The 109,123-nt window shown below is 41.6% G+C and overlaps 7 protein-coding genes and 2 long non-coding RNA genes across 13 annotated transcripts; 4 read left to right on the top strand and 5 right to left on the bottom strand.

Annotated features, from left to right (window-relative positions):
- Positions 1-4,685: 4,685 nt before the first annotated feature.
- LOC124870613 lies at positions 4,686-5,428 on the bottom strand. Its single transcript, XR_007038827.1, has 2 exons — positions 5,028-5,428; positions 4,686-4,904 (listed from the first exon to the last, which is right to left on the bottom strand). It is a non-coding gene; the product is annotated as an uncharacterized LOC124870613 (long non-coding RNA).
- Positions 5,429-6,674: 1,246 nt separating this feature from the next.
- On the bottom strand, positions 6,675-22,033 carry mmp14b (matrix metallopeptidase 14b (membrane-inserted)). The gene is made up of 10 exons (XM_047368383.1): positions 21,509-22,033; positions 12,689-12,837; positions 12,470-12,592; positions 11,376-11,683; positions 10,745-10,906; positions 9,801-9,961; positions 9,558-9,696; positions 9,306-9,456; positions 8,175-8,290; positions 6,675-8,081 (listed from the first exon to the last, which is right to left on the bottom strand). The coding sequence occupies exons 1-10, from the start codon at positions 21,605-21,607 to the stop codon at positions 7,639-7,641; spliced, it is 1,851 nt and encodes a 616-aa protein (XP_047224339.1). The 5' UTR covers positions 21,608-22,033; the 3' UTR covers positions 6,675-7,638.
- Positions 22,034-23,321: 1,288 nt separating this feature from the next.
- On the bottom strand, positions 23,322-35,082 carry sall2 (spalt-like transcription factor 2). Its single transcript, XM_047368121.1, has 3 exons — positions 34,835-35,082; positions 25,701-29,505; positions 23,322-25,017 (listed from the first exon to the last, which is right to left on the bottom strand). The coding sequence occupies exons 2-3, from the start codon at positions 29,181-29,183 to the stop codon at positions 24,715-24,717; spliced, it is 3,786 nt and encodes a 1,261-aa protein (XP_047224077.1). The 5' UTR covers positions 29,184-29,505; positions 34,835-35,082; the 3' UTR covers positions 23,322-24,714.
- On the top strand, positions 34,806-48,503 carry trim110 (tripartite motif containing 110). 3 transcript variants are annotated; one of them, XM_047368124.1, is made up of 9 exons: positions 34,806-34,940; positions 39,145-39,247; positions 39,978-40,455; positions 41,071-41,166; positions 41,926-42,159; positions 44,233-44,255; positions 44,459-44,604; positions 45,458-45,729; positions 48,041-48,503. In XM_047368124.1, exons 3-9 carry the CDS (start codon positions 39,982-39,984, stop codon positions 48,308-48,310), a joined length of 1,515 nt encoding a protein of 504 aa, XP_047224080.1. In that variant the 5' UTR covers positions 34,806-34,940; positions 39,145-39,247; positions 39,978-39,981; the 3' UTR covers positions 48,311-48,503. The 3 variants fall into 3 exon arrangements, with proteins under 3 accessions (XP_047224080.1, XP_047224078.1, XP_047224079.1); XM_047368122.1 differs by lacking the exon at positions 34,806-34,940 and having other exon boundaries at positions 36,413-39,247; XM_047368123.1 differs by lacking the exon at positions 34,806-34,940 and having other exon boundaries at positions 36,413-39,247; positions 39,953-40,455.
- An 835-nt stretch (positions 48,504-49,338) lies between these two features.
- On the bottom strand, positions 49,339-49,947 carry LOC124870669. The gene is made up of 2 exons (XR_007038858.1): positions 49,457-49,947; positions 49,339-49,387 (listed from the first exon to the last, which is right to left on the bottom strand). It is a non-coding gene; the product is annotated as an uncharacterized LOC124870669 (long non-coding RNA).
- A 1,987-nt stretch (positions 49,948-51,934) lies between these two features.
- On the top strand, positions 51,935-57,160 carry cbln12 (cerebellin 12). Its single transcript, XM_047369503.1, has 4 exons — positions 51,935-52,175; positions 52,853-53,142; positions 55,521-55,640; positions 55,730-57,160. The coding sequence occupies exons 1-4, from the start codon at positions 52,145-52,147 to the stop codon at positions 55,925-55,927; spliced, it is 639 nt and encodes a 212-aa protein (XP_047225459.1). The 5' UTR covers positions 51,935-52,144; the 3' UTR covers positions 55,928-57,160.
- Positions 57,161-60,004: 2,844 nt separating this feature from the next.
- chd8 (chromodomain helicase DNA binding protein 8) lies at positions 60,005-89,366 on the top strand. Of its 2 annotated transcripts, none has more exons than XM_047369235.1 (39): positions 60,005-60,137; positions 61,965-63,122; positions 63,841-64,143; positions 67,610-67,723; positions 67,818-68,323; positions 68,435-68,546; positions 68,910-69,113; positions 69,232-69,300; positions 69,389-69,444; positions 69,548-69,665; positions 69,743-69,826; positions 69,972-70,109; positions 70,753-70,874; positions 70,971-71,214; positions 71,322-71,498; positions 71,577-71,720; positions 71,820-71,918; positions 72,995-73,154; positions 73,263-73,473; positions 74,521-74,716; positions 74,790-74,960; positions 75,055-75,345; positions 76,349-76,569; positions 76,654-76,856; positions 76,953-77,109; positions 77,851-77,940; positions 78,033-78,136; positions 78,299-78,422; positions 82,164-82,239; positions 82,358-82,629; positions 84,011-84,240; positions 84,795-85,442; positions 85,527-85,633; positions 85,751-85,972; positions 86,364-86,459; positions 87,176-87,289; positions 87,404-87,505; positions 88,006-88,110; positions 88,256-89,366. In XM_047369235.1, exons 2-39 carry the CDS (start codon positions 62,067-62,069, stop codon positions 88,631-88,633), a joined length of 7,824 nt encoding a protein of 2,607 aa, XP_047225191.1. In that variant the 5' UTR covers positions 60,005-60,137; positions 61,965-62,066; the 3' UTR covers positions 88,634-89,366. The 2 variants fall into 2 exon arrangements, with proteins under 2 accessions (XP_047225191.1, XP_047225190.1); XM_047369234.1 differs by having other exon boundaries at positions 68,907-69,113.
- A 3,169-nt stretch (positions 89,367-92,535) lies between these two features.
- Positions 92,536-100,144, top strand: tox4a (TOX high mobility group box family member 4 a). The gene is made up of 9 exons (XM_047369237.1): positions 92,536-92,993; positions 93,085-93,150; positions 93,233-93,529; positions 93,968-94,213; positions 97,074-97,412; positions 97,496-97,576; positions 97,663-98,331; positions 99,360-99,502; positions 99,584-100,144. The coding sequence occupies exons 1-9, from the start codon at positions 92,895-92,897 to the stop codon at positions 99,639-99,641; spliced, it is 1,998 nt and encodes a 665-aa protein (XP_047225193.1). The 5' UTR covers positions 92,536-92,894; the 3' UTR covers positions 99,642-100,144.
- A 210-nt stretch (positions 100,145-100,354) lies between these two features.
- LOC124870508 (E3 ubiquitin/ISG15 ligase TRIM25-like) lies at positions 100,355-105,307 on the bottom strand. Of its 2 annotated transcripts, none has more exons than XM_047369239.1 (8): positions 105,021-105,307; positions 104,649-104,923; positions 103,674-103,991; positions 103,521-103,598; positions 102,589-102,670; positions 102,410-102,499; positions 101,228-101,284; positions 100,355-101,151 (listed from the first exon to the last, which is right to left on the bottom strand). In XM_047369239.1, the coding sequence occupies exons 2-8, from the start codon at positions 104,904-104,906 to the stop codon at positions 100,619-100,621; spliced, it is 1,416 nt and encodes a 471-aa protein (XP_047225195.1). In that variant the 5' UTR covers positions 104,907-104,923; positions 105,021-105,307; the 3' UTR covers positions 100,355-100,618. The 2 variants fall into 2 exon arrangements, with proteins under 2 accessions (XP_047225195.1, XP_047225194.1); XM_047369238.1 differs by having other exon boundaries at positions 104,649-104,920; positions 105,021-105,305.
- Positions 105,308-109,123: the final 3,816 nt, after the last annotated feature.

Genomic DNA, 109,123 nt, shown 5'->3' with positions numbered 1-109,123 from the left:
CCCTTTAAGATTTCTTTGTATTCTTCACTACTGACAGGAACTTGGCCAGCATCATGTAAACACGAGTCAGCAAGAAGCATATGAAGGAGATGAAAGGCAGAAACATCTTGACAGCAAGTCTCACTCTTAAAGTTCAAAATCCCTTTGATATGCAACACCCCCCTTTCCTTTTTTAATCCTTCCCTGCCCCCCTTTCTCCTAGTGTTTTGTGATGACATGTATGCGCTTATAGAAACCAGATGTAGCCTTTTGCACTGGACACCGCGGCGACAGAGAGAGAAAACCCAAGAGCGGTGTTGTGTGGTAGTTCATTAACAAGCTGCAGGATGTGTGGAAATGGTGAGGAGGAAGAGCATCGGGTTTTAGGGTCCCGTGGTGACTCTCTTGTGGTCTCAATAAGTAATGCAATGATTCTGTGCATATCTAGATGTCAGAGCAATAAAGGAGGGGTGTTCTTGTGATGAGGCTTGCATCAACCATGCCATATATCGCAGCTATACACATACAGTGCCATGCAAGTAGTATTCATACCACTAAAACTTCACAGTTAGTCACGTTACAGCCATATACCTTTATGTATTTTTTGGGATTTTAAAAGGTATACCAACATAAAGTATTGATAGTTGGGAAATTGACGAAGAAAATATTCAGCAATGTTTGCAATAAAAAGTAGAAGCTGGGCGGTGCATTTGTGTTCAGCCTGTCAGAATCAATGCTTTGTAGAACCACATTTTGCCGTAATTACAGCTTAAAGTGTTTTGATGTATGACCACCAGCTTTGCACATCTAAAGGCAAACTTTTTGCCCATTGCTCGGTCTGCAAACATCAACAGATTCTTAGTTGAATTTAGGTCTGGACTTTGACTGGGCCATTTTAACATACAAATATGCTTTGATCCAATCCATTACATTGTAGTTCTGGTTGTATGTTTAGGGTCGTTCTGCTTGGAGGTGAACCGCTGTCTGCCACAGTCTCAATTATTTTTCTAACCAGCTTCCCTGTCACCGTTATAGAAAAGTATCCCCTCAGCATGATGCCACCACAACAATGTTACACAACAGAGATGGTGTATTGGGTTTAACTTCTAGTTGGGTTTTTTTTGCACATAGTATTGTAGATGTAGACCAAAGAGTTTTGGTCTCATCTTACCAGAGCACCTTCTTTCCCATGTTTTGTGTATTCATGATGCTTTTTGTTCTCTAATGAACCTCTAAGCCCTTCTCAGAACAGCTGGATTTATACTGACCTTAAGCTTTACACAGGTGGATTTGGTTCATTAATTAGGTGACTTCTGATTTAAGGGTATCAGAGTAAAGTTGTTTATTTGTATTAAAAAAAATCTAATATTACACATCGATGTTTGCGGTTATAACGTGAAAATGTTCTAGGAGTGTGAATACTCTTTTAAGGTACATTTAAAGAAATGTTAGTCCTAAAGATATGAAAATGTTGATTACTTCACTTAATTAAACCTCTTCCGTTTTTTGTCCCAGCACAATACCTGCTTAGTATTTTCTAAAAAGCTTGCTCCCTTTGCACCACACCCAATTCTAAGTGCAGACCTTGTGATAAGTAACAAAAGCAGCCATGCAGGCCTAAATCAATGGCTTTTAGCAATGAGGGATCTGGGACAAAAACAAACATCTCAAAGCAAACGCCTTTCGAAAGAGAAAGCTGAGACCTAGATTTCCGTGGAAGACAGAAATATGTGTGAATTATGAGGACAAGTTGATGTTTTTTCCACTCATATTTCCATGTGTTTTTGCATGGAAAACTAACATGCACTCACAACGCAAAAATGTATTAGCCAATCATTCCCCATTCTTTCTCTGGTAATGCAAACCACAAATTTAAATGAAACTCCAGAATATTGTTGAGTAAAATCTGGAGGAGCTTATTTGAGGGTCAGAATAGTTTCTGATATAAAAGGCAAAATGTGCTTAAACTGATAAATATTTCTGCAGCATTGAAGCAGAAAGCACACGGGTCTATTGAATTACCGTGGGAGGGTTGGGTTTCATTTACAGAACAGCTGCTGGTTTAAAGCCTTGCTATAGTGTAGGAAATCTCACTTAATCTACTTACTCTGGCAGACAAGTGGAGCAGTATGTTTGTTGATATAATTTATTATATTTTCTCCTGTAAAGGCTTAAATATGAAGGCAGATTATTATTGTGGCTTTTGTTATAATGAAAGACTTTTTTTTTTTTTTTTTATGCCACGCAAAGGTATTCATATCTCTTAAACTTTCACATATTTGATTACATTACCACAAACTTCAATTTATTATATTGGGATTTTTTCGTGATAGACTAACACAGAGCAGTGCATAATTGTGAAGTGGAAAGACAACGACGCAGGTTTAAAAAAATATCAGGGCTGCACAGTAACGCTTGCTATTATTGTGTAATATTGCCATGATAATGGTTTTTTACCCACCAGCCAAATATTGCTTCCAAGCAGTCCTTTTTATTGGGGGGGGGTCTTGCTCTCTGGTCTTGCTGCTGGCTTCCGGTGCTGAGTCCACCTGTCTATTGCTGCTCTTGGGGGCTGAGTGTTGCAGGCCTTATACCATTCTTGTCACTTGTTCTTGTGCAACTCCATAAGTTGTTTTCTGCACATACGCTCCCCCACACATACACAGTCACAAACAGACCGCCACACCGACACACAGATAATCCAGTTAGTTGAAGGTCATACAAAGACAGGTTACTGTTACATCAATGTGACCTGCCTACTTTGATGCTCCATCCAGTCTCTATTTAATAAAGTTAATCCAACAATTAGGATTTCATCTAGAGTTATCCTTTTTGCAGAGCAAATTTGCCCTGGCACATGTAGGCAACCAGCTGCTCTATATTGAATGCCTGGAATGCCGTGACAGGACGTGTGGAAAATAAAATAAAATGAAAAATGAAATAGAGTCCCACTGTGTGTACTTCACTCTCAGTATAAATCCAAACCTCCATATGAAGGCCTCAGAGATTTGTTAGAGAACCTTAGTGAACAAACAGCCTTATGAGTAACCGTGTCAGTGTTGGAAATTGTTCCCTTCTTTAAGTTTCATCTCTTGTCAAAGGGAAAACCATGCAGACTAACTCAAGCGATGTGCAAGCTGAAGAGAAAAAGTACCCATCTCACGCTTTCAGTTAAAGGTTGTCCCTCTCACACTCATTTTCCTTTCCCAACAGTTGATAATAATTTTGCACACAAACAAAAAACAATGTAATTACAGTGGAGTGCTTTTGTTTCTGTGGATACCTTGTGTCTGTGCATGTAGTGCAGGAACAAGAGATGACTGACCATCCTCCCTCTTCCTATTTGTTATATGGGTGGTGGTTGAAGATGTGGTAAAGCTTTAGCTAACGGAAATGAAAACCAGATGCAAACTTTACATCCATGCAGTAATTCCCAACTTTTCCATTTTGTCACATCTTTGTTACTAAGCGAAAAAAAAAAAAAATGTAACAGTAAGTATTTTCTCTTGGTCATTTCCTGCCATTCATTGGGGAGTTTACACCAACATCATGATACTTTTTAAGGACACATGAAGTAAGAGCAAGACTTTCCCTGCTTGTGAGTTTGTGTTCACCAGGCTGCAGGCTGTTTACAGCTTTACAAAGAAAGCATGCAGCTCAGGGAAATGCAGACACATGAAAGGAGTTTGGTAATTATGTTGAATGTGACTGAATGTATGAAAGGAGGTCATTTAGGGTTAGTGGATGTGATGTGAAGATGCATTGTATGTAGAAAAATAGAAGGTAATACTTGAAATTAAGGAAAAGGAAGGACAAAATTGTTTGCATAATGAGGAGCAGGAACTTTTAAAGCCATCTCTCAAAAATCTAGCTGCTGTGTAAATGAAACAAATTCAGTTAAATGGTAAAACAAAAATATTCTATTGTTTTATTAATTTAATTAGGAAACAAAATAATTGTATTAAGGGACAACACAAATTCATATTGTAGCTCTACAAGTAAGGTGACTTGAAAAATGTTGTACCCCTAGATCTTTTTTCAGTTTATCAGGTTATAACCACAAACTTCAATGTATTTTATAGGGAACACTGTAAAATGTTTCTTTTTGCAGGTTGGATACAATCCACAGTCGTTAATAAAAATGAGGACAATTTTGCTCTTATGAGTTGAGGCCATAATTTTACGTTTTGGCATGTTTGTAAAATGCAAGACATGGTCAGAAAACTAACACTGTACGCCTACACTGTCTTTAGTATGATGGTAGCAACATGATGCTGCGGGGTGACGTCTAGGGAGGTAAATCCAAGGCAATTTAAAAAACAAACAGTTAGAGGCTGCAAAAGACTAGGAGATTCACTTTCTATCTCAAAAATGAGACATACAGCCAAAGTCTAAACTTACATCTGATTGAGAATTTGTGGCAAGACTTGAAAATACATGTTCACAGATGCTTTACATCCAATCTGACTGAACTTCGGATAATTGGCAAAGTGAGACCTCCTTAGTTATATTTCACGTGCTAAAGTGGTTCATTTGCATTTTATATCAGACCATTAAAATCATTTAGCTCATTAGGAAGCAAAGGTTTACAAAAACCAAACATTTTAGCAGTTTGGTATCAAGCTGCTAAAATGACAGCAGTTTGTCTATTCCTTTTTCTAACAGTTGAATAAAATAAAACAATAAAAGCATTTCTGAGATTCACCTTGAGTTAAAAGTCATTTTAATTGTAGCCTACTTTCTAATAAATGTTGCATTTGAAATGTTGTTGCAATGACTACATTCAGTTTGCTGCAGCAGTCCAACATTTTATTCCGCAGGGTTGCGTCTGGTTGAAATGGCTTCCATTTCAGATGGCTAAAAGAGGCCCGGACATGCTGGTGTGGTCTTCTGTCGGGCTTTGTAAAAAAGGAGTGAGTCATTTCCTGGACAGTGAAGAAAAGTTCTCCAGTTACACACAAAGAAGTGGGGAAGAATTATGCTGAAGCAATTCTTTTCTCTGCTCTGCATTGTCAGCTGACACAGGACAGAAAACATCAAATACTGACCCCCAGTTAAATGTCGGACTTGTTTGTAAGCCACAGCGGAGTGAGATAAAAACTGTCCACGGGAAAGAAACTCTGCTAAATCCCTCTTAGAAGAAGAGCATTTAAAAAGCTATTACAATTCCTCATTGTTTACTGTTTTGATAGTTTAATAGATCAGATCCAGCTCCCATCCCCCTTCGCCGTGTCCTGCTGTGTGTCTGACCTCACATGATCCAGTTGGAATTCCAGATGTTGCTCATGGAATTCTGCTCCATCTCTGGCCTCCAAATGTGACTGACACCCCCCATTTGCTCCTCCTTCCTCTCCTCCTAAAATGCCTCGTGACTTCTCTCTTTAAAACACCGGGAAGGAATAACAAAAAAAATGGGCGCCCCAAATCTTTGCACAATCGGAAAATTACCTCATCATTTAAACAGCATGAAACCCTGTTTCTGTAATCATAGCATATCATAGAGGCGTTTAACCTTCCCCCACTAACCCATCTCTTTACGGCAATGTAACGTCTGTATGGAGGTTGTTTGGGGAGTGTGTCATTAAGAAGAGGGGAGACGCCTAAGTTTACTGTTGGAGCCTTTATTGAATCATGATGTAAGGTTATGTACACAAACACTGTGCATAAAATACAGTGCAAAAAAAAAGTGACTTGCATATGTGCTCCTGCCACTTGACACCTTACAATCACAAACCTTGATGTATTTTATTGGGATTTTATGTGAAAGATAGACACCAAATAGTGGAAGAAAACGGATTTTTATAAAAGCAAAAATTTTCAAAGTATGGTGTGCGTACGATCTCAGTCCCTTTAAAACAGATACCCATAAATAAAATCAAGTGCATCAGTTTTTTACAGAAGCCACCTAATTTATAAATAGAGTCCACTTGTGTGGAATTTTATCTCAGTATAAATCCAGGTGTTCTGTGAAGGCCTTAGATGTTTAAACATTAGTGAACAAACCGCATCATGGAGACGAAGGAACAGACCAGACAGGTCAGGGATGAAATTTATGGTTTACTATTGTGCAGTACTTTGTCTTGGTCTATTATATGAAATACCAATAGAATAAACTTAGGTTTGTGGCTGTAAGGAAAAAATGTGAAAGGGGTAGGGACACTTCTGTAAAGCATTGTACCAATTTATAGCATGGCAAAATACAAGCATGTGTGCTTGTATTGCTGTTATAGTGAGGTCTTTTATTTTCTGCATTCAATCACTGATTTATTAAAAAAGTAGACAATTCAACTTTTTGCAGATTTTTAAATCCTGGATTTAAATGTTAAGTCACAAAGAAAACAAAGTCCTTAATTGCTTTTGCGTCCTCATTATCCTGTGCTCCATTTATGGTTCTCATAAGCATGGAAAGGTAACAACACACACAGACACACTCTTTTTCTCTCTAATTGTATAGTTTAGATATGTTTTTCTGCTGTGCAGCAGCAGGGTTTATACAATAGTCCTCATCCCTGTTTCTACTTAAGATTTGGATCCGCTCTGCATTTTCCGACCCAGTTTAAGGACCTGCCAGTTCCTGAGCCCCGGTAATGCAATGGTGCGGTTGGGGAACAAGAAACCTGGAGGTCTAGGAAGACTGGGGAAGACCAGATGGAAAAGAGACTTGATCAGCGCAAGCGAGAATTAAAGCACAGAAAGCCTTTTAAAATTACTTTATTCGTGTAAGAGGAAAGAGAAAAAGGAAGTACACACACTTCTTCAAACCGAATAGTTGTCATTATAATCATAATCACTACTATTATTGTCAAAACTGCTTTTACCCTGACTAGGTATGTAGCACCGTAATTAAAAAACTGTTCAAGTACAATGACAAAAAAGGAGTCATTTTTCTTAAATCTTCAATTTATTTTCATTTGAGATAGATTCAATGTGTATAAAAAAACAATCAAGTTTCAAGCATACATATCCCCATTTCCCTGTTCACTGTCCCCACATGTATAAAATTAAGGCCACTTTCCAAAGTGTATGTCTCTGTCCAGCAGGACGTTTTAATGTCAATTTACAAAAAAAAACATTCAACAATAGTAACAGTCATAATACTAATGACAACATCATTCATGACAAAATTCATCACTGAACACAAAGGTAACAAATGAGCTGTATGAATGGCTTTAACTGATGAATGTATGTAGTGCTTTATGAGGATGTAAGTGAATGCTTTGTTTCCCTTTAATTGTCCAAACTGACTCCAACATGTTTCAAGAGGGGAAGGACTGTTTGAAGGCGGGTGTTCATGCAAAGAAACATGCTTCACTCTGCATTGCGAACATGCAGGTTCTGACGGGAAATTCACAAGAACACAAACCTTACCATCAGCAAAAAAAACTACAAGTAAGACATTGAAAAATCGCTAAAACAAACAGCAACTAGCTGGCGTCAGTTAACACAGGAGGATGGGCGGAGACACAAGGAGTGGAAAACACAAGGATCGAGTGGTTAAGAGATAAGAGATGGATGAATTAGGCAGTGGTAAGAATATTTTAAAATAATGTCTTGCACTTTTCCTTCAGCTCTTTCTCTCCTGATTCGCTATCTGTTGAAAATTTGCTCCCATTTTTTTCCTGTTTCTCTCCTCCCTTGCTCCGTTTGCCCCTCCTCCACTTACACCTTGTCTAGTAGAGATCTTTGGCAGTACAGGATTCGGCGTGGAGTGCCGTACATACGGAAAAACACCAAGGCTGCCAATGTGGCAATCACACAGACCAAAAGGAACAGTGGCAACACCACAGCCACTGCTCCATTCCCCTGACGCGTCTCAATAATGGTCACATCCACCTCTTCCTCTGTCTCTGTCTCATTCTCTGTGTTCCTGTCTTTAGCTCTAGTTCTGTCCTTATCCTCCCGTCCCTTTTCCTTTTCCCGCTCCTTTTCCTTCTCTTTGTCTCTATCATGGCCACTGCCGCCTCTTCCTCCATCTGTCTTGGGATCCTCGTTGGGGCAGCCCATCCAGTCACGGAGAGCTGATTTGGGGTATCCAGGCTCCACACGCATCCTCTGATTGTCGTATTTCCAGTACTTGTTGGCTTTGTAGAAGTAGGTATACGCTGATGGGTGAAAGACTGAAATGTTAAAAACAAAAAGAACCTCTGACAAGTAATAACATCACAGAGGGATATTAGATGTTTACGCATGCTAACCTTGATCTTTGCTCATGAAGGCTGCCTTGATGTTGTCAGGAACACCCTGCCATGTGTCAATAGATTTGGGGTAGCCATCATCAACTCTTTTTGATTCTTCATTGAAACGATAATACCTGAGGAAAGGGAAGCAAAGGAGCACTTACTGTAAATTATTGCTCACATGCACACCTTCCAAACTTAAAGGTTTAACACAAAAACCTAAAACCTGACTTTGGACTTTCTCAATGACCTTCAAACAGAAATTAGATATACAATTTGCTTAGGGAGATCTGAACCCTGAACTAGATCTTTAGTGGGATTGGTCATGCCAGATGGCTTGGTATTTTAAAATTGAACACCCATGCCATGATTGATCAAAATGGTCAGCCTAAGTGTAGGCCAATATCTGAATTGCATTTAAAGAAATTCAGTAAAAGGTTGCTTTCAATCCAGGCCAAATCTGTCTAGATAATTACAGTGTCTGGGTGAAGTTTAAACTTGTGCACACAGCACTGAGACAGCACTTTTAGGAGTTTTTATGATCTTCTTGTGACTGTTTACAAAGTTTGAATGTGTTGTTGGTCTAAAAGGTGGATTGGCCAGAGAAATTGTTACTGTGTCCACTGGCCGATAATCCTCTTCTTCGGTGCCTATTTCATGTAGTGTACCTCAAGGATCTCCCATCTGTTTGCCTTCCACTGCTGAGTATTCCTTCACTTTTATGCAAACTGCATGACATCTGATTACTGTAGGTAAGCTGACTAGAGAACAACTTTACAGAAGCTTGTCGAACATAGAAATGTCCCCTTGTTGTTTTTCAGCCTACACAGACCAAAAATGTCCCTGCTTGTGTTTCATGTTGAAGCATTAATCACAATGTAGGTGGCTGTTTACACTTAAAATGGCTTAAAATGGGGGGATTTTTCAACCAAATGATTCAGATTAAGCATTTAACTCCCTCATATAGTTTATTTTTGTATTTACATAGGAAGCATTTTTTTAAATTCAGTTAGTCATTTAGTTTTTTTGTTTAAACAATCAAACATGTCGTAGGGTAGGGGTTTTCCCTTTGAATTGCCACCCTATAAACAACACAACTTATTTATTTTACATGCACACACAACCGCCCACACACAGATGTTGACCAACTTGTTAGCTCGGAAGAAAAATGTCTGTCCATTAAGGGTGTAGTAGAGAGCAGCATCTATCCGGTCTTTGGGAAGTCCGGAGCCCATTTCCTTAAGATACTTGGGGTATTCAGAGTCAAGAACTGATTCGCTAAACACCCAATACTTGTCTCCTGCAGCGAGAGAGACAAAGATCAACAACAGGAGATGCATGTACAATGTTAGGCATTTAATGATTACACAAAAAGGGTTTACTCTTAGGATATTGGCTGACCTTTAAAGAAAACAAATTTCCCCTCTTCATTTTCAAAAGCAGAATTTATGTTAGTGGGCAATCCCCTCCAAAAGTGACCAATGGGCATGGGGTATCCATCCAACACACGACCGTGGCGTACTCGCCAGAACCATTTGTCCTGAAATTTTAAACAAAGACATAGATTTACTATGGACCGACAGTAAAAAAAACACACAAAAAAACAGACGTAAACAAAATAAGGACGTTTTCAGGAGAGTTTACCTTGAACACAAACATTTCTCCTCTGAAGATTCCGATGGTGTCGAAGTGTCCATCGCAGATGTCGGGACCAAAGTGAGGTTTGTCTGGTGAATAGGTGGGCTGGGGGTCGTGGTCAGGTGGATGCGGTGTCAATGGAGGGGGCGGTAGGCCTGATCTAGATCCTAAGTGAGCACATAATTCAATAGAAACCAAATCATAACTTCAGATTTTTCTGTAAAGTGCCTTACAACTAATTTGTCACATTTACAGCAACAAACTGTCTTTTACTGGGATTTTAATCCAGTTAACCAACACAAATGAATTATTGTGAAGAGGAAGAAGAGTACATAATTGAAAACTGTGGTGTGCATTTGTATTCAGAACCACTTTTGGCTGTGGTTAATGCTGCAAAACGTTTGGAGAACATTCTACCTGCTGTACACATATAGAGACTTATTGTGCCCTTTAATAGCTCAAGCTTAGTCAGATAGAATATAAAGCATCTCTGAACATCTATTTTAAAGTCTTATCACAGATTTTCAATGGTCTGGACTTTGACTGGGCCATTCTAACACATCAATATGCTTTGAACCTACATTACATTGTAGCTATGGCTATACTTTTAGGGTCACTTTTAGGGTCACTGTCCTGCTTGGAAGCCTTAGGTGTTTATCATAATGGCTCTTAAGATAATCTTATGAGATACTCCTGCTGTGTGTTGTGTGTTAAGAGTGATCTAGTGTGCTCGGAAAGACACATGTGGGGTCTCTCCTACATTTCGACGTTTGTGATTGCAATGTAGCAAAATGAATTTTTTGCCAACCATTTGGGGACCAAACAGTAATCAATTTGAAAGTTATAGCAACGCTTTGGGAAGCTGTTGTTTAAAGAGGCAACAGTTTACAGGAACAAAGCCAACAAAAAACAATGCTTAAGGTGTGTAATACTTTCTGCCTGCAACACACCATAAAGTTGCTGTATGCCTCTGCGGTCATCATCAGGAAGTTGAAAGTTCTCCGTGTCCATCCACTGATAGAAGGGAGCCATGATGGCTGAGGGGTCATTAGAGTGCTCAAGACCCAGAGCATGGCCCAGTTCGTGCACCGCAACAAGAAAGACATCATTACCTGGAACACAAAGACTCATTACACCGACTGCTTGGAGTTGAGGAAGAGTGAAACATTTATTCTGGTGAGACAAAGTTTCGGATGGGAGAATGAGGAAACAAAACTCTTCCCTAATTTAAAAATGACTCAAAAGCACATTACTATCACACATCAGTAGACCAAAAATAAAATCTGATGAAGGTCTTATGAGCACAAGTTTGTCTCAAACGGCTGACACGGGAAATTTCTGTGGTTTCTGTACTTCGAAAACAAGTACATTCCTCCAAGCCTTTTTTGCCTCAAAAGTCCTGACACAAGTCTGGACCTGCACCAAGTTTTGCTTGTGACAGCAAAAATAATGGGCCCAGACTCCAAAGAAGCAAGTTACTCCCAACATTTAAAGGTTTTCATGTTTCATCATTTAGGAGAATATGTAAAGAGATGAAAATCCTTCTTTTACTGTGGTGTCAGGGATATCTCAGAGCCTCACCAAGCAGATCCTGGTTTCCAATCGTCCATGGCTCGGCTGCATCAAAGTGAGTGTCTCCACCGATGCCGTTGCCAGGAAAGTAGGCATGTGCCAGGAAGCCCCCTTCGCCATCAAAAGGACTTGCATCACCATGGAAACCCTCCGCAAAGAAGATCATGATGTCAGCAAACTCCTCCACCTTGTCCCGTATGTAGCTGTAAGGGATTTCCTGGAAACGGAGAGGGGTGACACTCTCCCACACCTTGAAGGCCTTCCTGATGGCCTCGTAGGTCTCATACTCGCCCACCTTTGGGGTGTAGTTCTGGATACTGCACAGTACATGTGAGAGTGGAAAAGATAAGACTATACATTATTCAAGGCAGAACAAATGTCTTTACAATATGTGATTTTATAGATTTGCCAATTGGGCATAAAAATGCAATTAACATAAATGTGTTCCAAAAGTCCCCCTGGTTGTTCAATTTTTTTATATTTTGTCATGTTACAGCAACAAACTTTAATTAGTTTTATTGGGATTTTTTGTGATAGATCACCATAAAGTATTACAGTAATAATGAAATAAAACAAAGATTTTGCATGGTTTTTGAATTTTTTTCAACCAATTCAAATTTAAAAAGTGTGTTATGCCTTTGTATTGAACTCTCCTGAGATTTTGCTTTTTAGAAGCATGTTTTATTGCAATTACAGCTTCTTTTTCCAGGTCTGGACATTGATGGAGGCATTCCATGGTAGGATTTTCACAGGATTTTGTCCAGGATCGCCCTGTAAATAACCCTAGCCATCCTTCAGCCAACTCTGAAATGGTTTCACTGTCCCGGCTCAAGGAAAGTGTGTCCACTGGATGATGCTGCCACTACCATCTGTGGATCTCTGCAGCTCCTCCAGAGTTACTATGGGAATCTGGGCTTCTTCACAGAGTAACTTCATGAAACAAATTTTCATTCAGGATTTTTTTCAGACGGTTCAAAGTAAAAGGCTGAATACAAATGCATGCTACAACTTTTTGATTTTTATTTATAAACAGTTGGAACTGATCATTATTCTTCTACTTAAAAATTGCTTCATCTGGTTCGCTTGGGACTTTGCTGACTTACGAAAACGTGATATCTTTTTTCTGCCACTTCAGGTTCTGAATGGCGTAGCGCTTTCTCCTTAAGTTGCTCTTCAGCTCAGCTCCAAACTTATCTGGTACCCCGCAGCGCGGTCGCTTCATGGCCCTGTAAGAGAAAAAAATGGAAGGTTTATCTAAAGGCCAGAAACAGCATATTTTATAGTTTGTACTTTGTTTTATTTTCAGTGTACATGGTACTCACTCGATCGTTTTCTCATCCATGGTCCCGGTTACTGTAAGGCCGTAGAACCTCTGCATTGTGGCGATGGCAGAGTAGACAGAGTGAGGGGAGCGAAGGGAGTGGGTCCTCAGGTCTCCTGGGGGAAGGTAGCCATACTGCTGCAGCCATGACTGCAGAGCAAATCAAAAAGAGGATGCCAAGAGAATTCTTATTAAAAAAAAACTAATTCCTGTTTTTATATAAGACAAAACATAATTGTTGATGAACCAGCTAGGGAGACGGTATCATACGGCATAAGGAGTACAAGTTCAAGAAGCTTTTATGTGGCTACAGCAAAAACACATTCCACTCTGGCAACCAAAATAAGCTCTTAAATAACTTCTCTCTGTGTTTTGTAGCCTGAAGGAGTTGCGTCATTTAAAAGCACTTGGCCAGTCTCCATTTAATTATTAAACCCAAATGCTATTCAACCATCAACATGACTCGCCCCAGTGAATAAGTGGACTAATACTGAGCAACCTCTACCAAGGACAGTTCAGGTTTCAACAAAAAGCCAGAGGGGCTGAAAATAATACAATTCCCTTCAAAAGGTTGATTATTAATGTCAAGTTCAAGTTTTTAGTTGTTCAGTAGCTATTCTGTGTAACTCAAGTAACTTTTTTTCCATATATGAGGGATTTTTTTACCCATTCTGAGCACATGGTCACTGAGTTTTTTCTGCTGCAGAACCTTCAGCCTCAGCTAAAGCTTGACCTGATATTCCTCTAAAAACCCTTTTTACCACGGTTCTGGTTTGACATCTGAGCCAGTGCCAGCGGCTTTACCCCACACTTCTACCACAGAGCTTCTCCTACACCCTTTGCCTTTTAAAACAGAACCAAAAAACAACACTGAGGGTTGTACAAATGTCGGTAAATTATATTTTGCTGTACGCAAGTAACTCTGTGATCTCAGCTGTGGTTAGATTTCCTGTTTTATGTTTCAGATATGCTGTATTTGTCATTGAATGAAGTACTTTGATTTGATGCAAACAATTGCACAAAGTTATGTGTTTTGAATGGTGGGGTTTCTGAATTGGGGACAATAGATGTTTGTACAGAAAAAGAGAAAAACAGAGGCAGAAGAGCAGGGAGTAAGGGAGTGTCCCAGGGTGAGACTCTGGCCTTGGGCAAACCTCAGCCAATGTCTCCAGTTGAGCTGCAGAGTCAGTCAGTAATTTAACTGGGAATTTCTCCTGACTGTATCCAAACCTCAGTTAACCCACCATACACCCCCATGCCTCTGTCCTTTCCTCATCACACTAACTCTCCTCATCTCCCTTATCCCGCTTTTATGGAAAACCCATTTGCTTAAATAATCATAGGAAACCACACCCTGACAAGCTAAATTTTTGCTTCATAACTTATTTGTTACTAATAATAAACACAAATCGTTTTTATTGGCCAATTTTTCCTATTTCCTACTGATAATATACAGCATATGATGCCCTGTCCACAAAAGAGAGACAAACAGGGCATTTTCTGCTGTGTTCACACTTCCCATTCACAAATGAACTGAATCTATGGTGATGAAATGGGCAATAAAAAAAAAAATGCTTTCTCAAAGTGGAATATAAAAACTAAAATTTGGTTGTAGCGTATTTTTGTGCACAGGATATCTGGAGATTGTAAAAAACGATGATGTAGATGCCCAGTTTGTCCATGCCCTCAATCACTCAAACAACAGTCGAAACTTTTATATTTCAAAGCTAAGCTGGAGAAATATGACATAGTAAAAAGGGAAAGCAATGTCAAAGATACAATTAACTACCACTGTTTTGATAAAATCTTTAGTCTAGAACCACTGCAGCTTTGAACTGGTTTAGCCAAGCACTGCTGTAACATTGGACAGCTTTGGCCTACCAATGCTATAGACTAAACTGGTATAGTCGTACACTATCTTAACCTAGCAATGCTGTAGCCTAGAAGTACTTTAGCCTAGAAGTAGTTTTGCTTTGCCCTTCTTCAACCTAGCACTGCTTTAGCCTTGCACTGTTTTAGCTTTGAATTGGTGTAGATTAGCAGAGTGGAAACCTAGAACTGCTTAGCCCAGGACTGCTTTAAACTATTACTGCTGTAGCCTAGAACTGCATTAGCCAAGCAATGCTTATGGTCTAAAACTAGTTTAGCATACTAGTACTGTAAACTTGAACAGGTCTCGCATTGGACTGCTTTAACATAGCACTTCTCTAGTCTAGTGCTGTTATAATTTAACACTGCAATAGTCTAATGTCACCTTAATCTAGCATAACTTCAAGCACTGCTGCAGCTCGAATTGGTTTAATGTAGCACTCCTTTAACCTTGTGCTGCTTTAGCCTAGCACTGCTGTACTCTAAAACCATTTTAGCCTCATGCAGTTTGAACTTTGCGTTCCTGTAATCTAGAACGACTTTAGCCGAACACTGGTTTAGACTAGAGCATAGAACTGTTTCATTCAAGCACTTCTTTAACCAAGCATATTAGGCTAGCACTGCTGTAGAATTGGTTTAGCCTTAACATACTGTAGCATTACTGTAGTTTAGCCTAGGCCAGCACTTCTTTAAGCTAGCCCTGCTTTAGCCTAACAGTGCTGTAGCCTACTGTGCTAGTGATCTCCTGATCTATAGAATTGTGATGTTACAGGATTTTAGAACATGATCCTAGAGACAGTGTACACATTAATTGTATAACCACTGCTTGAATGTGCAGATATAAATTATTCCATGCTTTATGTCTGCTTATTTTTGTTAGTGTTATATTAAAGATGCTAATGCCCCCTGTCTGAGATCTGGCAAGAGTTGAATGGCAGCTTTGGAGGTCCTCGAAGGTCTAGTTTACCCTCCTCTGTCTGTCCTAGCGAGACACGGAGGTCTCAGTGTTAAGACTTCAAACCTGAATGAGCTCTTTCTGGTTCTGACTCACCCCTGTGGACACATAAAGGCCCACTGTTTGCTACTGTTACAGCACAGCTACATGAGTGGGAAAGAAAGAGTGGAGCACAACAAGAAAAAGATGAATTTTACATGAGTCTAGATAACACAGATAGGAATCGCAACAAGCCCTGAAGTTTGTCATCAATGTGCGGCATATGTCTTCTGGAATCAAAGACACGCTCATACTTCCCTCATCTCATTTTAATACTGGCTTCCGCTCAGAGAAGAAAAACCTCTCTTGAATGACAGAGAACACTTGTTTTAACATTAAGGCATTCATGGGGTCCTCAGATTACTTGACAAAGTCTTATTCAGTGTCACAGTGCTATTTCTGAGCGCACTTACAGGCTGGGTAGCTAAAGCAGAACCAGGAAGAGGAAGTGGTCAGTATTTACAGTGGGATAAGAAGTGACATGTTGGTATTATACAGTCTTTTGATTATTAGTTTCTGGCCTTTTTTCTGCTCATAAAAGCCTTGTCCAAAGTGGAGCAATCATCCACTCATATTACTTCAACTGACTTATTCTCACCATTTTTGGATGATTCATACTACTGTTCCAACTATTCATTAATGATATATCTTTTCTTATTACTTCTTATATTGCTTTAATCTACTTTAAATAAAACTGAGGCATTTGATCGATGCTTCTTCTTCACTTGTCAAATAAGCTGAAGAACTTGACCACGTTTGCCATTATCCACAAACAGCTTTTTCTGTAGTTCAATAGGGCTTTTAATGATGCAGTAATTCTTCTTGATGTAATGTCGCTTATAATCTTTTTTACAATGTTACTATGATATATATCTGCATTGCATTTCAATTGCATACAAAAGTATGCATCTTTTAGTAATAACAGTAATAACACTCTAGCATCATCTTTCTTTGCATCTGTTACTGTAGCATATGTGATGCGATTGCCAGCTAAGCCTTGTTGCATCAGATTTGTTGGACATGTCGAAAAATTGCAACTAAGAAATATATACTAAACATTAGGGCCCACACTTCCATCATTGCTGTGTAAGTGTGTGCAGCATAGCATATCATCACTGCAGTAGATGCCCACAGCTCACATTGACAATAGGTCACACAGAGAGTGGTGAAAACATCTCAATGATAGGTGAGGAAGGGAAAAGAGAGAAGAAATCTGATTTGTTGCAACTGACATCATCATCTCAATGTTCAATAATATTGTCATCGCATGATTATTTAAAATTCGCACATGTGTACAACTCATACTAAATTTAAGCAAGTGCTACTCAAATGTTGAAGCGACTCAAAATCATTACCTAATCTCTTGGTACACTATGCAGACACTTTGTGCTGATGGAGACTCAGTCACCTCGGCATGCAGATGGCTGCATGTGGATCCAACGGCAGGGCAGTCCGACCTATTTTTTATTAATTTAGGTGATAATTATTTATCTTTTGGTGACTCTCGTAGACTATGTTTAGTGCATTAACCATTTTTCCCTTCATGTCTAAGCGACCATAAAGTACAGTTCTAAAAATGTGACACGTTTTTTTTCCACATTTAGACCCATTTAAAATGGGTTTTATATATGCCAACTCACCCAGTGGAGCGTTCTTTTGCATAGGATGAGAAAAAAGGAAAGGACAGTTAGTCAGTTGTTCCATTCGCTGAAGGCCAATGGAAAGAAACTTTGGTTACCGGTGATGGGAGTCCATCTGAGGCATGCAGGGTATACAGAGCACGCACATCTGCTTATTACACATCCCTTTCTCTATACAGAGGGTGGCAGAATTATGCCAAATGACATGAAATTATATCTCCCGATTCCTTTGCAACTGTCCATTATAGGATTTGATTGTGTGTGTGGGCAGGTACATTCACCACAGGCGTGCTGAAACATTATAAATATTTCCCTGAGGATTTTCTGGAAGCAGTGCTGAAGCTTTTGTGACCTCTTCCACCTCTTTACAAAAGACCTCTTTGACACATATGGAATCCCGGGATTCCCCATCTACCAGGAAGCATATGATGAAAAGCTTTGTCCTATGAGCAATAAGTAAGTGCCAGACAAAAATCAATAGAAGAAGATTGTTAAAAGAAGGAAAAGAAATAATCCTTTTCTACATTCAGAAGATGATGTAATTCATTTGAGTTGTACCTTATATCCTGGAACCCCTCCTGGTTTTCCTCCAGAAAGTTGCCTCCTAGCTAACAGCTTCAGATTAAAAAAACAATGGTTTGGTCCAAAAATGACACGCACTTCCTCCCTTTTTCTCCTTCTTTCCTTTTTTCCAACCTGAAGTTAGCATACACTTCCCAGTTTACTCCTCTGAATTGTCCTAAACTGCATTTACAAGCATAAAGGGGTGAGGTTTATTAACACAGGAAGGCATGCATAACTGTTTTACATCCTGGCTAATGCAGCGAGACAACTGCTTCATTTTTCTCTTTTATTCCCGAACATTGCCTCACTCCTTCAACGCACCACAATGCCTTCCTTTTTAATGGCCTGCAACACCCCATTCACTGTCTTTCCTGTCTAGGCTTCATCATCTCATTTCATGACTATCATCCTTTATAGGCGATGACCTCAGCTTGCAGACATTTTTGGGTGTTTGTATGGACACTGATGTGTGTGCGTGTATGCTAAAAGTTGGTGGGTGCTGACAGGGCATGGTGGTTTGGGTTAAAGTTGACCACTTCCTTCCTTCTCCACTGACCACAAGAAGTGGCATGTGCTGCCGCACTGTCTGCAGGTGTTTATCTCAACTCCCAACAAAGGTAAAAAAAAATCAATACATTTCCACATAAACTGGAGTCTTTCTGCATTACACTTAACCAGGGTTTTTTATGGCTGATTTTGTTCCAGCTGCTTTTGAAGTAGGTTTGCATCAGACATGTTTGAAATGCTTGTGATAGTAATTATAATAATAAAAAATTCTTAAACAAAAATGTTATTATGTGCCTAGAGCTTCAAAACAGATAATTTACATTTGTCATTTCTGTGTCTGTTTCCTCTGCCCAGTGCCAACAGAAAACATCTTGGCACTGGTTATTTGCAATATTTGCATTATTTGCAGGATTATTTACTCGGTTAATGCACAGTTCAAAAATAACATGATTGAAAAATACTGAGCACTTTTATATAACTGTTAGCATTTAGGTAAATCAATACCTTTTGCAACCACATTTTGCTGCAATTCCAGCTGGAAGTCTATGGGTTATGTCTCAATCTGCTTTGGACATCAAGAGACTGAAGGTTTTGCCCATAATTCTTCGCAAAATAGCTTAAGCTCAGTCAGACTGGATGAAGAGTATCTGCTAACATCAGTTTTCAAGTCTTGCCACCGATTCTAAATTGAATTTAGGTCTGTACTTTGACTGGGCCATTCCAACACAAGAGTATGCTTTGTCCTAAGCCATTCCCCTGTAGCTTTGGCTGCATGTATAGAGCCATTGTTCTGGTGGAAGGTGAACCTTCACCCCAAACCCATGTCTTTGCAGCCTCTAAAATGTCCTGTATTTTGCTCCATCTATCATCAAATTAACTCTGACCAGCTTCCCTGTCCCAGCTAAACAAAAGCATTCCACCAGCATGATACTTCAACCAACCTTTATTGTGGGGATCGTCTGCTACAAACCTCTGAGGCCTTCACAGAACAACTGGATTTATACTGAGTTTAAATTACAAACGTATTGACCAAATAAGTGGCTTTTGAAGTTAATTGGCTGCACTGGATTTTATGTAGAAGTATCAGAGTAAAGACAAATACAAATGCACATCCCAATTTTCCGAAGGTTTTTATCTGTAAATAATATTGAAAACCATGCATACTTTTCCAGAAGTCTGAGCTCTTAACATGTAAAAAAAAAAAAAAAAAAAAGGTGGTTTAAGAGGTATGACAACTTTTGGAAGACGCTCTGGTTTCCATCTTAGTTTACATTTTACAGCTTAGTCTTTCAAGCCTGCAGCCTTATGTAGGTCAGTACAGTAACTGAACTCTGTTTTTTTCCACTGGCACGGCTGCAGCTCCCACTCCTTATAGGCCACAGGCAGGGTGCAGTTATTAAGGAGACATTTGGCGCTACTGTAGGATTTTTGTTTTAAAACATTCATAATTCTTTGATCTCATTCGTACATCCATTACAAATACACCATGTTTCCCACATGCGCTTGATGTTTCCTGATGGCACTGAAGGAAGCAGGTGTGTGGGAGTTTCATAACTGAGTCACTTCCTTGAATTAACACTAAACTTCCTCTTGTCTTCCTGGGAATACTGTGGGTAAACAAATCACAGCAAAATCTAAACAAGTGGGATCAGATCGTGACTGAAAAATAAAAAACTAAATCCTTCAGCTAGGAATCTTCTGGAAAAAATCTGGATCCTTGTACAGATGAATTTGCTGAGATGCTTCAGAACCTCCCAGATTGTGAAACTCACCTCGCCCTACGCAGCTCAGACCTCATTTATGACATATGTCAACAATTAGCCCAAATTTACCCATGTCCTCTGAGCACAACTCCCCCCACATCTCAAAATCTCTCCTTCAATAAAAACTTTGCTTGTCTCTGAACCAAACCACAACACAACTTCATGCATTACTTGCACATTTCTTCCTTCTCTTGCTCTTTATGCTTTTGCCCTCTCAGCATTTTTGGGGTGTTTTTATGAGGCTATCATCATTATGAGCTGTTTCCCCTAACCCAGGGTCAAAGTTCTTCCCATCTCACCACAGAATGTATTAGCTATTAAAAAATAGACAAAAATACCACGCTGTCAAATGGATTATTTTGATTTAAAATGCAGCGCCTTGCGAAGGTATTTAGATACACGGCTTCACAAACACAGTCCACAAATCTAGCTTTTAATAGAAGAGTGATAGAAGAAAGCCCCATGCCCTATATGGTGTTTTCATATGGCCAAATATTATGGTCTACCTTGACAGTAATATTGTAGAAAATCTATCCTTCATCGTAGAGTGGCAGGAAGAAAACTGTTGCTGACACAGAGACAGAAGAACTCCAGTTTGCTACAAGCCAGGCAGAGAACACAGAAAACATGAAAGATGGCGCTCTGGTGAGATGAGACCAAAACTAAACTCTAAACTTTTTTGTATCCATGCAAATAGTTTCTGTGGTGATAAACTAACAAAGCACATCACCCTGAAGGGAAAGGAAAGTTGGTCACAGGTAAGATGGGAAGATGCATGGCGCTAAATAAAGGGCAATCCTGCAATTAAACCTGTTAGAGACTGCAGAAGACTTGAAACTGGGGCGTAGGTTTATCTTCCAACAGAACAGCAACCCTAAAAATACAGCCAAAGCTAAAGTAGTAAAGTAGTAGTAGGTTTGACTCAGCACATATGCATGTGTCTAAATGGCAATGTCAAAGTCAAGACCTAAATCCTATTTAAAATCTGTGACTAGACTTATTATTGGTTTATAGATGCGTTTTAACCAATCTGACTGAGCTTGAGTTTTTGCAAAGAAGATGCGCAGTGTGTGGCAGAGACATGTCTTAACAGACTTGGAGCCTTAATTTCAGAGAAAGGAAGACTTAAGTGACTTCCCAAGGTCTCTGATTTTTATTTAACGCTGTCAGATTAGAGGGGGTTGAATATCAATGCACCTCACATATTTAACTTTGTAACGTGATAAAATTAACACGGAACGTTAAACGGGTGTGAAGACTTTGGCAAAGCACTGTACATTTACCATTTATCTTTTTGGTCATATTTACTTAGCACTGATTTGTCATTCCCACGGGTCCTCCCTAATCACATTCGATCACTTCACAGATCGTCTGTTTTCCTGTTTATTAACGTTTTAATTGAGGGTTGTTTTGTCTCACTAGAACCAGTGCGGATGTTAGTGTGTGAATTAGATTTTTTAAGATTTTTTGAAATTTTTCCTCACCTCTGGATTGATCTGCCGTTGCGTCGCTCCCTGCGCTCTCAGCTCCCAGACCACCGCCAGCAGCAGCAGCCGGACCACCGATCTCACCTCTGGTATCATAACTACACGCTTAAATGTATATATATATATATATATATATATATATATAACTTTGGCAGATGTCCCTATATACGTCTGCACAATCTTCCCCTTGTTTTTTGTCAAAACATCGCCTGAGATGGAAAAAAAAACCACAACTCTCCTGTTTTAGACGCTGGAAAGACTGACTTGACAAGACAAAAATAAAAAAATGCGCCTTTGTTAAACTTCAAACTCGCGTTATTTCAGCAGACAAATCTCCAGTCTATGCATTCTTTTCACTTTTTTTTCTGTCGTTGCTGAAGGCAGGAAATGAAGAGGAGGGCTCTGGGGCTGTCCAAGTTCAATCTGTGCTTTCTCCAGATGTTGCAGCAGGCTTTGTTTCCACACAAATAAAACGTCTCTATCTCATCCTGTCCTCTCTTTGCTGGACTTTAGTCTATTCTGACCCCCTCTCCTCTTACCTCTGCAGACGTGGTACTGTGATACACCTCCTCCTCCCCCATATCGGCCCGCCTTCTCTTGGAAAGCTAAAATGATTTAACTTGATGACCTATCAGACTTGGTACTGCGTTTTCTTACCAGTAGGCGGCGATTAAACGCCCTAATGCGCTTATGACAGATAGAGCTGTTGTTATCCACATAAAACATTTATATAGTCAACAAACTACAGCTATCATAGTTTAAAAAGTATTTCAGATATTTTGTTTTATCATTATCAATTTCTTAAGCCCTTTTAAACAAATTTTTACTTTTAAAATAAGCTTGAAACCTCAGTGTCTTGCAACAGTTCATTATTTTAAAGAAGTCAATATCAGTCAATTAATTCCCTTCTTACCATTTTTGCACTTTCAAGATTGTTTTCTTTTGCTTGATCTGTTTCCATCAAACTCCGTGTTAAAAAAAACCATATTGCACCCCCTAACGCACATATATTTTAGAGTATTTAGGAAAGCCCTGAATGAACGAGTATCTTCATCGAATAGAAATTAGTTTTCCTGGTATATGTATTTATGAAATTCAAATTACATGAACCCCAATTAATATGTTTTTTGTGCACCATACCGTCTCTTTACTGTCAGGTTTTTATTCATTTATTAATATATATCTACAGCTGTGATAATTCATTCTGGTCATATTTATTTAGAAATGCTTTGTCAAGTCTGAATTTCTATGGCTCACCTTTATCAGCCCACACATGGACTGTTGAGTGAAGATGTAACAGTCTGAATTTAGCCCAGTATTTCACACATTGGATAAATTGTGACTGGCTACAAGAAGTTCCCTGCTGAAATGACTTCAGCCAAAGGAGGTCAATAGTTAGGAGGCAGGTTGTCATTTATTTATTTGTTACTTATGAGTTGATAAAAGTCATCACTCTAACAAGGGAACAGGGGGGACATTTATGTGACAGGAAAACAACCTAAATGTCCACAAGCAAGCTCACAGTATTTCTGATACTTTATGTCTGTGTCTAAGAAAATATAATACCTCTATCAACTCATTACAGCAGTTGTTGTAGTGTCAAAAACCACCAGTCAGGCGCGGCGACCATATACGGAGGCTAGAGTCCTCAAAGCGGCCGTCCCGGGTTCGAGTCCCGGACCCGGCAACATTTGCCGAATGTCTCCCCCCTCTCTCTACCCCTCGTTCCTGTCTGCCTACTGTCAAAAAATAAAAATAAAGGCCACTAGTGCCGAAAAAATATCGTTAAAAAAAACCACTAGTCAAATAGTGCCTTTCCCAAAGTGAATATTTTTAATATGGGGGACACATAAAGTACAGCTTACAACAAACATACATATATTTTAATATACAGTATATACCTATAAACATGTAGTTTAGTAAGTTTAGTAGCTTTAAACGTGTTACAGCTCTCACTCATGGGTCATACAGCAACAGTATCAATAACATTCCCCAAGCTGAAGGGTAACATCACAGGACAGACCACGCCCTCTCTGGGCTCACAACAACAGCACATGTGCTTTTGTTTTAACATGACCATGGTAGAAAATAGATGAATTAGAAAATAGATGAATTATGAATTAGTCCTCCCCATCCCCACACACACAAAATTAAGAGAAAAAAAAACAAAAGATTTCCTACCCCTTCAGGTTGCATTATATCAACTTTATTTAGTCTTATTGTCGTATTTAACCATTGCAGTTCTGGGTTAATTCCCCTTTACCAATTCGTTTACCCCTTTCATACAAACTTGTTTGTTTCCTCCTTCCATGTTGTGCATGTAAACAAACTAATTTGAACCCATGTACTTAAGCCGGTTTGTTTCTTTTGGTATTTAGGTACTTTTGATGAATAATAGAGAGAAATCTCAGATAAAATTTTATTCAACTGCATATTGCTTTGAAGATTTCTTATTACATAGTACTTAGATTGAATGTGTCTGTGATCTTGTTTAGGCCTTTCAATTCTTATAAAGAGACAGATAATGACTTCTGATTAAACCCACATAACTGTTAGGAACGTAATGCTGTAATATAAAATTTACTCGAATCATACAGTATAAACACATTTGCTTACAGTAGAGTAATAATATATTACAGAAAATAGGGGACAGATGAATCGTGGGTAAGAAATGTCCTGTGGTACAAAGCTCCTTCTGGTACCCCAATAAAACGTTTTGGAAAATGGCGAGGAGGCGAAATGACCAGCACCTAACCATCACCAAAACAATTCATTTTGATTATACTGAATCTTCTCTGGTGCCATAAAGGTCAGATTTTAATAGATGGCACAACAGTCACAAAGTGTTTCAAAAATAACATAAACTTCCAAACCTTTGACAAACTTCCTCTTTTTGTGTATGTTTCAGTAATTCATTAAAAAGCAGAGAGTACAGGGTCTGGTTGTATGTTCAGATTAGCACTATGAATCACATAGGTTTTTGAGCCAATTTAAAAATTTTTTTAGACAAATCCAGCAATAACTGGACTACTGCCTCATTTATAACACAAGACGTCCAAGATGGATGGCTCACAAGATTCACGTATGAACATATTATTCTAGTTATCAAACTGACAGGCTGCCTGAAATGTTTTATGGAAGCAATAATTCGTGGTTGTCCACAGAGTTGTGCTAAAATGCATTTTCTAGCCAAACATTCTGACTTAAGAATATTTTTCTGGTTCTTCGGCAGCTTCCTCAGAGATTCCAGCATTCTTCTGTGACTGAACAGAATGCTGTGCTGATTTATTCTCACCTTGACCCACAGTCTTCTGTTCATCGGCTGACTGAGCACTGGTGTTGAGGAAGGCTTGATACTGGTTCCAGAAGCCTCCTGAGCTCCTGGTGGCTGGAATGTTTAAGGACACAGAAGATGTAGAGGAAGGAATCTGGTCGGAGGAGGAACGACTGCCCCTGGCTGGTGGACGTGATGGTTTGGTTACACCCCCATGGTGCTTCATATGCCCCTGGGAATGAATATAGATAACGTTGTTGTCACTCCAATGAACTATTTACTCCATTTGACCCATTAAAAAAAGCATAGACTGACTGAAAAACAGTAAGGAAGGTAGGACATAGGAAATGAATGAAATCTGGATGGGAAGACACAAGGGAAAAAGTCAAAAAGGAAGGTCACAAGGAAGGAAATACACAAGGAAGAAAGGAATGAATGAAGAAATAGAGACACAAGGAAAGAAAGTGAGGAAGGAAGAACAAGGGCTAAAGAAAGAAATTAGAGAAACGGAATGACACAGTGAATAAAGGGGCAGGGAAGGGAGAGTGGAAGGTCACAGTAAAGGAAGGAAAGAAGAAAATGAGGAAGGACATAAAGAATGACAGAAGGATGCCACAAAAAGAAAACGCACAAGGGAGAAAGGAAAGACGTGAAAAAGGAAGGAAGGGTGGAAAGAAACAAGCTTAAGATAATTGGATAGGAAACATTCTGGAAATACAAGTATTTTTCCATACTTTTGTATTATTTTAATACCTACTAAACACCTAAATCAAGTTCCACTATCTTCCAGACTGTATACTCTAAAATATGACTGAAAAATGGCTTTGACTTAAAAAGAAATCAGTTCCACAGCAATTATATCAGAATATATGGAATTAAAGATACACATTTTACACCAGAAAATATTTTTCTAACCTTTAATCCACTGCGGCTTGCATACTCCTTTCCACATTCAGCACAGCAGTAAGTTTTCTTCTCAGGACGTGATATTGGAGATGGGAGGGTTGGAGCAAGGCTGATGGGCACTGAAGCATCCAGGGCTTCTTCTAAAACCAGTCCGCTTATTTTAGTGGCATCCACATGGTCTTCCCTCCCATATGAACCAAAGTGAAAGCTTTGGCCTGTCTCTCTGACAGACGTGGCTTGTTTGGGCAATCCCCCCCTTACTTCAGCAAACATGGGTTCTACGTTTTCCACAGGGGATGTCAATTTAGGGTCTTTGTCAGATACAGTTACTTGGTCTTGTTTTGGTGGTGCATTTAAAGGAGACTGGTCGATGTCTTCCTCCATTGGTTCTGGTGATTGTCGCCATGTGGAGTCTGCCTGTGATCCCAAAGCTGCCTTTGTATTAGCATCACAAACATCTTCAGTTGGGATAAGGTTAGAAGGTGTACTGGAAGTGGTGTAATCATAAGGAGCATCAGTAACTGGTGTGCTTTGTAAGTCCTCCAGGTTTGGTTTGGAGTCATGGAAAGCATCTACGCTAGGTGATTCTTTAATCTTTGTGGGGTCCACCAGCATTGAAGGAGGTGACTCTGTAGTGTTGTTATCACTAGAGAGAAGTGGTGAAGGATTAGATGTAGGAATAAACATGTCAATAGATCCTTGTTGTTGGATTTTGTTATCTTCACCAGGAAGCGATGCTGGATCCGTTTTTTGGGAGACCTTTAGATGTGCACTCACACAAAGGACAGGGGGTTCTTCAAAGCTGCGTGGTGAGCTATGTGTGTTAGAGTTCATGGAAGGGTCAGGGCTAAGGTCAGCTGGGGGGATTTGATTTGGGCTGGACGGTGAGGTTTTACCGAGATTTTTCTTAGCTGATTTCCTGTTGCAAGAGACAGGGACTGAGCCAAGAGCTTCAGCGTTTGGATCTGGGCTCTCTCTAGGGCTGGTTCGAGGAGATGTTTTACTTGAGGGGGGGATTTGATCAGTGGATTCGGAAAGAGACTGTGGCAAGACTCTGGGATTAGACTTAGGTGGAATCTTCTGTTCAGAATCCTCTGTGCCATCTGGGGGCAACTGTCCACCAAGGTGCATGCGTATGTGGTGTTGAAGAACAAGAGCATTGGTAAACTTACGCTGGCACAATGGGCAAGAGTTTTGGACATTGGGTGGCCGGGCATGATGGGTGGCAAGATGTGATCGCAGGCTGCCTTTGGTGGAGAAAGAGCGCCCACATATCTTACATGGAAAGGGACGTTCTCCAAGGTGTGTGGCTTGGTGCAGCCGAAGGGCCCTAGGACAACTCAACACCCGTAGGCACACCCCACACTGATTGGTTGTCAGGTTATGTGTTGAACCAGCGGCATTTAGTGATGGTAGCACACCACCCGTCATGGCATTTGCTTCATTACCACTCATTCTAAGAGCAACAACCATCTCACGGGTGAATTGGGAAACTGATGTGGTGATGTTTGATGATGGAGATGCAACCACATTGGCGGTGGAGTTGCCAGCATTTGTGAAACGGGTGTTTGATGAACTCCCAGTAGAAGATGTGGTAGTGTTAGATAAAATCTCCAACATGGATGTTGGAGTAGAGGAGGAAAACCATGGAGTGCAGGTGAGAGAAGGGGCCTTCTCTAGCTTCTCAACCAGCCTCTGGAGCTTAGAGGTTTCAGATGTAGGAGTAACAGTTGCTATGGATGTAGGCAGAAAGGATTGGATAGTGGTAGTGGGTGAATTGGGATTTTTAGGTAGTGAAGAAATAGGGAACGAAAGCTGGGAATGGCTGGAAGAGGCATGCGGTTGGGATCCTGCAACAGAGGGTAGCTGGGTGCGTAGCAAGCTCAGTGATGGATGGCTGTACATAGGTGATTGAGCACCCTGGATAGATGAAGAAGTAGAAACAGAAACAGGTGAAAAAAGGAGCTTTGGTAGGTGAGCTAATTGGGAATAAGCAGCAGGAGACAGCAGAGGTGCATAAGGTGGGGTGTTTTCATCAAAGCGCTGCGGTTTGACACCTTTGAATAACCCTGAAATGGTAGATGATGAAGAGAGTGAAGGGTTCGAAAGAAGGGAGGTCGCCAAAGAAGAGGTGGAAGATGAAGAGGACGAGTTAGAGGCAGCACTAGCAACAGCAGCAGTCCTATTAAGCTGCAGGAGGGAATGTGAAATCAAAGCTAGATCTACACTAGGAGGTAAGGGCAAAGTCGATGGAGCAGATTCACCAGAGGTCCCCATTGAAAGTCCACTACTGTTACCACTGATTGCCAAATTGTCTCTGCATGTTTCATCCTCCACCCTACTTTTTCGCTTCTTTTGTGTTATATTCATCCCACTGGTACTTCCACAACTGTCAGTAATCTGTCCAATATCTGACCCCCCACTGCCCCCTAAGGCTAACCCAAATAAAGATGGTGGTAGAAGTGAAAGTGAAAGCTCTGGATTTTGTTCGCGATGGCGGAGGAAGTGCACCTTCAGGTTGCCTCGTGTTGTGAAACGACTAAGGCACACGGGACACTGATAGGGCCGTTCTCCTGTGTGTGAACGGAGATGTATCTGCAGAGCAGAATCGCTGCTGAATGCTTTTCCACAAAAGCGACATACGTGTTGGAGACGGCCAGGAGTGTTGGAACTTAATGTAGATGAATCACTGCCAATAGAGGCAGATTGCAACTGTGAGTTTGGGTTAATGGACTGAGGTGAGGTGAGGGACGAGTTTAAAAAGGACAAATCACTCTGCCCACCTACAGATGTAGTATTGGGAGATTGCTCATGAAGATAGCGATTGGGTAATGCTAAGGATAGAGCTAAAGCATAGGTGGAAGAAGGCACAGAGGCACCCGCAGAGGAAGTTGTAAATGAAGAAGAGCATTGAGAGGCCTCCCAGGAATGACCAGTCCTTCCTGTTCCATCAATTTGTGATTTATGAGGCTGCAAGATTTGAGACAAGGAAGTGTTTGGCTGTGTGGCTTTGTTTGCTGTTTGAGAGGGGTGCAGGGAGGAGAAACATGACAAGAGAGGAGCCAAAGAAGTAGTGGGTTGAGGTGCAGCTGACTGGGTTAAGGAACTGGATGTGTTTTTGCTGTCTTCCAGACAAAGTTGAGGCAAAGGAGGGAGGATATTCTGGGATGGCGTGTCAATGCTATAGGAGTCCCCGCCAAGGCTTAACACCTGTCTACAGATCTCCTCTGTGATCTGCATCTGGTGGATCTGCCGTTGCTGCAGCACCCGGAGCTCCTCTAGTATCAGAGCAATGCTCAGCTGGGTCCTTACAGGGGTGGCTGAAGCAGATGTTAATCCTGGGCTTGGAGTGGGAGTAACAGGGCTTGGAGGACCTTCAGGTACCCGACTGGGGCTTCCAGGGTGTGGCGGAGGGCCTAATGAGGCTGAGGATGATGAGGATGAAGAGGAGGTGGTGGTTGTGGCTGACAGACCCAGCTTCGGAGAGGCCATGTGTGCACTCTGGGAACAGTGGCCAAATAGCACTAGTAAGAGAGTTAGGATTCCGGCAGAGAGCCAAAGGGCAGGGAGATATATTTGGTAATAGAAGGATGTGTAAGGAAAGTCAGGAGACAGAGAGGTCGATGAATATTTGAGGGGCTGTCTAGGAAAAGAGGGTGTTAATGGACCCCCTTTGGGTAGCGAGGGGTCTGGGAGTCCTTAAAAGATGCACAGAGAGCAAGGGGGAGGTCGGAGATTTGATTAGAAGATGTGGAGCACAACGGAGAATCCGTGATGATTGGAAAGGAAATTTACTTCACTGGCAAGTTGTGATCTGGAGAGGGTTAGAGAAACAATCGAAATTTAGAAAAGGGAAGCATGTTTTAGGCAGAAACACATTTGTAAGAAATCAAAGAAACATTATCAGGTTGGTAGCTTTACCTTCAGGTTTTATTTCCACTAGCTTAAAATCCAGCTTTATTTTGTATATTTTGATTGTTGCTCTTTTGCTGCTCAGTTTTATTTTATTTTATTTTCAAAAGTGGTCTCTTTTGTCATCTCTATACTCACAAACAGTATGCAGGCTGCACATAAACCTGCAGACAAAATCACAGCTGGACTCTTCCATAATGTAGTCCAGCTTGTTTCCAGGGCAGCACACAGAGAAAACAACTCACCTCATTACCACTAGTCATCCTGCCCCGGTAAAATAAAAGCTTTATCTGCCAAAATATATTCTTTCATTCATCTCTGTCTCTTTTGCCTTCATCTCTATAAGACTCTTTGTAGCCCAGTGCTGTGCTAAGAGTGAGGTCCCTGCTGAATATGCTGCGCTGAATGCACGGTTGCCTTGCAAACATGACCTTAAACACTCTGAGGTCACTTTCCTGATATTTTTTAGAGACAGGAAAATAAAGCAAGGTTGTATGCAGTGAAAGCCGATGTCTGATTAAGAAAGTAGTTTAGGATACAGTGTGGTTTCTGTCTCTAGAATTAATGTGGTGAATCTGACACGTACATCCTTCTACAAGGTTTGTTAACACTACAGTGGCTGACAACAAAGCAGGACGGGCAGTGACTTGAATGGAACGAAGGCAGTAACTCATTGCTGAAACTTTACTATCAGTGCCTGCAGTTAGGATGTAAATGTACCTTGCATCATGTGCTTCTTTACGTCTAGAGACTGATTTTATGCCCATACGTCTTTGCAAAATAGCTCAAGCCAAGTCAGACTGGTTAGAGAGCATCTGTGAACATTAATTTTAAAGTTTTGCCGCAGATTCTCATTTGGATTTAAGCCTGGACTTTGGCTGGGCCATTCTAATACATGAATATATTTTGATCTAAACAAATTCCATTGTAACTCTGGCCGTATGTTCAAGTGTTCTGCTGGAAGCTGAATCCAGGTTGTCTTAATGGATTGCACTGTATGTAGCTCCACCCTCCTTCCATTCAACTCTGACTGGTTCCCTTGTAACTGTGGAACAAAAATTGTATCCACAGCATGAATCTGCCACCTGCATGTTCTACAGTGTGTTCAATGTGATGTCCAGGTAGAATCAAAATGAAGGGAGGCTGAATACGCATCAGTGCCACACTTTTCAGATTCCACTTCACATTTATGCACTACCTTGTGTTGTCAATGCAGGTAGGTAGATAATATTAGCAATCCACCTGCACACTGTATTGATTTAGTGACACTTTGTGGTGTAAACCTCGCATCACTTCTAACTGAACAACCAGCATTGGTTTACGCTCTTACCCGATAGGACTGACACTGGAAACTAATGGCCAACAAAACTTAAATAATGTTTCTCTGCACACTGATTAAAGTACGAGGCTAAATTAGCCTCATAATGAAAATATACCCCATGTGTGAAAAAGGCTAATCATAGAGTCATTAATCAAACTGAGGCACTAGATGATCTGAAGTGACTGGACTTAGCAATGTTTGACATTAATGGTGGAAAAGTTGCAAGGAGAAAGGAAGCCCATAGTAAAGAGGTGGTTTCTCTAAACAAGTGCCCCATTTGTCAGAACTCCCGGCTGGCCCTCCTTCTGTTCTGCACACACAGATGCACTAGCTTGATCAGCCACTACTTTGCATTCAAAAAGAGAGTGAACTCCAAGTCTATTGAGACAAGGGTTCTATGCCTCACTGTACTGAACCTTTATACACTGGAGCTCAACTTTATCCCATTATGACCCTAGTCATGGATTCCAATTATCAAAAAATAAAACGTTCTTGTAACACAGACACAGGTCTTTTTGAGTGGAAGATAAAAATATTTAGCAAAAGCCACCAGTACCAATCAAATCTGCACTCTTAAAACGGCAGGCTAAAAAAAAATAACCCAGTATTTTGTTTTTGCTAACCTATAGTCTTGGGTCAAAGATGGACCAATCCAAGCCTGGATTGATGTAACATAACAGAGATGGGTTATGGGTGTGACCCGACACACTGGGTTAGGTCTACAGCAAATAATGGTTAGAGAGACTAATGTCTAACGTCGAGGCCACAAAACAGTGGGTTGAAAGGAATAATTCATGACCTGAATTACAAATAATGATTTTTATCCATTTTCAATACTTGTTTTATCCTTTCAGAGACACCCTGAACAGTCATTAGTCCTTCACAGCGCAATCTAAAGAAACCCAAGAGCAATTTAGGGTAGACAGTTAACCTAATATGAATGTTTTTGGACTGTGGGAGAACGCTGGAGTACACAGAGAGAAACCCTGTTTGCAAAGGGAGAACATGGAAACTCCACACAAAGAGGCCAAGGCTGGGATCTGAGAACATCTTGGTGCCAACGGCACCCCCATGAAGCCCTGAATGATTTTTATTTCTCTGTTCAGTTCTTTGGCCAACATGTCAACAAGAATTTTGAGCATAGCCAGTACAAGCCAATGTAATGCTTACTAAAAAGCCAAGTTAAATAAAGGCATTACCACAACCAAGTGACATTAACAATATTATACACACCTTAGGGATATTATTATGACCACCTGTCTAAAAGTGTCTTGGTCCCCCTTTTGCTGCTAAAACAGTCCTGAGCAGTTGGGACAGTGACTTCACTAGACACCTCAAGTTATGCTGTGGTGTCTGACACCAAGAAGTCCTGTAACCTGTAAGGAGGGACCTCCATAGAACGAACTTGTTTTTCCAGCACATCCCACAGATATTCAGTGGGACTGATTTGTGGTGGAATTTAGAGCCCATGTCAACACCTCAAACTTCTTGTTGTGCACCTCAAACTATTCCTGGACCATTTTTTATTTGTGCCAGGATACATTATTCTGCTGAAAGAGGCCAGAGCTATCAGGGAATACAGTTTTTGTCAAAGGAGTACATGGGCTACAACAACACATGGGAAGTTGATATGTGTCAAAGTAATATCTACATGGATGAGAGGACCAATCCATGTAGCACAACATTTCCCAAAGTACCACACTACCTTTGCTGGCTTGCATTCTTACCAAAGTGTATCCTGGTGTTATGCATTATTAATACTGGTCGGCAGCTATGCAGACACACACACAACAAACTGGGAAACACTGTGTTTTCCGACACCCTCCTATCAGAACCTTCATCAACTTCTTTAGCAATTTGAGCTATAGTAGATCATCTTTTGGTTCAACCTTATCCTGACTCTCATCAATGAGCCTGGGAGTCGGGTCACCACTGTTCCTTTCTTGACCACTGCAGACAGTTAATATCCCACAAGAGCTGAAGTGTTGGAGATGCTCTAGTGTTCTTGCTATCACTATTTGGTCTGTTTCAAACTATCTCAGATCCTTACACTTGCCCGTTTTTTCTGCTTCTAAACCATCAACTTTGAGGACAAAATGTTCACTTGCTGTCACATACATCCCACCCACTAAGACATACCTGATTATTCTAAGGCCTGTGGGCCACATCTGGCTAAGATATCCCAGATGGCATGTTGTGGTCAATTGAAAATCTGATATTTAACATCCACAAATTGTTAGTTCTTCAAGCAAGTCTGATTACACAGCTTTTAATTTGAAGGAAACTGCTTTCATTGCTCTGTTTGCGTAGCTACATTAGCCTATTTGTGTGTGCGTCATCACTGTTTTAGAAATTACACGAGCATCTAAGGACTACACCACTTTTTGTCATTGTAATAGTGCATTAATCATATTGTTAAGGATAATTTGGAATGCAATATTTGTTGGTTGTTATTTCCAACTGCTATGAATACACACTTTGTATGCCAATCAAATGCTGAGCCTGCTGGATAGTTTCCCTGCAGTACTGACCCACAGAGAGGATGACCTACTCAGCTGGAAGCAATTATTTCACAATCCTACTTCCTTATATGGTACCGCCCTTAAGTCAAACAGATGGCGTAAGAAAGAGATAATCAGTGTTATTAACCTCTCAGTGGTCTTAATGTTTTGCCTGATCAATGTCTATTCTTTGAAAATCGTGTCAGGTAATTGTCCAGTGAGGCTCCTTGTAGTCTCCTCTCTAAGCCACACAAACTGTTGGGTCACATTTTTTGAGCCAATGCTAGATTTAAGCTATCAAACCTCTGTCCAAACAGCGTAAACCCAATATTTGCAATAAATAAATAGCCCCAGCAGTCCTTATTGTATTATATTCAACTGTATCTTTTTCACTTGTTATAAGGTAGCACTCAAATTTAAAGTCCAATCAAAATTCGCGCAGCAATCTTTAGCCAATAGGGTTCCAACTAGGCCTCAACGTGATCTGAGCAGCTGAACTGAGGAGGAATGTGGAACAATGGCGTTAGGGAGCACAGCTGAGTGCACAGCGCCCTCTCACACAGATTCTCCAACACATAATGCCGCTGACTGGAGGCACAATGCTCCCTTTTCTTATCCCCAACCAGACTGCTTACCACGTGGAGTGAAGGTAGTGGTGGAAAACAGACAAAGGCAGAGAGAGGAGAAAAATACATTCACATCCAGGCCCCACCTCCCGCATCCCTCCACTCCTTTCTGTCTCTCTGAGGGCTTGGGCAGAATAATAAAGTGCACAATTGATTTGATGTAAGGTCTGAATTAATCGCACAAATGGGATGTGTTAAAATGCGTTTTAATCTGTTGCAGATAATCTTAAATTTGTTATGAAGACTATAATAAAAGAGTTAAACACTAATGTAGCCTAGTTTATAATTTGGGCCTTAAATCCGCACTTCCTATTCTAAGAAATAGGTGATGTGTGCTACGAATTAAGGTTTACATAAATACATCACGATATATAGTACAGATGCAGCTCATGATTATATTAATTTATTAATGTAATCAAGTCATATATGAGTGGTAAAATATTTACAAGCGTAGATCTAATCGCATTTTAGGCACAAAAGGTTTTCGGTAGTATTTGTTGTGCCATCTTGTCTTTTTCCCCCTTGTACACGATGGTTGGGCGTTTTTTGCCCCCTTGTTCTTGACGCCTACGTTTGGAAATCAGCGTCAATATTACTGAGATGCGCGCTCCCGCTACTGTACAGCGACCTGTTGCACGCCAGGCGCGCTCCCACATCATAACAAGTTATGATTCATAAAATGTCATGACTCCTCCGGAAAAACGCTGTCCCGGATGTGCATTTCCACTGCTAACCGCTCGACGCTGACCCAATCCTGTTAAATATGACAGAAATATCACTTACCATGGTGGAAACGATGATTTTTTTTTCTAAACCCCCTCTTTTGGCACCGATATCGTGGAATGACAAGAGTGGTGGAGGGAGGGGGAAAGAAAGCTTCGGAGCTCAGGTTTGATCGGCTCCCTCTTTCAGCCGGGACACTGGCGCAGCATTTCCCTGTTCAGTCCCGGGGATGCGCAGTCGGACAGCTGCATTTTTTTCAATTGTTTATGCCTGTAGCAAATTGCATTTAACTCCCATAACAACGGGTTATTCTGCCAGAGTGAATTTGCAGGATGAGGAATTGGGGCGGTGCAGATAGCTGGACTCGGAGTACATGGGGGGGAGGGAGGATTGATTTTGTTGGCCGTACGCGCGGCTCTTCCTCCTTTCTTTGTACTTGTCAGGGCCCAGTTCTGGTCCCTGCGCTCGCTGCGGTACCCTGTCTGTCTGCCCGGTTATCTGGCCAGCTGTCTGGTATAATTTATGACCCGCTCTCCCACACCCAGAAACACGGACCACAGTTACCTTTCCCACTAGCTCAGTTAAAAAAAATAGCCTGCGCATTTTAAGCAAATTTTCTTTATAGACCTCCATTATACTCTTTCGGACTCACAGGCACATTTCACATGTTGCATATTTAATGTTTAATGAACTATTTAAAAGTCCAAAATCGATTAAACTACATTCTGGCAAAGGTTTTCGTTGCAGCCTCAAATTGCAATGTATTTTATTGGGATTTGATTTAATAGACCACCACAAAGACGTGCATCTTTGACGTAAAATGACGTAAAATGTAATGATATATGGTTCTCAAACCTTTTACATATAAAAATCCTGAAAAGTGTGGCGTCAAGTTGCATTTAGCCACCTTTACTCTGATGTCTCTAAATAAAATCCTGAGAAACAAAAAGCCTTCAGATGTCACGTAATTACCTGTGTGTAATTTAAACTCAGTTTAAATCCAACTGTTCTGTTTTTGACCTCAGATGTTTGCTTGAGAACATTAGTAAACAAACAGCAACATGAAGACCTAGGAACACATCAGATAAGCCAGGAATAAAGTTGTGGTAAAGTTTAAATGGGCTAAGTTATAAAACAATATCCTTGCAGAGCATTGTTCAATCCATCATCTGAAAATAAAAAAAAGTCTGGCACAACTGCATCCTACCAGGAAATTACCATCCAGCCCATCTAAACTGGCACTCTGGGCAAGAACAGCATAAATTGCAAACACAGCCATGAGGCCATCCATGGTAACTCTGGAGGAGCTGTAAAGCATAGGAAACAGTCTGTTAACAGGACAGCTGTTTGTTGTGCACTCCACAAATCTGCCCCTATTGGAGGAAGAAAGCCATTGTTGAAACTGAGTCATGAGATTTTCAGTTTGCCACAAGCCACAGAACACATACAGTAGAAGTAAAACGAGTAGCTGGTAAAATGAGACCTGAGCATCTTATGGGGTTTTTAGCCTATATGCAAAGCGCGTCATGATGGAAAATTAACACTGCATATCAACCTGAACATGCCATCTCCACTGTGACACATAGTGGTGGCAGTATCATGCTGCTTACATGCTTTCCATCAGCAAAAAACAGGAAGGTTAGAGCTGCAAATGGGTAGATGGACAGAGCAAAATACAGGACAATCCTGGAAACAAATCTAATAAAGGTCTTAAAAGACTTGAGACTGGGATGGAAGTTTACATTCCACCAGGACAACGGACATACAGCCAGAGCTACAAAAGAATGGCTCTGGCTGTAAGTTTATCAAAGCATATTCATGTATTAGAATGGCCCGGTCTAAAAGCTGATGTTAACACACACTCGTCAACATATCCAACTGAGCTTGTGCTATTTTTAAAAGGAGAATAAGCAAATGATTTAGAGCGCAAAACTCATGGACATACCCCAGAAGACCTGCAGGTATACCTTCAGCTAAAGGTGATTCTACAAAATATTGATTGGGGATGGGGGGCTTAATACAACTGCACAATCACTGGAAGGATGGGGGCAGTTTTCTTTCTTTACTTGACGTCTAGTTTGTGAATGGGTTTAATAGCGCCTCATGATGCACACAAGTTGCCAGGCGCTATAGCTTGTTTTATCCACTAGGATGCGCTGTGGGACAGGCTTCATAGATCTGTTGCAAAGAGCTGGAAAACAGCCTGTTTAGCCACACGGTGGACACATTTCAAGTTATTGGGTTTTAAAACACAGACCCACAAATTCTAGTCCATCATAAATTTTACCGTGTATCTATTATATAGAATTCATTAGGTGTTCAGACTGGATAAAAACTCAGACAAACAGTAGCACATAGAATGTCAAACCAACGCATTACTTATTTAACAAAACCAAAGATTAAATACACAAGCAGGGCATGATAAAATAGGACCATCTTTATAGATCCAGCAGGAATTTTAAAAAGTTAGCGGCTGTATTATGCAGCTTATTAATATTTACTTGATTAGCTGATCATGAAAATTGTGAGCACCTTTTCAAACGAGAGAAGTTATGTCTGTCATGAACATGCAGGTGAAAAAGTGAAAATAAATCTGTAAATGCATGAGAAAACTAATTGTTGCTGCAAATATATCTAGGGAGGGTTATGAGGCCATTTTTGCCAACATAACCAGGAAGGCCTGAGTTAGGTTTGCAAAGTTTTATCTAAACAAACCACAAGATGAGATATAGTGGAGACACATATAAGCCAAGGTTCCCTCTACTAACTGTGTTAACAGGGCTGTGTGACTGAGAAGCTGTGTAGTGTTTTCTCCTCACTAGATCCTAAAGTTTGGTTTGTCCTGTGAACCAAGAGCTATTTTCTCCATCACAAAAGCTCTCTAATTGAGCCCGACCTGCTTTATGATGCAGCTTTGCAACCTTGACGGTTTGAGCACCTGTTTGCACCGGTAAACTTCTACCTTATTATACTGAACTTTTCCTGAGTTTTGTACTCTTTGTTATTAAATAAATGTGAAGAAGAACATTTTTTTTGTAAGACTGAAAAATGGATATGCCATATTTTTCTCAAAGCAGAAAAAGGTTTTTATATTAAGTGTTTGGGACACATATTAACTCTGGATTTATAGTTAAGCTTAAGGAATGAAGTTGCACATAGATTATATCTGGGTGTTTTTCCCAGTCTTGATCTTTTTCGTGTCATGATACATTTCAACAACAGACCTCAATGTTTTATTTGCAATGTAAATGATGGATCAAGACAACATTGCACATAACTGTGAAATGAAAGAAAGTATACATGATTGTCATAAATTATGTTTGATTCTGAAGAAAGTTATAAAGCAATTTCCCCATTATCCTGGAATTTAGTGGACAGAAATGATTTATAATGTCAGGCTGTAAGAAATAAAAGGTCATGTGCCTTTTTAAACTGTCTAAAATGTACCTGATTTTAACCGTATCTACCAGCTTCGTACATCTAGATACATGTTAAGTACCTCAGGCTCAGTCAGATTGGATGGAAAGTCCTTCCACAGATTCCTAAGTGGATGTAGGTCCAAACTTCAACTGGGTCATTCTAAACCATAACTGCACTTCGATCTAAACCATGTAGCTCTGTCTGTATGTTTCGAGTTGTTGTCCTGCTGGACGGTGAACATCCTTCCAGTCTCAAGTCTTCTGTAGCCTGAAAAGAGGTTTTCTTCCAGGATTGTCCTGTATTCATCCACTTACACATTAACTCTACAGCTTCTCTATCCCTGTTGAAGAAAAGATGCCCACAGCATGATGGTGCCACCACCTTGTTTCAGAGTGGGAATGGTGTGTTCAGGGTGATGAACATTTACCACCACACTTATTGTGTTTTGAACATTGGTCAACAAGCTTAGTTTTTTTTTTCTCAAATCTGACTAGAGCACCGTCCTCTGCAGGTTTGTTATTTTCTGTTCATGGCTTGTAGCAAAACTTACTTGCACCTATATTTAACTTTCTTTCAGCAATAGCTTTCCATTTGCCAGTCTTTCACAAAGGATTGCATGACTAATAGCTGTTGACAAATTCTCTCACGTGAGCTGTGAATCCCTGCAGCTCCTCCAGGGTTACCATGCTCCTCCTGGCTGCTTATGAAGTAATGCTCTTCTTTGCCAACCTGTCAATATAGGTGGACAACCATGTCTTGGTACGTTGTAGCTCTACCAAATGCTTTACTATTTTTGTCATTTCCTTCTACTTCACAATTATGAATGTGAAACAAGTCTGAAAACATAATGGAAAAAACTTAAACCAGAAGAAAAATCCTCTAAAAAAAAGAAAGAATCTTTTGCCATTAACCTTACCTAATAGCATCCCTTCACCCCCTCCCATTGTCAGGGTCAGGTGATCTTTCCAACCGCCATTAATCAGTTGGGATTAGTTAACATACCAGCTGCACTCGACTAATGGCAGCGGTCAACTAACACCAGGAGAGCAACAGGTAAGGACAAGATTTTATTGTTTTTTATCTTATTAATAATAAAGAAGCTCACATGGGGATACAGGATTTAAAACAGCAGATGATCTATACTGAGCACAAGAAATCAAGACAACAAGGTGTTGAGGATGATCCCATGATCCCTCCAGTGCAACAGCTTGTGTCTTAGTAAGTTAATGCTCATTTGGAGATAGTTTATTCCTTTTATGCTTGCTTGGATAAAAAAAAAAAAGCCCAGTTTTGGTTTTGTCCCCATCTGCTGTTATTTATTTCTGTTTTTCATTGGCTTCTTGGTACATTGGTCTTGTTGTAATGCCAAGCTATGGATGTCAGTTCACTTGTTAGAGAGGTTTTACAGTTGAGTTTGTTTATATTAGATAATTTTGTCTTTGTTATTTTACTTCCTTCTATTTGTATGATGATTTATCTATCTTGTATTTACTGGGTACTGTTCCAGTCTTAGAACAGAGTAGGGAAAATCCCAGTAGACAGGATTACTGGTCTGAGTGAACAGTTGGCACAAATCAAATGCGTTCCTCTTGTCCTTCTAAGGCTGTTACATGAAGTACAAACATGCAACTCATGCAAATATTCTTTTATTTGACCCCCAAAGAGAAGAGCTGTTTTAATTTTTCCTGCTAAACAAATTTCCTTCCAAGTCACTAGCTTGCTTTGTTCTGTTTTGCAAATCAACCATTTAATTTGTAGCTCTCATTGGGCATTATCTTCTTAGCTCCATGGCGTCTTTGGACGAAGAGCTGACCTGTTCTGTATGCCGAGACAGCTTCAGCCAGGCTCACCCTCTACCTTGTGGCCACAGCTTCTGTCCCGCCTGCATCCGTGAGGCCTTGAGCCCTCATGGGGAAGGAAAAGGTCGCTTCACCTGCCCCCAGTGTCAGGAGGAACACGGTGAAGTCCCTATCCAGGTAGAGGATGGTCACCCTCCGATGGCTGTAAAAACCTGCTTGAGGTGTGAGGTGTCGCTTTGTGCTGACCACCTTCGACCCCACCTGGAGAGACCAGCGTTCAGCACCCACCTGCTAGTTGAGCCACTGGGGGACCTGTCTCAGCGAAGGTGTTCAGCACACTCAGAGGTATTCCGTTACTACTGTGTGGACGAGAGGATGTACGTCTGCGGAGACTGTCTGCTGGGGGGGGGGCACGCTCTGCACAAAGTCAAGCCACTGAGACAGGTGGAGGAGGACCTGAAGGTGGGCTGTATGACTACAACAGATCTGGGTTTTTACAGTACTGTGCAAATGTATTAAAAGATCTTCAACTTTTTCCACATTTTATCATGCTGCAACCACAAACCTGAATGTGTATTATTGCGATTTTAGTGTAACAGACCAACACAAAGTATTGCATAACTGGGAAATGGAAGTTATCACATTGTGAAGATGCCTTTCCTTAGTAGGGACAAAGAAGCTAGTCAAAATTGATGGCAACATGAAGGAAGTATGGAAGATAACCAGGGGTTTTAAAACACTTGAAACCAGGATGTAGGATCACCTTCTAACAGGACAAGTCAAGTCATACCACCTACAGACTTGGAGGTGCAATTGCAGTGAAATGTGGTTTTCCAAAGTTTTAATTCAAACGGTCTGAATGGAAATGTGTGTCCCGTTTTTCGGATCACATCATGACTTTTTTTCACTTCACAATTATGTGCTGCTATAAGTTTGTCTATCATATAAATTCCCAATAAAACACTTTGTGGGCATGATGAAAAAATATTTGGAAAAAGTTCAAAGGGTATTTATGTTTTTGCAGGACACTGTATATTTGCAGGTTTGAGTATAGCCAATAGATTCTTGAATTTACAGGTCATCTTACAGACTCTCCTCATCAAAGCAGAAAAGAAACTAAAAGATGGGGAGAAAGTTCTCAAAGAACATGAAAACATTGATTCTGCAATGGCGGTGAGTTAAAAACCTTGACTTTGTCAGTTTAAGTTGTTCTTAATTATATAATGCTAATCCATAGCCTTAGGGCCACAAAAAGTGCTAAATGTAATTTTTTTAATCTATATTTACATAATCTTTTCAAATATATATATTATAATATGGGATGCACGGTGGAGCAGATGGTAGCACTGTTGCCTTGCAGCAAGAAGGTCTGGGGTTCGACTCTCTGCTGGGGGTCTTTCTGCATGGAGTTTGCATGTTCTCCCCGTGCATGTGTGGGTTCTTACCGAGTACTCCGGCTTCCTCCCACAGTCCAAAGACATGCCTGTTAGGTTAATTGGTCTCTCTAAATTGCCCTGAGGTGTGAATGAGTGTGTGCATGGTTGTTTCTCCTGTATGTCTCTGTGTTGCCCTGCGATAGATTGGCGATCTGTCCAGGGTCTACCCTGCCTCTTGCCCTTAGACTGCTGGAGATAGGCACCAGCTGCCCCGTGACCCACTGTGGAATAAGCGGTATAGAAGATGAATGAATGAATATTATATTATTAAAACATTATAATGTATATATTAAATCTAGTCATGTGAATGAAATAAGACAACCCATTAAGTATTTAATTCTTCATCAGCAAACATATTGATGACTACAGTATCATTAATACCAAATTGATATTAGATATTCCTGTGTCCAAATATGCCAAAAAACACAGACTTTCATAGGATATCCTTATTGTTTCATGACTGTAGTTGATATACTATTTGATTGACTTCCTTCAGGACTCTCTAAAGCAGGACAACAGCCAGGTGGAGCGGCTGGACACGGATCTGCAGGTCCAAGTGAAGAGGCTGGTGGTGGCTCTGAAGGAGATCACCAAGAGGGAAAGGCAGCAGATCATGGAGCGTGTGCACCAAGATTGTGCCAAAGTGAGAGACGACATGAGCCAGACGGTGAACATTCAGCACTACCTGAACCTGCTGCTGGCAGAGACTGACCCTTTCCTGCTCATCTGGGTAAGACTCTTCCAACTGCTCTGTACAGCAATGGGCATTGGGTTAAAATATGGCAAACAGAGCTATACAAATTAAAATACTAGTAAACCATGCTTGTATTGCGGGTCTAAATGCAGAATTTAGTAACCCACTTCTGAGCTAAAATGTAGGGTTTGTTTAGACAGAAATGCATCACCTACCGGGTATAATGCTTTAATCAATGACTTATCTTTTTCCTGAAATACCTTTTGGTGTCACACAAATCTCTTCGTTCTTTTCAGTGATTTACTTGCACCACATAAATATTTTTTTTTCCTGTATCTCACCATTTGAAGACAACTATATTAAAGAGTTATTCACCTAATTGTGGCTTGCAGGGATGACGCAGTTTTATGATGCAGGGACCATATTGTTTTGCACATTAACAACATCTCGGTGGGGAGGTAGTCATAGTTCATTATAGTGGTGGAAGCATACCCAAGTCCTTGGTGCAACTTAAAGGATTCTGGTAGCAGCAGCGGTTGCCTTTCCATACAACAGTAGAGATTGGTTGTCAAACATTCTGAATCAGGAGTAGGAGCATTGGCCTCATGGCAAAGATACAATCTCATCACACCTATGGCCCGGCAGAACACCAAGTAAGGTATTGGCGGTGCAGCCACTATACACCTGGAGTCCTGCTGCTTCTTTAGCTGAAGACAGAACAATGTTACCAAACTGAAGCAAATTATCCACAGTTTTCACGCCAACAAATGTGGTGCCATGTTTCCCCCCCCCTTTCAATTAGATATGGATATACACCACACTCCATGTGGAATAACAGTTTTAGAAAAAAAAGTGGACCTCCAAATTGTACATTTAAGCAGGATGCCCAGACTGAGGAAAGATGTGAGTTTTTCAAGCTGCAGTTAATGCAAAATGTGTTTGTGATGCTGTACAGGAAAACCCCTGGCATTAGTGATGAGAAGAGAGGGGAATGAAGAGGAGAATAATGTTTAAGAGCCTCTACATGTTTCTACTGGTATTTTTGACTATTCATGTTTGCTGATGAGCTCCAAGTTTTAAGTTGGAGGGTCTTCTTGCCATCACCCTAATCTTTAGATCCCTTCACAGACTATCAAATTAAAGTCAGGACTCTGGCTGGGCCACTCCAAAACCTTAATATATCCAGCCAGACAAAACATGTTGATCAAATTTAAAGAATATGTTGATCTTAAATCAAAACATAAACCAAGTATATGCTAAAGAGGGCCTTACATTTTTGCCTTAATTTTAAAATGATAAAATAGAGCACAAAAATATATAAGCAGTGTTAAAAAATAAATATACTTCTACCCCATCCATCCATCCATCCATCCATCCATCCATCCATCCATCCATCCATCCATCCATCCATCCATATCGAGTTCTGGGTCTTCCCCGGGGTCTCCTTCCTCGGAGTGAGCTTCTCTATGTCTGAGGCCATGGATTAAACCAGAAAAAAGAGGACTGTGACACTACGCGTACCCGCGACTGGTTGGTCGCAGCAGTGGGCATGTAAAACAGTTTGATGTGGAGACTTTTTCCCGCCGAGCAGTTCATTGTGTGACAATGTGTACGCATACGTGGTCATAAAAATTAAGCTTTGCGTGGACATGTCAGGCGGATGTCTGCTTTGAGTCAGCGCGGACTCTGCAGAGTCAAGTACGCACGACTATATTCGGCCCTTAAGAGCTTGAGAGACCAGTCACTGAATGAAGGCTCACCTTCACACTCTAATGAATTTAGAAATCCTGCAATGACAAGAAAAACAAAATAATTTTATAATAAATGAGAGACTAATAAGGCTTTATAGAGCAGGATTACCTTAACTTTGTTTCATTGAAGGTGGTTCTCCATGTTACCAAATCAGAGAGCTTCTGCATTTTTTCAACTACTTTTATAATGTAGTATATACTGTAATGAGACAGGAACATGCTTCCTGTGAATAACCTTGAAGTGACCTTGAAGGTTCAGTATATATTTTTTTGTTTGAGCAGATTCACATAAATGATTATTATTCTTTCTGGAAATGTAATGTCACACCTTTCTTTCTACTTTCCTTGTCTTTTGCAGGCATTTCAATCAGATGACACAAAGTAAGCCCAGACCAATAAACAAAGCCGTTTTATTTTTTTTCCAAGCAGTAAACATTTTTCTGTTAAGAATGTTTGGGATGTAATTTCAAAGATTGAGATCTGCCACTAAAATCTAGCACTATTTGCTTTAAAAAATGTTATAACTGTATGCAAATTTCCAAGTATCGTAATGTTCTTTTTCTGAACAATGTGGTGTATTGCAGATTGTTAGCAGACCTGAACTGCCCACTCTATTTCCCTGAGCCCATCAGTGTGGACAGGAAGCACATCCTGGAAGACATAGAGGGCAAATATCGAGAGTTCATCACCGCTACCCTCCGCTGCCTCACCGAGCTCAAGAGGGAGCTCTGTGAGTGGCTCATTTCACCCACTGGCTGAAAAACCAGCCCCATTACATGTCTTTAAGGCAGTAGTTTGACTTAAAGGGAATGGTGTTTGCTTTTTTCCAATAACACATATTTATCTATTATACTATATGCACATGTGCCCAGATATAAACTTCTTGGAAAACCTTTCCTTTTTTAAAATGCTGTCTTGCAAAATTATTCATGTCCCTTGAATTTGTTTCACATTTGGTCACATTAGAACCACAAACCCCCAGTTTATTTATTTTTATTTTATGTGATAGATCAGCACAAAGTAGTGCATCATCGTGAAGCAGGACGGAAAAAGATGCCTGGTTTTCAAAGACATTCAAAGGAGGACTCTAGGAGGACTCTATTTACAACTAATTGGGAGGAGACCCCGCAGAACACTTTGGGATCCCCCAAAATGTGCGGTGGAGTATCACTGGGCAAAAAGGATGTCTGAGTTTCCTCCCAGACTTTTTTAACCTACCCCACAACCTTATCTCGGATGAGGGGAAGACAACGGATGTTGGAGGTTTAAGAGGCTTAAAAATCACTTTTTAGATTTTTATTTATCATACGTGTTGAAAACTTTGTATTATTTTCCTTGATCTTCACAAAGATGGCCAGTCTCAATAAAATACATTAAAGTTTGTGGTTGTAAATGGACAAAAAGGTGAAGTTTAAGGGGTATGGATACATTAGCAAGGTCTTTAAGGAGTAAAACAAATGTTTAAAATAGTTAAATTTAACAACCTAAAGGTGTCAAGATATCTTGTTATTTTTCAGATAATAAAAGTAAGTGTGGTAAAAATATAGAGCAATTCAACCACTTGACTCTCTTACTCCCTGCAGTAACCAGCCCTCTGAGCCTGGACACAAACTCTGCCCATCCTCTGCTGAGCATCTCCGACGACCTGCGTTCAGTCACGCGTGTCAAAAGCCGGCTGCCCTGCGCTGCTCACCCCGAGCGGTTTGACCACTGGCCACAGGTTCTCACGGTCCAAACCTTCTCTTCAGGCACCCACTATTGGGAGCTGGAGGCTGAGGGATTCTGGGATGTAGCTGTCTGCTATCGGAGCATTGGACGAAAGGGGAAAGAAGGGAATGCTTTTGGAAACAACAAGGTAAACAAATGGTCCGGAAAAGCACCCGCAGTCCCTGAAACAAGTGTTCATACCCCTTGCATAGTTTCACATCGGTCAATTTACAACAAACTGACTGCAGACCTAGGGCTTGACCGACCATACACAATTAAAACCTATGCAAGGACAGCATAAATCAGAGAAGCAGCCAAGAGGCAAATGGTATCTCTGGAGGAGCTGCAGAGATTTACAGCTCAGGTGGGAAGGTGTTAGTTGGAGAAAGAAAGGAGTTCTGTTTGCAGTTTGCCATACCATGTAGGGGTCAAAACAAACCTGTGAAAGAAGTTGAACATTTTACTATGAAAAATGCGTGTTGCAAAATACTAACACAGCACACATCACCCTAAGTGCACCACCAAACATTCAGCAGGGACAGGAGGGGGGATAAGATGGGGGCATGGGTGTGTTGATATTCACTGCCATAATCTGACAATGTGAGCATGGAAAGTCACCCAACTGGTGGAGAAGGAATCAAAACTTCTTTGTGAGGTTGAGCTATACCAGATATAGTTGGACATACTTTCAATTTTAGTGCTCAAACCCTATCCCTAAATAGGACTGGACACTCTCCTGTTCTGGAATTGCTGAAGGTGAGAGGCATCGGGCTGGTTTGGGCAAACTCGCAAGCCCCCGACTGAGTGACTCAGTATTGAAATTTTGCCTTGTTGAGTGAGAGGGTCGCATCTATGGGCTTTGGGTTGCTAGAGAGAAGGCTCTGACTGCTGTCCGAGCCTATCGGACAAGCCATGTCTGTTTAATGTCCTAGGAATGGTGCCATATTGGGATAGTGTTGCTTTCCTAATGTGCTTCAATGCTCATATAAAATTAGTTGGGCACAGTGGTTAGGGCACTGCTGGAAAGACCCAGTTTACCCAAATATAGTAAAAGTGAACCAGGAATGTCTAATAGAGCAACCCATTCCAAAGAACTTCAACCAACACCTCTGAGACAAAGTTTCTCAAGTACCAAGGGAGGTTGGTGACATGAAATCTCAATGGGCAATGCGACCTTCAGGAGTTGTGGCCTTAAGATCAATGGTGCCTGCCTTGGTGGCCACCAGGCCTGGAGGTGGTTTTTAGGGGCTTAGCTGATGCTGGAAACAGCAGACAGGTACCCGGTAAACAAGAACTGCAGCATCTGAGGTTGCAGAAGCAAAAACTAGGGCCTGGGAAAAATTTGCTAAGGATGTGGAGATGACCAACCCTATTAAGTAATTAGGTGACTTTTGATACCAATTGTTGCACTACGCTGGATTTAAGTTAGGGATATTAGATTAAAGGGGGCAGAATACAAAGGCCTGGCTCTTTTTAGATTTAAATTTGTCTAGTGAAGCTTTTCCAAAACAAGGTTCCTGTTTCTGGTTTGAGCAGTTTTAACTCAACGTGTACTGCATTAGCAAGAGACACAACTTAGAAGATTGACCTTTAACTTTTTAAAGCATTAATTCAACATGTATTTAAATGCATTTAGATTTTACAAAATGTTTTAAACATTTTATTTTAACAGCTTTATAGTTCTTAACATTGTGCTTGGACAATCTGAAGAAGCTTGTTTAGTTAATAATCTTGGTCAGAATATGAAATGTGGGCATAAGTATCCTCAAGGTCAGATTTAATATGTTTCTGAACAGTGCTTTGTGTTGGTCTGTCACATGTGGCGCTGTTACTATGCAAAAATAGACAGCATGTCATGTTCATAGAAAAAAGCAAAAATCTGGACAGGGTGAAATTAATGTTACAAGGACACAAATTTTAATTATAGGACTCAACCCAAAATGTAGGTCACAGGTGTCAGCACTCAAGGCTCACGCGAGTAAATAGGAGTGAAGTTTAAATTACAGGTTTATGGTTTTCCTTTGTCTCACTCTGTTCACTTGCCACTTCCTACTACATGTGGAGATTTTGCTAATTTTTTCCCTTCTACCTCCCCTGATCTGATCTGACCAAAGATTGGCTTGATTCTCCTAATGTTGTCTCATTTAAAAATTAGATCACAAATGCGTTTCGAAGGCAAATATTTCTCACAGCTTGTAATGCAAACTACTTAAAGGTCATTCAGAGTTCTTGTACAGACATGGAAAAAGCATATTCTTGCTTTTGTATTGTGTTGTATTTGTTAAATTAGGAAATGCCTTGATGACTCTCTTTTTGAATTTAAATTCTTCATTAAATGATTTGACTGAGAACTTAATCTTACAGTTACTCATCAATAACATGTCATTTCAGTTTAGACTAAAATATATTCTGTCCCATTTTTTTCATTCTTTAGTTAAAGCACTGCTGTTGTATTTAAGGTTTCATGGAGCTTGACACAGCAACACAACAGAAAGCTGTCCGCCTGGCACAACCGCAGGAAGACGCGGCTCACGTACCAAATGGTCGGCAATCGAGTCGCAGTTGCTGTGGACTACAGCTCCGGGACCATCACCTTCTCCGAGGTGGGACCTTCCAACAGCCTGATTCACCTCCACACTTTCTCCACCAGCTTCACTCAGCCTGTGTGTGTAGGCTTTGGACTTTATAAAGCTGAGCTCAAGAGTCGTATCTCTGTCATCAAAGTGTGAGGCAGCATAAAGGATCAGCAGGAGAGCATCCCTGTTTTTCTGACTGAGTGTAATGACTTTCTCCTCCTAAAACTGTGTTCATGAGATTTTAACATGGAGGCTTATTTCCAGAAATGGTTTCTGACAATATGAAGTATGAGCACATGAATTTGTTTGCCGTTTAAATAAAGAGTGAAGTCTGTTTTAAGCAAGATTTTAAATATTGTTATCTATTTTTTATTTTAAGTACAGCACCTTGCACATTTGTTTCCAGCCCTACAGCAAAGATGTGTAAAAACGCAAAAAAGAAAATTGTCTTTTAATTGCAATAAAATGACCTTACTGACAATTTATAGAAAAATAAACTGATTTGAGTCAGGGAAGAATCTGATTTTAGTAAAATAGTTGTTAATATCACAGTTACCACAATTATCTTTCTTTCTGCTCTCGGTGGAGGAGGACGCTTTTTCTCGGTCTCCTGCACCCCTCCCATATCTGCCCTGCTTCAGCTCTGTTTCTTGTCTTCTTTTTGCATATCTTCCAAATTCTGAGTTATGGATCTGGTCAGCTGGTCTCTCAATGCAATTGATCAAATTTTCTCAACGAGAAGACCGGGTCAAGGAGAGCCCAACTTGTCTGGACGGGACGTTTTTCTCTGGATACACAATGGACTCCTGGCAGAAGTGGAGGATTGTGTGTTTGTCGATAATGTCAGTCAAGGATGTGGAAGATATGTATATAATTGGATGTTTGATATCAGGATTTCTGCTTTTTGGAGTCAGCAGTTACCTGGAGTATCGAGAAATTGAGAATGTCAGCAGCTGTTCTGGCAATTGTGAAGCTGCCTGGCATGTGTGATGGGATCTTCAGGGCGATCAGCACTCAGACTGAGATGTTACGTGAGCTGAATCGCAGACTGGATGTGATCCTTAGGATCGCAGGCAGGTTGCGGTTCCTGGACTCAGGGGTGAAATTGTCATGATTTTTACAGCCGACTTAACCCACATGCAGAGACTCTCAGATAACTTTTTAAAAGGAATAAGTTTTTATTGAAAGATTGATCAGGAACAACAGGAGCGACGAGTCTAATCTTCCTTACTGTGAAAACACAAAGAAAAGATAAATAGCTGAACCTCAGAAACATGAACCAACATAAACGTATCTTACTGGAGATTCCGGAATAACCCGCCAGGGAGAGAATAAATGTCAGGAAAGGAGTTCAGCTTGCCATGCACAGACTAGATCAGGAAGTAGACTTAGCCACTATGGAGGACTGGAACAGATCAGGTAGGATTCACACCTGGAAAAGGTAACAAAGCAAGTTAGAGTTCACAACAACAAATTCTTCAAAAGATATCCATGGTAAAAATCATGCAAAGATTTCAGAACTGGCCAGAAATTACCACGGAGGCAAAAACACTCAAGCGCCAAGGTGTTGGCAACCTTCCTCTATATGCTTCCCAGCTGATGAGTAGATGCACAACACCTGTCGCCTCAGGTACACTCCTACTGGCGGCATCTAGTGTCGAAAAGGTGGAAGCAGCAGGCAGCAGAACTCCAAATCCTGACAGAAATGGGATAAATCTTGGAGAAAGTTGTTCGCTCAGATCTGGCGAAAGACCAGGAATTTGGCTGTTTGGATTCGCCTTTGAGAAGCACCAGTGAGACTCTCAAGGCTGAAGGAAAATGATTCAGCCTAACCCAAATAATTATTGTTTTTCTGAATCTGGCTCCCCTGCACGGCCTTGATGGCTGGCTGTCTTCAACCTCTCCTGGAAGTTATGTAAACATGACGCTCTGCTCCCTCTGCTCCCTCCCTTCCCTGAGGACATCTGTGGACCTGCTCAGAACTTTGTGGCCGGTTGATGAACATTCCAACGTACCATCAAGGACAATGGCCTCTGGGACAGTGCTTCATGGACTCACTTGCACACACACACATGCTCAAGATAAACATATGCACCCCCTCACACCACCTTCACCGTTCCCAGCATGATGTTGTTTTGTAAATTTGTTGCTTCTTTGTTCTGAGGTTTTTTACAATCTCAAACTGTATCCTGCTAAGGATAAAGTGTGAAATATGTTTTTTTCCCTCTACTTACCTAATGTGGCCTCTTTTCTCATCTAGCAAGGGCAGCACCTGTGAGTGGGCAGCAAAGCCTCAGTGACCCGTCCCCCCCTTGTCTTATGTCATGATGTATGTTTGGATGGGTTGTACTGGAATTCTAATTTCCCCTCGGGGATCAATAAAGTATCTTTGAATTGAATTAAACTTTGTAAATCCATGTCTTCCTGTTGCCCTGGGGTATAAATTATGACAAAGACCTATTTTGCTTAGCCCCTCTTCAAAATAGGAAAGACAAGAGAACATGCCACTAGTCCTATAACATCAGTGAGCCACATATGGGTTCAACCAGCTAAGATTGGACATGCATATAAGAAAATAGCTGCTAAACTAAACTACCCTTAACTATAGTCAAAGCAATAATTAAGCTGAAAGTTACTTTGACAAATAAGGCTGGATGGGAACCAAAGTTTATCTTGCAACTACAACAGCAAGGAGGACCTTAATGGGGATATGAAAATTTCCAAGCTCACTGTCAGCAAAGAATAGCAGCAAATAGGGTTGTCTTAGGATCACCACATTTCTCTATAACCACCATTAGATTGTATCTACAAGTTAGACTATTGTTGGAGGCATAGAAGAAGAGGCCCTCTCTGTCCTTCCATTTCAAATGAAACCATGTACAGTCAGTCACTGTGACCATGGGCTTTGGTCAGATGAAACTAAGATTTTGCTTTTTGACCACAAAACATCCAGGTGGGTTTGGTGTAAAACAAATGATGAACGTGTGAAAAATATAGCTACTGCCCGCTTTTAGGCATGTTAAAGGATCTGGGATGCTGTGGGCCTTTTTTGTTCTCCAAAAGACCAGGAACCTTGTTGCAGAGGACTAACCCTAACCTTAAACATATGTAACTCAAATTAAGAAAAATAAACTATGTTGACTTTTAACGTAACACATTTTTCCGCAGCTTTAGTGGGGTGCAAATAATTGTGAAGGCTGCTGGGTGTGTTTGAAATTCAGCCAAAAAGATTTAAAACATTTCTTACATCCAACTCTAAACAATATGTCTTTGTATGTCCAAAAACGTACTTGGCAATAAAGCTTTTTTGATTCTGATTCTGATATTTTCTCTTATTTAGACTACAAATTTACATCTCTCGTAGCCTTGCTAAGCTACCTGTTGGAAACAGCACACTGATGCTCTAGATACAGCCAAGCAATATTTACCACTTTATTTGAATGATTTATTGGCTGTTTACACAAACAAATCAAAAACCATCGGTTTAATATGAGATTTGCTACTTATTACCTGCAATTTTCAAATTTGTACCTCTTTCAAAATAAACTGCAAAAGGCACCAGACATCCACATTAAAATAGCATACAATTAGCATACAGAAGCTTTTGATCCTTTTTAGCTAAACTTCAACTCAGGTATTTTTTTGCTGTTACTGGAAATTAGGAGAAAAAAAGAAAAACAACTGCCACTAAGTTTGCTCTTTGAAGCTGTGCCGATTCCCAATTACCTTTATTTATTTCCCTGTTAGGGTGAGTGGGCAGATGCAAGGTAGAGGGTGAGGAAGAAGCAGATGAAGAGAGGGGCTGGCTGAGAAGGGAGAACAAACACACAGGGAGAGAGAGAGTCAGACAGGGAGATCAGAGGATACTCCGGATCGGCTGCAATCAGCTCGACTTGCAGCGCTGTGAGATAATGTGAGCTGGAAAACAAAGGTTTTTTTCTGCTTCACCATACTTCAGCTGAACGGATCTAATGGGATTTGCCTGATATGGGACACAAGCTTCTTCAGCTGAAAACAGGTGACCACCCAGTTTTTATTTGCCATCCATTCTTTTGAGCAAATACCTACTATGTCATTCTGTTTAATGATAAGTATTTATAAAGCAAAGAAAGACATCCTTACAGTTTTCAATTGAGACAAATTTTGTCGAAGACTGCCAGTAAAGGAGTGACCCGGGTTGCCCTTTACGTGAAAACAGTGTTTCATTTCAGCCGGTCAGAAGAACAGAGGAGGACACCGAGCTGACCAAGTGCTGTTCATATGTGCAGCTATAGCATATGTTGAAACAGTGTTTTTGTAAAGGTGTGTGTGCCGAGGATGCGTGATGGAAGGAGGAGTGTCTGTGCAGAAGACAGATGGTCACTCAGTGGAGTTGTTCCTGTTCTCAGTCTCTCTTTCTAGCTCCCTTCTGGCTCCCCCTGTCACCCCTCCAGATTCCTGCCTCATCATTTTTTCTTCATTGTCTCCCGTCGTTTATCCTCTCCTCCCGGCTCCATCTCTGCATCTAGCTTGTCTTATTTGTTGCTGAAAGGAAATCAAAATATATTTTTCTCACTGTCCTTCTGGAAACTGTTGACACAAGACTTTGAAGTTTGATCCATTGCATGTTTGTAAATCCTGCTGATTTCTCAAAAGTTACTTTCAGACAGTCTAGGGAGTGTTGTGATCAAGGAATTGTTTCACCAAACGTTCCAGGTTCCGTCATGCCTCTCGGGTCGGTCCACATTGATCTCCTGATCTTGCCGAGTCTGATTTTGCTCTGGGCACCTCTGGAAACCGGGGCCCAGAATGACACAGAGCCCATCATCCTGGAGGGGAAATGCTTGGTGGTGTGTGACTCCACTCCTTCATCCGAGCCCGCTGGGAGCGCTCTGGGCATGTCCGTTCGCTCTGGTTCAGGACGAGTGGCCTTCTCAGCCAGCCGGCAGACCAACCACGAGCCGACAGACATGAGCAACCGCACCATGATCATCTACTTTGATAATGTAAGTAAAGATGCCTGAAGGAAACATTTGTTGCAGAAAAAAAGGCCACTTAGTTTTATTTATTTATGTCAGTCTATCAATATGAATGAGTACATTTTTGTTTCCTCAATAATCTTACTGCATACTTTAGGGAGGACTAAAAAACATTTATTCTGAGAAACACAGTGTTGACACTTCGACTGAAAACTGAATGATTACTTTAGAATTAGTCATTTACAGGATAAAAAATAATCTATCAGGAATCACAGTAATATATTTTAATGATCAATTAAATCAATCCCTTCAGGTCCGACTTAGTGCCATCAATACGGACCAAACTCCCGCTCCCCTTATACAGACACGGGATGGCCCCTAATAAACGGTCCCCGACTCCATACTCCTGGAGCGCCCCCCACAGTGGGGGCCACAAAACACATGCGGACCGGTTGGGCAAACTCCCATGAACCCTCGAGCACCAAGGTTGGAGGAGAGTTCCTGCATCAAGTGGAGGAGTTCAAGTATCTCAGGGCCTTGTTCACAACTGAGAGGAGAATGGAGCGGGAGATTGACAGATGTATCGGTGCGGCTGCTGCAGTAATAAAGACGCTGTGCTGGTCCGTTGTAGTGAAGAGAGAGCTAAGCCAAAAAGCAAATCTCTCGATTTACTGGTCGGTCTACGTTAATACCCTCACCTATGGGCATGAACTTTGGGTCATCACTGAAGGAACGAGATCCCGAATACAAGTGGCTGAAATTAGCTTCCTCTGCAGGGTGGCCGGGCACTTCCTAGGGTGAGGAGCTCGGAGCCGCTGCTCCTGGAGTCAGTTAAGGTGTCTCGGGGATCTGTATGGGGAGGAGGCCCACTGGGACGGCCCAGGACATGCTGGAGGGTTTATGTCTCTCAACTGGCATGGGAATGCTTTGGGCTCCCCCCGGAGGAGCTGGAGGTGGTGTCTACGGAAAGGGAAGTCTGGGCGTTTCTACTGAGTCTGCTGCCCCCCTACGACCCGGTTTCAGAAGAAGCAGAAGACGACAAGTAAAACAAGTACGAGATTAATTAAGTAAATACACAAAAACAGAAAACAAACCTACATGAATCCAACCACAACTTAAAGAGTACCCAGAACAGAGAATGACTATGAGGCCAGAACACAGCCCTATAAGAAAACCTAACATCTTACTTTGCCTTGAGTTGTGTTGTGTCACACCTCAATGAACCGGATCAGGTTTCTTGACCTGTGGTTCTCACCATTTTCTCAGCTCCGATGACCAGGGAATCTCTGCACAACAATTGTTTAAACTATTCTGAAGGTAGTTCTGGAGAAGGGGCCTGTCTTATTTAGCCCAGGTCGGTAGACAGTTTTCCACCTGGGATCATTACCAAGCCAATTGGAACAAGGGAAATATAGCCACTCTCAAAGGAAGTCTCAGAGGGTTGAGCACTTTAAGGCAGGAGGGGAAAACTAACTGGAGCTAGGAACTTTACAGATCAGACAGTGGTTCTGTCTTCTTTGTTTTTGGGGCTTCTCAGTCAGTTCTAACGCTTTACTGACCCATCTTTAGAGCTCACAGAAGTTGCGCTGATCGTAAAATGTGTTCAAGGTATATTATGCAAGCAATGTTAATATAGGATCAGGAATATTTTCAAACCATGTTGTTTAAGTTTTCAGGGAGAGATGGTTCCAAACCTCTAGATAACAAATCTTCCTGGCTGGAAACACTTTTTGATCAAGTACTAAACTTGTAGAATAAGATCATTACTTTAAAAGCATTAACTGACATGTTCTGATTTGCATCTAAAAATAATAGTTCTTCATACCAGCTTGATGAAGATTACTGGATTTTACCAACTTCAGAAACTTTATTGCAGGATAAAAGCTTATTTGAGCTTCTGGGTGTATAATGTGTGCATATTTGTGCAAAAAGTCAGATTTCTGAGATTTCATATGTCTACACATTTTTACACATAACAATGATAAACACTGGGAATTCCAGTGCTTGAAATATGTGAAAGCCAACGAGTACTTTTGTCATCTCCAATCTGCTGATATTAATGCACATATTATTATACCCTGGCAGTGAGGATACATGATAATGAGGTAAAGATTGAACATTTGGACTTGGTGTGCTGCCACATAACTGTGAGATTATGCAGCACTTTCAAGGCTTTTTGAGAGTGCCAATGTACAAGAGAGGATCAATAGCTTTGAGACTGAATGTGGAAATAGAGTTACTCGAGTCACCTTGGAGTAGGCATGAATGTACGTTTCAGAAGGCCTTTAAGAACAGCCTTTTCCCATCTCCAAAGTATTTTTTTCTTTGGCATACCTTGGATTCTCTTGACAATTTCTTCCAAAGGTGACCTACCTTGCCTGCATTTTCCCACAAAATCTCTTCAGATTTTAGTCAACGTTGGCACTCACTTTGACCAAGAGAGTAGTGTCTTTGTAGCTCCGCGAAGAGGGGTGTACAGCTTCAACTTCCACGTTGTGAAGGCCTACAACAGACAGACTATTCAGGTAAGCAATCACCTCAATTAAAGAAATTGCGGTTGACATTGCAACTGATTCATGTGTTCTCTCTGATCCATGTGTTTATTGTCTCTTAGGTCAGCCTGATGGTGAACAGTTGGCCGATGATTTCAGCGTTTGCAGGAGACCAAGATGTGACCAGAGAAGCAGCCACCAATGCAGGCCTGGTGATTCTGGAGAAGGGGGATAAGGCCTACCTCAGACTGGAGAGAGGGAACCTGATGGGAGGTTGGAAGTACTCCACCTTCTCCGGGTTCCTGGTCTTCCCCTTGTGAGAAAGGTGTAAATTGGAAGTGTTGGGTAACAGGAAGAGTGTGAGTGATGGGCGATATAGCGCTTTTCAAAAGTATTTACACCTCTTGACAACCTTTTGACATGACATTACTTTTCACTGCAGTTGCAGCTTTTCACATCTAGAGAATACAATTTGAAGACCATTCTTTAAAATAGCTCAAGCTCAGTCAGGTTGGATGGAGAACATCTGTGAACATCAGTTTTCAAGACATGCCTCAGATTGTCAGCTGGATTTACGTCTGACTTTGACTGGCCCTTTCCAACACATTTATATGTTTTGACCTCAACTACTATATTTTAGCTCTGTCTGTATGTTTAAGGTCACCCTCTGTCCCAGTCTTACAGCCTTGCATCTAGCTTTATATATTTTCCCATTAACTCTCCCCAGCTTCCCAGTTCCAGCTGAAGAAAAGCAAAAACTGCATGATGCTGCCACCACCCTGTTTCTCCATGGCCGTATTGCGTTCTGTATGATATGCACCACACATAGACCAAAAAGTACAATATTGTTCTCATCTGACCAGAGCACCTTCTTCCACAAGCTCTCTATGCCTCCTTTAAAACTTGTGGGAAACAGCAAACAGCACTTCATATGACTTTCTTGCCACTATTACATAAAAGCCAGCGCAACCATGATGGTTGTCCAATCAACACTTTATCCTAACTGAAATGTGAATCTCTGCAGCTCATTCAGAATTACCGTGGGCCTCTGGTCTGCTTCTCTGACTGATGCTCTCCTTCACTTTTGGTCAATTATCCTATCTTGGTAGGTTTAAAGTTGTGTCAAATTCTTCCCATTTCCAAACAATTGGTTCAACATTGCTCTGTGAGATGTTCAAAGCATGAGATATTATTTTATAACCTAACCCTGCTTAAAACCTTCTCCCTGACCTGCCGTCTGTGTTCCTTGCTCTTGATGATACTGTTTACACCCAGATGAACTGAACTAATTGGCCTCTGAAGACAGGTGGTTGCATTGGATTTTATTTAAAGGAATCAGATTAAAGGGGATTAAATACAAATGCATGCCACACTTTTCACATTTTAAAGCCCTGTGTTTTTCCCTTCCACTTCACAATTATGCACTACTTTGGTTGTCCATCCTAAACGATTCCCAAAACAATACACCAACATTTATTGTTGTAACCTTACAAAATGTGTAAAAGTTCAAATGAAGAGAACTATCTATTAAAAACATCCTAAAAATCTGCAAACACTCTGTGAAAATGATTTATTGTTCTGTGTTTGTGTTATAAAAAATATGTATTGAGTTTGTTTAATGAATATAATGATTGTGAAAAAGTATCAATGTGATCCATGTGCTTTTGTGCTGACATAATATCAAGCCTTAATTTTTGTTTTGTTTTCAAATGTTTATATTTACAGCTGTGCTCCAAATATCCCGTTCATCTTAAAACATCCTTTGTTCGAGTTTACTGTATGACTTTTTCTCCTCTGGTTACCCACATTATACAAAAGATGTCTATTTACTAAGAAATTTCTATAAAGAACAAAGAGTAAAAAGTAAAATAACCTCAGTTTGGCTGAGTTTATGTTTGCTTGGAGAAAGGATTTTATGAATTGCTGCAAATATGACTGTTTAATCTGCAAATACAAAGCAGATTTTCTTATGCCCTTTCATGCTACCCAGTTCCATGGCAGCGGTTTGTAAATATAGCTCCCACCAGCCGAGCTGACGTTGGCGTGGACCAGGCACACCAGCGTGGGACACGGTATAAATACAGAGTGTGGCGGATACTCCTTGCAGAGACATGGACAGATGGAGGCTTTGGCGAGCCTGCTGGCTCATCCCTGCAGGACTTCCATGGATAATGTGTGGCGCACTGTCACATAAAATCATTTATGCTTCCCTGGTTAAGAACCACCTCTCTCTCTTTCTCTGTTTGTTTCCCTTGCATCAGTCTTTATTAAAACAATCATACATACAGGGCCAGATTTAGGGGTTTTTGGTTGTATGGGCTGACGCCAGTTTTTAGACCCTACCCACAGAAGTTTTTTACACAAGTAAATTTCAATAGACTGATAACATCATTCCATAGAATAACTGGTAACATCAGCTTCAAGGATTTAGGCCACTTTCACATTTGTTGGTCCAAAACGATCTTTGGTTTTGTTGTTTCTGGAAAAGTCCTCTTAAACTTTTATAATTTTTAGAGACGTCTTCTATACAAGAGGAAAGACATGCATATACAAAAATCCATAAATAAACAGGTTGCTGGATCATACATGTCAATGCTGGAGAGCATACAAGTAGGTCTGTGGACTAAGCTGAGCTCCCATTGCAACTTTCTATTTAATGCCATAACACTTCTCTAATCAATCTAAAGGAAGGGAAGCAGAGACGTTTAATTAAGAATTGTTATAAGAGCTCTGTTTGATGTTCATTTATACAAAAATATCTACTAATGCCAGTTTACCTTAATCTTGTTTAGGTGTGGATGGATTCAGGCTGTAAATCAGCATGTACCAATGTACAATTGGAGCCAAAGGTTACTATCAGACATGAAAGTTACTGAAAATGAACAAAATCTCAAAAACTGTTTTAACCCTGCCATAAAATGAGCAAAGTGCTAGTATAAGTTAAAATGTCTGGTTTGCTCAGGGGAAAGTGTTAATGAGGAAAGGGCAGCTGTTATTTTGATTAAATTGGAAGGGCTGAATGGTTGCTTTAAAGAGGTTCGGTGCATGAAATTATTCCTCTTTATTCAACCACCGAAACAATCATCATTGTTTTGTGTTAAAGGGGCTTCATATGCAAGGAAACTGCTACTAGTAAGATTGCATGCAAATATGCCATTTCTCAAATAATTAAAAACATCGGGGAGACTAGTTCAGTTGCTGTGAAGAAAACTGATTAAAAGAAAGGGACCAAGACTGTCTCCTAAATGGCAGGTGTGGGTTTTTCTGCAAAAAAAAACTGGCTGGTCTGGTGTCAAGAAGGGCAGGAAAGAATCCAATTCTCTCCAAGAAAAAAAATTAACAACAGAATTATATTCAGCAGACAGAACCAAGATTTGACTGCTGAGGAGAGGGTTAAAGTTATTTTCTCAGATAAATCCCCCTAGGACATCTGGATAAAGACTGTCTCCGGAGAAGAAAAAGTGACTGCTACTATAAGTTTTGTTTCATATAAACAGTGAAATATCCTGATCTCGGAGCAAATCGGTGATAAACAATGCTATTTCTAGCATGATGGAGTAGAACATCACAAGGTGCCACAAAAGTGGGTGAGAGTTCAAAATATTGAAATATTTGTTTTGTGGTCAGAGAGCTCTTCATCTCATTATAAGAAAATATTAAAGTTTTGGATAAACATGATGCAAATTCATTACATTACATAGAAACATATCACAAGAAGCTCAAGAAAATAAATGATATTAAAAGTGGAATGAACAAAGGATTGACACATCACCTCCCAGGTGAATCTGACCATTCTTTCATAATAGAATTCTAACGAATGGCTGTTTTAGTTTCTGATCACCAGAGGGCGCCAAAACCCCGCCTTGGAAAATGAAATCGCTGCTGGGCGCGTGGAGATCATTATTTTGAGACGGAAAGCTTGTGTTAATATCAACATTTTGCAAAAAATATTTATTCAGAACATAATCCAGTGGGTAATCAAATAGTCTGCGTTTACAGGTCTAAAAAATGTAACACAAAGAGCTTAGGAAGTCTGTATTCAAATGATAAGGGCTGACTCCTGAGCTGTGGAAATGCAATAAAACGCTACAAAATGATATTCAAATACAAACACGTCTAAGGGATGAGCAGTCAATTGAAACACATTAAATCACATTTCATTTTCCTCAGGTAAATTCTAAAAGCAGCTGCTTTTTACTGAGAGCATCTTTAGCTATAAAACTGCAGCGATGAAGATCACTGAGTCAAATGATCCCAGCTAGGCCGCATTTATTCTTCTCTCAACCTAACTACGGGCTCGTATCCCGCCCATGTTGGGTAGAGTAGAAATGACTGATGGTAAGCTGAGCCAATGGAAGCACCACATGCCGCCGGCCGGGAGAAAACAGACCAATCATCATTCGGTAGCAGTAGAGTGGGTACGCTTTCTGCTGTCTCTCTAGCAAGAAGTTAGTTCCTGCTCTTCCCTGGCCGTTTCCTGTAATCGTACAGTGTTGTGAGACGGAGAAAGCCATGTGTGTCGATGCAAAGGTAAATTTAGCACCCCGAATTTATTACTGTGAGAGTCGAGGCAGTGGTCGGGGTGGTTATTTCAGGGTATTTTTGCCGAAAATTTAGACGCAGACCAACCGAAACAGCATTGCGGCCTAACCTGTGTCTGAACGTTGTCGGGCATTGGTTATTGTGGCACGTTGCTTTGGTTTGGTCCGGTTTGTTGATGAGATTGAAGGAGTCCGGCAGACCGAATGGTTCCTAGTAAATGACAGAAAGGAGACCCGAGAACCACAGACGTCCAGCGAACCGTGTTTTTGACCCCTGTATGTGTTCTCTGTGTCTCAGACGCGTTGGTAATCGACACATTTTGGTCGCTGTAGAAGCTAATGCTAGCCGACGGGTTTATAAGAGAGACTACGATAGCAGCAGGGAGGAAAACATCCTACCTGTCCAGCATCAGTATCCTGTCTTCTTGACTTTACCTTAAACTGTTCCCATTCACAACATTTCTTTAGAATAACACAAAATCTGTAACAGGACTGAATTTGCCTAATTGTGTCTTCAGAGTTTTATATTGCCCCTATTGTACCGGCAAGGGGTTTCTGCTCAGTTTTTTTCAGGAATGCTTCAAAACATCGTTTTTCTTGCTAGTTTTCCGTCTTTTAGAAGAAGTTCAGAAATAAAGCTTCATAGCTAATAAGAGTGGCTTGCAAAAATATTCACACCTCTTGAACCCTTAAAACAATTGATCAAGTTGCAGCCTGTAACAGAGCAACACCACGTAGAACAAAGCTGTGAAATAGAAGGAAAATAATACCTTTGTTTTTAAAAATCTGAAAAGTGTGGTGTGCATTTGTGTTCAGCCTGCCTGATTCAGTCTGTAGAACTGACAGTCCCTATATTTACAGCTTCATGTATTTTGTTGAATGTCTCTTGTGAGCTTTCATCACGTCTAGAGATTTTCCCCAGTTCTTCTGGATCGAGACGTCTGCAAGCATCATTATCCATGTCTTACCACTTGGCTCCAAAGCATACTGTTGCGGTTCTGGTTGTATATGCGAGCTTTTCGTGCTGCTGGAACGTGAACCTCTGCTTCCGTCTCTTAACAGGTTTTCTTCTAATATGCCATTGTATTTTGCTCCACCTATTCCCACCAACTATAACCAGCTGTAACTGGACTATAACTATTTGTGCATCATGATGCTGCCACCACCATGTTTCACTATGTAGATGATGTGTTCAGGGGGATATGCGGTGTTAGAGTTTGACCACACAATATTTTGCCAAGTTTATTATTTACTAATCAGCTAATTTCAGAAGGCAGTTGGTTGGAATTTATTTAGGGGTATCATACTAAAACAAAGTTATTGTTCCTGTGGTGTAAAGTCCTTTAATTATTGCTGTATAAATCTTAGATTAACTCATAGCTGCCCCTCCCCTACATGTTGCTGCCCGCTGTCGTTTGTTGTTTTTATTAGTGTACCCCCACTGTTTCAAGATTATCTGTTGTTTATTAGAGGGCTTAAGTTTGTTTTACAAATCAAAATAGCAATAATTGTATGGGATAGAAAGCAATATTATAACTTTAATAACTGCGGATGGATGAACCAGAAAATCTTTGCGGTGTGACCTTTTGTCGTTTTTAATAATTTGGGAGTAGTGTAAGTGTAAACGTGTGGCAGGTTTCTTGTTACACATCAGTGTAAATATTGTAATGTCTCTCATGTTTTTTATACTGTGAATGTTTCATACAGGCCCATGTCTTGTCTTTAATCAGATTCTTTTTGAAGTTAAACATTACAGCTCTTAAATAATTATTAGTTCATGTTGAAATCTGAGCTATTTGTTTTCTCCGTTTTTCAGCTGTTTACCTAAAAGTTGAGAGGAATTGGACAGCTACTATATCTCTTCCATCTCGGAGTCTTTTAAGCTTTCTGCCCGTCTCCCTGTGTGGAGTGGGCAAAGATGGCAGATCCCATTATGGACCTCTTTGAGGACACTCCCCTGTTTAACCTGGACGCCCTGCCGGATGACTCCTTCTCTCAGGGTTCCTCTGACCCGGTTGAGGAAGCTCTAAAGCTGGCCTTGGGTCAGGCCGTCCCAACAGGGGAGCCAGAGTCTACTCCTGACCTTGCCGTCAGTTCCAGCCTTGGCGTTCCTGTAGCAGCTCCAGTCATCTCAGACCCCGCTCCTGTTCACGTTCCCACCCAGCAGCCGGTGCCAGTGGCGCCTGTTCAGACTGTTTCTGTTGCTCCAGCAATCGAAGCCGGAGCTGCAACTTTCATGACCTCAGCTCCTGTCCCAGTTGAGACTGTGCCACAGTTGCAGGCCCAGTCAACCATCCCTGTTGCCAGCAACACCAGTGGGGTTTCCAGTACCACTGTCCTGCTGAGCTCACCTCTGACTGTTTCCAGCTCTCCAGCTACCACCACCACTGCCACCACGCAGCAGCTGACTCAGATAACCCACCAGCTCACTCCTCAGCAGTTAGCCGCCATCACACAGCAAGCTGGTGGGAAAATCGTTATTCTCAAAGGTCCGCAGGGTCAGGCCCAGGTGCTGCAGGCTGTATCAGGAACAACGGGGCAGACGGGCGGTAAGGTCATCCGTCTGTTGTCTGGCACCACACTCAAGCCTGGTATGTCCATACTGCAGGGAGGTACAGTTTTAAATCAGGCTAGCCCAGGACAAACCCAAGTCAAGGTGGGTGCTACAGGGGTGCAGCGACTGCTGCAGTCTGCCAACGGGCCTGTCAAACAAGTGTTGCTGACATCCATGCCCCAGCAGACGCACGGTCAGTCAGTACAGGTGCAGATTCCAGCCCAGGCACAGATGTCCCAAGGTCAGACTACTGTCCAGGTTCAACCTCAGGCCCAGATCCAGATCCAACCCCAGGCCCAGATCCAGATCCAAGCCCAAGCTGCCCAAATCCAGGTCCAACCTCCAGGCCAGGCAGCTCAGACCCAGGTCCAGACACAGGGTCAGGTGCAGCTCCAGCCTGCCATGCAGGGCCAGGCACAGGTAAGCATTACCTTCCTAACTTGTAAAGACACAGTATGGCCAAATAATATTAAGTATGAAAGAAATTAATGTTCCCCTTTGGCTTTCTTATTCTATCATTGGAACAGTGTAAGTCTGAGCTTTTGACACTGGTGTATATTTAGATGATGTTTTTGTTTTACCACATTACATCCTGATTCTTTTTTCTGTCATTGTTTTTTTTTTTTGTTATCACCTGGTGAATGCAGACTACAACAAAAATACAGAAATGTTCCCTAAATCAGGGTTTTAAACTTGAACTGTGGTTCTTAAACTGAGTCTGGCTGAGACGGTAAGCAGCATTGGAGCTGCTACTTAACAACCAGGCTAAAGGTACTGTTGGTAACAAGAGTTGCTTAAAATAATCTACAATTACTGTAGAAAATTCTTTCCAGATTTGAAAACTTTAGGAATTATACATTTTGAGGGAGAGCTGAGCTGACTTATTCCGATGCCGAGAAAAAACGTCACCTTTACCACTCTCTAGAATTGGAAGCTCACTTTAGTTATTCTTGATTTGTGGATTATACAGATTACAAAATGCAACTAGGTAAACGTCTTCTACTCAAATATCCCATAATAAATGAAAACTGTCAGTATAGCATTTTTATTTGGACAATGTGAAAAACCCTGAGTGTGTTTTCTGATTAGTTGCTGCCTGAAAGCCATCATGACTCACATCTAGTCTGTCTTTTTCTAGGGTGGCGAAGCAAAGCGCATCACCCTGGTTCTCCAGCAGCCGTCGCAAGCCGGTTCTGCCACACCAGGGGGTCAAGCTGTCACTGCTCAACAGCAAGTCACACCAGGAGGTCAACAGCAGCAAACACAGACCCCTGCAAGACTAGTGCTGGGTCAGCTCCCGAGTGGCAAACTGGTGCTCCAGGGAAGCCAACTAGCGGCGCTGACCCAGGCTCGGGCTGCAGGTCAGGCCGGAGGGCAGCCCAAAGTCCTCACAATTCAGCTGCAAGTACAACAGCAGCCCAACCAACAAGGTGGAGTTAAGGTGAGATAAGGCTTTTAGTGGGTAGAGCCCAGTATAGAGCTGGTATTAACATGTGTCCTGGGTGATCCAATTGGAAGCAGCGAACCCCAACAATAACAGTTCACAACTGATGTTAAAATGTGTCCTGAGTTTTCAAATCTTGAACACTTTATATGCTAATAAATGTATAGCAGGTAAAGCAAGTTACTGATTTGCACAAAGTCTCTATGACCTCATTACACCTGACGCCAACATCTGTACTGAGCAGATGTAAAACACACTAAAGGACAGTTTCCCCTCAGACTGTGTTCTGAGATGGTCTGGAAATATTGTAAATTGCATTGGTTCAGCAGTCAACACTATCCATCCTGACGTATGCTGACGGACCTCCACCTGACATGACGTGTACTCCCCTAAGCAGAAGAGTTGTTTTGTATTTGGAGAGAGAGGAGAGATTGCCTGAAGAAGTTACAATTTTGAGTTTTATGAGGAAGCTTTTGTCTCAGCCATGGCAATAATGAGGACAAGAACTTTAAAGCGTAAAACTGCGGACTTCTGATCGCGATGAAGTTAGTTTTAGGTTGGATATTCATGCTCCGCGTATTCAGTGGGTTCTTCCTCCCGTTTGGTCCGATGCAGGCAGTCTATTTACGGGAAGCTGCTTTCTGCCTGCTCCCTCCTCCTGCAGACGCTGGTTCGCTTATGGAAAATAAGTTGAGTTAAGGTCAATAAATTTTGAATCAAACACGCAGTTTCATGGTGGTATAGTTTTATGTGTTTTGGGGGACATGTTTGTGCGTCTGAACAGCTGATTTTATGTGTAATCGGCTGGTTTAGGATGTTATTAAATTCAGCTCCCTGCCTGCGTGTAATTCAGAAAGCTGATGTGTCCCTTTTATTTTCTTTCAGGCTTCAGGCATGCTTTATGATTTGGAAATAGAAAAATTATATTTCAGTTAATGTTATTGTAGTCTCTCTTCACTTTTATTAACTTTTGCCTGTACTGCTTCTTCGAAAACCTTCTCATTTCTCCTGGTCCCATGGCCGATCAATGAACAGCAGTCTGTTCATGTCGTATGTAGTCCCTACTTAGCCCCAATTGTACCTACTACTGAGTAGGTCCCAAAAAAGCAGGTACCAGGCCGGAACAAGCTGTGTTAAAAACGCTTGTTAAGCGGGCTGAGTGGAGCCGGTGGAAAAGGGGCAATAGCTTCATTTATCGCCTCTGTTAAGCTACAACTTTAAGCTCGTCAGCAGTTCTGAAGCCCTAATAACACTTCAACAGTATATTGTCGATAAATGTCAGCCTGTTAATCTCTGAATAAAATGGTAGTTTATGTGTACTGACATAGACGGACCTGTTTGTTGCTCACCTGACAGGACACTCTGCCACGTGGCTATGCGCTTATTTGCATGTAACCATGATCTGATCGCTCAGAATACATTTTAATGGCAATTCTTACTGGACGTGCTGAGTGAGGTCTGCTTTGATCTGAACTACCCAGGATGCATGTTAATATTGGATCTGAATAGGGCTGCAGTGAAGTGAGTCACATACTGGAGTTTTAAGACTTCAATATGCACATTATTACATTTAAGATAGTGGTACATTTTCTGTTTATACATGTAAGATGGCCCTTAGTACCATAATATTGTTTTTATTTATTGGACTGACATTAGAGTCACAGCAGTAGTTGGTTATCGATTGGTTATCTCTGTGAGTATGCGCGTCACATTAGGAAGCAAGGCTGCACACTTTAAGGAAAATATTTATAGTGAATCTTCTGTAAATTGCAACCCTGACTTTCCAGACTCTTCATTCTCTAACATTATGTAATGTCCCCACCGTTCGCTTCTTTGCCACTAAAGAAATACACCTGGTGTGAGCAATAAGGGAAGTTAGATTTCATGCAACAGGCAAGTTATGTTACGAATATGCAGAGCCTCAATGCCACATATTGCATCCAAGCAGTCACTTGTAGTTTCAATTTCGCACATACTGATATGGTGATGACAACGGCTATTGGATATATTGTGCAGCTCAACTTGGAAGACTAACAAACCTTTACCTATAGCCTAGTGATATTTCTGTCTTGCAGCTTTGCAAAATGAGGCACTCAAATCTAAGTGTGTAATTTTAGCAGGTTTGAACTAATTTTGGCTCTGAAGCTGCTAGCTTCCTGCTGATTGACTTTCTGCACATCCCTGTAGCTTATTTGTAATTTGTAACAGGGCCAGTCTGTGTTGTGAAGCTGCTGCCAGTGTGAGCGCTGTCAGATGACTAATTGAAATGGCCTTTTCTTAGAATGACTAATGCATATTGAATAACGTGGGTTTGTGGTTTTCACGTTGTGGGTTGCTTGTGGGTTTTGCAGTGAAACACATTCAAGTCACCTCTGTATGTAATATTTAATGGGTTCAGGATCAGAATCAGTGGCTGGAGGCGTCACCAGGGTTTTTAGCACTGGTCGAACATTAACTTATGTGTTTGTATTTTAATATTTGTTAGGTTAGGCTGTTTCTGGCACCTGATTTGCACTAAAATGAAATGGCAAAAATAAAGACATGCATTACTTTGAGGATGACTGGTGGGAGGTATTATATCTGCAGGAAAAAGGTTGATGTTAAAGGTGAATTTCATCATTTTATAAATGTCTTTTTAAATTTGGTAACTTTCTGTATTCAGATCAGTGACAACTAATGGAGTTTTCAGCTAACTTTAACAGGCTCAGAAAAGTCCAGACCCTGTAGCTGATTTGTTCTTAGATTAATCGGGTCGGGTTTCAGAAAAATCTTCAGAAGGATCAAATGTATTATTATTTTCAAGGTCTGGATAACTATAAGAAAAGAAAACAGAGCATGTTAACATATTTAGATTCCCAAGTTATTTTACCTATTCAATACTCTAAAATATTAAAACATCTGTCTGTCTGGGTATCTATATATTCATTTGCACATGAAACACCCTTCTGTCTGCCCGTTCTTCCTTGTTTTTTTGTGTTTGCAGATTCCACATATAATGCCTGAATATTCGTTAGAGGAGAGTGTTTCATTAAAACGGAGCTTAAAAAAAACTTTTTTTCATTCAGTTTTAACTCAGACAAATCTTCTGGTGGTGCACAGGGTTACATTTGAGTCTTATCATCTGATGTGGATTTGAATGAGACTTTAAACCCTATCTATTTATAAATGAATAAAGCCTCAAAGTTTATTACCACGAACTATAATGTCTTTTACTGCCCCATTCTGTTATTCAGCTGTGAATATTGTCTGGTCTGTGGAGACTGCAGATGATAGAAGAAAAAAACGGAGGGCCATACGTTCATTAAACAAATATACAGGAAATATTTGCAATGTGACGTACAAAATGTTGAAAGATGTGAGTTTTGATTCTAGAAATGTAGTTTGTGTAGAACCTGTTAGGTTGCTTATTTTTTTATTTATTTACTGATGATTGTGAGTTAACCTATCTCCTTCATGCTAATAGTACCAGCTGGTATCGGGAACTGGCGGCACTGGCGGCCCTCAGGTGTTGCAGATATCCCAGGGCCAAGGAGGACAGAGGGTGGCTGTACCTCTCAAAATGCTTCTCCAGCCGCAGGTAGAGCTGCTCATTTGCGTATGTGTGTATGCAAACATGAGAGCACAATGTTTCAGTGAAGCTGAGTTACTGAAAATCCCTGTTTTTCACTCAGACAAGTTCAGCCACGTCTTCTGGCGGCACCGTCTCCGTGGTGAAGGTCATCAACCCTTCGACAGCAGCCCCCTCTGCTACAACCACCTCTCCATCGCAGGCCATCCGCATCACCAAGGCTCCCGGCGAGCCTGCGGCTGTCCGACGCGTGGAGATTCTTTGCAAGCAGGAGAAGGCGAATCGAATAGTGGCTGAAGCCATAGCTCGGGCCAAAGCACGTGGCGAGAAGAACCTACCCAGAGTCCTGAATCAGGACGAGCTTCCGACTACACAAACCTCACCGGAGATGGGAGGGGTCCTGACTGTAGTGTCTGCCGCTAAGAAAAAAAGCAGCTGTGGGGGGAGCAAAAAGAAAAGTCCAGTATCTGGAGGACCCATACCCAAAATTATTGTAGGGACTGACAAGAAGGGCAAAGTGTTGAAGATATCAGGAGGAACTATTGCAGTAAGTGGTGGTCCAGTTATACCTGGAGCTGGGAACAAAAGCAAAAGCAAGGTTAAAGCAAAGTAAGTGTTCTGCAGGATGTTTGTGTGTTTGGGAGCATAGCATAGTGATTTTGGCATGTTGGCTCCTAACTGTGTCTAAGTTGTTCCTATCTTTCCACCTTCTCCCGGCAGCACTATAACCCTGGTAGGAGCAAAGAAAAGAAAAAGAAACGCATCTTCAGATGTCTCTGATGGGGAGCTGAGCCCACCTTCACCTGTCGCGCTGGAGGATGACATGATTATGGTAAAACACATAGATGTCCACAGAGATTCAGTACTGCAGACGTTCTTTGGTGACACCTCATCAGTTTGCAGCCTGGACATTTCAGAAAATCAAGATTAAAAGGAAATTCCTCAGTAAGACAAGACTGTAGTCTCACTGGGTTTACCGTGTAGCACAGAGCCTAGGGTTGATATGTCATATGTAACGACAAGAGGTATGAAAATATCGTTTGTACGTTGTAGTTATAGGGCAGGAAGACCAGCTCAAGCACAATACACCACTAACAGCAAAAATGTTAAGAAAGCATTTTTGTTAGATTTCAGTAGTGTGGGTGGTTCTAATGAAAAGCCCGTTGAACTAACAATTCTCTGTTCTGGTCAGAAGAGGCGCTCCAACCGGGTGGTGAAGAGGAAGAAGTACACGGAAGACTTGGACATTAAAATAACCGATGACGAGGACGAGCAGGAAGACGTAGACGTAACCACGACCGCAGCAGCTGTCGCCTCGATTAGTGGAGGGGCCGCAGCTCAGCTGAAACAGGAAGTTGAGCTCGATGGCGACGGACTGCCCAGCATGCAGTTCTTTGTGGTGAGTTATTGAAAGAAGAAATCTGTTGGATGGATGCTTTTTGTTTTTATTTTTATCTATATGCAGATTTCAGGTTGTAGTTCAACACTTATTTTTTGTGTCCTTTTAACCTTTCAAGGAAAATCCGAGTGAGGAAGATGCCGCCATCGTAGACAAAGTCTTGTCAATGAGGATAATCAAGAAGGAGGTTTTTATTCACATCACAAACATCTTATATTCTCTATTAGTCGTTATCTTTTTGAATCTTTCCGTAAATATCTGTCCTTCTTTTTAAGGTGTCTCCAAGCCATTATACTACTGCTGAGGAGTTCTTTGTTAAATACAAAAACTAGTAAGTCTCCATATCGCTGTGAATGAGGTTGGCGTGGTAGTTTTGTTCTTGCTCAGTGTGACAAGTGTGGAACATACCTACAACTTCACTGTCTGGTTCTCAGTTCATACTTGCATTGTGAGTGGGCCACTTTGGAGCAGCTGGAGAAAGATAAGAGGATCCATCAAAAGATCAAGAGGTTCAAGACCAAGCACGCACAGATGAGGCATTTATTCCAGGAGGTTAGCTTCAGGCCATTCAGCAACATTTTAATATGGGAAGGAAATGATGCCCAACTTTTAACTGTTGTTCTCTGTAGGATGAGGAGCCTTTTAACCCAGACTACGTAGAAGTTGACCGGATCCTCGATGTGTCCCACAGTGTGGACAAAGACAACGGCGAGGTCGGTGACAAGTCGCTTGTAGAAAACTGCTTTTCAAATCAATCTAAAGCTATTTGAGTTCTCTCTCTTTTCCTCTATTTTAAATTGTATGAATTGTAATATTTTCAGCCAGTTGATACTGATCTGCCTTTTTGATCTGCTCCAGCCCGTCATCTACTACTTGGTGAAGTGGTGCTCTCTGCCATATGAAGACGCTACCTGGGAGCTGAAAGAGGATGTCGATGAGGGAAAAGTTGAAGAGTTCGGCAAAATCCAAAACAGGCAGCCTCGCCTGAAGAGAACGGTGAGCTGTCTGCCAGCTCCAGTACATCTTGTTCCAAGTCAACTTTTGTCCAAAGCATATTTTAAATTTCGCCACACTAAACTATACTAATACTACTATTATACTATTTATGCTTTGGAGGGATTAGAACATTTTGAGAAATGATAAAGCAGAGAGATTGGGATGTCCTCTACAAGTAGAGGAAAATATAGACTGAAGTGTGACACAGGTCATATAAATATATAGGCGGGTTATTAAGTGCACATCAGTAGATGAAAGCGTAGGACTGTAAAGGCCTGAATGTTGGTGTTAATATGGATTAAAACTCAGTGTTTGTTTTGTAGTTTGGCTGTAAAGTCTGAGTAGATCAAGTGGTTATTATTAAATGTTACTAAATGCACAAGTTGCCAAAATTGCTCCAAATGGATAAAAGTCTGTTCAGAAATATTCTTTGGCTTAAATGCTCTGTTCCATGTTTTTTTTTATAAGGGCTCAGTGACAAAAACGTCTGTTTTACTGTTTTTAAACAGCTATGATCTTATTACCCTATCACCTACCTTGGAAATTGTTCGTACCGTAACACCAGATATGTAACATCAGGACACTTTGTTTCTTGCTCTAATTAACTTCATCATGTTATGGATTTGTGCTCGACTCTCTTCAGGCCCGGCCTGCTGCCAGTGCATGGAAGAAGTTAGAGGAGACCCGAGAGTACAAGAACGGCAACACACTAAGAGAGTATCAGCTGGAAGGAGTCAACTGGCTGCTATTTAACTGGTACAACAGGTAATTATCAAACACCGTCATGTGTTCATTGTTGCTGGATTTTTGGTCCCATTCTCCATCACTTATGGGCTCACCCTCTGGTTTCTGTCTTTTCAGGCAAAACTGCATCCTGGCAGACGAGATGGGTCTGGGGAAGACCATCCAGTCCATTACGCTGCTGTCAGAGGTATACGCTACTGGAATCCAAGGCCCCTTCTTGGTTATTGCTCCCCTATCCACCATCACCAACTGGGAGCGGGAGTTCTCCACATGGACCCACATGAATGCCATTGTGTACCATGGAAGCCTCGCCAGCCGACAAATGATCCAGCAATATGAGATGTACTGCAAAGATGACAAGGTGAACAGTGCATCAACAAAGCCCTTAAAACATATTATTAACATATTACTGTGTATTTACCGTACTGATGTGGGACTTTCTGAAGTGTATTAAAACTCTGTTTACAGGGACATTTAATCCCAGGTGCGTACAAGTTCGACGCCCTCATCACAACGTTTGAGATGGTTCTCTCCGACTGCCCAGAGCTGAGGGAGATCGCCTGGCGCTGCGTGATCATCGATGAGGCGCACCGTCTTAAAAACCGGAACTGCAAGCTGTTGGACAGCTTGAAGATGCTGGACCTGGTGAGTGGACCGTTAGAAACCAGACAATGACGAAATATGTCGGTTTCTTTCAACTTTACATTTGATGGATTCCCTCAGGAGCACAAAGTGCTGTTGACCGGCACTCCTCTTCAGAACACCGTAGAGGAACTTTTTAGTCTTCTTCATTTCCTGGAGCCAGCTCAGTTTCCCTCTGAAATTGAATTTCTTAGAGAGTTTGGAGACCTCAAAACAGAGGAACAGGTGGGAAACACACAAGTCTGGCCTTTCATCATCATTTTGTCTTGAAGTCACATCTACAAGGAACTGATAACAATTTAGTAATATCTACTTTTTTAATAGGTCCAGAAACTCCAGTCCATTTTAAAACCTATGATGTTGCGCAGACTCAAAGAAGACGTGGAGAAGAACTTGGCCCCCAAGCAGGAGACCATTATTGAGGTCAGTTTGTCTGTTTGAAAATATGATCCAAGATTTAGAAATGTTTTGCAAATAAAAGTGTGGAAGTGTAAGGTGCAGACATCTTTATTCAGATGCCCTTAAATAAATCAAATCCAGTGCAACCATGAAGGCTTAGATTGTAAAACAAAATCCCCAACTGGAAAGTATGGCACAGCAGCAAACCTACCAAATTATGGTCATCTACTTAAACCGACAGGATGAGTACGGAGAGTATTAATCAGAAAAGCAGCCAAAATGCCCATGGTGTCTCTGTAGGAGCAGCAGAAATCCACAGGAATAATCTGTTGACTTGAAAATCACTCCATATACCTGATCTTTATGGAAGAGTGGCAATAAGAAAGTCAGCGTTGAAGGAACGCCAAAGGAAGTCCTGTTAGGTTTGCCACAAGCTATGCAAGAGTAGCATATATATAGATAAAGTTGCTATGGTTACAAGAGACCAAAATGAATCCATCTGGGCTACATCTAAAACAAAATGTATAGTGGAAAACTAGCATCGTAACCACCCCCTGAAAACACTTTCACTACAGTGAAACATGGAGGTGACAGCATTATGCTGTGGGTTTGCTATTCTTCAGCAGGGACCCAGAACTCTGTAGGAGTTGTGGGAGCATGGATGGAGCTAAATACAGAGCTCTACTGGGAGGAAACCTGTTAAGAGGCTGCAAAAGACTTGACAGCGACCCTAAACATGAAGCCAGAGCATTAAAGCTTATTCAGTTGTCTAGAATGGTCAAGTCAAAGTCCAAGTTGAGAATCTGTGGAAAGACTTGAAAATTAATGTTTACAAACCTCTCCATTTATTCTCAGCGAGGTTGAGATATTTTACAAAGACGTTTCAGTCTTTAATCTCTAAATGTCCAAAGCTGATGGAGACATACTACAAAAGACTTACAGTTGTAATTGCAGCAATAAGTGGTTCCACTTATTGCTGACTGTGGGGCCTAAATGTATATGTCTGTCACACATTATTTGAAAAAAAAAAAAAAATTCTGTATGTTTTCCTTCAGCTTCATAATTAAAGCCCAATTTGTGTTGTTGTATTTTCCTGTCAGGTGGAGTTGACTGATATCCAGAAGAAGTACTACCGGGCCATTCTGGAGAGGAACTTCAGCTTCCTGAGTTTAGGAGCCAACAGTAACAGCAACGTCCCCAACCTGCTCAACACAATGATGGAGCTCCGAAAGTGCTGCAACCACCCCTACCTCATTAATGGTCTTCAACATGTGTTATGCTTCTTTTAGTGTTGACTGTAGTTGTGTTTGCGTTTTATCTTCTGCTTTGGAAACAAACCTTTTCATTGACACTTTCTATCCTGTTCAGGTGCGGAAGAGAAGATTGTGGCAGAGTTGCGAGAAAAGTATGACCCCCTGGCCCCCGACTTTCATTTGCAGGCCCTAATTCGGTCCGCTGGCAAACTGGTGCTACTTGATAAACTGCTGCCTCGCCTCAAGGCTGGTGGCCATAAAGTGCTCATCTTCTCTCAGATGGTGCGCTGTTTAGACATTCTAGAGGACTACCTCATCAACAAGAGGTATCGTGTATATTTCTCGTATCTTGTTTTATGTTGGTTAAAAAAAAAAAAAAATTGTGTTGACAATTTGCAAAATGATCTGGACTGCTACTGTTGCACCCTAAACATTAACATCCTTATTTGTCTTTAAATTATTAAACCCTTAAATTATTGAACCCTCTTTTCTTTTTCCAAAGTCGAATGATTGTACAAATTCCTGTTTGAGGGACTGTTTGGTAAAAAAACAAGAATTGGACGCACAAGTTTGAAGTTTATTGTGGGTTTTCACTAATCTACAGTGTCAAAATAATACATACAGGCTCAAATATATACATACGCCCCCATTATTTGGTTAAATGCCCCTTAGTCTGACGTGTTTTGTAGCCATTGATGAGCTTCTGGCATAATTCAGGCTTTTTAGGCAAAGTCTACAAAATTTCAGTGAGGTTGAGCTGTGAGGCCATTCCAGAAGGTTATTGTTAGACCGAACAACCAGTTGTGTCCAGGTTTCAACAATCCCCATGCTGGTTTGAGGTGATCTCAAAAAATCTGACACCAAACCACTGCAACGCTTTGTACCATACCAGAGTCCAGGTTCTGGAGCGGACCAGAGAACTGTACCCTGGCACGGCTAAAACTGCTGGTCTCAGCGTGGTTTCGACGGACCCTGGAGCGGTTCGCTTGCAGTACGATTTGGCGTTAGTGCAGCGCAACACTGGAGCGATACTGCCCCTGTTGCAACTGCAGGACTTTTTTGGTCTGATTTTAAAACAATCTCTGTCAAAGCAAACCGGGTGTGAATTTTCTCAGTGGACCGGACCAGCAGTGTAAATACAGTGGTTAGAGAAAATTTTAAACTTTAATTTTAAACAATTCTTGTTTTAAAGAAAATCTATAAGCTGTTCGTATAATAATTCCACCTCTAAGAAATTATTTGAATGCATTATTAAAACCATATTAAGATTGCATTAATGTCCATGTTGAGCAAATGTAAAATTTTGCCCTAAATCGTGATATATTGAGCTTCTTGCTCAATATCTGATGTTGGGAGTGTCCACATTTTTACAGATACCTTTATGAGCGAATTGATGGAAGAGTGCGAGGGAACCTGAGACAGGCAGCCATCGATCGCTTCAGCAAGCCAGATTCCGATCGTTTTGTCTTCCTCCTTTGTACCCGTGCCGGCGGTCTGGGTATTAACCTGACTGCTGCTGACACCTGTGTCATATTTGACTCGGACTGGAATCCTCAAAATGACCTGCAGGTACAATACTCTACCATTTGTGTTCATAAAAGCTCTATGTTCTGGCTTCACCTGTCTGCCTCTCTTTATCCAGGCCCAAGCAAGATGTCATCGTATCGGTCAGTCAAAGGCAGTCAAGGTCTACCGTCTCATCACAAGGAATTCCTATGAGAGAGAGATGCTGGACAAAGCAAGCCTGAAGCTTGGTTTGGACCGTGCTGTTCTGCAAAGCATGAGTGGCAACAAGGACAGCAACGTCAATGGGGTGAGGGGTGTTTGCTTTTATTTTTAGGTTTGGCTGGTATCTAATCCAGTTTATATCACTTGTGTAAATGCTTTTTTAATGTCTAATGCAACAGCTCCAGCAGTTCTCCAAGAAGGAAATCGAGGACCTCTTGAGGAAAGGAGCTTATGCCGCCATCATGGATGAAAACGATGAAGGCAGTCGGTTCTGTGAGGAAGATATTGACCAGATCCTTCAGCGACGAGCCACTACAATTACTATTGAGAGCGAAGGCAAGGGTTCTACTTTCTCCAAAGCCAGCTTCGTCGCATCTGAGAACCGCACTGACATTGCTCTGGATGACCCTGAGTTCTGGCAAAAGTGGGCCAAGAAAGCCGATATCGACATGGATTCCTTTAATCAAAAGGTAACACTGGAGAGATGCATTGGTCAAAATGTTGGAGAGCTTCCAATCTCCGTTTTTTGTAAAACTTTGATCACTTCTCTTTAAAACTTATAAGAGATAGAAGAAAATCATTCCAAATAGCTTTCCGACTATCCTGCTGTGAATGAACATTGATTATTTATATTAATGCATGATGGTGTAGTTGTGAGCATTGTTGCCTCCCAACAAGAAGCTTCTGGGTTCTGGTCCCGACCTGGCGGTCCTTCTACATGGGTTCTATCCGGTTTCCTCCTACAGTCTAAAAACGGTTTATTGATCAGTTACAGCCAAACATTACTGTTATATTTAAACAGGGACCAATTTATTGCAGAGTTGTTGTTTTTTTAACTGTCTGGAACATTTATATTAGTAATAAGTGAAGCCATCATTACAAAGACATAAGTGTTTCTCAGCTTTCCAAAATGTTGCCAACATTTCCAAATCCAGAATGTTGCATGGTAAATTAGGGTTTAAAGTTCAAACAAATAAAACCATAACTTTGCTGTACTTTGTTCAACCTGCAGTGATTTGCTGAAACATTTTGCTCTTGCGGACATGGCTAAACTCATCTCATTTGCCTTACTTAGTAGCCTCTTACACAATTTGTGCTTCTGCTAACTTCTTTTTTTAACGCTGCGCAGATTCTTAAAATGGCTAACTTTGAGTCCTCCCTCAGTCACAACTTTCTCTCCGAAGAAAGTAGATGTTACATGGGTAGCGTTCAGATGTGGTGCTTTCGCTGCTTCTAAAGCTATCAGATTTTTAAATGTTCCATGCTGTGATCTCTGATCAGGGTCAGCGTTGTTGGCTTACAGAGTTAAACGCCATTATTTGGAAAATTCTGCAAAGATTCTGCAGATTTAACTGTCATCTGATTATTTTTATTTTAGCTTACTGCATTTGTTTGAATAGGATTGATAAATGTATTAACTGAGTATGGTGTGGACTAATCACCGACTAAATAAGGTTGTTGTTCCTCCCTCAGAACACTCTTGTGATTGACACTCCCAGAATTCGGAAACAGACCCGTCAGTACTCCAGTTTACGCGGCGAAGGAGGAGACCTGTCTGATTTGGACAGTGACGACGAGTATCCGCCTGCCAATTCCAGACACTCGCGGTCTTCTCGCCGCTCCGATCGCCACAGCGGGGGAGGCTATGGCCGTACCGACTGTTTCCGGGTGGAGAAACACCTGCTTGTCTATGGGTATGAAAATATTTGTGGTGCATCATGATTTTAGTGGATCATGTAATTTTTTAAACACTGTTTTTACCTGTTTGATTGGCTCAGATGGGGCCGCTGGAGGGACATCTTGGCCCATGCCAGATGTAAGAGGCGTCTGAGTGAACGTGACGTAGAAACCATCTGCCGTGTCATCCTGGTGTTTTGTCTAATGCACTATCGTGGCGACGAGAACATAAAGAGTTTCATCTGGGAGCTCATTACTCCACCAGAGAATGGTCGTGAACCCCAAACACTACTAAACCACTCTGGTGAGAAGCTGCACACACATCAATGTGGTTATAGTGCAAAGAAATAAAGTTTCCCTACAGTTGGTATTAATACTGACATTTCATTTTCCTGCTTAGGCCTTTCTATCCCGGTTCCAAGAGGTAGGAAAGGTAAGAGAGTCAAGGCCCAGAGTACATTTGATGTTCAGAAGGTGGAGTGGATCCGCAAGTACAACCCTGACACTCTGCTGCTTGATGATAGCTACCGCAAACACCTGAAGCACCAGTGCAACAAGTTGGTGGAACCTAATAAGAAGTAGAGGCACATGTTGCAGTGTCTTGCAAAAATATTGAACTTGGTCACATTTGTCAACTATTACAACCGCAAAGTATTTCATGTAATAGAGCAACACAAGCTTAGTGCCTAACTCTGAAGTGAAAGGAAAAGAAGGAATGGCTTTCAAAGTTTTTTATAAACTAAAATGTTAAAAACATGGTGCCTTCAGCCACTCTGAGTCATACTTTGTAAAAGCACCTTTTTCTTCAATTGAAGCAGCTGGTTCACAGGCATGTCTTGGTAGGTTTGCGGTTATGCCTAAAGTCTGTAAAATTGTTTTGTATTCTAACATTTAACGCTCTGCATGATGTCATCTCGACCTTTCTGTTGTTTTCAGTGGTCTTCATTCTGTTTGTTCACAAATTTTCTCAGAGGTCTTCACAGAATAGTTGGACACCAGATTATATTTAGGGGTTTTAGAGTAATGAGGGCTGAATGCAAAAGGCTGCCTTTGTTTTGCTTTAGCTTTTTGCTTTGTTTGCTTTTAAAAACATTTGAAAACCATGTATAATTCTCCTTCCACTTTACCAACATACACTACTTTGTTTGTTCTTTGCATTAAATCCCAATAAAATACAATAAGATTTGTGGTTGTACCGTGACAAAATGTGGGCCAAGGGGTATAAATATTTCTGCAAAGGACTGCTCATGCAAATTCTGAAGGTTCAACATCAACACTTATGCTCTCTCCCTTCTCAGAGTGTTGCTCAGGGTCCGCATGCTCTACTACCTAAAACAGGAGGTCATTGGTGAACATGCAGATTCTGTCCTGAAGGGGGCTGATATCAGGTAACAAATGTTTTGTACATGTAGTGAAGTGTATGCATACTTGATAAGTTCACTGAGATTCAGTTTATGAAATGCATTTAATGGTTTTTCAGGGATGTTGATATCTGGATGCCAGAGATGGAACAGCAGGAGGTGCCTGCTGCTTGGTGGGACTCTGATGCAGACCGCTCACTGCTCGCTGGTGTCTTCAAACATGGTAGGTCTGGTTTCAGCTGTTCAACACCAGGCTGATTTTGTTGGCGTTTAAATATACTAGTTTGTGCCATGGTGTCATGTTGAACCAGGCCAGTTTTCTAATAGTTGGAACTTGTATTTAAAATTTAGGAATTTAAAAGCCTTTTTTAAACTCTGTTTCCAGGTTATGAGATGTACACTACCATGCGGGCGGATCCCTGCCTCTGCTTCGTAGAGAGAGTTGGTCGGCCAGACGACAAGGCCATTGATGCTGAGCAGCACACTGGGGATGCTGAGCTGGGAGATGAGTAAGTTACTAATGCATTTTTCATCATAGCACATCTAAGGAACTGCTTGGATTGAACTAGTTATTAGCTAATAATATACATGCCATTTTACTGACTAACAGGTGTGTAATTGCAATAAACCTAAAGGCCTGCTTGATGTGGCGGTGTATGCCGTGTGGGAGTGTGTGGAGCCGGCATGCAGGGGTGCCTCCAGGGTTGGGGTGTGGGGTTGCTGGGGTGCCCGGTCTTTGGCGTGCTGTGGTGGCCTTCCTCCAATTCTTCCTTCTGTGGCCAGAGCCACAGAAGGGGGGGAATGCGCTAGCCGTTTACTCGGCTGGCGCATGTTTCTTTCCCAAGGACAGGCGGGCTGGGCTGCAGGCGTTGGCCGAATGGTTGGGCTGGCTTGGCTGTGTGCTGCTCCGTTGGCTGTCGTGTCTGGACTGGAGTGTGGTGTGGAGGGGTTGCAACGTGTAGGTCGTGGGGGTTGTGTCCTCTTTTTGGATTTGTGGTTACTAGCATTTGGATCAGCTGAGTGGTGATGGTGGAGCTAAGCTGGTTGGTGTTTCTCCCCTGGACTGTTGTTGCAGTGCCGGTGATTTGGTGTGTTTGCCGAGGCATGGTGGGGGCCGCTGGCTGGGGACCTCTTTCCGGGTGAGTTTGTCCTGTCTTGGTATGGGGTCAGGGGGTCCGTTGTGAGTACGGTGCTCGGTGGTGTCTGCTTTGTTGTGCTTGTGGGCGGAGGCTGGGGTGGTATTGCGTAGGGTCCTTGCCTTGCTGTTGCGGTGCGCTGTGTGGGGTAGGGCAGGATGCAGCGGGGGTGTTTGGAGCAGGGCTGTGTGTGAAGCTTGTGCTTTGTGGATGTCTCTTCATTGGCTTTTCAGGTGTGGAGCTGTGGGGTGTGCCCCTGTGGAGAGAGAATTCATGGCTTTGGGTTTGGGCGCATGTGTCCTGGTTAGGAGTGGCCCTGTGAGGAAATTCATGTTGGAGTTCATAGGAGCTGGGGGGGCTCATGGGGTTTAGATTGGAATTCCTTGGGGGGTTGGGAATGTTTTGCCCTGGGACGGCTCTGGTTGGCTGGCTCGTTTGGAACAGGTAGACCCCTCTTTTGTTCGTAGCCCCCTCTCTGGATGGGGACGGGAGTCGTTGGGGGCTGTGGTTGGAGCAGGGCTGTCTGGGTTCGGGCTGGGGTAGTTGGGGTTCGGGCGGTGCCGGCACTAGTTTGGGCTGATGCGTTCTGCCTGTCTCCACCCCAGAAGAAGGGGACCACCACCTGTGCTCTTCTCTGGGGGGGTTGCGGTTGCCCTGGCAGTGGTCCTCCTGGGGTTCCCGTGCTCTGGGGGGCCTTTGGATGTCTGTGGCTCAGATCTCCCCTGTGTCTGTCTGGGGTCCAGGGGGGCAGGTCTGTGGCTCTAGTATCTTCTAGCATCTTGTATTCTCTTCATCCTTTTATCTCTCTTCTACAGGTCCTTCTAAAAATATTAGCATATTGTGATGAAGTTCATTATTTTCCATAATGTCATGATGAAAATTTAACATTCATATATTTTAGATTCATTGCACACTAACTGAAATATTTCAGGTCTTTTATTGTCTTAATACGGATGATTTTGGCATACAGCTCATGAAAACCCAAAATTCCTATCTCACAAAATTAGCATATTTCATCCGACCAATAAAAGAAAAGTGTTTTTAATACAAAAAACGTCAACCTTCAAATAATCATGTACAGTTATGCACTCAATACTTGGTCGGGAATCCTTTGGCAGAAATGACTGCTTCAAAGCGGCGTGGCATGGAGGCAATCAGCCTGTGGCACTGCTGAGGTCTTATGGAGGCCCAGGATGCTTCGATAGCGGCCTTTAGCTCATCCAGAGTGTTGGGTCTTGAGTCTGTCAACGTTCTCTTCACAATATCCCACAGATTCTCTATGGGGTTCAGGTCAGGAGAGTTGGCAGGCCAATTGAGCACAGTGATACCATGGTCAGTAAACCATTTACCAGTGGTTTTGGCACTGTGAGCAGGTGCCAGGTCGTGCTGAAAAATGAAATCTTCATCTCCATAAAGCTTTTCAGCAGATGGAAGCATGAAGTGCTCCAAAATCTCCTGATAGCTAGCTGCATTGAGCCTGCCCTTGATAAAACACAGTGGACCAACAACAGCAGCTGACACGGCACCCCAGACCATCACTGACTGTGGGTACTTGACACTGGACTTCTGGCATTTTGGCATTTCCTTCTCCCCAGTCTTCCTCCAGACTCTGGCACCTTGATTTCCGAATGACATGCAGAATTTGCTTTCATCCGAAAAAGGTACTTTGGACCACTGAGCAACAGTCCAGTGCTGCTTCTCTGTAGGTCAGGCGCTTCTGCCGCTGTTTCTGGTTCAAAAGTGGCTTGACCTGGGGAATGCGGCACCTGTAGCCCATTTCCTGCACACGCCTGTGCACGGTGGCTCTGGATGTTTCTACTCCAGACTCAGTCCACTGCTTCCGCAGGTCCCCCAAGGTCTGGAATTGGCCCTTCTCCACAATCTTCCTCAGGGTCCGGTCACCTCTTCTCGTTGTGCAGCGTTTTCTGCCACACTTTTTCCTTCCCACAGACTTCCCACTGAGGTGCCTTGATACAGCACTCTGGGAACAACCTATTCGTTCAGAAATTTCTTTCTGTGTTTTACCCTCTTGCTTGAGGGTGTCAATAGTGGCCTTCTGGACAGCAGTCAGGTCGGCAGTCTTACCCATGATTGGGGTTTTGAGTGATGAACCAGGCTGGGAGTTTTAAAGGCCTCAGGAATCTTTTGCAGGTGTTTAGAGTTAACTCGTTGATTCAGATGATTAGGTTCATAGCTCGTTTAGAGACCCTTTTAATGATATGCTAATTTTGTGAGATAGGAATTTTGGGTTTTCATGAGCTGTATGTCAAAATCATCCGTATTAAGACAATAAAAGACCTGAAATATTTCAGTTAGTGTGCAATGAATCTAAAATATATGAATGTTAAATTTTCATCATTACATTATGGAAAATAATGAACTTTATCACAATATGCTAATATTTTGAGAAGGACCTGTATTCTTTTCCCCTTCTCTCCCTTTTTCCTATTTTTCCCACCTCTCTCTCTTTCATGCTTCTTATTTTTTCATTTTCATTTCTGTCTCCATGTCATAATTGAAATAATCCCAAAGCAGTTTCTAATAAAGTTTGTTTTATAAATATCAAGCAGAGCATTATAACGTTAGCTGTAATGTTCCACTTGTAAAAGTAAATCTGTTGGGCTTCTTCTTGGCACTCAGAAAACAAGTGCTACCCTGCCGGACAGGACATGTTAAAGATAAATAAATAAATAGGTGGAGACCTCTTTAGTTTAGCCTAATTTGTACATTTGAATTTACATTAATCCTTAAATACATCTGTGAGCACATTAAGGTTACCCAAAGTTCATAGCATTAATTGGATATTTCTGCAATTTGTCTAATCTATTATTAAAACTGTAAAAAGTAGGGGTTTGATTTGTTTTCTTGGTCTGAATAAATATTAAATAAATATTTTAATTCCATCCAACGATCCATCTGTGACTTTTGTAGGTTTCATATTTAAAGCCTGCTTTTAAAAACACTCTGAGAACTGTTGAAGTATTGAAGTTTTAACTTGGAAAATGTGTAAGAACTTAATAGTACCTTTAGGGAAAATGTTACTGGGCGTCTCTTTTTCTGAACACTTCTATTTGTTCTGTTTTTGCCTGATTGGGTTGCATTTGTTTTGTGCAGCGCTGACTTTGATAAGTTCTCAGAGGATCCAGAGTTCAAGCCAGCATCTAGACTCTCCAAAGATCTTTTTGATGAGGTACTGGTCACTGCAGTAACTTGCGAGTTTTGTAGCACCATTTGATTTTAATCAATGTAATAGAGGATTTTGCTGCTAAATGGTTTATTGATAAATCTTCACTTGACTTTTCTTGCAGCCTGACTCTATGAACGTGGATGACGAGATTTCAGTGGAAGATAAGACTATACCAGTGGGGACAGAAAGCGCAACGAGTCAGAGTGGAGTGTGCGAGTGGCCCTCCAGCTCATCGCTAACGGCACGATTAAGGCGACTGATCACCGCGTATCAACGCAGCTACAGACAGGAACAGCTGAAGATCGAAGCTGAGGCCAAAGGCGACCGCAGGCGCAGGAGGTGCGAACAAGCCAGCAAACTAAAGGAAATTGCACGGCAGGAGCGACAGCAAAGGTATGTTGCCCAGTGATTGAAGCACGGTGTGGTTTCTCTAAAGCATTTACATGAATCTCTGTTAGTGGACACATTGACAATACGGAGGGCCAAAATTAATACCATTCAACAAGATGTTTATAAAATTATAAAACTACATAATTATCATCACTTAAATATCAGATATTTTCTTGTGAATTTCTGTTTATTTTAATTAATTATATATGAAAAGCTTTTAGTACTTATTTGTTGTTTTATGGTCCAGTTGTTGCAGTGCACCGTGAAATAATTACAGGAAGTCTTATTCAAACCAGTCAGCCTTGTTATATCAATTGAACGGTGACAGAAAATAGACAAATGTGCTGCCCTATTAGAGCAAAAAAATAAATAAATTGTAAAGCACCTGTATTGTCAATAAATAAACATTCAGGAATAATCTACTTTTATACTTAATGGTTAAATATACCGTATTTTCCGCACTATAAGGCGCACTTCAAAACCATTAATTTTCTCCAAAAATGACAGTGCGCCTTGTAATCCGGAGCGCCTTATATATGGATCAATTGGTTAATTGGTTGATCCATACTGGTTGTACACGGCGCTCTGTCAAAATGTTTCAGTACGACTGGTAAACCACAAAGCCGCACCGCTTGCAGCATTACGGCTACCGTAGTCAGGGGCGTCGCCGAAGTAATAGCGGTAAACACCTGTACTGTGCTTACTCCTAGTCCAACACCACTTGTGTGTGTATAACGACTCCAAAATTGCACCTTTCAAGAGACACGCTTACGATGCTGAGTTCAAACTCAAAGCTGTCAGCTACGCAGTGGAACATGAGAATAGAGCAGCAGCGAGAGAATTCAACAGTTAACGCTACTATATTGTGAATGTACTAACGTTTGATTTAGTGCATCAAACTGTTTCTTTTACGTGTTTACTGAATCAGGGAAAAGTTCCCTTTCACGTTTTAACTAACGTTTGATTTCAACTTCAACTTCATAGACTCCAATGCATTCCTAACGTGCGGTTGGCTCTATTCAATGGATTTCTATGTAGAGGAGACCTTACCATGAGAGTGAATGGAGTTATCAGAACGCTGGTTTGTAGTGTATTAATAAAGTTTGACTGACTGACTTATCTGACTGTTTTGTTAACATTCTCTTTAGCACAGCTCCATCTAGTGGATGCATAACGCAACCCCAGTCAAACGTTTGACTGCAGTAGCTTCTATTCTATGCGCCTTATAATCCGGTGCGCCTTATAGTGCGGAAAATACGGTATTTATTTTTTTACACAGTTGACACATTTAATTATTCATTTAATAATTATATTTTTATCCTGGAATAGTGGCTTTCCCTATCATAGATTATCTAAAAAGCGCTTTTTCATGCTGTCCTTCCAGATGGACCCGGAGAGAAGAGAGCGATTTCTACCGTGTGGTATCTACGTTTGGAGTGGAGAAGATCAAGAAGGAGCCTGGTGTTTCCGAGGAGAGAGAGGCGGAGTTCGATTGGACCCGTTTCCGAACGTTTGCCCGTCTGGATAAAAAAACCGACGAGAGCCTAAGTCGATACTTCCGTTCATTTGTCGCGATGTGCCGGAGGGTGTGCCACCTCCGCCCAGGTCGGGAGGGTAATTACTCTGTGTTATTTCTCTGTATCGATTCTCCATCTCTACATGATCACTTTACAGTCTGTATCCTGTCGTTTACGTTAAAGATGCACCAACTAGGCTGTTTGTGGCTGATGCAGGTTTGCAATTTCCTTTGAGTTCTGATCTTCCAATTCCAATTTTGGCCAATTCCAGTGTTTATTTGTTCTCAAGGATTGTAGCGCAGAGAATAGGGAAATATCTGCATGTTCTTTAATAGTAGTTTTGAAACCAGCAAAAAATGAGTAGCAAGACTATCCTGATTTATCCACATTTACTATGATGAACCTTAAAAAAGTGCCATCATAGTAAATGCTGTTGGGTGATCTGTCTATAGATCCAAAAGGTTGGGAGTTCTTAGTTTGGAGGCCTCTAATGTATAGGAATAAATGTATTTTTCAGTGTTTTAACCTGCCGTTTTTAACTATTAGAGCCGATCAAGGGAAAATTGGCCGATGAATTGGTGCAGCTCCAATTTTCTATTTCACAAACTCTTTGTGCCACTGTAATGAAATATTTACTGTTGTTGTTTGCAGATTCGTCAGAGCTAACTCAGACTGTGGCTCCCATCACAGAGGAACGTGCCTCCCGTACTCTTTACCGCATCAGCCTTCTGCGACGCCTTCGTGAGCGAGTCCTTCCCCACCCCTCCCTGGAGGAGCACCTCCTCCTGGCCCCACGCAGCTCTGAGTTGCCCGCTTGGTGGACCATGCCAGACCACGATCGGCAGCTAATGCTCGGCGCTGCGTTGCACGGTGTAAGCCGCACTGAGCTCTCCATCTTCTCAGACCCACAATTCACTTTCAGCTCGGCACGTGACGAGTTCATCCAGAATCAGCAGGCTCTACCTCCACCGCCACCCCCTCCACCCATCATGACATTTAGCCAGCCCAAGTCTGAGTTGGAACTACCTGGAGTGAAGGTGGAGGGAACCGATGAGAGTCCCCAACTGTTTGGGGGAGGGATCAGTACTGCGCTGCAGAGTACACCCTTGAGTCACCTCGGCAGCAAACTGCAAGGTCAGGACTGGAGCTTCAAAAGCAGCAGGGAATCAACAGAAAAACCAGGAAGGAAAGGTGACGGAGGGTCTGATTCAGATTCAGATTCTGACTCAGGCTCATCATCCTCGGAGCGATCAGGGAGCAGCGATGAAAGTGGGGACAGTGACGAGGAGGTGGAAGGAGGTACGTTCATAGTTGGAATAAAAATATGAAATACTGCAATAAATAAAACCAAAGATTTACATTTACAGTACTCTCGTTTTTTAGGGGCTATGAAGGTTGGAAATGTGGATGAAGAAAATAGTTTACTCTCCATGACTCCATCTCAGAATAGCATACTTCCACCTGAACCAATCAGACTTGACTGGCCCAAGGTAGTTAAAAAAACGTTTTATTAGTATGTCTGGACTTTGTTCTGCTGGAGAACAAAATCAAATCAAAACTTGTTCACAGCTACAGACTAACTCTGTATGTTTTGTTTGCTGTGTCAGGACCGTGTGCTGATCAACCGCCTGGACAACCTGTGTAACCTCGTGCTGACCGGTCAGTGGCCCTCGGGGCGGCGTTACATTCCCGAAGCTCAGCTCCACCAGAGCTCGGAGCTGGTGGGAGAGGAGATGGCTTACACCAGGGTCATCCGTAAACCCAGCAGCACACCAGGCGGCATCGGAGCTGAGGGAGAAGACGGAGAGTTCACTGTAAAACTTCTCAAGGTGACGTCATGGAAGAAGTGTAGACTTGTTCCATTTCAAACATCCACTGCTTTCCTTATGGCACTAGAAGCTATAATCAATGATTGAATGATTTCTATCAGTTAACCAAATTAATTATTGTGACATATTTCAAAAAATACTATAGTTTATATATAACCACCTTTAAAGAGTCCTATAGACAACTTTACAGAGCATATACTAGATAAAACCGTCAAATTAAAATACTAAAGCTCAACAACAAATGGAGCTGAAGTCAAAGGTTATATGTCAGTTTAAACTGGGTTTTATGTGTGATTTTGTGATGATGGAGTTGGCATCGTCTGTTATGCTTGAAACTTCTGCCGTGGTGGTGTTTATCTTTAACTTCGATGCCTCACTGTCATCCTTGTAGGAGGAGGGCCTGAAGCTGACGTTCTCCAAGCAGGCTCTGATGCCCAATGGGTCAGGAGGAGAGGGCAGCGGGCGCAAGAAACGCAAAGACCAAGAGGTACATCTGTCACAGTTTCTGTCTTTTTGAGGATTCTTTGACAGACTTATGTGAATTTGCCCTCTTGCCTGATACAATTTCACCTTTAAATTTAAAAAGGTCTGACTCATGTTATGCTGATATTATTGAAAAATAGAGAATTATTTCCCCTTCCCCTTGCTTTAATCACTCTCTGTGAACTTTAACCTCTTGGACACTGTTGTGTGTGTTGGGTGTTGGCATCTAATGCCGTCAGCCTGAATATTACCTCATGGCAAGTGCTTGTGGCACTCGGAATACAAATATTGCCTTCCAGCCAGTCCTTTGTAATATTAATACTGCTCACACTGATATTATGATGATATATTTAGCAGCCTGGTTGGATGGCTAATCTAATGGATTAAATAACAGCCCCTAAGAGAACCAAAGGATAGCTCACGGCTCTCTACATAATTAATATGTTTATCTTCCTGAGACACTTTACCAGAGAGAACAGGTAAAGGGTTAAAGATCAGTTGCAGGTTACTAACCTTGTTCCAGATGAGGAATAACTTCTAAGATAAGATTTTGATAAAACGAGGATGTCCTATATGTATGGATTAAGTTATCTTTCCCGTACCTAATCCACAAATACATGCTAGCTAACTTGAATTATGTCACATTTTACGTGAACTCCCTAAAGCATTAGGGAAGGTTTGAAGCAAAACCACAACTGACCAAACTCAAAAATCTTTTAGTTATCCGAGCTAGACGGAATCCATGATCCGCTGGAGCGTACTCCTCGACGAAGGGACCCTCCCACGTGGTTGAAAGAGAATCCAGATTATGAGGTGGAAGGAGACATGTTGGAGGTAAATTCATGACTCAACATGTAGAATCAAAATGTGTCATTTTCTAGGCCAGGTTTCAGGCTCATATTTAAACAGCTACAGGGTGGTGATTTAGTTTTATTTTTTGTTACCCAGCTGCTGGTGAACAGGAGCAAGAGGAAGAGGAGGCGGCGAGCAAATAAACCCCTGACAGGCACTGAGAAGGTCAAGGTCATTAACATGCTGACAGGAAAGAAGGTGGGTCACATCTGTCCATACTTCTAGTTTACAGTTTGATGTGCTTTGATGTTCTTATGGAGTACAGGTCTAGATAAGTGTAGAAAAAGAAAATGAGCATGGAAAAATATGAGTTTATTCCCATTGTCTAAATGGTATGTCCTTTCTTTAATTTTTGTGTCCTTCCTTTCCTTCCAACTCCCTCCCTTTCTTCTTTCTATATTCCCTTCCCTGCTTTTGCCCCCTTTTTCGTCCTTGTGTCCTTCCTTCATTCTGTCATTTTTCTTTCCTTCCTTTATCTTCAATATGTCCTTCCTTGTCCTAGCTCACTTCCCTTCTTATTTTCAAGTAAATCCTGCTCATTATAGACATATCTGTCATGAATACACGAAGAACTTTAGTATTTTCAATTTAAAAATGACACTTAAGGTGTGACATCTCTGGAAAATCATACTTTTTTTGTTGCATAAAAATGTGTTGGAAGCCTGAACCAACTAACCTATTCAAACCTTTCTCAATAGGTTGGAGCTGCTTTCTGTCCGATGCTGCAGGATCTGAAGGAGTATCTGGAGGAGAATCCTAACATTGCTGTTGCACCTGACTGGTCTGAAACAGTTCAAAAATCTGTACGCAAGATATTTTATTCTTTTTACTTTAGAAACAACTAAGAATTTACCATTTTTTAAATGTTTTCACTAATTCTGTTTAATATAACCAGTTGTTGGTCTCAGAAAGATTGGATGGATGTTGATGTTTTTGTTCCTCCTGCAGGGTTTGTTGCCCGAGTCCCTCTTCCACCGGCTGCTGACGGAGAATTCGGAGATTCCGAAGAAAAGTCATCGGCGGCGTCACCACCACCATCACCACCACCATCACCATCATTACCACACTCCTGAGCCCACACCTGAAGACCCAAACCTGGACGGAGTAGAAGAAGAGACCTTGGTTTCGGATGGAGCCTATATGATGGACGAGGAGGACTTGGAGACGTCCCACCACTTCCTCACCAGCCCAGACTTTGACGTTAAAATGGAGGGTGGCGACAGCCTCTCCCAAGGTGACTATGACAGCTCGGATCAAGAAGCGCTGCTGGATGACGTCATCATGGCGCAGAAGGACTCTGACTCTTCATCAAGCTCGGAGGACTGATTGAACTCCGAACACATCTGAATTATCCCCCTTTCAAAATGAAATCATGCTATTCCACAACCTTTGTTTTTTACCAACATGTAACAAATTATGAATTTTTTGTTTTGTCTTTGCTACCTTTATTCGTTTATTTTATTTAGGATTATTTCTGTGTAAAGAGCAGGTGTCCATCCCTTAGTTTATTTTATTTTTTCCATCGCAGTCATGTTGCACCAAGCTCTTCTCGATCTTCCTCATGACGTTGCTGAGCTGAGTGCTCTCTCTTGTCGACTCGTCAATTTCTTCTCTTCCATCCAAACCCATGGATTCCCATCACATTCCCTAACGTGACCAAAAGGGGACCCTGGCTGTATAGACACACTTTTCATATCTTTAAAAAGAAAAACCTCAAAGCTGGTCCTCGAGTGCTACATGAAACTGGACACATGTACTGAGCAGAGACAGATCCCTCAATCGGCCTCTCACCAGAGGAGCCTGTAAACTAATAGGGGGTCCAGTGTGTGGATATACTGTTGGTGTGTTCACTCTGTGGGAAGGGTTGTTGGTTGAGAAGGAAGGGAAAGGGAAAAGTGGTGTATTAGTTACTGAAGCAGTGTGAGGAGGATGGGTGTATTGTATAATGTAGAGCTTGTCAGTTGTGTACTATGGTGCAAATGTTGACGGCTGTGAGTTATTCTTGTTTTATGATCTGACTGTATCTGTGATATGAATAACAGCTATCTACAGTGAAAAACCTCATGTGTACATCGTCTTTTTAAAACAGCCCAGATCCGAAAGGAAAACTTCACCTGTTTTCCAATTAGAATAGAGACAAGCTTGTTCTAATTTAAAGCATTTTTTTGTTATATCTACACAGAGTAATTCTCTTAAACTAGACTGATTATATGATTGATACTTTTGGTCTGAAAGGACAACTTTCTACCATTACTTGCACCTATTTTTGTTTTGTCCTTGATTAATGTCATTAATTTCCAGCTCAGATCAACTCGGATTGATGTAGAACTCATCAAACACAAATGAAAGTCAAAGTGCTGAGCAAAGCAAACCTATACATAAGAGAATAATAGTACTTAAGTAAAAAAAAGTTATGAATTACATATATATAGAATAGGATCAATTTACAAAGCCCTGAAATTGATAAATGAGTAAAAATAGAATAAAAGGTCAAATGTCCAAATACATTTCAAAATGTACCACACATAAAGGAAGAGATAAAATACAGTCGCCAAACAATGTGTATTATTTCACTTCACACATGATTTAGAAATCACATTCTTAATACATATTGGTTAATATGCCGACCCACCCTTTGCAGCTATAGCAGCCTGACATCTTGTAAGGTTATTACAAGGTTTAGGAATGTGTTTATTGGAGTTTTTAACTATTCTTCCAGAAGTACTTTTGTGAGGTCAGACACTAATGTTGGACAAGAACGCCTCTTCGCTCTAATTCATCCCAAAGGTTTCCTATCAGTTTACCTCAGTAGTTATGTGTTCCTAGAAGTGTTTTCCAAAGTCTGAGATAGTGAGGCTGAGATTAGTGGATGAGAAATCAATGCCTTCTTATGCTGGAGGAACAACAGAGGTACTTCCAAGGAATTGTGTTGACTGAATTATATCGTCACATTAAGGGCATTTGAAATTTTTTTTCTTTTAATATCACTTTAAAAAATAAAAGAGCAAATTAAAAAGGCTTAGATATAAGATTAAAAAATAGAGAAATTTATCTATTTTTAAACATCTCAAATTACTTTCTTGAAAGCCTAGTTCTAGCAAAGTTTCCTATCACAACTGCTTTTTATTCATTATGTCCAGTTCCTGTTTATAGCATATTGGGAGCTTTTACTTCAAAAAGAGCAAAACAGACAGAAGGATCAAGCTCACAAACTAGAGAAGGAAGGAAGAAAATCCAGTAAAAAACTGGAGATTAGAGAAGCATTATGCTTCAGCTGATCTACAGGTCCTTCTAAAAATATTAGCATATTGTGATAAAGTTCATTATTTTCCATAATGTCATGATGAAAATTTAACATTGATATATTTTAGATTCATTGCACACTAACTGAAATATTTCAGGTCTTTTATTGTCTTAATACGGATGATTTTGGCATACAGCTCATGAAAACCCAAAATTCCTATCTCACAAAATTAGCATATTTCATCCGACCAATAAAAGAAAAGTGTTTTTAATACAAAAAACGTCGACCTTCAAATAATCATGTACAGTTATGCACTCAATACTTGGTCGGGAATCCTTTTGCAGAAATGACTGCTTCAATGCGGCGTGGCATGGAGGCAATCAGCCTGTGGCACTGCTGAGGTCTTATGGAGGCCCAGGATGCTTCGATAGCGGCCTTTAGCTCATCCAGAGTGTTGGGTCTTGAGTCTCTCAACGTTCTCTTCACAATATCCCACAGATTCTCTATGGGGTTCAGGTCAGGAGAGTTGGCAGGCCAATTGAGCACAGTGATACCATGGTCAGTAAACCATTTACCAGTGGTTTTGGCACTGTGAGCAGGTGCCAGGTTGTGCTGAAAAATGAAATCTTCATCTCCATAAAGCTTTTCAGCAGATGGAAGCATAAAGTGCTCCAAAATCTCCTGATAGCTAGCTGCATTGACCCAGCCCTTGATAAAACACAGTGGACCAACACCAGCAGCTGACACGGCACCCCAGACCATCACTGACTGTGGGTACTTGACATTGGACTTCTGGCATTTTGGCATTTCCTTCTCCCCAGTCTTCCTCCAGACTCTGGCACCTTGATTTCCGAATGACATGCAGAATTTGCTTTCATCCGAAAAAAGTACTTTGGACCACTGAGCAACAGTCCAGTGCTGCTTCTCTGTAGCCCAGGTCAGGCGCTTCTGCCGGTTTCTGGTTCAAAAGTGGCTTGACCTGGGGAATGCGGCACCTGTAGCCCATTTCCTGCACACGCCTGTGCACGGTGGCTCTGGATGTTTCTACTCCAGACTCAGTCCACTGCTTCCGCAGGTCCCCCAAGGTCTGGAATCGGCCCTTCTCCACAATCTTCCTCAGGGTCCGGTCACCTCTTCTCGTTGTGCAGCGTTTTCTGCCACACTTTTTCCTTCCCACAGACTTCCCACTGAGGTGCCTTGATACAGCACTCTGGGAACAGCCTATTCGTTCAGAAATTTCTTTCTGTGTCTTACCCTCTTGCTTGAGGGTGTCAATAGTGGCCTTCTGGACAGCAGTCAGGTCGGCAGTCTTACCCATGATTGGGGTTTTGAGTGATGAACCAGGCTGGGAGTTTTAAAGGCCTCAGGAATCTTTTGCAGGTGTTTAGAGTTAACTCGTTGATTCAGATGATTAGGTTCATAGCTCGTTTAGAGACCGTTTTAATGATATGCTAATTTTGTGAGATAGGAATTTTGGGTTTTCATGAGCTGTATGACAAAATCATCTGTATTAAGACAATAAAAGACCTGAAATATTTCAGTTAGTGTGCAATGAATCTAAAATATATGAATGTTAAATTTTCATCATGACATTATGGAAAATAATGAATTTTATCACAATATGCTAATATTTTGAGAAGGACCTGTACATGTTGTGCTTTGTGCCTGAATAAATCAGACATCAGCATTTAGTGGCTGGACAAGCAAAAAGTAAAAAAAAAAAAAAGAATGAATGAATTGATTTATTTATTTTGACCCTTCAGCTTTTTTGTTTAACCTAAATTCTTACCCATTCAAAACCCAGCCCTGGCACGGAACCCCAATAACATTTATAAAACGCACAACTTCTTTGCTGTTTGAATTGGATACCATACGCCTAAAAGGCTTTGTGGTTCCGAGTAAACCAAGTTAACCGTTTACCGTCAATTCCATTGGACGTTCATTTTACCGAAAGACGGTGAATGCAGCACTAGCTTCCGCTGTCATCATGTAGAGGGCGCTAGCAAGTTTTACATTGACTAACATGCTTGTTTAAGGCCTCTAGTAAACTTTAGCCTGTAAGCAGACCAACACGTTGAATCTGATAATTAAAACTGACTTTATATAGCTGTTATTTACTTCAGATCACACAGATTTGATCTAATTAGATTTTTAAAGCCAAGGTATTTGAATATATGTTCGACTGTAGCAGCATGCTAACCGACTCTTTGCAGTTAGCAGCTAGCTAGCTAGATGTTAGCAGCTATTGATACCGATGTTAGCCCCAGTTTGTGAGCAGATTTCAGAATGTATGTGTAACAAAATATGAAACGTGTTTTAGCTTGTTTAAAGTAACCAGGCTAAATGGAGTTTTATTCAGAGCTGTCGGATGGCTGTCCTTCAAATGTTGACACGGAGTTCATGGACACCCCGGCATACGGTGGATACTCTGAGGAGAGCAAGGTAACGTTCAGGTGCATTAGATCCGACGAAGTTAGATTATAAAGTGTCTCCGCTGTACTTTAATTGGCTAAATGTTAATTATCTGTTGCAGTTTTCAGAAGGCAGCGACAGTTATCTGACTATCAGTGGAGCTGGACATCATTTCCTATCCTCAGAGGTTAGTGAGTGAACTTTAAAGGTGAACCATCTAACATATCATTTTTAATGACTGAACCATCGCCCTATTTTTCCACATACAGCAGACATTCCATACTCCTAGTCTCGGAGATGAGGTTTTCGAGATCCCCCCGATATCCCTGGATCCAGACCAAGCTCTGAGCATCGGTGAGGTGTCCCACTTTGACCTGACTGATGGCTCTGAGGATACCAGTGCATCTTCTGGCTCCAGAAGCCTGGTGAGCAACCTGGTGGTGGAGGCTAATGATCCATCCTTCGCCTCCACCTTCGTGAACTCTGGATCTCGGGGTCTGGACCAGCTGAACCTTAGGACAATGGCCCAAGCTGGAGGGGGAGCTCTGCTAAGCTCCTCTGCTCTGGTGAGTGACGAGCTGTGGACACTGACGCTGGTGACAAACATTTTAATGTTTTAGGGTTCTCCGGGTCTGGATAAGTATGACAAAAAATAGAGTACTGAATTATATTTGTATTTCCAATAGGTATTGCCTATCAGTTTGTGCAAATATTGCATCCATACATACATGTCTGTTTCTCCATTCACACATCTGTCTATCTGACCTTTTTGTCTATCCGTTCATTTGTCCACATGTCTGTCCTTCCATCCATTTGCCCATCTGCATCCATGCATCCACCAGTTTGTCTATCTGTCCACTTTCCATCCATTTGTCTGTTTGTTCATCCATCCATCCATCCACTGAATTCTGGGAGTTTGAGTCAGGAAAAGTACGAGTTTTTAATATGAGTAATGCGTGTAAAGATTATTATTATTATTTGTTTTTTTTTTTTTTGCTCTACAGGAAATGGGGAATTCTAGCGGCTCACATTTCAGCCGCTCTCCTCCCATGACCATTGATGTTCAGCTGAGTGACTTAGGTCATGGTCTTCTGGAAGGCAGTCAGCTTACCAGCATAACCCCGTCAGAACTGTCGCTGGGACTCGGTGGAAGTAACACATGCCATCATTCAGACGCACCTGATCAGTCACTGTTAATATCTTCGTCTCCAGTTGGTTCCCTGCAGGATGAGGACATGGATGACTTCAAAGTAATGAGAGTTACGCCCACTGCCTTGTAAAAGTATTTACATTTTGTCACAGTACAACCACAAACATCGATGTTTTGTATTGAGATTACTTTTTTGATCGACCAACACAAAGTAGTGCATGGTGGTGAAGTAGAAGTTGAGTTTTGGTACAGATTATCAGTTAGATTTAGATCTGGACTTTGACTGGGCCATTCAAACACATTATTATGCCTTGATTTAAACTGTTCCATTGGCGATCTGGCTGTACAGGTCCTTCTCAAAATATTAGCATATTGTGATAAAGTTAATTATTTTCCATAATGTCATGATGAAAATTTAACATTCATATATTTTAGATTCATTGCACACTAACTGAAATATTTCAGGTCTTTTATTGTCTTAATACGGATGATTTTGGCATACAGCTCATGAAAACCCAAAATTCTTATCTCACAAAATTAGCATATTTCATCCGACCAATAAAAGAAAAGTGTTTTTAATACAAAAAACGTCAACCTTCAAATAATCATGTACAGTTATGCACTCAATACTTGGTCGGGAATCCTTTGGCAGAAATGACTCCTTCAATGCGGTGTGGCATGGAGGCAATCAGCCTGTGGCACTGCTGAGGTCTTATGGAGGCCCAGGATGCTTCAATAGCGGCCTTTAGCTCATCCAGAGTGTTGGGTCTTGAGTCTCTCAACGTTCTCTTCACAATATCCCACAGATTCTCTATGGGGTTCAGGTCAGGAGAGTTGGCAGGCCAATTGAGCACAGTGATACCATGGTCAGTAAACAATTTACCAGTGGTTTTGGCACTGTGAGCAGGTGCCAGGTCGTGCTGAAAAATGAAATCTTCATCTCCATAAAGCTTTTCAGCAGATGGAAGCATGAAGTGCTCCAAAATCTCCTGATAGCTAGCTGCATTGACCCTGCCCTTGATAAAACACAGTGGACCAACACCAGCAGCTGACACGGCACCCCAGACCATCACTGACTGTGGGTACTTGACACTGGACTTCTGGCATTTTGGCATTTCCTTCTCCCCAGTCTTCCTCCAGACTCTGGCACCTTGATTTCCGAATGACATGCAGAATTTGCTTTCATCCGAAAAAAGTACTTTGGACCACTGAGCAACAGTCCAGTGCTGCTTCTCTGTAGCCCAGGTCAGGCGCTTCTGCCGGTTTCTGGTTCAAAAGTGGCTTGACCTGGGGAATGCGGCACCTGTAGCCCATTTCCTGCACACGCCTGTGCACGGTGGCTCTGGATGTTTCTACTCCAGACTCAGTCCACTGCTTCCGCAGGTCCTCCAAGGTTTGGAATCGGCCCTTCTCCACAATCTTTCTCAGGGTCCGGTCACCTCTTTTCGTTGTGCAGCGTTTTCTGCCACACTTTTTCCTTCCCACAGACTTCCCACTGAGGTGCCTTGATACAGCACTCTGGGAACAGCCTATTCGTTCAGAAATGTCTTTCTGTGTCTTACCCTCTTGCTTGAGGGTGTCAATAGTGGCCTTCTGGACAGCAGTCAGGTCGGCAGTCTTACCCATGATTGGGGTTTTGAGTGATGAACCAGGCTGGGAGTTTTAAAGGCCTCAGGAATCTTTTGCAGGTGTTTAGAGTTAACTCGTTGATTCAGATGATTAGGTTCATAGCTCGTTTAGAGACCCTTTTAATGATATGCTAATTTTGTGAGATAGGAATTTTGGGTTTTCATGAGCTGTATGCCAAAATCATCCGTATTAAGACAATAAAAGACCTGAAATATTTCAGTTAGTGTGCAATGAATCTAAAATATATGAATGTTAAATTTTCATCATGACATTATAGAAAATAATGAACTTTATCACAATATGCTAATATTTTGAGAAGGACCTGTATGTTTAGGGTTGTCGTCCTACTGCAAGGTGAACCTTCACCTCAGCCTCAAGGCTTTAACAGCCTCTGATGTCTGGGACACACTGTGCAGCTTCAGGAATTGAACAGGACTTGAACATGTCACAGTGTGCCAGCTCAGTATGATAGTAAATCATGTCAGCCTGCATGATGGAAGATGCTAGACTGCAGCAGAATTGCATCTGAATAAACATTTAAGCCTCAAAATGAATGGATAGCAAGTTACTGGTGTTAAAGTGCTTCTTATTTGGGTTGGATTCTGAAAAGAAGAAGAGCAGGATCAGGGAAGGTGATGTCTGTCGCAGCAGCATTCACACTGCACCGTTTCCCCCAGACATTTCTGATAATATATTGGTTGGCGCTGCGTGTGTCACACTTAAGGACCACATACCTCCAGTTTCAGGTCTGCAGCCAGAGGTTTTCTTTCATATTAGATTTTCTCTAACACGGTTAATAATAGCATGGCGAAAAAACCATTCCCACTGCATGATAATGCCACCACCATGCTTCATGTAGAGATGGTGCGTGAGCTGTTAGTTTTCCACCATACGTCCTTATCTGATCAGGTGATCCTGGTCGGGATGTCGGAGGAGATACCCTAGGACACCATCCGTCATCTCATAAGGAGCAACCTTGTCAGCATGCATACAAGCACATAGGGGCCATACAAACTACTGATCACCACTGGGAGTTGCTGCAATTACATTTCAGTAAATTGAACCAGCCTGCCACATCAAATTTTCTGTTTAATTTCAGGGTGACTTCAGATAAAACCCTCTGTTGGTTAAATAAACACATTACCCATTACATTATGTTTGTACATTTTCAGTATGGGAATCCAGCAGGATTAATTTCCAATTGAGATCTGATGTGTTTTAAGGTGTCCCTTAAATTTTTTTCCAGCAGTGTATTTTAAAGTTTCTGGTTCTAACTGTTTGCTTTATTGAAACTGTTTTGTGTTTTTGACCCACTTTCTCTTATCCTACAGAGAAGCCTTCTAGACTCCCCCGTGTCTCTCTCCTCCTCCCAGATCTTCTCCCCCATGTCCTCCCACCCCACGCCCCTATCCTCTGCCTCCGCAACAGCAGCCAGGAGAGGCGGAGGCAAACCTGCTGTTCTGGCCTCGGGAACTGACGCAGCAGCAGGAGGAAGGAAAGGAAGGAAGAAGAAGGATCCTAATGAGCCACAGAAGCCAGTCTCCGCTTACGCGCTGTTTTTCAGGGACACCCAGTCAGCCATTAAGGGCCAGAACCCCAGCGCCTCCTTTGGGGAGGTGTCAAAGATCGTGGCGTCCATGTGGGACAGCCTGGCGGATGATCAGAAACAGGTGCCGCATTTGCTTTTTAATATGGGGACTGACATTTGGAGGAATTACTTGTAGATTCCAGAATGATGGTTTGTTTCCTGTAGGTTTACAAAAAGAAAACAGAAGCAGCCAAGAAGGAGTACTTAAAGGCCTTAGCAGCATACAAAGCCAGCCAGCTGTCACAGGTAACACCATGCTGTCCTGCAAAGAAAAAACAATAATTTCTCTGTCTTTCACTCATTTTCCGGTTTTCTGAATTGCCTCCTTGCAGCCAGCTACTGTGGAGATGGAGATCTCTTCCCCTGTGATTGATCTGACCACCGCAGCCCAATGTCCTGTAGGCCAACAGGCCACTCTCCTGCCCTCAGCTAACAGCAGCATGGAGGCCAACACCAATATCTGTGGCTCTAACATCATCCTGGACGTCCCAGAGGTGACAACACTTTCCCACTCAGGAGCAAGCCAAGCCACCGCTCCAGTATCCGTCCTGCCTCCAGGCCAGACCATCACCAAGATCATAATCCCGAAGCATCTTTTGCAAGGCGGGGGTCAGGTGGTGACCCTGCTATCTGGAGGGGTTGGCGCTGCGCAGCCAACTCTCCTGGTCTCGAGCGCCGCCCGTCAGCCGCCGCCTCTGCAGCAGATGCAGATTGCGCCGCCCCCTCCGCGGCTGCAGCAAATGGCGCCAGCCCCGCCGCCATTACAGGCTAAACCCAGAGAAGGAGTGACGACGCTAAGCCAACCTGTTACAATAGCGGCAACATCTCCACCTCCACTCCAGATCAAAATAGTTCCTGCGTCCGTTCAGGACAGATTGGCTGCTTCTGTTGTTGTACCCAGCATAGCAGCTGCAGCTACGTCTGTGCAGGTGGTGAATGAAGGAAAATCTGCCGCAGTTTCAGGTGACGACGATGTCACCGAGGTGCTGGATTCAGACGAGGTAAAGATTATAACCACCATGGCGCTGTGATTTAGTTCCTTGCCCAAGGATTCACAACATTATTCTACATTTTGACGCTTCAATGCGTTTTAATTGGATTTTATGTTATAGAGCGGCATACAGTAGCACATAATTGTGTCAAGCAAGAAAAGGGATATATGGTTTTAAAGTTTTACACACAAATATATAAAGTGTGGCATGCATTTGTAATCACCCCCCACTGAGTCAGTACTTTGTTGAGCCACCTTTTGGGGTATATCTACATTTTTGCCAGTTGTTCTTTGCAGTTCGTCTCAGTAAGCAATTATTTTCAAGGTTTGCAAGAGATTCTCAATTGGATTTAGGCCTGACTTTGACTGGACCACTCTAAAACATAAAAACGGTTCTATATGAACTACATTTTAGCTCTGGTTGTCCTGTTGCAAGTCAAAACGTTGCCCCAGTTTCAGGTCTCCATCTATTTACCATCAACTCTGACCAGCTTCCATGTCTCTGCAGAATAAGCCTTTCCCCACAGCATAATACTGCCAACAACATAGGGGTGGTGTGTTCACTATGTTGGCCACAAAGTAACATTTTAGTTTTGTCTGACCAGAGCATGTTCTTCCTCATGTTTTCTGCGTCGCCAACATTTATGGCAAAATGCCAGAACATTATACTGAGAATAAACTAGGCATGGGTTGACTAATTAAGTGACCTCTGAAAGTTGCAGTGGATTTTATTTAGGAGCATAAGATAGAAAGGGGTTAAATACAAATGCATGCCACACTTTTCAGAATGTTGAAAACCCTTTATCCTTTTCTGTTTTGGAAAATCCCAAAGATACTGTCAAGTTTGTGGCTGTAACTTTTTTTTAAATATATTTTTGACAGAAATGTAAAATAGTTAAAAGGATTTGGACATTCTGATCTGAGCTGTCTACTCCTTCTAACACCTTACATGATGATGTTGTTTTTGGTTGCACCGTGTAGACAGATCAAGTTCTCCTGCTGTCATGTGCGCCTGCTAAGTTCTCCTCCTGCTTTCAGGATGTGATGGAGGTGAGTGCGTCCGCCGGTGCCGCCACTGTGAAGAGCATGTGTGTAAGAGCAGGCTGCACAAACCCAGCGGTGGACAGTGAAGACTGGGACAAGGAGTACTGCAGTAATGAATGCGTGGCCACTCACTGCAGGTGTGTAGGCAGTCTCTCCTGTGTCTTTTTTTTCTTTCTAGCCACCAGAAACATTTTCTGACATCTGTTCTCGTTCTGCAGCGATGTCTTCAAGGCGTGGTGCTCCATCCGGAACCAGAACCTGGGGACAGTGAAGTGAAGGCCCACCACCAATCACACAGACACAGCGGCTGTTTTTGCCACTAGCACTAGCTGGCTGAAAAAAAGACTGAACAAGGATAAGTGACTGTTGTCAGTGCTTTGTATGTAAATTGGACTTTTAACAGGAGAACAGACAACAAGAATCGGTCAAATCGATCCTGAATCCCTCTCATCTGCTGTTGACCTCATCATGGAAATCTGTTGAGCGTCAGGTCAGGTATCAGAGGACGTCAAGGCAGCTAGTATAGTTTGAAAAGTTACTTACAATTTTAAAGGAGCGTAAAGGAGAAACTAGATCAGTTTCTAGTAATGAGTGAAACAACCATTTCTAGATCAGTTTAGCAGAAAATGCCTTCATGTGTTTATATGTGTTTATTTGACACAGAATAATGCCTTTAACTTTTTTTTTTTTTTTTTACAAATTTTGATCAGGCGGTTTAGTTGTTTATCAGTGTTCGATTCTCATGTTTTTTATTAAAAACAAAAACCATACCCAACCTAGTTTCTATAGTTTACCCTGTTTATTTTTTTCACTGAAAAGGCTCTAACCAGGAAGTTTTTCCTTTCACTTCCTGTTGATTTGATGGGAACGCTTCAGGCTGCTCTCAGGAATAATTCCATTGTAGATTTCCCTTGGCTGTAATATTTGGCATTTCTTTATAACACTGATTCAATACACTAACCTATATTACCAATAAACAACAGCTAAAATATGAGGTAGGGAATTTTTACTGGAATTGACAAAAAAAATACATACTTTTTTCATATTGAATGTAGGCTTTTCCAAGGGTTTCAAAGCTGTTTGGATAAGAAAGTTACAAGATTTAGCTTTGAGAATTATCTAATGAAATATTTAAAACATTTCCTTATAAAATAACATTTTACAGTCTTTATAAAATACATTTCCTGAGCTGTAATTAAAGCCACCAGGCTTCAGGTGGTTTGGATCCTGTCTGTGACTGTGAGCAGGACTCTTCATGAAACCTTGACAATAGAGGCTCTGCTGGGAGGGTCAACATGATAAAGACCCAAACCCAAACACACAGGCTGCGTCAGCTCTGCCTTGAACTCGTGCAGCCGTGTCTCGGTGGAATCTGCAGTGCTGAAGGTGATTCTGCCTTCCTCAAAGTTCACCTCCACTGCTATTCTGCTGCTCTGCAACGATCCGAACAGAACGGTTATGTGTTTATCGTGGCAGGCGAACAGCTCGCCCTGGCCGCTGTGGGCGAGGCTCCAGGACTCTGCGTTGTGCCCGAACGTGCTGCTGTTTCTGCTCTTTCGCTGGACGCTCCTGTAGGACAGAGCGATGTCCCAGCAGCCCTCGGCCTCCACCTCCCAGACGTGGGAGCCGGAGGAGAAGCACGGGGTGGAGAGCACCTGCGGGGCTTCGTCAAAGCGGCCGTCGCTGTAGGGATAATGCAGCGCTGCTTTGACTCGCTCTGCTGTCCGGAGGTTTGCAGAAAGTCCGAGGAGACGACTGGCAGTGTCCATGTCCAACATGACGGTCCCTGACAGACAAGGTTTTAACGGGGGTTCACACACACTCCCAGATCTGTGCATACATTTAGAGGGGCATCTTCATACCTTCGTCTTCAGTTTCTGAAAGTCCGTGGCTCTTCATAGGATGATCGACCATGTATTCTATGCAGGAAAAAGAGTTCAATGAACATCTGCAAGGTTTGTATCCATGGAGGTCTTTTTCATTTTGCACCTTTAATAATGCCTGTAAAAATTCCCTTGTCAGGGTTGAATGATAATAAAACACATCTTCAATGAAGAATTGGAAGCACAAATTAGAATTTATTGAGGACTTTCTCTAATCCAAATGGTCAGAAAACACATACACCCCCATTAACATTTGGCTAAAGGTCCCTTAGCAAGCTGCACCTTGACTACACACTTTCTGCTACCTGGGGATTTGATCAATGTTTCACAGAACTTGTGGAGTTTATAATTGCATGACTCGATAACCTGAGTTGATGTCACAATGGCAATAAAACCTGCAATAAACACTTTACTAAATGGTGATGTGTTTCTGCTTTGGGTTCGTTGCAAACATAAATCTCGGGTAGTCAGTCTATCCAGCTACTGCAGAACAAATGTAATGCATTATGTGCATCTCAACATCATGGTTTTATTGAAAATTTACATCTGCTGCTGCTGCAATGAACTTGGTTGAATTGTCATAATTTTCCTAAATTGTCTTAATTACTTTGTCCAGTCGGAAATATTTCCTACTGCAATAAACAAACATCACCAACTGCGTCACTGGCATAGAAAGCCTTGTGCAGCTGAAATGGTTTTCACTTTACAGGTGTGCCCTGTCCACATGTGTTAATTCATAGTTTTGATGTCTTCAGTGTGAAGCTACAATATTCATATTCATGAAAATAAAGACAACTCTTTGAATGAGAAGGTGTGTCCAAACATTTGGTCTGTACTGTATCTGAAATCATCCACTTGAGGCAGAAACTCCCCTCCAACCCGGACAGGGCAAGCCACCCATTTTCCGGTCCTACAAACGTTCTCCTTGTTACTGACACCAAATTAGCTCAAAAGGCCAATTCCAATCAGTCCTAAATATAAAGCAGGGTGGTTCTTTCTTGTTCGGGCCTCCCTCGGTCTATGTTGGCATTAGACTTGCTTCACTCTGGAACGATGAAGCTAATTTTCCAACATCTTCCAGTTTCTGATCAGCTTGAGCCTTAATGATTCTCAGGTCTCCCTGAACATTATAACCAATATTATTATAAAATAGAGTTTTACCTGCAATGCTGGAATAAATGTGATGCACACGGCTCTGCTGCCTCTCCAACGCATCCGTCAGCGTCTGGTTTTCCACAGAGTAGCTGTAGGCTGGTGAGAACCAGAATGGGGACATCAGTGCATTCATGTGGTAACAGAACAATCGCACACAATTTAGGGCGTGACATAAACTCTCTCACCGTAGTACAGAACTATGAACCAAAGAAAGAGCAGAACCACTGTGACACCGTTGAGACGGTCCAGAGGGTGTCCTCTCTGTCTCTGGATTTAGGAAAAGAAAACATGTTGAAATCTGACTCGTAATGACCGTGGCAAATTATAGTCATACCTAAGTAACTCATTCACATTAGTCATGTTACAGTCATGAATTTGAATGAATTTTACTGACTAACACAAAGTACTTTGCACAACCACCTGATACTGCAGTTCAAGTTGCATGTCTTTTAGGATTCCTCTCTACTAGCTAGGCACATTTAAAAGCCTCAAATTTATTTCTATTCTTCTTTGCAAAATAGCTCAGATTGGATGAAGAGCATCTTCGAACAACAATTTTCAGGTTTTGCCAAACGTTTTCAGTTGGATTGTGGCCTGAACTTTGACTGGACCTAAATCATTTCATTGCAGCTCTGGCTGTATTTCTAGGACTGTTGTCCTGCTGGAAGACAAACTTCTGCCCTGGTCTCAAGTATTTTGCAGCTCCAGGTTTTCCTCAGACATTTACTGTATTGTTCTCCATCACTGTCGTTGCTGAGAGAAAACATCCCCACAGCATGATGCTGCCACCACCATGTTTCACCATTGGTATGGTGTTTTCAGTGTCTTCCTAACATTTTATGTTGGTGTTGTCTGACCAGGACAGATGGTCAGTCTGACTGACTGATTGAGAACTGCTGCATGAAATGTTCAGATCTTGTGATGCTGTTTTATAACCTAACCCTGCTTTAAACCTCCCCACACCTCTGTCCCTGGACTGTCTGGTATGTTCCTTTATGATGCAGCTTGTTCATTAATGTTCTCTGACAAACCTGAGACCTTTACAGAACAGCTGCATAATTTTGCATGGCACAGTAAGCCTAATAAATCCCGGTAAGCTTTAGGAAACAGGACCTACCTCATGCTGACTGTGTACAGCATTTGTAGATTCTATAATTTGCTCCCGGAGCAATCTGAAGTGCTGCTCCATATGCTCCTGTTGAATACACATTTATTGATTAGTTTTTACATCTCTCCCATGAGATATTGTTAGGAGCGATGCTGCACTTACAGTCAGCTGTCGTCGCATGACAGTGGAGGCATCCAAGGCTGCGTTGAGCTGCTTGCTTTCCAGGGCACACATATTACAGATATAGCGCCTGGACGAGCTGCAGTAGTACCTAAGCACCTCGTCTTGGTGCTGTGGGCACTTTCTCTCCAGCAGGTCACTCAGAGGTTCAACCAGGGGGTGTCCTGTGAACACCCGCAGCTCAAGGTGGTCCTTCACGTGCTCTCTGCACAGCGACACCTCACACTTTAGGCAGGTTTTAAAGGCCGGAGTTTTTATTTCAGGGCAACAGTCACAGTACACACATTCAGCCTGCTTGTCCTACAATGAGTACATACAGAGACCAGAGATCAGAATGGACCAATTTTCCCTAAATCAGCTCTGATCGGTGAATGGCCGGTCATATATTAAAAAATAAAAACATTTTTCCAGATTCTCTGGCGGCATGATCAGATAGAGGTTAGAGATGTGCTTTGACACATAAATAGGAATGTTCTTGTAATAAAATCCCTTTCTGTTTGCTCTGCACAATATATTCCAAATGTATCTCGATTGCACTAATATGTGCAATTTTAACATTACAATGGAGTTTTTCTTAGTTATTATATTTAAAGTGTCAGGAAAGCAGACTCAGTGTGCCAATGAAATGTTCAGCCTTGGTCTCGCTGTCTCCTTCAGATACTCGCAGTTGATAATATCTAAGAAAGCATTATAACAACAGATTACAAAGAGAGGAGTGACATGGCAATATTTACAAAAACAATACCAATTACTGTTCCATGATTTTCTAATGCTATACAACCTGAGATTCGTGGCTTATAATTATATGAAAATACCTACATATTAAAAAAAAACTCTAATGGTCCAAATCGGAATCAGCTTGAAAGACCTCAAAGAGACTGAAAATTGGCATCGGCCAAAAAAAGGCCTGATCGGTGCATCTGTACAAATAATTGAAGGAGATCGTAGCGGGTGTACCCTCCTCCTCTTGCTCAGTCTGAAGTCCTCTGCGATGCTGGCCAAGGTGTAGCTCTTCTGTAACTGGACGACCTGTCCGAAATCTGCCCTGCAGTCTGGGCAGCGGAACGGGACATCCGTGGAGTGGTCCAGCAGGGTTGTCAGACAGTCCGCACACATGCTGTGTCCACAGTGCAGCTGGCGGGGATCCTTGAAGACGTCCTGACACACCGGGCACATTAACAGCTCCTCGAGCCGGGTTTGATCTGCATCTTCCATCTTTGATCCCTGTGCTGCTGAGCATGGGGACAGGGTCAACTACAGAGATATATTACCATATAATCTTTTATATTAACGAAGCTTTAAAACGGAATAAAATGCATTAAGCCTTACCCTGACAGCAAAGGGTGGCCACATCCGCGTTTTCAGTTCGAGTTTCAGGTGAAAGTGAAAACAGCAGAGTGGAGTTTATAGCTCTGCTTCCTGGTGGGCGGGGCCAAAGGGACGGTCCAGTCCACAGTAGAAATGAATCTCCTTTCTGCTGCTGCCATTAGGCGGTTCTGTACATTTAACGTTTGAACAAAAAAAAACTAGTCCCATGTCATTAACATCTGTTGTTGTTGAGTTTAGTCACACAGAAATCCTAAAAGCACGTTGTTTTCCGTACGTCACTAAAGCTAGCTTGGCTTCAGGCGATGCGTCATCACGTCCGCCATTTTGTGAGAGGCAGATGCTCGTTGAAAAACAACCCATGTTCGCTTCCAAACAGGGTTTCCCGAATAAATAAAATACTGTAGTTTACTTTCAACACAAACGTATAAGTCTTTTATTAAATAGAATTTGTTCATTATAGTATTATTAATGGTGATCAATGAGAATGAACATGATCTCCAAATCAAAATAAGATAAACCAACCAGTTTGAAAATACACAACGAATTTAATTATGTTCTAGTTAAAATTACACTGTATTTAGTTCAACTATTTTGTTTTCAGTGTAAAATCACTTAATCTTCTTTTTCAGATAGTATAATGTAATAATCATTATTTAAACAGCAACCATAATTATCATAATTAAATAAGAATTAGATAATGACACTTATTACAAAATTAAAAGTACCTTTTACACCACATACACCTATTCACTAGTTATAATCAAATCATTTAAAAGGCTTATGCGAAACCCTTTACCCTCAATTTATGAAATGACATTTTTCATAATTTATTATACATTTTTACTATTAAGGAGTGGCCCCTACCCATAAGGAATGAAGGAATGTTGGAATGGGAGGAAAGGGAATTAAATGGAATTGGGCCAACATACTAAATGTAAGACCACATAAAGAAGTGTAAAACCATGTTAGGAATAATCTTTGAGAGTCGTTCCTTTAAGAATCTTTAGATAAAGTGTGGGATTTCTTCTGGGGACCAAGGACCGGAGGGGCTCCGAGACGTCTGACCGCCAACAGGGTGCGGTAGCTCGGACAAATTGGTGTTCCCGCCCACGCCCCGGAAGCGAAAACCACTTTTTGATAGGGTTTCCACGGAAGGACGACACATCACAGCAGCGGCCGCAAAACTAAAAAGTAGGGAGATTCCTATTAAAAAATCTCCAGTGTTTTTCCTGTAAAAACACTCTGGCTGTGTTGTTAGTTCTGAGTGAGCTGTTTTTGTAATTCTTGTAGGCAGAGAAATGGTTCAGAATAATTGTTGCGAACGGGTTAAACCGTAAGGCGTGTAGATAAGCCCTGTGACTCTAACGGTGGCAGTCTGGGAAGAAAGGTACAGTCTTCTAAAAGAAACTACGGTTTAGGGGTGTAGGTTTTGAGTTCCTTTATTGTATGTGTTATATATAAAAAATTGTAATGTGTTCTTATGATCATAACAGTGTGGAATTAGTCTGAACCTGTAGCGCTTAGAAAGTTAACTGTGCAGAACAACATGTATTATTTGTGAACTTGTAAAAACAGGCACTAAAGGGTGAGAGTGAAGGTGTCAGTTTCATCAATAGAAGATGCCTCAGAACAGACCTTCAGCAAAAGAATGTGTGAGAAAACTGAGAAGGCGCTGCACAACAAATGTAAAATGTATATTTCCTGTAGTATGTGTGTGTTCAATAAAAGAACGGTGCAGGGGAGAAAAAAAGTAGAAGTGTTCCTGACTACACAGAGACAGCTCTCTCCCCGTCCGGGTGAATCAACTTCAACCTCTAGTCCGTGTTTTGTTTTCTTAGACATTTAAGTTTAGTTCTTCTCGCGCAGAATTAAGATGCTTTGACCAAATAAATGAACGCGCAGGAGTTTAGAAGGACATACTCCAACATATGCAAGGGAAGATCGGTTTCCCTCGCACACAATATAAAAGCCACCTTCCTGAATGAGGCACGCAAAAACTCGGTTAGGGTTTGTAGGGTCCCAACTGTTCCATAAGAAGCGTCAAAAGATACTACCGAGGGGAAGAGTATGGGTTTAAATGGCCTCCCTGATCTTCTTAAAAGATCTCAAAGCTGTCCGCTTCTTCGAAAGTAAACACGCAGGGATATAGATGCGCATACCCGGGTGAAGGGTTTGACGAGTCCCGACCATTCCATAAAAAGGGTCAAAAGATACTGCCGGGGGGAGTGATACGAGTTTAAAAGGCCTCTGTAACCTTGTTAAAGAAAAGGGTTTAAAAGCCGCCCACTCCTTTTGATCAATTTTGAGTAAACAGCTGTATAATGTGGAGATATATTACAGGTCCTTCTCAAAATATTAGCATATTGTGATAAAGTTCATTATTTTCCATAATGTCATGATGAAAATTTAACATTCATATATTTTAGATTCATTGCACACTAACTGAAATATTTCAGGTCTTTTATTGTCTTAATACGGATTATTTTGGCATACAGCTCATGAAAACCCAAAATCCCTATCTCACAAAATTAGCATATCATTAAAAGGGTCTCTAAACGAGCTATGAACCTAATCATCTGAATCAACGAGTTAACTCTAAACACCTGCAAAAGATTCCTGAGGCCTTTAAAACTCCCAGCCTGGTTCATCACTCAAAACCCCAATCATGGGTAAGACTGCCGACCTGACTGCTGTCCAGAAGGCCACTATTGACACCCTGAAGCAAGAGGGTAAGACACAGAAAGAAATTTCTGAACAAATAGGCTGTTCCCAGAGTGCTGTATCAAGGCACCTCAGTGGGAAGTCTGTGGGAAGGAAAAAGTGTGGCAGAAAACGCTGCACAACGAGAAGAGGTGACCCAACCCTGAGGAAGATTGTGGAGAAGGGCCGATTCCAGACCTTGGGGGACCTGCGGAAGCAGTGGACTGAGTCTGGAGTAGAAACATCCAGAGACACCGTGCACAGGCGTGTGCAGGAAATGGGCTACAGGTGCCGCATTCCCCAGACCTGGGCTACAGAGAAGCAGCACTGGACTGTTGCTCAGTGGTCCAAAGTACCTTTTTCGGATGAAAGCAAATTCTGCATGTCATTCGGATATCAAGGTGCCAGAGTCTGGAGGAAGACTGGGGAGAAGGAAATGCCAGAAGTCCAGTGTCAAGTACCCACAGTCAGTGATGGTGTGGGGTGCCGTGTCAGCTGCTGGTGTTGGTCCACTGTGTTTTATCAAGGGCAGGGTCAATGCAGCTAGCTATCAGGAGATTTTGGAGCACTTCATGCTTCCATCTGCTGAAAAGCTTTATGGAGATGAAGATTTCATTTTTCAGCACGACCTGGCACCTGCTCACAGTGCCTAAACCTCTGGTAAATGGTTTACTGACCATGGTATCACTGTGCTCAATTGGCCTGCCAACTCTCCTGACCTGAACCCCATAGAGAATCTGTGGGATATTGTGAAGAGAACGTTGAGAGACTCAAGACCCAACACTCTGGATGAGCTAAAGGCCGCTATCGAAGCATCCTGGGCCTCCATAAGACCTCAGCAGTGCCACAGGCTGATTGCCTCCATGCCACGCTGCATTGAAGCAGTCATTTCTGCAAAAGGATTCCCGACCAAGTATTGAGTGCATAACTGTACATGATTATTTGAAGGTTGACGTTTTTTGTATTAAAAACACTTTTATTTTATTGGTTGGATGAAATATGCTAATTTTGTGAGATAGGAATTTTGGGTTTTCATGAGCTGTATGCCACAATCATCCGTATTAAGACAATAAAAGACCTGAAATATTTCAGTTAGTGTGCAATGAATCTAAAATATATGAATGTTAAATTTTCATCATTACATTATGGAAAATAATGAACTTTATCACAATATGCTAATATTTTGAGAAGGACCTGTATGTGTGTGTATCATTATTATTATGTTCATAACCAGTGTGGGAAATAAAATGTATAACCTGTGTTAGTATAAGATATTGTGGCGTGCTGAATTGTTATTGCACAAACTTGGCCTTGAGTGTGATGAAGCAGAAAAATACTGAGAGCTGAAGGAGTGTGTGAAAAAGTAGAGACTGACTTACTCCTTGCTTATATCAGTAGATACG

This window comes from Girardinichthys multiradiatus, chromosome 6 (genome assembly GCF_021462225.1).
Source record: "Girardinichthys multiradiatus isolate DD_20200921_A chromosome 6, DD_fGirMul_XY1, whole genome shotgun sequence".
NCBI classification, from domain to species: domain Eukaryota; kingdom Metazoa; phylum Chordata; class Actinopteri; order Cyprinodontiformes; family Goodeidae; genus Girardinichthys; species Girardinichthys multiradiatus.
Note: the sequence above shows the minus strand (reverse complement) of the source record. Positions and strands in the feature narration are given on the sequence as shown.

Excerpts from the sequence above, each read along its gene's own strand:
- mmp14b (XM_047368383.1), bottom strand. The coding sequence starts at position 21,607 with ATGATACCAGAGGTGAGATCGGTGGTCCGGCTGCTGCTGCTGGCGGTG. Across the intron at positions 12,593-12,688 it reads ATGGATGAGAAAACGATCGA|GGCCATGAAGCGACCGCGCT; the intron begins GTGAGTACCATG and ends TTTCTCTTACAG. Across the intron at positions 11,684-12,469 it reads AAAAAAGATATCACGTTTTC|TATCCAGAACTACACCCCAA; the intron begins GTAAGTCAGCAA and ends TGTACTGTGCAG.
- sall2 (XM_047368121.1), bottom strand. The coding sequence starts at position 29,183 with ATGGCCTCTCCGAAGCTGGGTCTGTCAGCCACAACCACCACCTCCTCT. Across the intron at positions 25,018-25,700 it reads CAAGCCGCAGTGGATTAAAG|GGGCATATGAAGCACCATGG; the intron begins GTTAGAAAAATA and ends ATTCATTCCCAG.
- trim110 (XM_047368124.1), top strand. The coding sequence starts at position 39,982 with ATGGCGTCTTTGGACGAAGAGCTGACCTGTTCTGTATGCCGAGACAGC. Across the intron at positions 42,160-44,232 it reads ACCCTTTCCTGCTCATCTGG|GCATTTCAATCAGATGACAC; the intron begins GTAAGACTCTTC and ends TGTCTTTTGCAG. Across the intron at positions 45,730-48,040 it reads ATGCTTTTGGAAACAACAAG|GTTTCATGGAGCTTGACACA; the intron begins GTAAACAAATGG and ends GTTGTATTTAAG.
- cbln12 (XM_047369503.1), top strand. The coding sequence starts at position 52,145 with ATGGGACACAAGCTTCTTCAGCTGAAAACAG. Across the intron at positions 53,143-55,520 it reads TGATCATCTACTTTGATAAT|ATTTTAGTCAACGTTGGCAC; the intron begins GTAAGTAAAGAT and ends AAATCTCTTCAG. Across the intron at positions 55,641-55,729 it reads ACAACAGACAGACTATTCAG|GTCAGCCTGATGGTGAACAG; the intron begins GTAAGCAATCAC and ends ATTGTCTCTTAG.
- chd8 (XM_047369234.1), top strand. The coding sequence starts at position 62,067 with ATGGCAGATCCCATTATGGACCTCTTTGAGGACACTCCCCTGTTTAAC. Across the intron at positions 69,827-69,971 it reads TGGACAAAGACAACGGCGAG|CCCGTCATCTACTACTTGGT; the intron begins GTCGGTGACAAG and ends GATCTGCTCCAG. Across the intron at positions 73,155-73,262 it reads CCACCCCTACCTCATTAATG|GTGCGGAAGAGAAGATTGTG; the intron begins GTCTTCAACATG and ends TATCCTGTTCAG.
- tox4a (XM_047369237.1), top strand. The coding sequence starts at position 92,895 with ATGGAGTTTTATTCAGAGCTGTCGGATGGCTGTCCTTCAAATGTTGAC. Across the intron at positions 92,994-93,084 it reads GATACTCTGAGGAGAGCAAG|TTTTCAGAAGGCAGCGACAG; the intron begins GTAACGTTCAGG and ends TATCTGTTGCAG. Across the intron at positions 94,214-97,073 it reads AGGACATGGATGACTTCAAA|AGAAGCCTTCTAGACTCCCC; the intron begins GTAATGAGAGTT and ends CTTATCCTACAG.
- LOC124870508 (XM_047369239.1), bottom strand. The coding sequence starts at position 104,906 with ATGGAAGATGCAGATCAAACCCGGCTCGAGGAGCTGTTAATGTGCCCG. Across the intron at positions 103,599-103,673 it reads TCATGCGACGACAGCTGACT|GAGCATATGGAGCAGCACTT; the intron begins GTAAGTGCAGCA and ends TGTATTCAACAG. Across the intron at positions 101,285-102,409 it reads CATTTATTCCAGCATTGCAG|AATACATGGTCGATCATCCT; the intron begins GTAAAACTCTAT and ends TTTCCTGCATAG.